This window comes from Sorghum bicolor, chromosome 1, assembly GCF_000003195.3.
Source record: "Sorghum bicolor cultivar BTx623 chromosome 1, Sorghum_bicolor_NCBIv3, whole genome shotgun sequence".
Taxonomy (NCBI): domain Eukaryota; kingdom Viridiplantae; phylum Streptophyta; class Magnoliopsida; order Poales; family Poaceae; genus Sorghum; species Sorghum bicolor.
Window position 1 is genome coordinate 80,090,918 of NC_012870.2, and position 114,422 is coordinate 80,205,339.

General features: G+C 43.9%; 7 protein-coding genes and 1 long non-coding RNA gene across 12 annotated transcripts; 3 read left to right on the forward strand and 5 right to left on the reverse strand.

The window, feature by feature from the left end:
- On the reverse strand, positions 21,017 to 30,645 carry LOC110434622. Of its 2 annotated transcripts, none has more exons than XR_002452170.1 (7): positions 30,420 to 30,645; positions 27,369 to 27,494; positions 22,966 to 23,137; positions 22,772 to 22,845; positions 22,123 to 22,171; positions 21,532 to 21,924; positions 21,017 to 21,444 (listed from the first exon to the last, which is right to left on the reverse strand). It is a non-coding gene; the product is annotated as an uncharacterized LOC110434622 (long non-coding RNA). The 2 variants fall into 2 exon arrangements; XR_002452169.1 differs by lacking the exon at positions 30,420 to 30,645 and adding an exon at positions 27,985 to 28,699.
- On the reverse strand, positions 31,311 to 38,074 carry LOC8078030. Its single transcript, XM_002468632.2, has 12 exons — positions 37,812 to 38,074; positions 37,308 to 37,386; positions 37,075 to 37,158; positions 35,007 to 35,089; positions 34,845 to 34,913; positions 34,600 to 34,735; positions 32,981 to 33,063; positions 32,816 to 32,884; positions 32,574 to 32,712; positions 31,974 to 32,056; positions 31,809 to 31,877; positions 31,311 to 31,701 (listed from the first exon to the last, which is right to left on the reverse strand). The coding sequence occupies exons 1-12, from the start codon at positions 37,979 to 37,981 to the stop codon at positions 31,617 to 31,619; spliced, it is 1,149 nt and encodes a 382-aa protein (XP_002468677.2). The 5' UTR covers positions 37,982 to 38,074; the 3' UTR covers positions 31,311 to 31,616.
- Positions 38,188 to 39,354, forward strand: LOC8078032 (arsenate reductase 2.2). The gene is made up of 2 exons (XM_002465970.2): positions 38,188 to 38,527; positions 38,793 to 39,354. Exons 1-2 carry the CDS (start codon positions 38,303 to 38,305, stop codon positions 38,961 to 38,963), a joined length of 396 nt encoding a protein of 131 aa, XP_002466015.1. The 5' UTR covers positions 38,188 to 38,302; the 3' UTR covers positions 38,964 to 39,354.
- Positions 39,859 to 42,599, reverse strand: LOC8059512 (probable glucuronosyltransferase Os03g0107900). The gene is made up of 3 exons (XM_002468634.2): positions 41,881 to 42,599; positions 41,239 to 41,483; positions 39,859 to 40,993 (listed from the first exon to the last, which is right to left on the reverse strand). Exons 1-3 carry the CDS (start codon positions 42,451 to 42,453, stop codon positions 40,522 to 40,524), a joined length of 1,290 nt encoding a protein of 429 aa, XP_002468679.1. The 5' UTR covers positions 42,454 to 42,599; the 3' UTR covers positions 39,859 to 40,521.
- LOC110430832 (phosphoglucan phosphatase DSP4, amyloplastic) lies at positions 45,904 to 51,488 on the forward strand. 4 transcript variants are annotated; one of them, XM_021448885.1, is made up of 15 exons: positions 45,905 to 46,063; positions 46,161 to 46,215; positions 46,308 to 46,352; positions 46,542 to 46,650; positions 47,144 to 47,220; positions 47,301 to 47,377; positions 47,842 to 47,922; positions 48,209 to 48,341; positions 48,865 to 48,924; positions 49,179 to 49,235; positions 49,347 to 49,442; positions 50,142 to 50,201; positions 50,726 to 50,833; positions 50,907 to 51,048; positions 51,135 to 51,488. In XM_021448885.1, exons 1-14 carry the CDS (start codon positions 46,038 to 46,040, stop codon positions 51,042 to 51,044), a joined length of 1,122 nt encoding a protein of 373 aa, XP_021304560.1. In that variant the 5' UTR covers positions 45,905 to 46,037; the 3' UTR covers positions 51,045 to 51,048; positions 51,135 to 51,488. The 4 variants fall into 4 exon arrangements, 3 of the variants coding, with proteins under 3 accessions (XP_021304560.1, XP_021304554.1, XP_021304564.1); XR_002448218.1 differs by having other exon boundaries at positions 45,904 to 46,063; positions 50,730 to 50,833; positions 50,907 to 51,488; XM_021448879.1 differs by having other exon boundaries at positions 50,907 to 51,488.
- Positions 52,130 to 53,032, reverse strand: LOC8078033 (cyclin-dependent protein kinase inhibitor EL2). Its single transcript, XM_002468635.2, has one exon. It carries the CDS (start codon positions 52,821 to 52,823, stop codon positions 52,461 to 52,463), a length of 363 nt encoding a protein of 120 aa, XP_002468680.1. The 5' UTR covers positions 52,824 to 53,032; the 3' UTR covers positions 52,130 to 52,460.
- LOC8155696 lies at positions 61,699 to 65,328 on the forward strand. Its single transcript, XM_021463730.1, has 7 exons — positions 61,699 to 62,367; positions 63,067 to 63,185; positions 63,424 to 64,029; positions 64,107 to 64,410; positions 64,531 to 64,696; positions 64,790 to 64,886; positions 64,972 to 65,328. The coding sequence occupies exons 1-7, from the start codon at positions 61,777 to 61,779 to the stop codon at positions 65,087 to 65,089; spliced, it is 2,001 nt and encodes a 666-aa protein (XP_021319405.1). The 5' UTR covers positions 61,699 to 61,776; the 3' UTR covers positions 65,090 to 65,328.
- LOC8078034 (cingulin) lies at positions 73,599 to 82,543 on the reverse strand. The gene is made up of 9 exons (XM_021463953.1): positions 81,921 to 82,543; positions 80,835 to 81,032; positions 80,309 to 80,431; positions 80,056 to 80,093; positions 79,778 to 79,952; positions 75,567 to 78,758; positions 75,363 to 75,472; positions 74,399 to 74,648; positions 73,599 to 74,220 (listed from the first exon to the last, which is right to left on the reverse strand). Exons 1-8 carry the CDS (start codon positions 82,002 to 82,004, stop codon positions 74,447 to 74,449), a joined length of 4,122 nt encoding a protein of 1,373 aa, XP_021319628.1. The 5' UTR covers positions 82,005 to 82,543; the 3' UTR covers positions 73,599 to 74,220; positions 74,399 to 74,446.

Consider the following 114,422-nt stretch of genomic DNA (forward strand, 5'->3'; position numbering starts at 1 on the left):
TCCGCTCTCAGGCGGGCAACCTCCGCCACGAGATGACCTATCTCTGCGTGCGCCCCACCGGCGCCGGCCTCAGCTGCTGCCGCTGCCGCTGCGTCGTCGTTATAATTATCCCGTTGAGCCGCGTCATGCCGGCGCCGGACGGCGACCTCCGCAGCCGCCATTGCCACCTCTGCGTGCTCCCGAGCGGCCTCCGCGCTCCGTTCAGCTGCCTCGGCGTTCTGCCGGCCCACCTCTTGGTTGTCCCGAGCTACGAGCACCGCATCCGTTGCCGCGTCGTCGTCCGAGACACCCTGCTGCTGCCGCCGCCGCCGTCTCAGCGCCACCGCCTGTTCGATTTCGTCACCGTCTGTTGCAACGTCGACATGGCTGCGGCGGCGGCTGCTGCTTCTTGCCTGTGATCATTAAATTGATGAATTCCCAAATAGAGCATATATATTATGTAGCTCTGGATCGAGATCTAGACAAAATCAAAGACCAAAAAGCAAATCAAGTTATAAACCTGTTGATGTTCATGATAGATGTCAGCTGTCCCGTTGCCGTAGAGATTGAGGACGTCGTCGTCGGCCTGCTCGCCTGCTGTAATGTCATGGTGGTACATGGAGCGGCCGGCCCCGGCGCCGGCGCCGGCGCTGAAGAGGGTCATGGCATCCTCCTCGAACCCGTACATACGCCTCCGAGCGAAGGATATGGACACAGCAGGACAGGATCGGACTACCAGCACCATCACCATAATATTGCCTGTATATGCATTGCATTGAATCGAATCAAACTCTGGCAAAAACAAACTCCCTCGTGCATTACACGGAACTCTCAATACTTATTCCTTGACCCAAGTTGTTCCAACTCATGCATGTAAGCGCAGACCATGAACCTTTGAGTTGTATACGAGATAAGCAATGCGTGAGGACAAACTTAACGGTTCTTCATCAGTTAACTATAATAAGGGGGTGTTTAGTTTTAAAAAATACAAAATACAAAATGTCAACTATTTTGGAATGGTGGAATGCAAAATGCTAAAATTTTCAGGGTCATATTTAGTTCCATCCAAACTGCAGAATTTATTGCCCTGAGAGTCTTTTGAGGCTCTTTTTAGATTTTTTTAGCCTCTTGAGGCCAAAATCCAAAATAGAGAATAATCATCTTTTTGCCAAAAAATTTGCATGGTGTTTAGTTCTATTTTGTAAAATAATGGATGGAAACATAATTTTTTTAGAAAAAAAGAGGAACTAAACACCACTAAGTTAAGTGATGAGGTGTTGCCACCTCGAACAGCACCAGCCCTTGCTCCACCAATGCCAGCTAGCAAGGATGGATGACTGTTTATAAGAGCTATAAGATCGGTAATGAACCCACGTTGTGCGGCTAGCGTCTATAAGTCCTACCCGTGGTACAGTTCCTCCTTTAATTACAATCATCCTTCCTCCCCACTCATCCACACTTATCTGCTCTCTCTCTCTCTCACACACACGCATCCTCCTCCACTCCTCCGTCCTCGCCCCGGTGACTTGCGCTCCTCTTGCCCTGGTGGCGGCGTCCTCACCCTGGTGTCCTCCTCGCCCATTGTGGCGTCCTCCTTCCCCCACACTCTAGTGTCCTCCCCCACCGCGGTGTCCTCCTCCCCTCACACCGACATCTCCTTCTTCGACACCGGTGTCCTCCTCTCCCACCTCGGCGGCTTCTTCTCCCACCTTGGCTTCCTCTTACCCCCACCCCGAAGACACCCCTCCCCGACATCGGTGTCTTTCCCTATAGGGAGCTCCCAATGCCCTCAGATCTGGCGGTTCTGGTGCTTCCTGTGCAGGCTCTCTCTCCCCACTCCTATGTTGTAATTGTATCTTTCAGTTGTTGCAGTTGAATCATATAGATGTTGCAAAAAAAGTAGATTTAGGGATGTTGCACATATTGCATATGTTGTAAGCGTTTTCAAAGGCATGTTGCAAGCAAATATTGTTTCAAAATGTTGCACCTATTTCTAAATGTATGTTGTAATCGTTATGATCTGGATGCATGTTTCATATGATTCCACTCAAATGTTGCAATAATACTTTCTAAATATTTTAGCCGCTTCAATCTCATGTTGCAGGCTCGCTAAGGGGCAAGGGGACGAAGGCGTTGGGGGCCAGCGGATGGGGGACGAAGGTGTTGGGGACCAGCGGATGGGGTGCTACGGTCAGGGGTTGTGGGATGGGTGGCGGAGGCGAGCTAGGGGCGCACGGGCCAAGTGTGGGAAACGAGCACAGATCGAGGCATGCGTGGGGGAAAGAACAGAGAACTTGAAGCACGTAACCGTGCGGGTGGGCGCATGGTCAACTGGACGCTAGCTCCTGGATCGGACATCCAGGTGACCAGGTGTCCCTTATAAGATCATGCAGCTGAAATTAAAGAACTTAAATAAGTACACAACCATTCTTGATGATCTAAGAATTGATTCCAAACCAAATTTTCTGGTGCGCACATGCGCATCACTATATGGATTGCACGCAGGCAGGCACGCACATGCAGGTGTACGTACCCAATAAGATTAAGCTATGTATAGGTCGCTATATATTACCTGCTAGCTTGCATTGTGACTGACAGGGAATGAAGCAAATAAAATGTGATGGTTCAATATGGTTGTTCTAGCTAGTCTTCCATCTTAATTAATTGTGGTTGTGGCCGCCGGCCGGATCAGGAGGTGTGGAACGAATCGCCTCCCAGAGCTTGGCACCGTTGTGCTCCATGAATCTCAACAGGTCTGCAGGAGTAGCGTTGTGTTGGTCAGCCATCTTCTTCATCTGCTCCTTGATGGACAGGAACTGGGCTTGGACCACAGCCGCTGCGTCCTGCCAACACGACTGTTGGATGCTCTCCGCTTGTGCTCTCAGATTGGCGTGGGCTTCATCAATACGCGAATCCAATTCCGACTTCAATTCCGCTCTGAGCTTGGCGGTGTCTTGGGCGACCTCAGACCGGATATCTACCAGGAGCCCTTCTAACTTGTTGTTAGCCTCGGCCAACCGCGCCCTCAGTTGCTCATTTTCCTCATTCGATCCGACATCTACACTGAGTAATTGTTCTATCTTCTTGTCAGTCACGGCCATCCGCGCCTCCAATTCCTGAGCATATATATATGTTATAATTAACCCATCTATATATATATAATAATTCAGCTTAACATATATATATATATATATATATATATATATGGAAATTCCTTTGTACACGTACGTGTAGTTACTCTCATCTTCAATAAACTAGGGAAATTCCTTTGTACACGTACGTGTAGTTACTCTCATCTTCAATAAACTACATTCTGTATGTATTCATACTTGTTTATCAGTTTGAGTATGTTTATATACTCATATTAAGATACTCTAGATCTTACCACGCGAAATTTTTTTTTAAAAAATTATATTTTAAATATATTACTAAAATACCACTACTATATTATATACAATAAGTATAACCATATACTCTATGTATGTATATATACTTAACATACATATCACTCTAGATGGTCTAGTATGATCATATACTTTGTCTATATACATTTCGTCCGGTCATATACACCTTAAATCTAGAGATACATAGATGAGAGTAACTACACGCGCGTGTAAAAGAAACGCGTCCTATATATATATATATATATATATATATATATATATATGTTGGGGAAAAGCTGCATCCTTCCCCCTGGTAGCGTCGGAGGTTATCCTTCACCTGAGGAACCTCCGACGCCTGAAACGTCGGAGGATATCCTTCGACGGGAAATGCTAATGTTGACGACTCGTCTGGTCGTGCGAAGTGTGTGCAGGGACTGAGACACCGGCGGAGGTCCACGAGCAAGGAAAGGTTGGAACCTCCGACCCTCCCGGGTCCGAGGATGGCGGGAGAACGCAGCCAGGCCAAGGAACCTCCGACTGGACCAGGCTAAGGAGGAACTCCCGGGATGGCCGGGTCGAGCAACCTCCGACCAGCCGGGCTGCGGAACCTCCGACACCAAAGCGTCGGAGGATCCGCAACTGGGCGGAGGATCCAAGCCTCCGACCTGCTGAGGCCCCAGTCAAAGGATGAACGAAGGGTTTGCAATGTGAAATTACGCGGGTGTATTAGGGTCAGTAGACTGCGATGAAAGAATATGCTGGAATATTCCCCCACCGTCACGGAGCATTTATGTAAATGTCATTAGGTCGGTTTCCAGGCCCTATATAAGGGGCGTGATACCACCATTAATAAGAGAGAGAGCATTCATTGTGTTCATCTACTGTTGAGCCCGCTGCTCGTCGGAGCTCAGACCTCTCACGGCACCGAGTGAGAAGGTTCTCTATTCATCGTACTGCTGGGGAGTGCAGAGAGCCTCTTCCCAACATTGGCGCCCACCGTGGGGCTCGAACTATAACCTGCGATGGCTGGAAAGAGAACAAGCACCACAAGACCTCGGGGAGAGCCCTCCAGGAGAGGAAGGCCGAGGAGGGCCGTGCGGAGCACGTACGCGACCGTGGAGGGAGAAGGTTCTGAGGGCGAGCAGCCAGAGAACGAGCAGCCGGAAACACGCCAGGAACCTCCTCCCGCCGCAGGCTCGGCGCAACCCTCGGCCATGCAAGAGCTCCAGCAGCTGCAAACACAATTGCAGAACCTTCAGCAAGAGCGAGACCGGATCGCTGCCGCCTACGCCGCCAGCCAAGAGGCAGCGGTAGCCGCGACGCAAGCGGCCGAGATCAGGCAGCAGCTTTCACTCCTGCAGGCAGAAATCCTTAGCATGCAACCTCCACCTCAGCCGACAATCCAGCCCGCTGTTCTGACCAGCGCCGGCCCAACATTAGATGTGCAACCGGCAAACTACGGTGGCATGCTGCGGGGCGCGCTGGACCTTCGCTCCCCTTTGTCCGAAGGATTGCAGACCTCGCCTTGGCCAACAACCTACAAACCTATCACGCTCCCTAAATTCAGCGGAAAGGCCGACCCGCGCCAGTTCCTGATGAGTTTCGAGGCAGCCGTGGCCTCAGCTGGAGGGAACGAGACTGTGATGGCAAAATCCTTCGTGATAGCAGCCGAGGGAGATGCCTTGGCATGGTACTCAATGCTGAGACCCGGGTCAATCTATTCATGGGAGAACCTTCGAGACAAGATTTTGGCGAATTTCCAAGGATTCGCAGTTGAATCACTAACCTCCACGGACTTGTTCCAGTGTCGCCAGAGTCAGGGAGAGGCACTGCGGGAGTACTTCCAAAGGTTCGTACAGACTAAGGCAAGAGCACCCGGCGTGCCGGAGGAGGTTGCCATTGAAGCGGCCATCAAGGGTCTTCGCATAGGGCCCTTCGCGGCTCATTTGGCCAGAGAAAAGCCAGCTTCCATGCACGAGCTGTACCACGAGTTTGAGAAGTATTGCAGGTCGGACAACGACTACCGCAAAAGGTTGGAAGACCAAAACTCTCAGAAGCGGCAGAGCAATGATAGAAACTCGCAAAAGAAGAACCTCAGACAGGATGAACGCCGGCCACAGCGAGAGGCTGGTGGACAGATGATGAATATCGAGCAACCGAAAATTGACAGGCCGGAAAATAACCGCCCACCAGCGGAAGCGCGAAGCTCGGAACGCATACCCAATCAAGCCGGAAGAGGGGGTCGAAATGCGGGGTGGCGAAAAAATCAAAGTCAGCGACCACGGAAACAGTATTGTTTCTTCCATGGAGAGGAGAAGGGTCACTCCACCAGAGATTGCCCAGATGCAAAAGAAACTCAAGAGAGGATCAAGAGCAGGTCAGCTCCGCAACCTCCGATACCAGTTGCTCAACCTCGGGAAGTAAATCACACATTCCCTCAAACCTTCTACCATTCATATGTCGGAGGTTCAAACCAGCAGCACCCAGCTCCACTTCAGCCCAGCGCGCTAGCCTCCGCTTACTATCCCAGCTTCCTGCCAGCTTGGCGCCCAGCCCAGCAAACCACGGACCACAACCTTCCACCAAACTATATTCCTCCACGACCTCCACATATCACGTACATCGAAACCCCGCAACCCCACCAGCAGTCACTACCTCCTCCCCCAAACCAGCTGCAGCTACTCCAAGCCCCACTACCACCAAAAACCGAACCCCACCCTGATAATCAGATCGGCCCTCATACACCCCTGCCCACGATTGGAATGATCTTACCAATAGCTGGGGGGTCCTCAATGGAGTTCCAGACAAAGAAACAGAAGAAGGATCACCTCCGGCTCGTCAACAACGTTGCAGTTCAAGGGCCAGTGAGATGCACTGATTGGTCCAGAACCCCAATAACCTTCACCGAGGAAGATCTAAGATTGGAAAGCTACCCTCACACAGACGCCTTGGTCATAACAACAAATGTTGCGGGTTGGGGAGTAAGCAGAATCTTAGTGGATTCAGGGAGTTCCGCAGACATAATATTTGCTGGAACCTTTGACCAAATGAAGCTCAGTAGAAGCCAACTCCAACCTTCGGAGTCACCTCTGATCGGGTTCGGAGGAAAGCAGATACATGCTCTGGGGAAGGTCGCCTTGCCCGTATCCTTCGGCACAACGGAAAACGCAAGAACAGAGTACGTCACCTTCGATGTGGTAGACTTGCACTACCCATATAATGCCATATTCGGGCGAGGATTCTTGAACAAGTTCAATGCGGCCGCTCATATGGGATACCTGTGCATGAAAATCCCGGCTCTGCACGGAGTGATAACGGTTCACGGAAGTCAAAAGGAGGCAAGAAACATAGAGAAAGCAATCTACAAGTCCTTCCGGAACATAAACTCCGTAGACTCTACGCAGCATGAAGCTTCCCAGCCACCAGACATGCCAAGGGGGAAAACAGACCTGGCTGATCAGGAGGAAACGAAATGTGTCCCTCTGCAGGAAGCTGTTCCAGATAAGAAGGTCACCATCTCCGCCACCCTTGGTAGAGAGGAGGAACTCGAATTGCTAGACGTGTTGCAAAAGAACCAAGATATCTTCGCTTGGAGTGCCGCTGACCTACAAGGAGTCAGCAGAGACATAATAGAGCATTCGCTGGACATTGATCCGAGGATGAGGCCGAAGAAGCAGAGACAGAGAAAAATGTCTGAAGAAAGAACCCTAGCCGCGAAGGCAGAGGTACAAAGACTCCTGGACGCAAAGGTCATCAGAGAAGTCATATACCCGGAATGGTTGGCAAATGTGGTCTTGGCCCCAAGAAAAATGGCAAAATGAGAATGTGCATAGATTTTACGGATCTCAACAAGGCTTGTGTCAAAGACTCCTTCCCCTTGCCAAGGATAGATACCTCTGTGGACAAAGCAGCTGGTTGTCAGAGATTCTCACTACTGGACTGTTTCTCTGGTTACCACCAAATTTGGCTCAAAAAAGAAGACGAAGGAAAGGCAAGCTTCACAACCCCATTCGGCACGTATTGCTACACCAGAATGCCAGAAGGTCTCAAAAACGCTGGAGCAACCTTCTCCAGAATGATGGGGAAGGTTCTAGGAAGTCAGCTACAGAGAAACATCATAGCCTACGTCGACGATGTTGTCGTCATGAGCAAGCGCAAGGAAGATCATATCAAGGACCTGCAGGAAACCTTCGTCAATCTTAGATCTGCCGGGCTGAAACTTAACCCGGAGAAGTGTGTGTTCGGGGTCAGCAAGGGAAAAATGCTGGGATATATCATCAGCTCTGAAGGAATTAGAGCTAACCCAGACAAAACAAAAGCAATTATGTCAATGGCAGAACCTTCAAACAAGAAAGAAGTGCAAAGGCTGACTGGCCGAATAGCAGCCCTCAACAGATTCATCTCAAGATCGGCAGAACGGAGCCTCCCATTCTTCAAAGTGTTGAGAGGAGAAGGTAAAACAGAATGGGGTCCGGAACAATCAGAGGCCTTCAGGCATCTCAAAAATTACATTGCAACCAACCTGGTGGTGACAGTGCCTGAGCCGGACACCCCACTACTACTGTATGTGGCTGCCTCCGATCATGCTGTCAGTGGTGTCCTGGTGCACGAGACAAGCGACAGTAAGGGAACGGTGCAAAGACCCGTTTACTACGTATCTGAAGCTCTGTCAGGAGCAAAGATGAACTACACGGAGATAGAAAAAATCGCGTACGCGGTCCTGTGTGCATCAAGGAAGCTCAAGCATTACTTCCAAAGCCATGAGATTAAAGTGCCCACTTCACAGCCACTGGGTGATATCCTTAGGAACAAAGAGGCTTCCGGACGTATAGGAAAATGGGCGGCCGAACTATCACAGTTTGATATCACCTATGTCCCCAGAACCTCCATCAAATCTCAAGCCCTGGCTGATTTCATGGCAGATTGGACACCTTCGAACAAAAACGAGGAGAAGGTAATCGATCAGCCGTGGACGCTGTATACAGATGGCGCCTGGGGCCAAGCGGGAGCAGGAGCAGCAGCCGTCCTAATCGCACCATCTGGACTCAAACTAAAGTTTGCTATACGACTCGAATTCAAAGCAACAAACAACATAGCCGAGTATGAAGGTCTCATCCTCGGGCTGAACAAAGCTAAGGCTTCGGGAGCAAAAACCCTACTCATCAAAACAGACTCCCAGGTGGTGGCAGGCCAAGTGGAGAAGGAATACCTAGCACACAACCCGGAACTGGCAAGGTATCTGGCCGTCGTAAGAGGCCTGGAGAGAAGGTTCAAGGGATTCACTCTGCAGTACATTCCAAGAGCCGAAAACTACGAGGCAGACGAGCTAGCGAAAGCAGCAGCCAACAACACCCCCTTGCCAGAAGGAACCTTCCACCAGATTGTTGCAACACCCGCAACCGAATCATTGCCAAAAGCCTTTCGCTCAGTCCTGCTGACAGAAAGCGAAGATTGGAGGCAGGCAATAGCTGATTGCCTCAAAGGCGAGACAGCTGTAGATGACGAAGCAACAGCCAAGAGGATGGAGGCAAGAGCAAGGAATTACACCTCCATTGACGGGATCCTGTACAAGAAAGGCGTAGTCCAACCTTTGCTGAGATGCATATCACAAAGCGAGGGCAGAGAACTCCTACAAGAGATACACTCAGGGATGTGCGGGTCTCACATTGGACCTCGCGCGTTGTCTGCTAAAGCACTAAGACAAGGCTTCTACTGGCCAACTCACATTAAAGATGCTGAAGAAATAGTGAAGACATGCAAAGCCTGCCAAACCTTCTCACCAATTCAGTCAGAACCTTCAGCACTAACTCAGCTCATACCAGCATCATGGCCGTTGCAGAGATGGGGAATGGACCTGGTAGGACCAATGCCAACTGCCCAGGGGGGAAACAAATTCGCAGTCGTGGCCATCGAATACTTCACAAGATGGATCGAAGCTAAGCCACTGGCAACCATAACCTCTGAAACAATCAGGAAATTTTTCTGGCAGAACATAGTCTGCAGATTCGGAGTCCCACGCTTGCTCACAGTTGACAACGGGAAGCAGTTTGATTCAGACAGTTTCAAGGAATTCTGCCATCACATAGGAACCAAAATTGCTTTCGCGTCTGTTTATCACCCAGAGTCAAACGGGGCCGTGGAGAGAGCAAACAGAACAATATTCTCCGCAATCTCCAAGACCTTACTGAACCTACGCAAGGGAAAATGGGTTGAAGAACTACCAAGAGTTGTATGGTCACATAACACAACAGTTTCAAGAACAACCGGGTTCACCCCATTCAAGCTCTTGTATGGGGAAGAGGCAATGTTGCCCGAAGAAATCAAACACAAAAGCCTGCGTTCCATGAAGCAGCAGTTGGCTGAAGATGAAGAGTACTGCAAGGAAACCTTAGAATCAATAAGACTTGAGGCAGTGGAAAACATCACCAGGTATCAACAAGAAACCAAGAATTGGAGAAACCGCAAGGTAGTACGAAAAGACATACAAAATGGGGACCTGGTGCTCAGGAAAAAAGGAGATCACCCAAACGCTGGTAAATTGCAACCCAAGTGGGAAGGACCTTATACAGCAATACAAGCGGGAAGGTCGGGATCCTTCTACCTAAAAGACCTCGAAGGAAGAACCTCCACCCACACGTGGAACATCAACAATCTACGTAGATTTTACATTTGAGTGTAAGGATGACCCCCGCAAAATAAGCGGCGGCATCCACATCCCTAAATACGCTCGTTTTCTTTTTCTCTACTTTTCCGCATTCCAAGGTCTGCACTCTTTTCCTCACAGGGGTACTCCTACCAGGAGGTGAGGTTTTTAACGAGGCAGAACCTATGTAAAAACCTCTGAGATATAAAGAGGAATCCACCCCAGAACCAAAACCCAAAAAGTCGAAAAACAGCCAGCAACGAGGCTGTAGCATTCGACAAAACATCACGTGAACACAAGGACCCTCCGCAGCTTTCATCCAAAAGCTAAGAAAGCTCGGAACGTCCTCAAAGGTGAAAAAACACCAAATCCTTAGCAAAAGACCTAGCCAAGAGCCGGGCAGCAAGGATAACATGGCCAAAAAGTGAAAAAGTCCTGTCCTCCTCAGGCATCACAACATGGCCAGAAGGAACAAAACCTTCAAACCTGACAAAGACCTGAGGAGAATCAGGCATCAGGAACTATATTATTTTCGTCAAAAGGCGGCGGAGGTTTAACATTCACAAGACAGACCTCAACAAAATTCACATAACCTTCACCAAAATAAGGTCGAAGGTATCCTGCTACTCTAAGCAGACCCCCAACAAACAAAGTGTGAAATTAAAACGAAACTACAATAACCCTCAGTCAGGTACAGCAAAACCAACTACCACAACAACCATCAATAACCCGACAATAAATTTTAACCTAACTAAGTACAAAAAATAAATGCACGAAACCCTATAAAACCAGGCTCACCCTACCCCCACCCTCAATCAGGATCAATATACAAAGACCCGAGCATCGAGTGCAAACCTAGCAGTCAAAAAGCAAAAATCCTAAGCCACCATGGAAGCAGGAGTTAGCCTCACAACACCAACAAAAGTTTGTATCGCACGAAGCTTCGTAATACTAGAACTCCGGCGTTGTGATGAACATCGACCACAAAGTCGTGTACAGCCACAACAGAAACAATGGAAGTCAGACTCAGAGGTCTCTGAAGGGTATCGCACGAAGTCTCGTAACGTCCCTTCAGAACCTCCGACTCAGATAGCCGAAGGTTCTCCTCGACAACACTCCACGGGAGTCGAGCAAAGGAAAAAAATAGCACAATTCAGCGAAGGATCCTTCGCGCCAAAAAATTCGAAGGTTCTAAGGCCAAGAAGCGTCGATCCTCCGCGCAAGAAAAAATCAACAACACCTTCGCAACATCGAGCATCAAGCAAAAGCAAGCCACAGCAACACAAAGATCCTTAAGATCAACACCACCGTGACGTTGCAATATATAAATACTGTAGCGCGAAGGTTGTAATAAAAATGAGATCGAAGGCTGTAGCAAACTTAAAAACTTTATTATTGATGAAGAAATCATTACAAAAGATCGTTTACAAGGAAAGAATAAAATCATCCTTCGACACATAAAAAGTCGAAGGTTATAGGTAGCCTGTACAAGTTCAACTTACAAATCCTCCGTCGACTAAACAACCAAAGGATCTATGAGTCACGTACAAATTATAGCGCGAAGGTTGTCAAAGTTAAAAGGTGCGGAGACCATGTGGTAAAAATGTCTGATCTTTATTAACCATATACAATGTACATAACAGAAGCTTACAACAAAAAACGAGAAACATCCTCCGACCATAAAACGTCGAAGGTTCTAAGACCCTCGCACAATTCTAACATACGAATCTGGAAAAAGCCTAAGATCATCGCAGTAATCACGAACAAGGAAATCAACTAAGTCATCAATACTACGCGTAGGATACTTATGGCGCCACCAGTCAACTAAATAACCCCTCGCATACAGATCTCCACGCTTGAACGTCACCGGGGTAACGTAACTCCCTTCGACAAAGTTCGAAGGAAGATGTTCCAACGGAGCAGACCTCACAACCTGCGCACAAAATAACAACTTCAAAACCAAAACGTATTACGAAGGATAAAACCAAAACGTATTACGAAGCTTTCGAACCTCCGGATATCCATGGAGAAAAGGCTCAGCAGATTCCTCGGAAACCTCCGACACCCAGCGTACCCTATCCTTCTCACCAAAGATGCGAAGGATAGGATATGGCGGCTGCATAAACACATCAAACCAAGTCATAAAAAAAAAGAGGAGAAAAACACAAATAGCCTACGGCAAGGTAGAAACAAAACAAAAACCACCACCTAAGCCGGAGGCCATGAATCTCGGCGCGCAAGCGACTGGATAAATTCAGATCCTTCGCCATCAATATCATATCCAACAAACTCGAACATATCCACCAATCTCATGTTAGGGAAGGCAATGCGCCAGTACTCCCACAATTCGCCAGAAACATAAATCCCTTTGTAAAAAATCGAAAGGGGAGTAATGAAATGATCCTGCGCAGGTCCTCCGCCAGAGACCTGCGCAGGATCAAAGTGTAAAACAAAGGCTTATCTGAAAACAACTTAATATATTACATTTTCAACAGTCTTTACAAATTAAAGCAAAACCTCCGGCCTTACTTACAAAAAAGCGTCACATGCTTGGACGCAAAAAAGACTAAGAAAAACCTAAAAACTAAAAAGCCTCACACCTGAGGCGGAGGAGGAGCAGAAGCCTCGGGCGTCTCTGAAACCTTGGCACCAGATACCTCCGGAGCTTTAGCACCAACATCACGAGCCTCCGCTTCAGCCTGGGTCGGAGGACGCGTCTCCCTCGGTGGACGCGAAGGACCGGCCTTGTCAACCTTAGCCTTCTTCTTCGCAATCTCCTACAAAACACTCATCTTAAGTAACATTGCAAAGCAGCAAAGCAAAATACAAAAAGAAAAAACCAAATAATACAAACCTCAGCTCGACGATCCTCCGCCATTTTCTTCGTCTCATCCCGCCCAAACCTAATCCAGAACGAACTGATAAAGTTCCGGACAGACTTGCGCAGGGAAGGGGTGCCTTCGCCAACGTCCTCCGCCGCAGCAAATTCCTCCTTGGCGACTCCCTCCGCGTGAGAGCAACCTCCGCGGCGTAAAAGCCTAGCAAAGGAGCTAACCGCGGCCAAAGCCCCAAAATCAACAGCACCTCCGACAAAATCGGGGAGCATGCGGATATGAGACTTCAGCCATGCGAGGGCAGCCCCAACATCGCCGCCGGGCGGAGGAGCAGAGGTTCTTCCCCCAAACTTCGCAAGCGAGTCGGCATAGAGCCCAACAATAGCTGCAGCCTCCGCTTCCGCCTTCTGCATGCGAGTCTGCAGCTCAACCGCAGACGTCCGCTCAGCGTCAAGCTCTTTGCGAAGGCGTTCAGCAATGTCCTCCGCCTTCTCGGCTCGCTGCAGGGCTAAGTCCCTAACTCTCCCCGCCTCAGCTACACTTGTGCGGAGGACCGCCGCCGAAGCTTCAGCATCTTCTTTCTCTTTCTTCAGAACCTCCGATCCAGCCTTATAGTCATCCCTCTCCTTTCTCAGGGAATCAATCTCCTTCCTGACGGAGGAAAACCCCTTAACCTCCTCCGACAGACGAGCCTTCTCAGCCCCCAAGGTCTCGTTCTCCTTCTTCAGAGCACCAATCGCCTCATCACGGCAGATAACCTCCCGGGAGCAACGCTCCTCCAAGGCGGCAGCCATGTGATGACCCTGCTCAAAAATAAATAGTTACAACAAACCTCCGAGTGGAAAAACGCGAAGGAAGATATAACAAATCACAAACATACAAGGCTATGGTGCTCATATTGCACGCGAAGGAGCGTGTCAAAGTCCATGCCGCGGAGCTTCTGACGAAAACGATCTGTAAAGCAAAAACAAGTAAGAAAAAACATCGTAAGAAACAAAAAAAACCTTAGGCGGAGGCCAGAACACGAACCTCCGACCAAGGAATGAACCTCGCGCAAGGCATCAGTCCAACCTGTGATCGAAGGATCAGAAGCACCTGCGCATAACAAAAACAAACCTTAGAATAAAATGCCAAAAACAAACCAAACTGTTGAACCAAAAAAAAAAAGAAACTCACCGGGACCAAGAACATCAGCAGGCGAAGGCCTGTTGGCCAACGCAGAAGGCGCAGGCTCACGCGGCGGAGGAACGGCAAGTCCTTCCTGCGCAACGCTGGCGCCTTTAGCCATCTCCTCCGCGGTAGCCAGCCCAGCAAAAACATCCGCTGAAAGATAAACAAAAAACATGAGACCAAGTCAATCAAAACTTGCAGAAAAACAAATAATCAACAAAAAATCATTACCCATGTACAACGAATTAATACCGTCACCAGCCGGACAAAGGGGAGCCTCCGCCCTCCTGATCCTCCGAACAGAGGCGGACTCAGCTTCGTCGCTGGACTCCACCTGAACCTCCTTAGGCGGAGATCCTCCTCCACCCAAAGCCTCCCGCGCAGGACTCTCGGCCACCACAGGATTCGCCTCCCGCGCAGGACTCGCCTCAGGAGCCTCCGCATCGGAAGACTCCTCCCCAAGAAGGGACGCGAAAGGCGCGCGTATAGAAGAGACCGCGCGTGAGGCCTCGACCTCAGGAACTCCACCAGCAGGAGCAGCCTCCGCAGGAACAGAAGCCACCGAGTTGGACTCGGCAGCAGAAGAGCGAGCGGAGGAAGACTCCACAGGAGTCTCCAACACAACCTCCGCCTTGCGCTTCTTAGCAAGTTGCTTCACAGCGCCTCCACCCTTCCTCTTCCTAGCCTCCGCCGCAGCAACGGCCTTGGAGGAATCCTTCTTCTTCTCCAACCCAAGCAAAACATCCGGAGGAACAACGTAATCTTCATATTCAATCCCCAATTCCTCAAACACTCGATTAAAGCGGGGCATCGTGCCCAGTGCAGACCTCCGCTGAAGATACTCCTTCTCCGAGATCTTCCCGACGATCCTCCGAGTGGAAACCTCCACTCGATCAAGGAAGGACTCCTTGGTCTCATCCTCCGGAATACCCGCCCCAAACCGGGGAAACGGTAACCCCTCCGGAGGACCAAACACAGGGACTTGCACCATCTCGATGGTGAACTCATCGGTCCTGCGGCCAAGGGGCCAGTAGTCAGCAGCGACCATCTCCTCAACCAAATCCCGGCCTCCGGAATATCGGCACGCCAGCGCAAATGCCTTATCACAGGCCAGTCGCTCCTCCGACATTTCCTGCGAAGGATCAACCTTCGAGAAAGGCTTCAGCTCCTTCATCAGCGACGCGTAAGGATAAACCTTATCAACGCTGCCGTCATCTAAAGTCTTCGACGCAGCTGGGGTCTTCACGTAGAACCAGGCTCTCATCCAATCCTTCTCCCACTTGCCCTTTTGACAGTAGGAGATCTCGCACCTCGGCCCAGGCATTGTGCGGCGCGGCATGAACGCGCAGCTTCCGAACTGCGCAATGCACTCAACACCTTCGGCATCCTTCACCTTCTTAGGTTGACGCTGAAGTTCAAAATACGAGCAGAAAGTATCAATGTGGGCATTGCTCCGTAGGATTCACACGCCCAGGCGAATTTGCTAAGTGTTAGTATCCCATTGGGACTGAAATGCTGTAGCTCCACGTTGAAACTCTCCATCACTTCGCGAAGGAAATGATATGGAGGCATCCGAAGCCCGCAGGTGAAGAAATCCCTAAAAACAACAGCATAACCTTCACCAGGCGCAGGCACCGTTTGACCCGCAGAAGGAGCCTCCGCCCGACCATCCTTGAAAAACCTAGCCTCAACCATGTCAGCGATATCCTCCGTCCTCACAGTCGACTGCCCGAACTCAAAAGTAATCGCCGCCATCTCCTCAAACTCCTTCGCACTGACCAAGTCACCAACAGAAGCTTCGACGTCAGATAACGTCTCCTCCAAATCTCGAGCTGCGGCCGCCTCAAGCATCCACTCCTCAAACCTCCGCAGCCAACCTCCAGACCTCACACTAAGAAAATTGCGCAAAGGACCAGAAAAATCTGACCTCGAAGGACGCGGTGAAGGAAGCTGAGCCACCGTAAAACCTCCGACAATACTTTAGAACTAAACAAAAACGCACGCGAGCAGCTCAGAGAGAAAGATGTAGCGAAGGAAGGTGTGCAGGCAATGAGCAGCAGGGGTGAGAGCTCAAAGCTCCCCAGCATCCCCTTTTATAGGGGGGGCCTGCGACCGCGCGGCCGTTGCGATTCCCCGCGCCCAACGGCTATAAGCGGAGAAATCGGTCAGACCGTTGCGCTTCGTCAAATGCCAACGGCTAACTCCAACGGCAATAATATCCTCCGCAATCCTCCGCAATCTAACGCGCGTAGGATATCAGACTAACATAGCAGCAATGATCGGAGGATCCCGGCAAAATAAAAAAACCAAGAAAATTTATGACTAAGTAAAAGAAACAGTTATCCAACATTTGCTAACAAACACATCCTGCGCACCAGGGGGGAAGGCAGCAACCATGCTCATAGTCTCCGCAGCGTAGCATGTTTTTGAGCACATGGACCGCAGGAGTGCCATTAGCCCAAAAAGGGGGGAACTGTTGGGGAAAAGCTGCATCCTTCCCCCTGGTAGCGTCGGAGGTTATCCTTCACCTGAGGAACCTCCGACGCCTGAAACGTCGGAGGATATCCTTCGACGGGAAATGCTAATGTTGACGACTCGTCTGGTCGTGCGAAGTGTGTGCAGGGACTGAGACACCGGCGGAGGTCCACGAGCAAGGAAAGGTTGGAACCTCCGACCCTCCCGGGTCCGAGGATGGCGGGAGAACGCAGCCAGGCCAAGGAACCTCCGACTGGACCAGGCTAAGGAGGAACTCCCGGGATGGCCGGGTCGAGCAACCTCCGACCAGCCGGGCTGCGGAACCTCCGACACCAAAGCGTCGGAGGATCCGCAACTGGGCGGAGGATCCAAGCCTCCGACCTGCTGAGGCCCCAGTCAAAGGATGAACGAAGGGTTTGCAATGTGAAATTACGCGGGTGTATTAGGGTCAGTAGACTGCGATGAAAGAATATGCTGGAATATTCCCCCACCGTCACGGGGCATTTATGTAAATGTCATTAGGTCGGTTTCCAGGCCCTATATAAGGGGCGTGATACCACCATTAATAAGAGAGAGAGCATTCATTGTGTTCATCTACTGTTGAGCCCGCTGCTCGTCGGAGCTCAGACCTCTCACGGCACCGAGTGAGAAGGTTCTCTATTCATCGTACTGCTGGGGAGTGCAGAGAGCCTCTTCCCAACAATATATATATATATATATATATATATACACACACTCTCCATATGATGCATGCATGTAATTAACATCGATCAGTTATGCATACATGGCGGACAGGAAGCTAGGGGTATGATCGGAACCTGTGACAGTGACTGTAAGCGGCAGAAATCATCCCACACAATTCCTGATACATGGAGGTTGATAATATGCTTGTGCCTGAATCGCTGACGACACTGAGGGCACTGATGATCAATCGAGGAGAACACAGAATTATTAAATTCCATGCTCACAAACAATAACCCCAGAAAGTGGTTCGTTTAATTGGTTTTTGGAATATCCAAGCTAGCATGTTACCTTTGCCGCACTTGTGTTACCGTGACGATGAAGCCACTTCTCTAGGCATGATCTTCCATACACATGCCCGCAGGGAATGCAACTGCAAACAGTAGGGGCCGGGAAAAATACATTACTCGAAGTGTGAACACGAGCAACCATGCATGCATCTGTGTACGGGCACAAACCCGATCGCAAAAAATATATCAAAAATTACAAAAACTCGCACTCCTATCTTGACAAAATCCCTAATAACGCCAAAGCCAAATTTTGCAAATGTTGATAGGCCTTGTTTAGTTTCAATTTTTTTTGCAAAATAGACACTGTAGCACTTTCATTTATATTTTGATGGCAAATATTATCCAATCATGCCCAAAGATTCGTTTTGCAAATTATAGTTAAATGGTGCAATTAGTTATTATTTTTATCTATATATAATGTTTCATGCATGCACCGTAAGATACGATGTGACGAGAAATCTAAATTTTTTTACAAATTTTTTTGGGCACTAAACAAGGCGCAGAACTAGTGAGGATATTCAGTCAGCAGAGCCCTGATTATTAGCCAGTCCTAAGTAAAAAAAAAAGGGTTACTCCTATTTGGATGAGAGATGATGTACCATTAATTTGAGCACAATTAAGCCTGTTTTTAGTTTCTCTTGGCACACGGAGAATTAAGCTGTGTGTCCCACTGTTTATGCTACAGTAACTGCTAATCAAATTTTCTATAGGGTATAAACAGCTACTCCCTCCGTCTCCGAAAGCTTCAACTCCTAGACAGTCAAACTTTTCTAATTTTGACCAACTTTATACAAAAGAGTATCAATATCTATGACATAAAATAAGTATCTTACGAAAATATATTCTATAATAAATTTAATGGTATTAATTTGGTACTATAAATCTTAGCATTTTTTTCTATAAATTTGGTGAAAGTTGTAAAAGTTTGACTTAGGACAACTCTAGAAATTGCAGCTTTCAGGGAAAGAGGGAGTACATTATTAACAAGGTGCACTTTTGACTCAATAACCAAGTGCCGCCCTTTCATTTATGACTCTTGCCTACATTTTAATATCAAACATACTAGTATAAAATAAAATAAGAAAGTACATTGAAATTTGAAATCCAATTGTACCATTCCATGCAATGCAATGGGACAAGAACTAGCTAGAACCCTAGCACACGATGGGAAGGAAATAAAAGCAAGCGCTGGTAGTAGATGGATCGACTCGATCACCAGATACGATGCGCGCCGTCGGGGGTCCAGGGCTCCATGCAGACGCAGCAGGTAGGCCAAGCCTCGGCGTTGTGCTCTTCAACCATGGCGGTCACCACCACCCCAGCTGACCCCCTGTGGCCGCTCTCATCTACAGATCCTTCTTCTTCCTCGTCGTTGTCGTCGTCGTCGTCGTCTTCCCATTCCTCCCACTGAATGTCATTGTCATCCATCTCGTCGTCGTCCGTTGTCTCCTCCTCATTATCCTCCTCCTCTGTGGCCACCGGCGGTGGCGGTGACGGTGGTGGTGGTGGCGGCGGCGGCGGCGGCGGCGGCGGCGACGACATGAGGGTTTGTTGGGGTTTGAAGGAGCGAAGCGATGGGTGAAGTGAAATGGGTGATCACGATCGAGGGCTGCCTCAAAAAAAAAACGAGGGCCAGTAGCAGTAGATGAAGAATTATGGGCCAGTGGGCCTGATATATAGGATGCATGATAGTCGTATGGAAAAGGAAAAAAGCTCATTTTTCCTCCCTTAACTTTTGTGAAATTCTGTATTTTCTTCTTGAACTCTAAAATCCGGCAAATCACCTCCCTCAACTTTTTAAACCATGAGTTTTACCTCTCTAGAGTGATTTTGTAGACAGTTTTGTATTTTTTTGCTTTTTATTTATTTCAGCTGAATCTTTAAGAAAATCATAGTAAATCACAGAAAAATCATAAAATAAAAAAATCCAATTTTGTTGGACCTCACGTGACTAGATCTACACAATAAATATATAACATAGTATGTTTTAGTACAAAATTTGTGCTACAAATTTGGATATATGATTTTCTTTAATTAATTAGAATAATTCGTAACTGCAGATTTTTGGTCCAATTGTGGTGATTTTTTTATGGTGGTCTAATTATTGTATTCTTGAACTATACTAAAAATGTATAACTTAGTTACAGATTTATTTACGGTTTATGCTTATAAACCGTAAATAAATCTATAATTAAATTCTACCATAATTGCACCATAGAAGTTGCAGTTATAATAAGACCAGTGATAAAAAGTTTACCATAATTTTACAGTTCAAGAATACAGTTCAAGTTGCAGTTATAATTGCACCATAGAAGTTGCAGTTATAAATTATTCTAATTAATTACAGAAAAGCTTAGATCTAAATCTACAACAATAAACTTTGTACTAAAGCATACCGTATTATATATATTCACTGCGTAGATCTAAAGCATACCGTATTAGACTCTACTCATGTGGAGTCTAATAAAATTATATCTATTTTATTATTTTTCTTTGATTTACTATGAGTTTTTAAAGTTTAAGTTGAAATAAATACAAAAGATAAAGATAAAACTGTCTTTAAAACCGCTCTAGGGAGGTAAAGTGTATAGTTTAAAATGTTAAGGAGGTGTTTTAACCGGTTTTGGAGTTCAAGGAGAAAAATAAACTTTTATAAAAGTTAGGGAAGGAAAAGTGAACCGTTTTTCCTATGGAATATGCTACGGGCCATGACAAAGAAGCTTCAGTCAATCCATCGTTGGCATCTAAGGGAAAAAAATCAGGCAGTGTTGTTCTTGTTATACGCCCGTGTCGTTCGGTGTCGCCGCCAACATCTTGCGTTATTGTGTGGAAGCGGCCAAATCGGTCCTGTGCTGCCGGTTGAAACATGGCTCTTCAAATGGTGAATTGACGATGGTGAGCTTGAGCCTACGTGCTGCTCGACCACAGCCAAACCATGGCTCCAACTCAAGCCATCTCTAATAATTTGCATTGTTTTTATAATTTACTAATAACTGATTAGCCTGGCGGATGCAAAGAAGATGTTGAACTAGACAACGGCGTGTAAGCTAATTAAAAATAGATTGAATTTTGATTTAAGGGACTTTTTTTTTTGCTTAGGATTATATTACATGAGGTTAAGGCAAGGCTGGTGCAAGGCCTGATGATTGTTTAAGAGTGTATGATCATGCAACTCAAACTAAAGAACTTAAATAAGTACACAGCCATTGTTTAATCTATAAGGCTTCCCGAGTCAATTTTCCTGGTGCGCAGATATGCATATACGTATATCACTACTAGGTAGCATACCCGTGCGTTGCTACGGGACGACTAAGATTTTATACTAAAAACACAAGGATCACACGATAAAATAGCAATACTATAAAATTAAATACAGACATTAAAGTGAAATTTATTTAATTCAAAAAGCAAAGCTTGTGAAATTAACCAGTCATGTAAAGCATGGTGTCGGCTCATCAACTCTACTATATAGGCTTTTCCTTGTGTTGCAACAGAAAGAAAAATATATGAGATCAACTTTCACAGATTCAAGTAACCCATATCTTTAAATACATGGAAATAGCCAATGTTAAGAATAGCCCACATTTTTAAATACATGGAAATAACCAACATTTAAGAAATATACATCTAGAGTAACACACGTTAAATATTCATCAAACTTGGTAAATAGTCGTTCTAAATCAATGACTATTTCATGATAAGACCAAAATTTTACTAATAGATTGCACCATACTTTATGAAACCTTTCACTTTTTCTGTGGTCTTCAATCTCCACATTATACAGCATTAGCTCGGTCCAACAGACACAGGCCTTGTTCGGTGCACAGGTATTCATTCCAGCGGGGATTATCCTACGGTGTTGCATTTATATTGACATCATGTCATTGCCATCAACATCCCTCCTCTTTCTAATTCCATCCGTTACTCTCCTATTCATTGCAAAACTAAAAATAAATCCAAAAAAGTGAAAAACTAACAGCAAATAATTAGTTATAAGCATTGGAGCATTCGTTTACCTTTTTCTTTAGTAGCTTCAGGTGTTCACAAGGATCTGAATCTCAGCTAGGTGGAGGCTCGTCCTCCTATTCTTGCTTGGGCAAGGGTATTCTAGAAAAGAATATTGCAATCCCCCCCCCCCCCAAAAAAAAAAAATATTCTCACATGAATCAAACACTGAAAAACGTGAAAAGGGTGTCCATAAAAAAGACATTTTTCTCTGTGGTCTGTGCAATATTGTTGGACCAACTAATAGAAACAACTCCTGAAATGTGCCTTTGCAGGTTCTGATGTCTTTCTTCATGTGCCAAACTACCCTTAGGATTAAAGCTTCCAGTTGAGACAGTTTAGAACCATACCCAATTAGCCATGGAATGACAGCCTACAATCCTACAGTGTAGCGCATGTCTAGCCTGCATGTACCAATAATTAGCAATAATTAGCACACGATTAGCAGAGAACACAAACTCAATAGTACAGTAAGCTGGTGTCCCTAGAAATCGGTTTTCTTGTTCTCTATCTAGATTAGGCAATATTGTTTTTATTCTACCAGCGGTCCACCATTCTACTATTTTTTCTTTCATAAAGTTCAGAGGACACAAATTACTTACCAGCATTATATGAATGCCAATTCTCTTCATGGCCTGGATGTTGTTTACACTATTGTCAAAGGGAGTTGGTGCAAATTAAAAAAACATCTGTCAGCACAATGGTCAAGCTGAAATAATAAATTCACTTTCAGAAATGAAACTACGTTGGACTCTAAATTTTGGGATTGCATAGCAGCTCTCAGTGTGGTCACATTATAAATCTTGGAACATTAGAACACACAGAAAATGAGAACTATCTGATTTCGTGATGCCAACTATCAAAATTTGCAAGAGAACATAGAGTGAAAAGTTCTTACAACTGAAGTTTCACATTGGTTTGGAGCAGGCACTATTCAAACTCACAAGAGGCAACAAAATATAGCTATTGGATTGCATTCATCTTCAGTTTCAATGTAAATTTGGCAGAAAAAAAGCTTGCCGAACACAAAAATTCTAAATGTGTTTCTACAACTAATAACAATATTACCATTATTTACCACTAAGCAAAACTAAGTGTAACTGACATCTTCCATGAATCAAGATGGTAAATAGAATTTTTGTGTAACATAAGTCTAAGAAGGAGATGGAAGAAAAAAACTAATACCAGGAGGATATCCAGTAGGGCATGTAACATAAGTCTAAGAAGGAGTTGGAAGAAAAAAACTAATACCAGGAGGATATCCAGTAGGGCACGGTGAGGTGCTTAAGTGAGAAGAGCCTTCAATCGTGAATAAAAAGTATGGCCTGCATTGCAGTAAGTAGTTTTGTGATATTAAAAATACAAGTAGCAGCTGACAACACTAAAGGAGTCATAGTTCAAAAATCCATAATGAGACAAAAGAAAGGGAAAGTAAGCAAACTGACCAATACAGCAACTAATCCATGGATGAAGGACACCAGGTTCTTGAACAATTCTGGTATCCTGAACAAAACATTAAGAACAGATGCCACCCACTCAAGAGTATTAGTGGATGATTCAGGCTCCTACTCAGTAGTTACACCTGAGAACTGTTCATTATATGCTTTGCAGTAGAACCTGAGAAGAGTTATCATACCATATGAAATAATTAACCAATAGATAAACCTAACTATTACGGATAATATATCACTACATGAGTAACTGTAATTAGTAATACACCAATAGAAATTATGAACACCACACATTGACGAGACAAACTATTCATATTGCTATTATGAAATTATGAACATCATATATTGCTATTATTAAACTGAGCGAAATGTGCATAGCAACATTACGTGCTTGCCTATGCCAGTACATTTACAAAACTATCCATTTGCTTGTGCTGGCCCGCAAGTTAGTTTCTCCCTAAACTCTCCATCACTACAGAGCAAACCAACAAAACAAAGACCAACAGTAAGGGCGGATCCAGTAAAAGGACACGATGGACATATGCACACTTGATAAGTTTTGTAGCAAAATCGAATTTGGTAAGGCTTGGTATTAGTTCAGATAGCAATATTAGTTCAGGGCAGCAATCTCACGCTCGGCACATGACCAGGTTCCAAAAGTTCAGATAATAGTTAAGACATCTAAATTTATAATTCACTCAAGGGAAAACAAATACATCCATAAAACATGGTGAGTTTCGCTAGAGAGAAACATGTGCTCTGTCTAGCCAAGACTAACAGATGGTTGCTATTACTCAAATTTAATTTAGAGCCTGTTTGGGGTGGCTCCAGAGCCGAACTTCACCCCAGAGTTGGCTGGAGCTAGCCAAACACCCCAACTCCAAACAATATTGGAGCAGCCCAACTCCATGGAGTTTGTGGAGCTCTAGTTCAATTGTGTGGAGTACCTCATTTGCTACTCCAGAATCCCTCAAAATAGACGTAGACATGGAGTTATAAGGAAATTACCCGCAATTGCCATCCATTACACACTCCCACCAGGCGAAACGTTATTTTTTCTTTCTTTCTCCTTCCCCCCGCCCGACCCCGCGACCCGCCCTTCGCCAGTCCGCAGCGCCCGCCTCCCACGCGCGCGAGCGCCCGCCTCCCAGCGCCCGCCGCCGGGCCTCGTCTGGCAGCGCCGCCGCCCCCTCGTCTGGCAGCGCCGCCACCCAGCGCGCGGCCCCCCTCCCTCCTCCTCTCTTCTCCCCCCTCGGCCCTTCCTCCCCGCCGTCTCCCTGAAGGACCAGCGCCGGCGCCCCGTTCCCTAACCCTAACCCTACAAGAGAAGAAGAGAAAGAAGAGCACCTGGACCTGCCGGCGAGGAAGGAGCACCTGGACCTGCCGGCGAGGAAGGAGAAAGAAGAGCACCTGGACCGCCGCCCCCATCAACCTAGCAAGGTATACCTTCAGCAGCCTCTGGAGCTATTTTTTTTTACAGAGAGTTCATGATTTGCACTAGATGGTCTGTAGTTGTCCAATTTTGGGATGAATTTGGTGCTATGTAGTTCAATTTAGCGAATTGTTTTTCCTATTCTGAATTGTTGTGTTGAGTTGGTATAGATGCCGGAAATTGACTGGAACGTAGAGAACACTCGGATCCTTTGTGCTTTGTTGGCTGAGCAAGTTGAGAAAGGAAATCGGCCAAATACATTCTTGAACTCAGTTGGGTATGCTGAGGTTGAGAAAGGGTTTAAAGATCGGGTGGGTATTGAATTGGTCAAGGGACAAATCAAGAACAAGTGGGACAAATTGAAGGAAGATTTTAAGGCATGGAAAAAGTTAACAATTTGTTTTCGAGGCATTGTAAACATTGGTTCTGATCACTGGAACCCTTGTGCCAACACCTCGACAATGGCTGTGGATGAAGAAGCTGCTGTGTCTCGCCATGCCTCCGATACATCTACATTTGAAGCAAGCTTTGTGACTATGGACGCATTTCGTGATAGTTTGGCTACATCCATCGCATTAGCTTGGAATTAATGTAATCATGCTCTCAAACTATATGTATTTTGTGTTCTCAGGTTATTTTATTAAACTTGTAATGTACGATTTTTCCTTTGATGGATTGTTAAAGTTATTAGGAATTATTATTTCGGATGACAATCATGTAATATGTTGGATTTTTTTTAAACCATGTTGGAATTTAATTTTAGTTAACTAGTTTGCTGCTACTGGGTATCAATTACACTTGTAAACCAAGGGCAAAGTGGGCAAACAACACAGACAAACAGAACTCTGGAGCTCAGAGTATCATTCTAGCCAAACACTCCCAAAAGACAGCTCCAACTCCACTCAGAGCCAGCTCCAGCTGGATTTCTGGAGCAGAGCCGCTCTGACTGGAGTTGGAGCCACCCCAAACAGGCCCTTAGTCAATAACAATACTAAAGTAGCCATCTAGTTAGGAGAGAATTGCTTAAAAAGATAAAAAAGAAATAAACACCATTTGTACTCCATGTCACAATACATTGCCTCATTATCAGCAAAAGCACATGTGTCGTATCATGCATGAAGCAAATGAAGTTTACTACCGCTCCTGGGTGCCAACGAACAGAAGAACCAGCCATGGACAAAGGACAAAAGCTAGGAAAGACAAGAATATAGAAAGAACATAAACAAAACACTATCTGAGGTCTATAAGCATGGTAAGCATAAAAAAATGAACCTGCTGCATCCATCACTATAAGCATGGTAAGTATATGATGGTTTGAAAGGATCACTAAAATCACAAATGCCCAACTTTAGCTCAGATTTTTGTAAGTAAATGTTTTACTCAACTAAGCAATTGGTAATAAAATGATTTATTAGCACTTAGCTTCAGTCATTTTTAGCAACTATTAAGAAAAAAATTAGATCCCAGAATGACTTGGTCAAAAGCAACTATAATTCTTTTCAGCTGGCCTATAAGTAGACTTAATAATAGCAGATCACAAGAATCATTATAACTTTATAACTATATTCTCAGATAATCACACAAGAATTCTGAGATAATGGCACAGAGGATCAGAAGTCCTGCACATCCTTTAATAGTTTAATTTCTTTTCTGAAATCTCAGATCCTTAAATTTCTGAATATGGTCTATAACCTAGCAGATCACAAGTCAAATTTTGACCATGGTCTAAATTACTAAATAGGCCAATGCTGGTGGCACAAAATTACAGAGTGCCCAAAATGTAGCCAGAAAGTTCTTTCAAGCCAACTTGTAAAAAACAATGACACTAACTTACTTGAAAACATACTTACTGCATCTGAAGAAACAAATATATAACTTCCAATACAAATCTCATCATGACAGCAAGGCAAGTGAGACAAAATTTTCTAGTGTTGTTCTTCTATTTCCTGTCTATTCAAGAAGTTTGTGCAACTCGTACATCCATTTGTGTAATTGGACATGGGGAATACCTTATGAAAAGTAGTGGCAGCAGAATATATTTTGCATATATTAAATCACCAAATTATAGAGTGATTAATTAAACCACAGGCCAAAGGCTTGGCCGCAAGTATGAACAAGTTATTTTGAATCCAATGCAAGACCTGTGTTTAGGTGTTTTGTTTCTTATTAGCAATGGGAAATTTAGGGACTGGTTGATGCATGAAGACACCTCAAATCATATTTTATCAATTCAACACCTCAAGAAAACCACCAAAAGAACACATGTCTGCATACAAGCCTTGTCATAACCAGAAAACAGACAGCCCGCACACATGTAAACAACTCGGCATCCATCCTAGCAAATAATTATATTCCTTATTGCCAGACCATGTACAGTACACTATGACAGACCATATAGACCAAAGAAAAATAAATCCTTGTCCTAGTCCAGGCTGTTATGAGCTGCTGGTCAATGAGGTAATGCCTGTTATGGTCGGCCTGGCGGGGCAGGGTTCAGGCTACCGTGGTGCGAACAAGGTACACAATGTACCTGGTTCTCTAGACGTGGTACCTGGCTGGGGTGTGGTAGAATCACGGAGGTCGCAGGGGGTGAAGTGGACCGACGGAGCTACAATTGCCGCACAAAACGATGATCTTACTTTCTTTCTTTTTAGTTGTAGGAGATAACCAAACTTTGTGAAGCCAATATAACTGAAGTATAGTCCTTTAAATAGGTTTCATGAATCATATTTATAATTTATCATCGCCTAGAGGGTCGTTCAGCACATATACATTGGACATAAAAGTTTTCAGAACCATCCAAATTTTAGCAAACAAAATTTCGGTCTTGTAGGAATAACAATATTAACATATCTGCTTTGATGATAACTTGTGTGCACAACAATGGTTCTACTCATGGCCATAATATTTCATAGCAACAAATTTCTAGAGTTGTTCAAAGGAAAAAAACAAGATGGGAACTCACCTTCTATTCTTTGTCGAAGTATAACCTAAGTTCTTCGACTGAACCCCTCTTCCAAATAATTTGTGGTGATACCCCAAAATGGAACTCCCTATTAAGATTATGCAGTTACGCAATTCTCAGAAATATCTGTAGAATCAAAGCATACTGTCACTCTATTTTGAAAGCAAAAGTTTATATCATAAGGGAAAGAATATTACCCTACTGAAGAGGAGCAACACACAAATCGAGCAAAAAACGCCACCAAGAAATACAACATGCAAAGGAAATAACAACGATAGCATGTACCACAACCAGATATGTTAACCTGTTACTAAAGAAATTAGTCTGATTTTCATGCTTGGTTTGTAAATTTCCCAAATATCAAAACTTCTTCTGAAGCCCACCTACACCTCTTTAGCTATTCATATCTTTAAAATTGGCCTACCTTTTCAGGTTTTGAATGCTTAAAGACAGTCGTTCTACTAAACCAATATTCTAAACCAAAATCGATATCAATATATTCCCATTCTACAGATCGGCATGACTGGGGAGAGCAAATCAATCCATGCTGTGCACCCTGAGGACGCAAACCCTAGTGATGGACAAAGAAACAAGGATGCGGGGGTGGTAGGTTTACGGGCGTAGGAGTTGAAGGTGTCGACGGATCTGTGGGAGGAGGTGGCGCTTGCTGGTGAGGTGCCACCGCCCTTGGCCTCACACCGCCTGCCTCGAGGCTTGATCCATCATGGCGTCCTGGCCTGGCGAGGGAGAGCATGGCCTCGAAGACCAGGATGGCGGCGGGCTGGGTTTGCCGGCGGTCGCTCGGATCTGGGAGGGCCGCGCGCCCTGCTGGATCCCGCTGGTGCCTGGCCTGCTGGATCCTCTCCGCGTGACTCGGCGTTGGTGCAGGGGCGGCGGGGATCGAGAAGGAAGGGGAGGCACTGCGGTGGCGACTGAGGAGGTCGGAGGCGGTCGGGTCCTGTCTTCATTGGTTTTTTTTCGTGTTGTCTGATGGCATTTGTCTCAACGCATGTCGTGCGGGGCTCTGCGGGTGGCATTTTGAGGAAGCCGGGAGTCGCGGAGTGCGGGATCGCATGCGCAAGCGGACCGACCAAAACATGCCGATGCGGATGCCGATCTCAACGGAGAAGACAGGCGAGGCGGTGCCGATGCGGACGCCGATGCGGTTCACGGCGGCAGGCGAGGCGGCGCCGCTGCGGTTCACGGAGCCAGGCGAGGCGGTGCCGATGCGGACGCAGATGCGGTTCACGGCGGCAGGCGAGGCGGAGCCGCTACGGTTCACGAAGCCAGGCGAAGGGGATCGGGGGTATTTGGTGTCTGCTCGCGTTGGAAAGGGGAAGGGGATCTCACGGTGAAGATAGGTAAGAGCATCTCCAACAAGTTTGTAAACCCACTTGGTATTCTTAAAATTTTAGCAAAAACTGAAAAACACTTCTCCAACAACTTTGTAAACTCACTTTGTATATTTCCAAACTGCGTAAATCCGGCTTCCGCGCGCGGAACTATACGCGCGCGACGGAGCTTTGTATCCGCGAAATTCTCCGTCGCCACCTCCGCTCCCGCGCTCGCGCGTCGCCTCCCGCGCGCGCCAAACCATCTCCCGCGCTAGAAAAGTGTTGCCTGGCCGGCAAATCAACCTGAGTCGACAGCATGCAGGCCGATCAGATGCACTGCTTTGTTGACAGCGACAGCAGCAAATCAATGATTGACAGCAGTGCAGAACGATTAAGCAACAGGCCATTTTATTTTTTTTCAGTGCAGAACGATCAAGCAACTGCTTTGTTGACAGCGACACCGTGAGTGTAGGGATCGCCGGAGTACTGTAGCGACGTGCGTGAGCCCCGACTGCCTGCGTCGTGCGGAAGGAGGAGCGTCGTGTGCGCGGACGGACTCGCGTGCGGAAGGAGAAGGGTCGGCGCCGTGCGGGTGGAGGACAGGCCGCGTGAAGTTCTGGAGGTCGATGGGCCAATTGGGTTTTGGAGGTAGATGGGCCAAGTTTTTCAATTTTAGCAAGTGAGAATACCAAATTGTTGGAGACACATCTTATTTGCACTTGCTAAACAAAATAGCAACTTGGTATAACCCAAGATATACCAAGTGAATTATACAAACTTGTTGGAGATGCTCTAAGAGCATTTCCAAGAGTTTGCTAAATGGAGTTGCCATCCTAAAAATTTGGCAAAAGAGGCAAAAAACCAACTCCAACAATTTGCTAAAAGGACTTGCCAATTCCCGACACTTGTCATCCTTTTGTTCCGCGCGAACAAGTATTCGCGGCGCGGAGGCCGTCGCAAACGCCGCGCGCGCCCCTCGACTCCACTTCGCGCGCCCTCGTGAAATTTCCCGGACTGTTCCCGCGCCGTCGCCGAGCATATATGCGAGGGAATTTTCGTTTCGTTCTTCACCTCCCCGACTGGAACTGAAGCGCCTCCGCGTTCGTCTCGGCCGCGACCAGGATCTCCTCCCGCTGGGCAAGATCCCCGCGACCAGGTGCGCAACTGCGTCGCGAGGAGGTCTCCTCCGCCGGCTGCCGTGATCAGGTATGTTTGATGTCCATGCCCTGTCCATCTCCATCCCTTGCCAATCTCTCAATCTCCGCCATGCCGCAATCAGAGTTCTGCACGTGTACATCTTTCTGATCCATCGTAGTGTCGCTGATCCATGCCCGACGATCAGGGCGTGATCCATCGTAGTAGGAGAACTGCTGATCCAGATTATATCATCGCGTACATTTTGATCAGGTATATATATCCGCCGTCGAGTATATTTCTGATCGATGGATATTTCAGTTCATCTTCCTGATCGAGTATATATTTCAGTACCGTGTGTACGTCTTGGTGATGTTGATTCTATATCGTGTTCATCTTGCCATCGTGTTCATCTAGACATGATTCCTGATTGAGCAGTGTTTGGGTGAGAGATGATTTAATTAAAATAAATATTCAATTGGTGAACCTACTTAAATATGAATGTTCGATCAGGTCAGTATAACAAACATACACGATCAGCAACCTATCGACGCGAATACATGAAGATGGTCGGGCGACGAACCTGATCGGAGCGATCTTCTCGTCTACGGAAGCCGACGAGATGAACAGCCTTGGCGTATACGTACTGTGGCCGGCGACGATCACGTACGAAGGGCGGCGCCCAGGCCGCGATGCGTCGTCGCGCGGAAGGGGGTGCGGGGGATCGACGGTAGTTGGGTTTAGGTACAAGTGGGCCCTAGATTTTGTAATTTGGTAACTCAAAATAGCAAACTATTGGAGATGACATAAAATTTTATTTGCCATCTATTTTAGCAACTTGCCAAAACTCAAGATTTGACAAGCCAAATTTTGCCAATTGTTGGAGATGCTCTAAGTGGAGGGCTGGAGGTTTCCATTTAGCAGAAGACGCGGACGCGGATGCACGACGGGAATGGGCAGAAGGACGAAACGAAAGCCGCACGAAGGATTTGTCATTGTTTTACTCTTTTTAGTTGTAGGAGATATACATTTGCACGCACGCAGGCACATTTCCTGTATGCATATATACGTATGCATATATACGTATATTTCAATTTGTTGGAAGGTATACGAACCTTGATGGAGTATCAATTTATCCATCTTGTACCATATAAATTTAACTTTATTTTGAATATGCCTTGTTTAGTTCCCCAAAATTTTTGCAAAATTTTTCAGATTCCCCGTTACATCGAATCTTTAGACGTATGCATGAAGTATTAAATATAGATGAAAATAAAAACTAATTATACAGTTTGGTCGAAATTGACGAGACGAATCTTTTGAGCCTAGTTAGTCTATGATTGGACAATATTTATCACATACAAACGAAAGAGATACTGTAGCAATTTTGCAAAAAATTTGGAAAGTAAACAAGGCCAGGCAGTTTTTTGCTGCTTCGATGGAACAACGGATCATATGCAACACCCGTCACAAGTTTGTAAGGCTTTGGACGGACGTTCTTTCTCTGCTTAGAATTGTCTTTTTTTGGAGCCACCCAAGTGCAACATCATTGTGTCGAGAGGGCAGAATTTGATCTAGAATACATAACTAAATGGAGTGCGTAAAAATTGAAGCATCGCTGCAAATTTATGGAGTTGGCATGAAATTTAAACCATGCCAATGCACCAACATTTAAGTATAGGACATATTAGCTTAAACATGCGATTATAATTATTACACACTCTGGTTGTATGTACAGCAGGCTGCCATGCAGAACAATATGTTTGATTTTGCTACAGCTTCATCCCCAAATTACTGGTACGAAGTGATAATCATCAATAGTTGTGTAAATATGCCCTGCATCCAGATGGTACATGAGAGCATCCCTGCATAACAAATGAAGCCATATAAAATATTAGCCACTAAGATTACTCTGCTCTTTCCTTTGTGTGTGTGTGTGTGTGTGTTAGCGAAAGATGGGAGAGAGCTCTACATGATCTTCCTCTCAGGCAGTTTGAACCGCTTGACTATTTCATCAAAATGAACCCCGTGCTGTTTCTCACTAGAAATGACAAACAAATATGAGCAATTTACTAACCCACACACTGAAACAAAACAACATTTATTTGTTAAGTGAAGAAGTAATTGTTAAACTTACATGCTCGCAGGTTCCTGGAGTATATCCAGGACCTGTTTCAACAAATCAGTCTCGGATCCACTTGGTCCACTAGTCACCGGTGCCTATAGGAATCAATAAGACATGTTTAACAACAAAAGTTTTCAACACTAAACGGTCAATGCAATGGCTGGAACTACAACTTGCTCAATGGGATTTCAAAGATAGCCTAACTGACAATGTAAGTTAGGTAAACTTCCCTAACATTTGGTGCAATGTTCAATTTCTTAGTTTACATAAAAAGTTGCTGCCAACTGTACTACATGAAAAGATCCTCATAGTATTATTTTGTATGTTGTTTTGGACATATTCTCATCAATTTGGCTTTACTAACAAACTATTGAATACCCAATACATGATTTGTGCATGCTTAGGAAGTGGTTCTTGATTGGTATGTTGTTATACAAAAAGGATGAATGCTACAACCAGATCTGTGAAGGAGGATTTCCGGGGCAGATTAAAGGATTTCCTGAGGGGATATTTTATTAAATGTTGATTGTTTCTTGTCTCATTTGTGATGGATAACCACACAGTCACCATTATAATTGAAAAACACTTATGTTGATAATAAAAGCACAGAACCTGAAATGTTGACATTCTCTGTTGATAATAAGTTTGCTGTACCGAAGGATGCAAATCAGGGATGCCAGCTGACTTGAAGTGAAAATCATCAATTGTATTGTAAATACATCCCATATCCACAAGCTGCATGATAGCATCCCTGCATAAAAAATGATGCCATAAAATATATTAGCCACTAAGATTACTACCTGTTCTTTCCTGTGTTAGTGAAACATGAGAGAGAGAGAGAGAGAGAGTTCTACCTGATATTCCTCTCAGGCAGCCTGAATCGCTTGACTATTTCATCAACATGCACCCCGTGCTCTCTCTCACTAGAAATAGCAAACCAAGATGAGTAATTTACTATCCCACACATTGAAACAAAGCAACATTTATTTGTTAAGTGAAGTAGTAAATGTTAAACTTACATGTTCGCAGGTTCATGGAGTATATCCAGGACCTGTTTCAATAAATCACTCTCGGATCCACTTGGTCCACTAGTCACGGGTGCCTATAGGAATCAATAAGACATGTTCATCAGCTAAAGGTTTGACTAAATGGTCAATGCAATAACTGGAACTAAAACTTGCTCCATTCGATTTCAAAGATAGCCTAACTGACAATGTAAGTTAGGTAAACTTCCCTAACATTTGGTGCCATGTTTAATTTGTTAGTTTACCTAAAAAGTTGATGCCAAATGTACTATTTTGTAGCCCGACCAGATTAATTTTAGATTTAAATTAGTTGTATATTTGTTGGGCCACCCCCTGAATAGATAAAAAGGTCTACATGATTTAGAAGGGATGAGCGATGAAGATGTAATAAATCCAAAGGAATGCATGATTTTAAATGCAATACATCAGGAAACAAAGAAAAGATATTGTTTCTTCTTCCTATTGACTGGAACAAAGATGATGTAGTTGACAAAAACTTTGCAAACCTAACATGTATATAGACGATGCATATATAGTTATATATGTTTTGAGGTATGCTAATTTTGCTTTAATATAATGATTTCCCTTTTGCACTCATTGGGATGGTGCGTTTCAATAACTAACTAAACCTTTTTTTTCCATAAACAAGAATGAGTGCAAAGCTCCAGGGTTTATCCAATAAGCTTAAGCTTGAAAAGGCTATAGACCTACAGTAAATACTTAGATGTGAATAAGCTAATGGACATTAATTGTTTCAATGGGTATGCACAATAACATGTTGTGTTGTGAAGCCTGAAATTGGCAGCTTGCAAAACTATTTGATAGATGTCCTTATATTAAAGTGGATAATAACAGAGATTTGGTAAGCTTTGCAAAATTATCCGATAGCTTGCTTATATAAGTGGTACTTAATGTTTCATTTTGATGGGCAATCCAGTTTGTTCTTATTCAACGAATAGAACTATCATTGCAACAGATCCTAATACTATACCCAAATGGGCTAAATGAGATGAAGAATCTAGTTATTATCTAACTAGAATAGAGAAGGCCGGTAAAACACTAGCCAATGGATTTTCTCCAAACCCCACATGGAATGACGATGTATACGATTGGCAGTGTAAATTACGATATCTTGTGACAAAAACAGTACATTAGCAAGTTGCTTGTACATCTTATCTCATATGTAAAAAAGAACAAATTTAAATATGGGAATTTGAACTCATGAAGGATTGACAGGGTCACAGGGTTTCAGCCAACAACTATGAACAGATATGGGATGGTAAAAAATTACATGAAAAGATTCTCGTGGATAGTACTATTTTGTATGTTGCTTTGGACATATTCTCATCAATTTGACTTTACTAACAAACTGTAAAATATCCAATACATGATTTGTGCATGCTTAGGAAGTGGTTCTTGATTGGTATGTTGTTATACAGAAAGGATGAATGCTACGACCAGATCTGTGAAGGAAGATTTTGGGGCAGATTAAAGGATTTACTGAGGGGAGATTTTGTTAAATGTTGATTGTTTCTTGTCTCATTTGTAATGGATAACCACAGTCACCATTCTAATTGAAGAACATTTATATGTGGATAATAAAGGCACAAAACCTGCAATGTTAACACTCTCTGTTGATAATAAGATTGTTGTACAGAAGGATGCCATTCGAAGACAGCCGGCATGAAGTGAAAGTCATCAATTGTATTGTAAATATTTCCCATATCCACATGCTGCATGAGAGCATCCCTGCATAACAAAAGAAGCCATATGATATATTAGCCACTAAGATTACTCTCTGCTCTTTCCTGTGTGTGTTAGTAAAACATGACTACATGAGAGAGAGAGAGAGTTCTACCAGATATTCCTCTCAGGCAGTCTAAACCGCTTGACTATTTCATCGAAATGCACCCCATACTCTTTCTCACTAGAAATAGCAAACCAAGATGAGTATTTTACTAAGCCACGCACTGAAACAAAACGACATTTATTTAAGTGAAGAAGTAATTGTTAAACTTACATGCTCGCAGGTTCCTGGAGTATATCCAGGACCTGTTTCAACAAATCAGTCTCGGATCCACTTGGTCCACTAGTCACCGGTGCCTATAGGAATCAATAAGACATGTTTAACAACAAAAGTTTTCAACACTAAACGGTCAATGCAATAACTGGAAGTAACACTTGCTCAATTGGATTTCAAAGATAGCCTAATTGACAATGTAAGTTAGGTAACGTCTCTAGTGTATGCTATGTTCAATTTGTTAGTTTTTACATAAAAAATTGATGCCAACTGTACTACTTCTCTAGCCTGGTGTGAATGTGTGATTAGTTTTAGATTTAAATTAGCTGTCATATTTGTTGGGCCACCCCCTAAATATAGATTAAAGTGACTAAAGGAATTAGAAGAGATGAGCGGAGATGAAGATGTAATAAATCCAAAGGATTGCATGACATGAGTTAAAAAGAAGACAGACTCTATTTCTTCTTCACGTTGAGCATGACTGCATGAATGAAGATGATATAGTTGATGAAAACTTTGCAAACCTATCATGTCTGGGGTATGGTAATTTTGTTTTGATATATATGATTCCCTTTTGCACTCATTGGGATGGTGTTTCAATAGCTAACTGAGCAATTTTTTCCATAAACAAGAATGAGTGCGAAGCTCCAGGCCTTATCCAATAAGTTTAAGCTTGAAAAGCTACAAAAAGTACTTAAATGTGAATAAGCCGATGGACATTGATTGTTTCAATGGGTATCCACAATCACATGTTGTGAAACCAACATTTTCAGGGAGCCCTTTACCCCGTATATGGACCTACTATTGTCTGTATGTTTTGAGTTTTATCCTGAATTTTCATGCAAACAACATATTCTGTTTAATTCTCTTCTAGTTTACTTTCACTATAGGAGCTTTTGTAATTATTATGGACAGCATGTAAACTTGGTAGCTTGCAGAATTATTTAATAGCTGACCTCATATTGAAGTGAATAATCACATATAATTTGGTAAGCTGTGCAAAATTATTTGATAGCTTGCTTATATAAGTGGTAGTTAATACATCATCATTTTGATGGGCAATCCAGTTTGCTCTTCTTTGAAATGATGAATAGAACTATCATTATAATGTATCCTAACTGTATATCCAAATGGGCTAAAAGAGACGAAGCATCCAGTTATTATCTTTCTAGATAGAATAGAGAAGACCAAAAATACGATGGTTAATGGAAGTTCTCAACTCAGCATGGACCAAACTCAGCATGGACCATGGAATGAGAATGTATATTATTGGCAGCATAAATTACCATATCTTGTGACAAACAGTACACGAGCAAGTTGCTTGTACATCTTATACATAAAAAAGGAACATATTTAAATGTGGGAATTCAAACTCATGCAGGAAGACAGGGTTTTTGGTCAACAATAATGAACAGATGTGGGGTGGTCAAAAAGTACATGAAAAGATGATCATGGTTAGTATTATTTTGTTTTGTTATACAGAAAGGATGAATGCTACGACCAGCTCCGTGAAGGAGGATTTTGGGGGCAGATTAAAAGATTCCTTGAAGGAAGATTTTACTAAATGTTATATTGTTTCTAGTCTCATTTGTGATGGATAACCACACAATCACTATTCTAGTTGAATTACTGAATTGTCAAAACACATATTTGATCTAATGTGGAACATGCTATTGCCTAGCCTTGTGTATTAAGGCATTGCCTTTTCTAATAGCATCATCAGTGTCTGGCTGTAGGAGTAATCTTCATTTGCTAGTTGCTACTCATGGTTTATGAATTATAATTTCATTCGCTTGTTAAACTTAATGCACACTAAATGCCAACATGACTGAGGTCCTGCACCTGGTGGAATGACATGAATGAAGAACTATATTTGCATCATGAAAACCTCTGCCCCATACCAACACGTGCATAGGAACACGCAGGCATCTAACTAGTAACAACTAAATTGAGCTAAAGCTCAGCAGTATAAAATCATGCAACTGCAAAAAGATTAATTCCATGTATGCATGCTTAGTTTAGAAGTCCAATATGTGCATAGAAGAACAGTTGAGGGAACAAAGTGAACCTGTATATGGCGATCCCACAGGTTTCCTGGTGCATAGAGGTTGATAATATGCTCGAGTGCAAATCGTTTAGCGCACTGAGGGCACTGCAAAGAATGTTGACATGTGCAGAAGCAAGTTATAAAAAATCCTTGCATGCAGCAAAGAGCACAGCGGTTTGATTTAATTCTGCGAAGCATCTGAATTTCAGCATGAGTGCATGACTTTGCATAAACAAAATCATGAATAATGGTACCTTTGCACTCGTGGTTCCGCCACGAGAAAGCCAACTCTCCAGGCATGACCTACCATATACATGCCCGCAGGGAATGCAACTGCATGGGTAGACACGTGATGATCAATGGCACCAAATCAAATTCTCGATAGTAACCATCGCTGGAAGCTGGAACGCACAAGCCATGCATACATGATCTGAATAATAAATAAACTAGCAAATCCCAAGAATGGGTAGAAAATGTTTAGAGACTGTTGATCTCATATTAAGGTTCCTCAGACCAGGCATTGTCTCATTTTTGGGGTAATTGAGTAAACGAGTCTATACAGTCGTTCTGAGTCTGAATTGGCAGCAATTCACAACTCCGAAACCAAATTCTGCCACTGCCGCTTCCATGATAACAAATCTAACGGCAAACAATCGCCCTGGAAATAAGCCGCTTAACGTCCCCTTGGATTACGTGCTCCTATGCAAAATTGCAGAAAAAAAAATATCTGTGCCCCATCACAAAAAATCACAACTCACCAGATGCGATGGGCACCGCTGTCGGTCCAGGGTTCCATGCAGACGCAGCAAGTGGGCCTCCCACCCACGTCGCCGCCTTCAGCCGCTGCCGCCGCGGAAACCCTAGCTCCGCCGTTCCCCGCCTCGCCTCTTCCGTGGCCGCTCTGCTGGACCACGTCCCCCATCCCCATGCCCGCGCCCTCCAACTCCTCTGCGCGTGCGGCCGGCCAGGGGGATTGCGGCGTGGACGAACGAAGGGGGGATTCGATTTGTTTTGGAGGGCAACCGTACCAAAATTAAGGAATTATTAGGCCGGTCCGGTGCTTTTTTTTTTGTTCTTGAGAAACGGCCGGCCCAACAAAGGAGAGAGCCCAAGTTCAGCAGCCCAGCCCAGCCCTCGAGTCGAGGGGGAATCTGCCCTGCCCTTTGACCCTTCTTCTCTCTGGACTCTGGACAGCAGGACTCCGACCAGGGGGGAACAAGAAGATCAGCGCCGGCAGCCGGACCCGCCGATGGCTCGGAGGGGGTTGTCGTACGTGTCGGCGACGCAGCTGGTGTCCATGGCCAGCGACGCCCGCGTCGCCATCGTCGACGTCAGGGACGAGGAGAGGGGCTACGACGGCCACATCGCGGGGTCCCACCACTACGCCAGCGACACCTTCGCGGAGCGGATGCCCGAGCTCGCCCAGGCAACCGGGGCCAAGGAAACCCTCGTCTTCCACTGCGCCCTCAGCAAGGTGAAGGCCTCCTCCCCGCGTCCCTGTTCGTTCTGCGTCTCATCTCAAAATGTTCAGTTTGTTAGAGTAGATCTTCTATGGACGGTCGTGATTCAAGACCCCTAACACTAACACTGCAATTTCCAAAGTATATTTATTTACTACCTTGTTCACAGTTGTACAACATCAGGGTTACCATCGCTCTAACCTTGATTCCTTACTGAATTCTACATGTTATATATCACCGTGTTCTTCAATCTCACGAGTCACTGCTACCTCATTGCAGGTTCGGGGCCCATCTTGTGCACAGCTGTTCCATGACTATCTTTCGGAGGCTAAGGAAGATTCAGGGGTAAAGAACATCATGGTCCTAGAACGTGGGTTTAATGGATGGGAGCTTTCCGGGAGGCCCGTTTGCCGCTGCAAGGACACTCCATGCAAGGGTGTATGCTCTTGAATATCAAAGATACTCTATATATACTGTACCTCAACTCAAGGCAGATGTTGCTCTATGCTTCGAGAAAGCCAGATTGATAATTGGCATGTCTCTATGTCCATTGGATGGATCAACAATGACACCACGTGAATTGTTCCAATGAATAACAAGTTAATGCCACCTTACGGCATGTAAACTATAAACGGCATTTGGAATGCTTGCAAGTGTTTTGTTTCCATCAACCTATATGCATTCACGTCTTTTCTATTGGTTTTCACTCTATGTTCTCCACAACAAGCATGCATATTTCTACCCTTCGTCACAACGTTTTCCAGTTACTCTTTGATTCACGAAGAGAATTGTATCCTTATACCTTTTCATTGTGGTTGTCAAAGTAATGTGGCAAAAAAAAGTTTACCACATTGATCCCTTTTGCCTGGATAAATCTGCAGCATGGTCATCGCCCTACAATTTTTGCCACAATTTTTCCTTGGTTCTATCAGGCATGTTCGACTTGCTCAAATATGGATTCTGCTCGCATAAATCCTGAACCAACAACAATGTGTATCTTACATATGAGCTCATTCTTTGGCTTCAACACCGATGTTGTAATGTTTTATTATGTCTGATCTGACATATGCTGCTGGCGAACACTGAGGCGTTGCCTCTGGTCGGACTTCAGTAGTAGTACTAATTTTTCTGCTGTATTTCTGGAGGCGTGAAAAATATGAACCGTCGATACTTGCGATGTTGAGATGATATATATCGTGGTTGAGATAATGGTTACAGACAGCCATGTATAGGAAACGACAAACCATTCTTTTCTTCAAATCATTCAGATACTTACTTGTGCTGAATTTGCAGAAAACAGCCAAAACATGAATTTTTCATCTGAACCAACATTTGCTACAGAAAGGTACCAATAATAGATCTTAGTAATGTTTCACTGTTCTTTTAATATGCTAGAGTGCTTATGATTATCTTACAATCCATACATTCTTTGACATCATTCTATTTACAGAAGAATTGAAGTAGCATACCAATACCAAGTTGGAAAAGCCCGGCAGCTATACAGGTGTACAACCAGGGAAAAAAACCTGTAATACAATATAAGATCTATGTTCTATGGCAACAAAAGCAAAAAGCCTGTAATACAATAACATCTATGTTCTTCCCACTTCTCAAAAGAATAAATAAATGTGTAAACAATTTCCCTATGCATGCAGAGTTGGTCAACTCGTCAACCGAGATTGGGATCTCCAGTTAGGCACTAACCAAACAACAAAACCAATGAAGGTTGAGCTATCATCCCATTGACTAACTGAAAGTTGGGATCTCTGGCATGAGATCAATATTCTGAGTTTCTGGATTACAAAAATCCATGTCAGAAGTAGAGCTCTGGTTTGAGATCGACATTCTGAATTTCTGGTGAGAAAAAATCAAGTCAGAGATGGATCTCAGGCTCAAGTCTTGACTCAATGTTGATGTTGTCAGCCAGGGCGGCATGCTGTGAACTGCAGAGTGCAGACCATGGGTGCACAGCTGCAACAGATCATACAAAACTGACATTTTCTGGTTTTCACCTCCTCCAGGATCCAACATATCTCCTCCTTTGAGACTGGTCTAGCAAAACCTCAAGCTCCCTCAACACTTGCCATGTAGCATCTCCCACTTCCATCGGACGATTGAAAACTAGAGCCTTACGCTTCACTGGATCCCACAAATTCTTCTGTATCATAGTCAAATTGGTTGCTACGACATGGTCAAGCACCATCTCAAGGTTGGCTATGTCCTTCTCAGCCACCTGCAATGAGATCTCCGGCCACTGGAGGACTGAAGGGAACGGCAGACGTATGTTATCAGCAATTATAACAGGAATGCAGCCTAGGAGGACTGATTCCACAAGCCGAGGACTCCAAGGCGCCCATCCCAGCGGACAGAGACAGAACAACGACCGAGCCATCTCAGATCGGTAGTTGTCAAACCGCTTTCTCTTAAGGTAGAACTTGCGGTTGCGACCATAATGTTGTAGAAGCTCAGTCCTCACCTTCCTGTTACAAGAAGTTATTTTTAGTCATATCTAGTTTAGGTTAAAGATCTTGTTATGTTATTCATAGGTACAAGCATTGACCAAAAAATTAACTATTATGGATAATGAAGCAGAGCCTAGGAATGACCTCATAATCACTCCCCTTACAAATCATGCTCATGGGTGTAGGGTTTGCGTATGTGTTCATAGCGGTGAGTGTGTGTGCGTGTCGTGACTGAGAAGCAAGGGCTTTCAGTATATGCTTACTTGCTGTAGAAGCGGCCACTAATGTTCTTGGGGTGCACCTCCATCTTGCCTCGAAAGAAGGCAAAAATGTCCCTCTGAGCCTTCTCTGGCTCCGGTAGTTCATGAGCCACCTCCGGCGGCACATGAGGTGGGATCACAACATGCTCCACCTCCTGACATACATGATGGCCTTGGACACCAAATGTCTGTAGCAGGATGGACCTCTTCAGGAACTCTGGTATGCCGTCGGCGATGGCTACATCCTCCTAATTAAAAATAAGGAACTTTTTCAGTGAACAGGAAGTTCCCTTAAATAAGCAGGATTAGCAAGGTGTGTTCAATCAGTTATTAAATTCTAAAGTGAGCTATGAGCTCCGTTGTGACAGCACAAGATGGACTAGAAGTATCTGGGGTGTGAAATTAGATGGCCTAAGCTCAACTTGGCAAGAAATAAATGAACCGTATCTGGTTTGGATTGAGAACTAGCTGTTGTATGCCATTCCCAAGCCAGAGCGCAAGTAGATTATTAGTATACTAACTTGTTACTTACAATCTCCTATTTACACGCAAGAGATTTAGGTGCGCAAGCAGCACGCAACCACCCAAACACCGCAACAAACTGATCCCAGAAAAAGTCGGGAGCTTTTCGCTGGACAAGCTCACCATTGGATGGAAGCAGGCACCGAAGTCGTGGGAGGCGACGAAGACGTGGTCGGCCCCGGCGGAGCGATTCCAGTACGGCATCCGGACCCGGACGAGGTCGACGGCCTCGGCGAGCAGGCCCCGGGCGTGCGACAGCGAGGGGAAGCCGTTGGGAGTGGAGAAGTTGCAGGAGACGTAGACGGGGACGAAAAAGAGGTCGGCGTCCTCGGGGCGCGCGGCGCGGCCGGCGTAGGCGAGCAACGCCTCGTGCACCGCCACCTCGGCCGCGAAGAGGTGGCGCGCGCACCGCGCGTCGGCGGCGGCCCAGTCGCGGTTGAAGCGGGCGGGGAGGTCGTAGACGTAGATCCGGACGGGGGATGCGGCTGCGCCGGTGGTGGTGGCGGCGAGGGCGCGGGGCTTGGAGCGGAGGAAGGAGGAGCGGCTGAGCGGCGCGGCGGCGGGCGGCGCGGCGGAGAGGAAGAGGCAGAGGGATAGGGCGAACCAGAGCAGGAGGAGGAGGCAAGTGGAGTGCTTCCGCAGCTTGGCGGCGAGGGTGGGGGCTGCTTGGCTTCTCCTCGGTTTGGGATCTCTCATGGCGGAGTCGCGCGCGGGTGGACGGAGCTCACGCCGAAGCCCCCCTGGCCTCTCTGCTATGCTTTTGCTTGGCTTTGGGGCATCATCACTTTTTTTCACAGCTTGCTGGTTCGGCTGCTGTGCTGTGCTGGCCGGGCGGCGGCCGCTGGGCTGTCGTAGACTCTCTCTCTCTCTCTCTCAAAAGTCTCTTAAGTCTCAACTGATAACCCTTTCGCCCTCCTTGCTCTCCTCTCCTCGGAGCCAAGTTGGAGCGTTTTTTATGTCAAGCCAAAGAGTTTTACTCCTACTCATTTCTTCCTTATTCCGAGATGTCAAGGGATTAATCAAGGTACTCTCTTCTTACCCATAAAGAAAATTGTTTTGACATTTTGGACAAAGTTTTAGCCAAACATTGGAAATATAAATCATGAATAACTTTCAACTGTTCAATTTAAAAATGTAAAAACCATATGAATAGATTTGTCTTGAAAACTACTTTCATAAAAATATACATATACCATTTTTTGATAAATATTTTTATAAAAATAAGAAGTCAAAGTTAAGCTCTGGATACAATGGACAATGTCACTGCACGGTTTCACATACCAACACGTCATTAAGATTGAAATGAAACCAAAATAACCCAACAATGAAGCATTTCACTTTGTTGTTTCCAAGGCTAAGTAAAGCATTTAATTACTACAAAATTATTGGATCACATGCAAGATGGTGAAAAGATTTAGCCTTCATTGGGGATTTCATCCCGTTTCACCACGTGGGAAACAACGCCCGCGGGGTTTCACCATGGTGAAACTACTTCCTTCTCTCTCTTCTTCGTTTCATGCAAAAAGTGCAGTTTTGCTGACATGACGCTCTAATAAATGTGCATGCCATTCTGGTAAAACCCCCACCGAAACTGGCCTAAATGACTTTCTTTATGAATATAGAGGAATTACTCTTTTTATATCTCAGGTGGGTTGTGTGTGTGTGTGTTTCATATTAAATTTAATTTTATTATTGTTTGACTAATTTAATACATAAATTATTTTTTAGTTATAATAAAGTTTGTTGTCAAAGACTATAGTCCGAAAACTAATTAGTAACTTCCTTAAAAAAATAATACTTAGAGCAACAACTCCAACGCATTATGTATATCTTTCTTAAATTATAGGAATAAATATTTTAATGAAAAATACTTTGCAAGCCTCCTTAATTAGTTTTTTTAAAATATTTATATAGTATTCTAGATTTTTCGCTAGTAAAAATGGAGAGTGAGGATATCTCTTTATAATGTGCACAAGATATAGAAAAAAAACTGTTGGAAGGTACAAAGACATAGAAACGTGTTTTTTACTCAGATGACACTCCAACTAATGATTTAGAAAGTAAATTTTAGAACACTCCAACTAATGATTTAGAAAGTAAATTTTAGAACGACTCTTGGAGATGGTCTTGGTTACCCATGTCTAGTTTTACAAGTGAGCATGTGCTTCAATAACCATGCTACTCACTAGATTGGGTTTTGTCATAATACCATATATATATATTTCAAATCAAGTATAGTGTGCAAATCTCTCTCTAAAGGTTAGGTTGGAAACTTCGATCCTTTTGTCGTCCTAGACTTTTTTAGAGTAGCAATTCACGGGTATGCTATTTCAGCTAGTCACTTAGTTCTTTGTATAGGGCTTTCTATCTCTGGAGTTTTCTCATTATTATTGTAAATGATATGAGACTTATATCTAGAGCGCATATAGATATGAGCTTCCCGTACATCACATTCAACAATATGGTGTGTGCAAGTTTCCCATCACGTGGAGTCCTTTATTGCGAAAGAATGTACCATGTTTTTTGAGTAATGAATATAACTCCCCCCCCAAAAAAAAAGTGGCCATTTTGGTCTCGTATTTTGTCAAGTACATAAACAAACATCAATTGGAGTCATTTCTATTTCAATGTTTTTTCTTCTGGCCAAATAGAAACATTAATTGGAGCATGTTTTAGACATATACATCGATTCAAGTTTCAGACATTTCTTTATACTGAATAATCAATGTATCCTCCACAAAACAGTTAACATATTCATGAGACGCTCAGAACCTTACATATGTTCTATTCAATTCTACTTTAGAAAAAGAAGTAAGCAAAACTTAAAACATCAAGTGATTAAAAACAAGTTAGAGCATCTTTACTTGCTCTCTTATATGACATCTCCTATAAATTATTTTAGGAGAGTACCTTAAAGTAAATATAGTTATAAGAGAGACTATTGTAGTGGATTATCTAAAATTTCTATCTTATACTACTTTAGCGAAAAGGGAGCGCGAGTTGTCTCATTTATTCATGAGAAAGGATGATTTTTTCTAGAAATCTTGTTAGAATCATAGGTGTAGAAGATATTGATAGGAGCAACAGGTATATCTTCTAAAAACCACATTTTATTTATAGAAAATCAGATAGGATATCTAATGGAGATTCTCTAAGATTTGCAATATCAAATCTATTTGTGGCATATAATTTATAAGTACAACAACTTTAGCCATATGTGTGAGGCAAGGAGAGCCCTCGAGGAACATAGGCCCTGACTAAATACCTTTATAATCAAATTATTGATCTCCAACCATAAGAATCACAAATGCCAAAGATTTTGTATTTTTGGCGATTCCCATGACCATAAGAGACTCTCCAACCACAAGATTAAACTAAAATAAAATCCGATTTCGCATAGCGTGGCTCCACTGCCGCACCGCACGATTGTAGAACGCGTATCCTAATAGAGACATAGTGATGCTAATGATCCGTTTGTCATCAAAATAGACAAGGAGTGATTCACCAAGGCCCTTGGCATTTGTTACAAATGCTACAACAATGTTGTACATACTCCAGTTTTCTAGAATTAACACTGTGATACAAGATGCATGGCCAAACTGAATTACAATTGTCCCATTTGGCACCCCATTTTGTGGGGAACAAAAAATCATAAAAGCACGTGGGCGCGAAGTGGTCGCGCGCGCACGAGCGCCAAACACATCGCGGCGGATAAACAGGACGTGATCCACGCTGCACAGCAAAAGGACGGTCGATCTATCGACACGTGCGGCGTGGCTGGCCGTCCGATGCGACGCGCGCCAGGCACGTGAGCGGTACAACATGACCCGTCGCCGTCCTATCCTATGGCTTTCACCCTACGGAACCGAAGAACGGGTCAAAAGGCTATAAACAAGGGGGCGGGCCCACTCGATTTAGCCAAAGCAAAACCACCGCGGCCCACGTCACGGGCCCGGTGTGCGCGTGGGCGCGGTCCATACACCGCTGTCCCCTTCCCCATCCCCGCACCCGCACCCGCAGCGCGGAACGCGGCGTGGCCCACGACCACGACCACGAGGGGCCGCACGGCATGGGCTTAATAGACCGCGTCCACGCCACGCGGACGCTCCCCCCACTCCTCTCCTGCCCCCCCCGCCCGCCCGCCCGTCCCCGTCGTCCCTCCCCTCCCCTCTCCGTCGTCCACCGCTGCCACTGCGAGCTCGGCTCGTCTCGCCTCTCGCGCCAGACGGGACCCGCGTTGCCTCGCCGTCCCGCGCGCACCAGCCCGGCCGGGGGAAACCATGAACTGCCTCCAGAACCTGCTCAAGTAAGCGCCCCCTCCCCATCCCTCCCTCCTCGATTCGCTTCGGTTCCTCCTCGCTCTCGCCTGCTCCGCTCCGCTCCGCTCATGGATTTTCCTCCAGGGAGCCTCCAATCGTGGGATCCAGGTCGATGAGGCGGCCCTCTCCGCTTAATCTGGTGAGGCTTCGGGCCCATCCCATCCCCTGTGTTCCTGTGGACATTCTGTTTTGTTTTTTCTCAATCTGATTCCGTTGTCTCTGGGCGGTTAGGCGATGGTTCGCGGCGGCAGTCGCCGATCAAACACCGTCAAAACTGTAAGCCTTAGCGCCACCTCGTCATTTCTGATTTCATTCCGACAACGGAAATCTTAGCCTCACACCGAGGATAAGGTATCTCGATAGAGGCTGGCAGGCTACAATGGCTGAATCGCCGGTTACTCTTCCTGTCAGTGCTAGTGTCGTTTCGTTACCTCGGCTGTTGAATCAAACGTTGTGGGTTGCCAGTTGCAGGCACCAGGGGCGTCCACTTCCGGTGCCGAGAGCAGCGCCGTCGAGATGGGCACCGAGAAGTCTGAAGTGTACAGCACTAACATGACGCATGCTATGGGAGCAGGTAAAGAGAATGTCTGCTTCTGCATGTGTTGCTTGTAGGCCTTATTAAGACGCTGACTGTCTTATCACATTGTGGGCAAATTGATTGCTGCTGATGAATTTATAGCCGGAAAATAAAATATTTCCTAGGCTCCTACGTGTGTCACAATCAGAGTGTTGACCTGTCTGTGTGATCAGACCACATGTGAAACGAACACTCAACTCTCCATTCTAGTCTGGCATTTTCCTTTCAGTCTGCTTCCTGGATTTGAACATAATTTGGCGCTTATGAACAGTTGTTCCTGAATGAATGTTTAACTTACCATGTCCAGTCTGCCAAAACCTGATCCTGCGATAGTGCTTCACATGTAGTTTTGTGGCAACAATAATTGTGTCCCCACTTCATGCTTCAACATTGTGCTTGCCATCTAACCCCTGTGATTGCATTGCTCTTTTAGTAAGTTTGGTCTATTAACTTCTCTGATATGTGTTCCTTTTTTCCCTTGTTATTATAGCGTTGACATATAGACATGAACTTGGAATGAACTACAATTTCATACGCCCAGACTTGATTGTAGGATCCTGCTTACAGGTGCTTGTCACATCCTTCTTTATACAGAAATATTGCTCCATAGTCCCTACCTCCGTCTGATTATCTGCATTCATGTGCAGAGCCCACTTGACGTTGATAAGCTTCGGAAGATTGGTGTAAAAACTGTATTCTGCTTGCAGCAAGATTCAGATCTTGAGTATCCCCACTAATATTTTGTAACGCATGATCAGCTTACCTATATAAATCTTTTTATTTGAAGCCATCAATTTCGAGAACCCCTTTTATGGGCTCAAATTTGCTAAACCAGCAGCTCTTTTAGCATTTGTGAAGTTAATCTCTTCATTTCAGAAATAAACACAACAAAACACTCCTAATCTTTGTAATTTTCATGAATTATTAGATGGTACCTCTGATTTGAACTGAGAAGCTACTTAGGTTAGTCCCTTTTCATGCTGACTCTGTTGGATGTTGATATCTGTAAAAATGAACTTCTGCCCATGTAGTCTAATCTTTTGTACATCTATGTTGGCCTATGCGGCACAAACCGTCTTCCAAAAGTTTGTTTGTATTTTAATAAAATGGTCTTTTGTTGTTGCCACGCCATCTAATTCTTCCATTCCATGAATATATCTTTCTTCCTTTACCAATCAACTTGGTCAGATATTTTGGAGTTGACATCGGAGCCATCCAAGATTATTCTCTACAATTCAAAGATATTATGCACTGCCGTGCTGAAATTAGGTACCCAAACTGTCTGTTATTTCTTTTTGGAAGTTTGGGGCTAAGAGCTTTGTAGCATTAAACACTGGCCTTGTTTATACGCAATTTTGCAAATCCTTTTCACCATGGGGTAATGCCCATTAGTCAAGTTTATAAGCTGTATAGTTTCTTGAGGTAGTAGAGGATCTGTATTTCCATTGAACAACACTTATGGCAGTTTGTTTTGAGAGCATTCATCTAAGTCTCTTTTCCCCGTATTGCTGTTATTCTGCATATTTAAACAGTTCCTAATGTTTAATTACGACAGGGATTTTGATGCTTTTGATTTGCGATTGAGGCTTCCTGCTGTGGTTAGCAAATTGCACAAGCTTGTCAACTGTAATGGCGGTGTAACATATATACATTGTACTGCTGGACTTGGAAGAGCTCCTGCTGTTGCAGTAGGTTTACATAGCCTTTTTTCCCCCAAGACAGCCTACCGTTTTACAGAGTCCTTTTGTTTCTCTAGAGATCCTTTTGCTGCAGTAGGTTTACATTGTTTTTCTTATATCGCTGACCAGGTTGAATGAAAGGAAACTTTTTTGGGGGAAAACCATGCTTGTGTGCTTTAGAAAGAGTACTAAGTACCAATCCTCCCAAGTTACAAAGTTAATCTAGATAAAGAAAAAGAGAGCATCCCATGGCACACTGACATAAATACAAATGCTACAATCTGCAGCTTTGCAGCGCTTTAACAACCTCAACGCACTGACATAAATACAAATGCTATAATCTGCAGCCTTCTAGCGCTTTAATAACCTCAAGATTTGATTGGGTCTAATTTCTTCCAAGTTATGTAACTTAATTTGAAAATAGTACTTAGGGGACACATTATTGCTACAATTTGTTGTTGTCCACAGCCTTGAGCATTGTTATTTTGATGGCTTTCTAAGTTCAAGCATTTTTTTTTTTGTAAAATTTCAGTTGGCTTATATGTTCTGGATTCTTGGGTACAGTCTCAATGAGGGACATCAGCTGCTGCAGGTAATTCATTGCAGTTGGTACCACCTTTTTGGAATATTTCAGCAGTTCTGTTTGTCTGAAGAAAAGATAATATTCCGATTATATGTGCACTGGAAAACTAACATCTAATGATTGCCTGCTTGTGGGAATTTTGATGGTCCCCCGCATCTGTTCTCTATAGTTCATTTATGTCGGTAGTCCCAGTGCTGTTACCGTATAGCTAGTAGACAAGTTCTGTTGATTATCTGTTCTTAAACTCAATTTTCATTTTGTAGAGTAAAAGGGCTTGCTTTCCGAAGTTGGAAGCCATTAAGTTGGCCACTGCTGACATTGTAAGTGAATATTGTACTAATTTCTCAGTAGTAGTTATGATGGAGAAGATGGATACAGATTATGGTGAGTCAAAGATTTTTCTATTTAGTGATGACTGTCTTATTATTTAGCTGACAGGATTATCAAAAAACACAATCACTTTAAAGTGGGAAGATGATGGTTCTTCCTCTGTTGAAATTTCTGGGCTCGACATTGGCTGGGGCCAGGTACATTTTTCCTTCAATTGTGTCTTTAAAGATTTTCCTTTTGAATGTGAATAGGATTAGGGCATTTATTCAAGTTGCATATTAAATTAGATGCTGCTACCTGCCTACCTCTGGCCATATTTATATGATGTTCTGACAAAGCAGTCTTTGTTAACTGAACTGGTCCCTGCGGTCGGGATGTCATATATATTGGATTGGAGGGAGCACACCACATATATATTCTGTACGAGTCTTAGTGGATTAAACTGGCAATATACCCTTATGTGGTTGCTTTGTGGATGAAACTAGGCCATTCATCTGGGTTTCAGTATGCTAGCACAGAAACATTGTCTCAAACAGGAAGGCCTTTGTCCTGGTTAACTCTTAATGTTGGCACTGATTGTAAGTAGCATAATTTTAATGCATCTGTCAAGTTGTCAATATGCAGCATGTTACTTAACGTTTTGTACCTGCAGACTACAATAAAAGGCTCTCGCAAATTCTCATGATTTGTATCAGTTATGGAGAAAATGATACGTTTGCACAATTTAGGTCTTACAACCTGCTTCAGATAGATATGCCTAAATCAACTTTACAAATATGATTGCCCCTCATCCGCTAGGGGCTACGATTGTTGAACAAGCACATCGACCTGTTACATGTTTTTATTAGATATAATCCCATGCATAATCTCTAACTGGTTGCTATTTATTCTTTCAGAGAATTCCTTTGACATATGATGAGGAGAGAGGAGCTTGGTTTCTTGAGAAAGAGTTGCCTGTGAGTATTATAAAATATTTATGTTAGGAACCATCTAAAAGTTCATCAATATTCATAAATGCATTGTCGAATGTAGTCAGCTCATGACCATACATGGTGATATGGTATATGTAGACCATCTGTGTGTTGACATCCAGCTTGATCATTTATACTGTATACTCCCATCCCAAATTATAAGACGTTTAGTCAAATTTAAGTCATTCTTGAAGAACTTTTATTAATAAACCAAGCCACGACAAAAGAAGTGATATTTTGCACAAATTTTTGAATAAGACGAGTGGTCAAACTTGGTGTTAAAAAAGTCAAACGTCTTATAATTTGGGATGGATTGAGTATATCCTTGCACCCTTGACTTATATAGAAATATAACTCTGGCCATCCTGTGTGTCTGGAAAGTCTTATGATGACTGCAGCGTTCTTGACAAAAATATTGTCTGTTATACCTTTGAACAAAACATAGGAGTTAAATTTTATACTCGCCATATGGCTATATCTTACACCTTTGGCATATCTGTTTCCTGAAGGAAGGACGGTATGAATACAAATACATAGTGGATGGCAAGTGGCTATGCAACGAGCATGAGATGTTGACGAAACCGAACGCTGACGGTCACGTGAACAACTATGTCCAGGTGAGATATTGTGAATGAGTCAGGTAGATGTCATTAGCTGCTGGCTGAGGCTGCATGCTTTTCTTGGTTGTAGGTCTCCAGAGACGGTACCAGTGACGAAGAGAAGGAGCTAAGGGAGCGGTTGACTGGTCCAGACCCTGTTCTCACGGACGAGGAAAGGCTGATGATCAGAGAGTACTTGGAACAGTATGCGGATGCCGGGGAGCGCTAGGAAGGTCTGGTGTATAAACAAGCAAGCGCATTGGGATTTGGTGGTACTGGGTACTAATAAGTATGTACGTATGTATGACATAAACTGCAGAAGAATGGGCTCGGGTGCAGTCTGGGAGCAGAACAGTAGACCATGGTGATGCCTGATGCAGAGACGAGACGACGGACCGAAGCCGACCTGACCGCACCTTGCTTCCTTCCCTTCCCGGAAACGTCGGGCTTCCTTCCCCCTGTTGTCCATAGTACAGTAGCTTAACCGTGGAAAAGGGCACATTCTGCTCGCATAGTTGAAGGACCAAATTGTACGTAAGTATTGTTGAACAGCTGTGCAGAAATAATAAGTAGTAGCGTCAAACTAGTGACTGGAATAATATTAATAGTAATAAAGTTACTAGTGCATGTTCCTGAATGAATGAATAAAGAGTAATCTTTTGGATCGCTGTTACTGTACCGAGTTTGTGCTGTGCCTGTGAGGCCTGAGTTTTTTTTTTTGGATTTTAGTATTTTCGTTTTTATTTAATAAATATTATTCAATTATAGATTAACTAATCTTAAAGGATTCATTTCGTGATTTATAGATAAATTGTACAATTAGTTTTTGTTTTCGTTTATATTAAAATTTGATGTGATAGAAAATCTTTAAAAAAAATTAGTTTGTTTTGGGGGTAAACTAAACAAGGCCCGACATGAAAAATGAAATGCAATTTATTAGGTCGCAACTGAGAAGACGGTTTGGTGCAGCAGCACCGAAAGGTGATGAATGTGTGTGGACTTGTAGGCAGAGTCAAGTGTCAAAGTCGCCGTTGCTGTTCCTTCCCGTGGAAGTCAAAGTCGGGCGGCCGCATCAGAAGTTGAGGCGAGAGCTAGTGGTGGTGGACCGGTGGGTGGAAGGTGACCCGCACCCCGCACCCACCCAGACGGCCAAGCCAACCAATCCTTCTACTCCTCCTCCGTACCAGCACCGAATTCGCAATCATCATACCAAAGATTTTGAAATGAAAATCTGGCGTTGGCGCAAAGCAAAGCGAAACACAGGAAGGATCATTCTCTCCCTTTTCGAGACAGACAATACATAAGAAAAATAAATGAATGAATAAGCAGCAAGATTTTGATTCCATTTATTTTATGTATATAAGTAAGAGTAGTAAAATTGATTTTTACAGACTGGAGTGGAGTATTGGTAGGGCGGCAACTTTGATTATTGATTTACACAAGTACTAACACTCTAGTAAATGAATACTAAATAAAAAAAAAAGAAGCACTCCTAGCTGAAAAATGCGGTTGCTTGTTACAACAAGGGACACAACAAGCAGTGAGAAAAGGAAAATAAAGCAGAAAGACTGCTTGCAAGCTACGCTAAGGTGAAGATTGAGCCTCAGCTTGAGCTTGAAGTCAACTTGTTGAAAGGATTACTACTTCAAGCTGCGCAGTGTTTGTTGGCGGAGGCGGAGCGGCGTCGCTTGTCGGTGGTGGCCGGCGGTGGCGGGTGCGGGTGCGGGCGGAAGAGGCGCTCGAGCTCGTCGAGGCGGAGGCTGATGAGAGGGACGGAGGAGGGGTCTGCAGCAGGCTGATCCCCCTGGAAGAGGCGCTTCCTGCACGGCGGCTTCCTGGGCGCCGGAGGGCACGTGGTGGGCTCCCTGAGGTAGGAGATCCTGCTGCCCGTCGGCGTCCTGCAATCGTAGTCGTAGTCGTCGCCGAACACGAGCGGCGGGAGCGCGGCGCAGGCCGGCGAGAAGGCCGGCGCGCCGGCGGGCTTGAAGAACTCGGGCGAGGCGGACATGGTGGCCGGCTTGTTGTTACCTTGTTGGCAGCGAGGTGGTGGTGGTGCAGGTGAGCCTGAGGCAAGGAGCAGAGCAGAGCGAGTGGTAGCAGCCACGTCACACGAGCGAGCGAGGTGGACTGGTGGTGGTGGTGGTGGTGGTGGTGTTGCTATATATGGAGGAGGAAGGAGGAAGAGAGAGGAGCAGGCGTGGATGAATACGCGTCTTCTGGTGGAAGAATGGAAGGGCGGAGGGAGGAAGGAAATCGAAGGAAGGTGCCAGCCGAGGCGCCTGATTGGGGCCTTGTTTACTTCCCAGAAAATTTTGCAAAATTTTTCACATTCCCCGTCACATCGAATCTTTAGACGCATGCATGGAGTATTAAATATAGACGAAAATAAAAACTAATTGCACAGTTTGGTCGAAATTGACGAGACGAATCTTTTGAGTCTAGTTAGTCCATGATTAGACAATATTTGTCAAATACAAACGAAAATGCTACAGTGTCCGTTTCCCAAAATTTTTCAGAACTAAACAAGGCCTGGATTCCACTCTCTTTCCTTCTCTCTATCTAGGCCTTGTTTAGTTTCGAAAAATGAAAAGTTTTCGATACTGTAGCACTTTCGTTTGTTTGTGATAAATATTATCCAATCATGGACTAACTAGGATCAAAAGATTCGTCTCATAATTTACAGCTAAACTGTGTAATTAGTTTTTGTTTTCGTCTATATTTAATGTTTCATGCATGTGTCACAAGATTCGATTTGACGGAGAATCTTGAAAACTTTTTGGTTTTCAGGTGAACTAAACAAGGCCCTATAATCTGGCCTTGTTTACTTCCATCCAAAAACCTAAATTTTTTCAAAATTCTCCATCACATCGAATCTTTAGACGCATGCATGGAGTATTAAATATAAACGAAAATAAAAACTAATTGCACAGTTTGGTCGAAATTGACGAGACGAATCTTTTGAGCCTAGTTAGTCTATAGTTGGACAATAATTACCATAAACAAACGAAAATACTATAGTGTCACGAAATTTTTCACTTCGACAACTAAACAAGGCCCTATCTCACCCACCGTGTCGTGTCGTGTGTGAACAACGCGTCCGTGTGGGCGCAGCCTCCCTCCCTCCCTCCCTTCGGTGCTCCGCCCGCCCGCGGCCCTTGCACCTTCCCACGCAGTCCCCTTCCCCTACCCTTGGCATCCAAACGTAACCTAGAAGCTAGAACGGACAACCAGTTGAACACCGTCATGTACCGTTCTTCTTGTTCAGGTACGTATATATGCATATGCTTGCCTTTTGGGAATTTGGGTTTTTGTATATATAGGCCTTGCTTAAGGCCTTGTTTAGTTCCTTGACGAAATTTTTTCGCGACACTGTAACACTTTCGTTTGTTTGTGGTAATTATTGTTCAATCATGGACTAACTGGGCACAAAAGATTCGTCTCGTAAATTTCGACCAAACTGTGCAATTAGTTTTTATTTTCGTTTATATTTAATACTTCATGCATGTGTCTAAAGATTCGATGTGACGGGAAATCTTGAAAAGTTTTTGAATTTTGGGTGGAAGTAAACAAGGCCTTAGTTCCAAAATTTTTTGGGAAATCGACACTGTAGTACTTTCGTTTGTATTTGACAAATATAGTCCAATTATAGGCTAATATCTCTTCAATTCCAATCAAACTGTGCAACTAGTTTTTATTTTCGTCTATATTTAATATTCCATGCTTACGTCTAAAGATTCGATGTGATAGAGAATCTAAAAAATTTTTGCAAATTTTTTTAAAAACTAAATAAAGCCTAAGCCACTGTGTTGTATATAATGCTCGACCTTCGTTCCTCCTTTGAACTTGTCGTGCACAAACTCTATACTTGAAATATTGTCTTGTGCACAAACTCTCTACACCCAATTTTTATTTTTTCCCCCTGCCTTTTGGCTGGCATGGCAGGCTTGGGGGCCTTGGAAAGGGACCCAAACGCTGGTCTACACTTCCTGGCTCTATTTTATAGACCTATTTGCTTAAATGGAAAGTATGATTTATTAATTTATTATTAAAAAAATATATTAATAAATAGCTGATAGATTTGATAGATAAACTTAAATAAATAGGCTCAGCTATTTCGAATATTGATTTGTTATGAACCACATGCAGCAGCAGGATAAGCTTGGCCGGCGCCGCGCAAGCTGCTTCATCGTATCGCATCGTCCCAAGTGCAGGTGCAGACGACCACGTCGACGAGAGCAAAGCAATCATGCCGGCAGTACGTGTGTCGGTGTGTGGGCCATTTTGCACCCTGCAACGTAACGCCAGAAAAATGTACTACTAATCCAGCATGGGCCTTGTACATTCCATCACGTTTTAGATGTGACCAAAGACGCTGTGACGTGTTTATTACAAGCATGTACTCCTATCCACATTTGATTTGCCCACATTGTACTTACTAACTTAATGTATGTACATTTACCCACGTTCAAGATTTAAACTTTTTTACTATTCTTTTATCAATAATCAGTCTAAATTACATCAAACAGAAGTTGTTATAGTATATTTATGTTTTTATAATCTTACGGCCAAAATTTTTATCATAATTCATAAAGTTTATATACTTTATTATAAGAGAAACATTTGAAATTCAAATCAAGCAAATCGAATTGTGCAGTATATTTTGGATTATAGAGGAAGTAAATCTAGAAAAACAGGAACATTGGTACCAAGTCAAAGACTTTAAATCCTTCCTTAGAGCATTTTGCAACCGTGCCTTAGCATGTTTTTTTTTAAAAAAAAAGAAGAGGAAGCAAACACAAAGTCTGTCCACCACCCGTAGGACTTGAGTTTGAATGGGTAGATTTTCACCTTAAAAAGATTCTAATCACTCAAGCACTCAGCTATATAGAATTAATTACAGATAAAAGTAGTATATTATTATAATGACGCCTTGGCAGGCCATTTGCGATTTGGACGCAACTCCTACTGTCGGAACCATGCCTTATCTGTTCTTTTAGGCCTTGTTTAGTTTGGGAAAAATTTTGGATTTCGCTACTGTAGCACTTTCTTTTTTTTGGCAAATTTTATCCAATCATAGACTAACTAGGATCAAAAGATTCGTCTCGCGATTTACAGCTAAACTACATAATTAGTTTTTGTTTTCGTCTATATTTAATACTTCATACATGTGCCGCAAGATTCGATGTGACGGAGAATCTTTAAAAAATTTGGGAACTAAACAAGGCCATTATGTCTGCACTCCTTTTCAAAAGAAGCTTTTGTTTAAGGGAAAGAGCAATAATTGAAGCAGACAAAACAAAGGAGTATGTGGCGATGATAGCCCGTGTGCTTGCTAATTAATGGTAACGGAAAATAAAGCTAGCTTGACGCCGCCCACAATTAGGGCCTAGTTTAGTTCTGAAAATTTTTTGGATTTCGCTATTGTAGCACTTTCGTTTGTTTGTGGTAAATATTATCTAATAATAGACTAACTAGGCTCAAAAGATTCATATCGTAATTTATAGATAAAATGTACAATTAGTTTTTATTTTCATCTATATTTAATGCTTTATGTATGTGTTGTAAGATTCAATGGGAGCATATGCATCCGGTCCACACGATGGAATTCTCCTTCTCCACTCCACTACAATTAGGAGCAATATAATAATATGCATCCCTTGCATGGTGGATCATCTCCGACAAAGACAGGTGGTTGATGCGCATAGGATCCCGCCACAACCTTTAATATAACTCCACCGGGTTTATTTCCATGGAAAAACAAATAATAATATAAAAATTGACATTTCTTTTCTCTCTGCTAAAAAAGAATGTATATTTCACTTTTTTGTACGGGAAAGAAGTACGACAACTGCATCCGAACATTTGCCGATCTGGGTTCTCGGAAAGGGTCAGCAAAGAGGCCGCCTCCGTATATGGATATAGACGTGTGACGTGTCCGGGTGAGGGAGCATCGGATCCGCGCCGGTCTATCTCTTCCTGACATCTTCGCTGTCCCGCCGGCGTCATGTCCTGTCTACTCTCACCTGTTCTCGGCCTTGTTTAGTTTACTCCAAAATTCAAAAACTTTTCAAAATTTCTCATCACATTAAATCTTGTGACACATGTATTAAATACGAAATATAAAAGAAAATAAAAACTAATTGCACAGTTTGTCTGTAATTTATGCGACGATTTTTTTGAGCCTAGTTAGTTTATGATTGGACAATATTTGCCACAAACAAACGAAAATACTACAGTACCAAAATCCGAGATGTTTTCAGAACTAAGGCCTTGTTCAGTTGAGGAAAAATTTTGGTTTTGGCTACTGTAGCACTTTCGTTTGTTTGTGGCAAATATTGTCCAATCATGGACTAACTAGACTCAAAAGATTCAGCTCGCGAATTACAGGTAAACTGTGTAATCAGTATTTGGTTTTGTCTACATTTAATACTTCATGCATGTGCCACAAGATTCGATGTGACGGAGAATCTTGAAATTTTTTGGGAACTAAACAAGGCCTAAACAAGGCCTTTAAAACTTTTTTAATTTTGATACGGTCCCAGTTTTGTTTGCATTTGTTCAATCATAAATTAATTAAATTTAAAAGATTCATCTCAAATAATTAGTTATTTTCTTATCTATATTTAATACTATATACATTGCCGTAAAATTCGACGTGATACAAAATTTTTAAAAGTTTTTAGACCTTGTTTAGATTTGAAAAGATTTCAGATTTCGCTACTGTAGCATTTTCGTTTGTTTGTGGCAAATATTATCTAATTATATACTAACTAGGATCAAAAGATTCGTATCAAAAGATTCGTCTCGCGATTTACAGGTAAACTGTACAATTAGTTTTTATTTTCGTCTATATTTAATGCTTTATGCATGTGCTGAAGATTCGATGTGACGGAAAATCTTGAAAACTTTTTGATTTTCGGGTGTTCACCCCAAAAACCAAAAACTTTTCAAAATTCCATATCACATCGAATCTTGTGATACATGCATGGAGCGTTAAATATAGTCAAAAACAAAAACTAACTACACAGTTTGTCTGTAAATCACGAGATGAATCTTTTGAGCCTAGTTAATCCATAATTGGACAATATTTGCCACAAACAAACGAAAGTGCTACAGTGTTCGAAAACTTTTCATTTTGCCAACTAAACAAGGCCTTAGGTTTTGAGGTAAAATCAACAAGACCGTATGATGTACTATATTTATTATCAATTGTCAGACCAGTTTTAATAGGAGTTTTATAGCATTATTTTGGCGTGCCATTTAAAATAAAATAAAATTAGGATGAAATACCTACTCTCAATAAAAAGTTTTATTCTATAGTTTTATATGCTTTTAATTCCAAGACTCATGGAGAGTTGGTAATTATATCAAAAGAGTTTTATCTAGATGAAACCTATTTTTCTCTCTCTTTTCTTGAATACACAGTCATATCATCAAAAATATCTATATGACAACTTATTTAATATGAATGAAACATATATAAAACTTGCAGTGAGACTGACCTTAGCTATAATTAGACAAGCATTACCAAACGAAAAGAACATCTTTTTTCCCCACTTGGGCCTTGTTTAGTTTATGAAAATTTTTAGGTTTGATTACTGTAGCACTTTATTTGTATTTGATAATTATTGTCAAAAGATTCGATATGATATAATCTTTTGAAATTTTTTGGGACTAAACAATATCTTATATACCGCATGTTCCGCATTTATTATTATATTAAATATATAAGTAAATACGGGTAATGGTCAAAGGCGAACTGATCATAGATCAGCTTGTTGAGTTCTTTATGGTGAAATCTGCCTACCCAATTTCAAGTCTTTGACTTTACGCTCATATGTTTTTGAATTTATTCTAAGATTTAATGACGATATGCTTTTAGTGGTAGGCGACGTGCTCATCGACAACGAGGTGCCGGTGGTGACTTTGTCAATCTTAAGATTTGTCGGTCTAACTTGGTTCTTCGAAAGTACTTATAGGGATAGATGTGTATGCGTGCGTGTGTTTATAGGAATAAGTCTGTGTCCTATCTGAATCTCGAAAAAAATAGTAATGATAACAAAGAGAAAAAGAAAAAAAGATGAGGCGATCCTCGCACGACGTGGCCGTAACCTTGTGGGCGGACGGAAGCATGGGCGACGTCACACCCATGGTGGGCCTGCCAAGTCGGCCCAACACCACTGCCACTGCACCTTCCCTCATATATTCTCACGTGTTTCTTTTACTCAATCTCCCTTTCTTTATTCATCCATTCCCCCCTGCAACGGCAGGGCAGCACATGACTTGAGTAGTACGCACATGACAGGCTTAAAAAATTGTTTTGGAGGTGGTGATTTTTTTTTGATTTTAGCTAATATACCAATTTCGTTTTTATTTGATAAGTATTGTTTAATTATAGACTAACTAAATTCAAAAAAAATCGTTTCATAAATTACAGACGAATTATACAATTATTTAGTTTTTTTATCTATATTTAATGTTTTATGCTTACGCCGGAAAATTTTATGTGATAGAAAACTTTGCAAATTTTTTAATGAAAACTAAACAACCCCTCGGAAGAGAGGGAAAAAACAAGGAAATGCTTCTTCCGCCCCCTCTGAAATTCTCTGAACATACGTGCGTGAGACCTGGGGCTGACAAAAAAAATTAGTAGAAGATGTCGAATGACCATCTCTGAGCAGCCGTGGCCCGTGCGCGACCAATTCCTTCATTCCGTGGAGAGGCAGAGGCCACACAGGGCTGAAGCGTCTAACTCTAACAAACGGGCTGGTGGGCTGACGAGGACCGCTACGAAACTTATGTGGACCGTGAGGGCAACGGCGTGGACGATATTTGGACGAAACCCTTGACTAGACATGGGCCTCGAGGCCTGGTTGACACCCTGGCTTTTCTCTTTTTTCTTTATATATATATAATCGACACCCTGGACTTTGTTGCATCCTCACACAATATATATGGAAACCGGATTGTTCATCTCCTCAAACTTTTCAATCCACTCAAAAGTTCTCATTGGACCATATTATTAGATTTAAATTACTCCAAGCTAGTCACCATAAGATAGAGCACGATTCTAATGAAAAAAAATCAAAACCAAATTTTCCATTTATAAAAACTAGCTGTCTATGATTTTTGAAAAAAGATTCGAAATGATTTTTTTTTAAAAAAATAATAATTTTCTTTTGTTGATAAAGTCTAAACTATCAACATTATTGTCTGACTTACCACTCGATCTTGTGGCTAACATGACGCAAGCTAGGTGGATCATCGAAACCATCTAGCTAGTTTCTACATTAGAAAGTGCCATAAGAAAAATGAGAATGAGATTAAAAAACATAATAATAAGATCACTATCTGGATTCCAGATTTTTACTATGATAATGAGATCCGAGACGGGCGAAGAATCAAGTGGTAAAGTAGTCCCACTACAGGACTATACTTGGTTACTGATCCTATATATCAAGGCCCGCAGTGAGTGACTCGATCAATAGTGGTCCAGAGAAGCCGATGAGAATCAGAAATGAGAATGGCAGCTGAGCTCTGCCCTCGATCACTTGGATCACTCACTCCGCTTTACCCTCTTCCAAGCAAACAGTAATTATAGTACACTTGCATGCATGGATATCGAATCATCTCTAGAGAAGAACGAAGTGTCTGGCTGGAGCGAGTGACAGTGAACAAATGGATGTTGGCTTTTGGCCTCTGAAGGAGTAAACTGAAACAGTAGAGGCTTGAAAGGAGGCAGAGTATGTACGTGGATGGATCATCTCTGATCTGATGTTGCTGTAGGTACTCGATTAATTGATCTCCTCGGAACTCGGTCTTCTCAGATCGTCGCCGTCGTCCCTGAAATCGTAGGGAATGTAAGGTGGGCGGGGGGACAGCAGCGTCGGTTCATACGCCCTCTCGTCCTTCTTCTATTCCATCATGCATCCATGTGAAAGCAGTGCACACACCCAAAACAATGTACCCAGTGTTAATTTCCTCCTGCTGCTCTCAACTGGCTGGCCTGGCACTACTGTTCATGCTCATGCCGCGGGGATCACAAACATGATAGCACAGAATAATATCAAACAGTAATGGCGCATGCATGCAATTGGTACACAGAGAAACAACAATCACAAAAGGACAGAAGCTGGAGAAACTGCCAAGGGAGGTAGACCATGCATACTACGATCGATCATGGCGCATAGCCAGAGCAACAAGAAGAAACTGCCCGAGCCCCTCTCTCTCTCTCTCTCTATTCTACACTCTAGCCGTTGAATACTATTCTACATCAAATTGTATACTAAACAAAATTCAGTATCGTTCAGTACTCATATTTTAGTAGTAGTGAGTGCTGAACGCGGTTCAGTAATACTTTAATATTTTTTCTGATCAGTTTTAGCTTATGGGGTTTGTATATATTGGATTGGAGGAGGATCGATCGGATCCGATCAATCATAATCAGTGAGTGAGATGAGATGAGCATGCAAGCATGGCCCATCTGCTAGCTATCAGGCATTGGAGGTGAGGTACTAGGCAACAAGCATGCGGTGGCTCTCGAGATCACTCGCGGGTTTGGCGCCTTCTCTGTGGCGCGGAAGAGGAATATAGCGATCGCGAGAACAGAGCCTGAGACTGCTGCGAGCGAGCGATCGAGCATGCATGCACACCGTACCGCCGACAGCTAGACAGTGCGTGCGTCTCGTCGCTCCACCACCTCGGGATTTGCTCATCATCCCTTCTATTCTCTTCTCTTCTCCCAAGCATCGTCTCCTCCTCCTCTGCTCTCCCGCCACCGCCAGCGAGGAATGCTTGCTATCCCCACCCACCCACCCACCCACCCACCCACTGTCTTCCTCCTCCGGCCGCCTGTGCGCCTCTACTTATACTCTTCCCTCTCCTCACTACGAACCGCCCTGACAGCGACACTGCTGCCTAATATATACCCGCGCTGATCGAGCACGCACCTTCCCGCCACCATGGACGACAACATCCGCGCCAAGACCGGCGGCGACACCTCGTCGTCGGCTGCCTCACACGCGGCGTCCAGGATCATCGCGCAGCAGTGGGCGTGCGAGCAGATGGTGCTCACCACGCTGGACCTCGACCGCCGCGACCGCGACTCCGAGCTCCTGGCGCTCGCGCGCCTCCACGCCGTCTCCATGCTCGACGCCTCATTCCTCCACGGCGGGGACGGAGGACGCGGCGGAGGCAGGCGGCGCGCGCGGTCTCCCGAGCGCGCGCTCGTCAGGCGGATCGCCAGGGAGTGGGCGGCGTCGGCGTCGGCGTCGCCGCGGGGACGGGCCCCCGGTGCCGAGCTGGAGTGGCTGGGCGAGAGCGAGCGCGAGCGGGTGCGCTCCGTGCGGGAGCGCATTCGCATGGCCTGCCAGGGATACCACGGGGAGGAGGAGGAGGAGGAGGAGGAGGCGTCAGGCAGACTGCTGCGCGGCCGGCCGCAGGCGCGCGCCGACGTCGTCGTCACGCGCATGGCCATGGAACGCCAGCGGGAGCTGCAGGGTCTCTCAGAGCACCGCGCCGTCTCCACCTTCGCTCACCGCGGCCGCATTCAGGTCAAACCCAAAACCTCATCAACCTCAAACCTTCCACTTGGTCGATCGATCGCTTTCATTTTCTTCTCCGTCCATCTCCAAAAAACAAACATTTTGTTCTTATTACTTGTAACAAGACGGAATGATCGACACAACTGGCAGATCAAAGGGGGGGTTGCTTTTTGGAGAAGCATACTGATCATGCATATGGTACATGCATGTCCATGTACTACATTCGTTTGTCGGGTGGAGGAAATCAATGGAATGTTAATTACTTCATTCTCACCTACACCTACTAGTCCTAATTAGAGTAGCTACCACTTAAAATAAACCAGAGATAGTTCCTCCTCCTCCCCCCCCCCCCTTGATTTGATTGAAGGGTTAATTAGTTGGCTAGTTGCCGTGCTGCAAATAGTATGGTGACACAGTACCTTGTGTGGTTGTGCTTTGTCCCGGCCCCTGTGATATGATAATGGGCAGAGGGTATGCAGCAGCAATGTGTAGCAGACTAGCATGTCCTATATATGTTTGTGTTGGATGATGTGCACCCAAGTATTGTGTATCAAGAAAAATATTGCATTATTGTAGGGAGAAACTTGCTAATAAGCACCTAGACTAGAAAAGCATTGTTTAGTGTACGTACTTCAATGAATTAGTGATGTATGAGATATTGTCCGTCCTCTAGAGCATTTCATGGAACTTATCGTTATTATTTTCCAGTCTTCTCTCCGAGGTAGATTCTTTCATAGTGGAAGGCCCATGAATGATGAGAGATCGATTTTTGTGACAGCCAGAGAATTAGGACATGTTAGACACAGTCATCCTGTCTATAGACTGAGGTATGGCTTTCTTTGCCTAGTAATAGTATCTCCTCTACTATTGCTGTTCTTGAGTTTTGCATGTTAGATCTTGCTTCACTTAATAGAAAAATTAGGTGGAAAAGATATCTTGATCAAGCTGCAAAAGGAACACAACTTTTGCTGCCATGTCACTGTATCATCTTTCATTTTTGGTACACTTGACAAGAATAGGATATTATTGATATTTGTTTGCTGACAATATATTGTTCTTGCCTAGGGAAGAAGTTCGCTCTGGAATAGAAAGCATCACCAACGATCAATCAACTTTGGTGGCATTGTCTACTCAAACAAATTCTATCGATAATGAGTATGACAGTGTAACACCTCAGGCTGTAAGTGATGATAACAATCATATAGAAAATGCAACTCGTGACTATGAAATTCTAACACAACAATCAGTGCAAAATGAAGATTCACACATTGAAAACAATGTAGCTAATAGTAATGATGCCCATCAAACCGACTTTGCTCAAGAACAAATAGATCGATATGAAGATTATTCAGACTCAGGGTCCTCGGAACAGGACAATGATCATTCTAGTTATGCCTTTCATGCTCCTTCTAACAATGTCATGCAACGGGAAGCTGAAACTTATGGAGGACAACAAAGTGATTCACCATGGTCAAGGGATATATCTGGCACCGAGGATGGACATGACAACACCTTTGTACATAGAGATGAAGAATGGCTCATTATTGATTCTCAAGAACCTGGACCAAATTGGCAGTTAGGACGAAGTTTCCCTTCAAGTAGAAACGTCAATAGGCTTCGTCCTTCGGATGATGATGTTTATGGAATTGAACTCAGAGAGCTCTTAAGCAGGTATTTTATTGCAAAGGTCCATGGAAGGTAAATGTTGTCCTTATGCCAAATGCTCATATAGCCCCTTTATTTTGCAGGCGAAGCGTGTCAAATCTTCTTAGCAGTGGCTTTCGAGAAAGTCTGGACCAGCTCATTCGGTCTTATGTCCAAAGGCAAGAACATGATTGGAATTTTGAGGGTCAAAGACCAACCACCACTGGTTTACTCAACGAAGATCCTATTGAAATCAGGATAGATGAACAAAATCGAGCTGAGAGAGACAATGCACCTCAGTCATCAACTATGTTGGCAGATCAAACACTTTTCCCGCAGCAACGCCAGTGGCATACTGAATTGCCCCATCATAATTGGAGTCAACAAAGCATGCATCATTCTGAATTTGTGAGTCACTTCTCCCACCAACTGGGAAGGGAATTTTTTGTTCATTAGAGGTCACTAGAGTCCTTTAGTGTACATAAATTTGAATATCCAAGCATTTATCTTGTTAAAAATGCTTTGCAGGACTGGGACACTATCCACATTTTGCGAGATGAGTTGATTAGAGTGCAGAGAGGAATGACTAGCATGCAACAGATGTTAGAAGCATGCATGGAGATGCAGATGGAGCTACAACGCTCCATCAAGCAAGAAGTGTCTGCTGCTCTTAACCGATCTCTAACCATGCAAGGTGCACCTACTCTTTTCCTCTCATTCCAGTGTCATGACATGGTACATGATTAATTCACTATGGTTGAAGAATGATTCCTAGAACTTGAACCAGATGAAGAAATATTAGAGGATGGATCACAATGGAAGCTAGCAAGGAAAGGAATGTGTTGCATTTGCTGTGACAACCAGATTGACTCCCTTCTTTATAGGTTAGTCAGCTATTTCTCACGTATTTTTAGTTGTACTGTTTATTTCAAAAATACTTTCTAAACAATAACCTCTACATTGCCTTAGATGTGGACATATGTGCACCTGCTCAAAATGCGCAAGTGAATTGCTCCATGGGGTTGGAAAATGCCCACTTTGTCGTGCACCTATAATCGAGGTGATCCGGGCATACTGCATAATGTGACAGGAGGAACCTAGATAGAAATGTAGAGGAGGATGAGTGGGGGTTAATTTGACTAAATGAAGAGGTTGGCTCATGAGTTCTGAGTTTGACTGTAGCAGCAACAGTTGTATCTTAGGGAACATCCGAACATGTATCATGTTCATGTATCCTCTCCATGCTAATGCATTTGTAGAGACTTTTAATCTAATAACCATGTAATGAAATAGATCCATGTGATCATTTACACTAGCCTTCGTTGTACTTTGCACCCTGGAATGCATAAATGTCATAGCATCATGCAAACTAAAAAGTTGAGTTGACATATATGCTCAATCCATATAATAACTAGACAACTAGCTACCTTTATCTAATAAATGATATTACTCTAGATCAATATTTTTCTTCGTGACAACAAGGCCCAAGACCTATGTCCAAGTACCATTAGTTTTATGGCAGGGTACTCATCCTACATGGTCCTCGAGTATCCTCACCAAGACTATAACTGCCTCCCCAAGTGGTGGTATGCCAAGCCGACTGGCCTAGGACAAATTCAACACACTAGTACAAAGAAGCTCTAAGCTGGCGGTGGAATTTAATTTTTACAGACGGTTTTAATTAAAGAACGCCTGTAAAAATAAATTGGCGGACCCAACTCAAAAACCGCCTGTGAAAATCAATTTTCACAGACGGTTTTTTCCTAACATAACCGCCTGTAGAAATCATGTATTTCTATAGGCGGTTCTCCTAAGAAACCGCCTGTAAAAATCATATTTCTACAGGCCTCGTTTGAAAAAACTGTCAAAATGAAAGTTGTAGATCTCGAAAAGTTATGAAACTTTGTAGTTGATAATTTTTTCATTCGAAATCATCTTGTCGTCGAAAACTATGTTTGAATTTCTCAAATTTGAAATTCAAATTTTGTAAATGACCTCGGATGGAGAAACTACCAATATAAAAGTTGTAGATCTTGAAAAGTTATGAAACTTTGTAGTTGACAACTTTTCCATTGGAATACGTTTAGGGCTTCAAATAATCAATATATGTGGGGAACTAAACTTTGATATAGACATAAGTGAGTGATAGGCAGAGTGGTAGAGGAGGCTACGCGCAAGGGAAAGGTCTTAGGTTCAAATCCCACCGGCCGCGGAGCACGCGATTTTGCACGAAAAAGCGCGACTTGCAAATTGCGGTGGAGACGGACGGGCGATTAGCCAGACGGTCTTCCTTATGATTAAACCTTTTTTTTTTCTATTTTTAAAAATCAATTTTGTATTTACTATAAAAAAATTTGTACATGCGGGTGACATAATTGAACCGTCTATAGAAATGGATTTCTACATGCGGTTCTCAGTTACCCGCCTGTGGAAAGATTTGTACAGGCGGGTGGCATAATTGAACCGTCTATAGAAATGGATTTCTACATGCGGTTCTCGGTTACCCGCTCGTGAAAAAGTTTATTAATTGAACCGCCTGTAGAAATGGATTTCTACATGCGGTTCTCAGTTACCCGTCTGTGGAAAAGTTTATTTCCACAGACCAATAGCATAGGCGGTTCGTCAATCCGCCTGTAGAAAGGGGTTACGAACCGCCTGTATAGTAGCTCTGTGTACTAGTGTAAAGGGGCTCATCTATCTGGCGGACATGGCATAGGCAAGATATATATGGAAAGTGACTCCATCTATTTAATTGACTCGGAAAACAACCTACAAACCGATCAAAATGAGATTATCAGTAATTGGGCGGCCCACTGCGCCATGATCCTGGATGATAGTCTTGTCGCTAGAGCAAGACCGTATCTAGTCTTGGCACAGACATCGTCCTCCATGTTGGTGATTATCAGTAATTGGGCGGCCCACTGTGCCATGATCATGGATGATAGTCTTGTCGCTAGAGCAAGACCGTATCTGGTCTTGGCACAAACATCGTCCTCCATGTTGGTGGGAAGCTACATGGTGGAATGCCTAACATGGATAGGGATTGTCGTTGTCAGATCGAGAGGGAGAGGGAATGGTATAAGTAGAGGCAGAGGATATATGATGAGAGTTCCTGGTTGGCAGGGAGAGCAAAGAAGGAGGAGTTGGCGGATAGGGAATGTGCTTTTCGAGTTTCTTGGAGGAATAACAACATAGAGATGAGAGATGTACTCTCTCTATCCCAAAAAAGAGCGATTCTTGCTTTTAAAGGAGCCAAACAATTTCAACTTCAATAATTATCTCTACATGAAAAATACTAACATTTTTTTATATCAAAGAAGTATCATTAAAAATATATTTTACAGCAAAAATATATATTTATTTGAAGATATAAATATTAATATTTTCTATAAAATAGGTTGAATTTGAAAAAGCTTGACTAGCCGTAAACCTAGAATTGTGTTCTTTTTTTTTTGGACCGTGGGAGTTACCAGCATACACATGCAGCGGCGTAGAAGATTGACAATGGTGGCCTCTGATTTGTCCATCTATGTGCACATGATCCGATGTATTCTAGGTGCCTGCCTGGCAGTTGTGTTGTACTACTACTCCCTCCGTCCCCGAAAGAATCAATTCCTAGGATCCGTGCCAGTCAAACTTTTTAAAGTTTGACTAACTTTATAGAAAAGAGTAACAACATCTATAATATAAAATACACATTATATGAAAATATATTCTATGATGAATCTAATAATACTAATTTGATACTATAAATCTTAGCATTTTTTTCTATAAATTTGGTCAAAGTTTAAAAAGTTTGACTTAGGACAACTCTAGAAATTGACTCTTTCGTGGACGGAGGGAGTACTCTACTAGTACTAGTAGTAGTGTAGCAGGTACTACTTTTGTTTAGAAAAGAATGTAATTATAGGAAATATGATAGTTAAACTAGCTCAACTTTTACTAAATTTATTATAAATATTATTAATATTTATGTCCTGAAATAAATTTATTATAAAAATATATTCTATAACTAATCTAATGATACTTATTTTATCTCATGAGTGTTAGTATATTTTATATAATCTTAAAACTATTTGACTTCTCAAAGTGTGAGAATTACATTTATTTTATGGACGAAGAGAGTACTTACCCACTTATTTGTTTCTCTGTGAAAGCATCCTCGCCGACTGTAGTGCTGCACTCATATATATATACACACACACACACAACAATATACTAATACTAAAATAAAATAATGTATGTAATCTATGCATGCGTGCAAAGGTCCAAGTTAGTGCATCTGCTTGGTTCGTAGCAGCCGCATATTAGTGATGGAATACTCCGTTTGGGTATGGGCTAATGGGCATGCATGGCCACTTTGATCTAGTCCAAGTAAGCTAATAATAATCAAGGCTGCCCGACGTCCCAGCTGCAGCAGGGTTCGATCGACCATATATATCTGCTGCACTGCGAATATATATATATATATATATATCGTCTGGAAACTTGAAAGAGAGTGCACGTACGCATGTATGTCTCTACATATTCCCTTCATACCAGAATATAAATGATAAATATAAATGATAAATAACTTTTAAGTTGTTAAATTTAAAAATATAAAAATTATATGAATAGATTTATCTTAAAAAATATTTTTATAAAAGTATATATATATCAATAAATATTTTTATAAAAATAATAGATCAAAGTTAAACTTTGGAGACCGTTGTCCTAAACTATTGCTTTCCGCTCTGCACACGTGGTGCTGCCATCATATCGTATATGATAGATAGATCCGCCATGCAATGCATGCATCCCTGTCGATTTATTTGTCCTTCATTCATGCATAGCGGCACAATAATAAGCAGGTAGCACAAAACGCATGGCCGGCGGCGATCGATCGCATGCTAGGTTGCTATCTTCGTTACGCGCCGTAGAGAAGCAACCAAATAAATCCGTCGATCGAGTGATCTCCAGACGCATCGTCGCCTGCTTGTTGCCTACCTCCAATGGCTGGATTCCTAGGGAGCAAGACCTAGCCATGGGCCATGCAATGCATGCATGCTCATCTCACTCACTGATTGATCCGAACCATGCATCCTAGCTAGCTCCTCCAATCCAATACAACTGGTGCGTGATGATGGGTCACCTCTGCTTGACTGTACATTATATATATTATCTGTTGTTTATTAGCTAGCTAGTATTGTTCTTAGATCTACATGTCGCTATCATCCATCATCCATATATGCATGCATTTTTGTTAAAAGAAAAAACCCCCCTTCATTTGGTCCTCATTCAACTATTTCACCGCCCTTGTAGTATCGCAAAATATGCTAACTTTTTTAGACATTGTCATGGACTCGATCATGCACGGTGTATATAAGGTGGATGTTGATAACTAGAACAGTTGCGTGTATATTATGAAGACAGAAAAAATGTTAGTTATGGGCATGGGTCGTGAGTTCAGCCTTCAGCTACGAAGCCTCGAAATTTATTTTTCAACATTGATGAATCTTTGCCTCAACTTTGTCAAGGCGTAATTTGAACTATTGTTTGTGTATGCTTTTGACCATTGAACTCAAAACCTAGAAATCTTAGCTATTGTAATGTTAAAACCTTTCATATTTGACCACCGAGCTACTTTAAATGGTGTTTTTGCTTACACATAAATGACAAGTGGCAGTGAGGCCTACTCGTTAGACCTCTTTCTCCTCTAGGGAGTCACACCTTCGCCTCCTCCCTACTTTACTTCTTATCACTGCATCGTCCTCCTTCCTCCTTTTTAGGGCACCATCTTCGCCTCCTCCCTCATTTATTTCGGCACTACATCCTCCTCCTCCTCCCTCCTCTTTGGCACCGCCGCCACCTCCTTTCTCCTCCTCTATCATCCTCATCCGTATACACTCTAAATATAGAGATACACGCATCGGAGCAACTACTCCTAGGGAGTAGAAAAATTTACACACGAAATGAACCTATTAATACATTAGATAGATGATCCAGAGGCCAAGTGAGTGATCCAAAGGGGGAAAGTTAAATATGTCCTTAAGGGCATATGTCCCTATACACTTCGCAGTTGGATTCAGTCGCTGGGCATTGGCAGGGCTTGGGGCAGTTGTAAGGAGCATCATGTCTAGTATTTTGATTAAACGACGACGCCGACGCGTGAAGAGGCACATAGCAGCTACCGAGATGAAGGAGCCCACCATGAACGGAGGAGGGGCCAACAACAAGGACGTCATCGATAAGGACACCAAAGACATCGTCGACGAGATGCTCATGATGACCACCAGCGTTCTCGATGATGTCGTGAACGAGGTGTAGGCATAATCCAAGATTTCTCTTTTTTTTCCTTCTAAAAACTTATCGGCACCTAAATAATAAACTTCATTTAAGCATAGTCTTGTAATTGTCCTAGACTTTTCTAGGTGGCAACCTGTGTCCCACTGGTGGAGCCAGGGGCAGGGGAGGCCATATGTCCTCCTAATGTCTGCCGCAAAAAGAAAATTGTATACGATTCCATCGATCGTCGTTTGATGCGGATGGAGTATTGTATAGCCCAAAGGCCAAAGGCCCATCTCGAGATTCAATCTATTGACCGCGACTTGCGATTTCCATTTGGTGCGTTGGCACCCCGTTTAGCAGAACTTCGCCATTACCAAGCCAGGGCCTCCATGCTCAGGGCATCAAGACAGTGACCATACCATTTGGCGCCGGCCACTAGTAATAGTCACGTAGCACTGATCCAGTTGCTCCTTGCCACTGCTGTTTCGCATTGCAATTGAGCCATCCTACAGGTATTGTCTTTTACGATCTTGTAGTGGAAAGAAGAAAAAGAACTAAAAAGGATGTCTACATATGATGACCTCTTAGAGATTGTCGGTGACCTTTGCAACTTTATAATGGACCATGTTGTTTATTACAAAGGTGATTACCATAACCCACTTTCCGACTTAGGTAGCAATCCTCTTTACCAGCACCTCCGTCAGTGGGATAGGCTATGTCTAGGTCGTTGATTACATGTGAACTTATGGTAATGGACTGTGATTGATTTGTATTAGTACTTGAAAAACTTCGGACTCTTTGGATGGATTTGTAATGGACTTGGAAACATTTCAGACTTGAAATGTGTTGGACTATAAATGTGGTGTTGTGTATATGTATGGATCTGTATGTTGTGAATCTGATTATATATATATATATGCTGTGCTATGCTGTCAATTCGATTATTGTAATTTTTATTTTATTTTTCTGAAAAATAACTGTAGGGGCGGTTCTAGATTGAACCGCCCTTGCAAATGCAGACAATAGGGGCGGCTGAGACACCAGCCGCCCTTACTAATGCTCACTATAAGGGCGGCTGGAAACACCAGAGCCCTTACAGTGGTCACTAGTAAGGGCGGTTGTTGTTTCCAACCGCCCTTACAGTGGCCCACCGTAAGGGCGGCTGGTGTTGAACCGCTCTTACAGTGAATTCCACTGTAAGAGCGTTTGCATAAGGACGAAGCTTATTTAGCCGTCCCTGTTGTGCCTGATGATAGCTTTATTCTGTGCATAGGATCGACTAGTAGTAGATCTATACGGGTACAATCTTTGATTGGTAAATAATATGGTACATATTCTATACGAGATCTAAAAGGAAAACTATAAAATACAAATAAATAGATCGGGATTAATAGGATTAAACCGTCGACGAAAGGAGCAGCAGGGGCGACGGAAGACGATCCCGAGGCCATCACGTCAGTGGTGGAGTGGATCTTCAATGATGTCGGCGGTGGCAGTGATGCGGACGTCGAGGCGGCGCAGATCCGGCGTCGGTGAGTCTTCCAGTCGCTGGCTGCGCTCCCTGGATCGGTTAGGGTTTTCTAGGGTTTTGGATGTCGGTGGAGAGGAGTGGTCACTGCTCAACTCGTGAACAATGCCGCCGGCCCCCACCTCTTTATATAGCGCAGTGCGATGGGGGCCCACCAACCATATAGGTTTGAGCGCCCCCGATCAGAGCGCGAGACAAGGCTCAATAAGACCGTTGGGCCATATTGGTGGGAGATCAAAACCAACACCTGACTGTAGTAGTGCCATTACCAAGCTATATGCATGTTGAGTGCATGGAGACAGTGACCATACCATTTGGCGCCACCTCTATAGTCACGTAGTAGCACTTATCCAGTTGCTCCTTGCCACTGCTGTTGGCATTGCAATTGAGCCATCCTACAGGCACAGGGGCGGGCACTGCATTCCATTCCTCCCGCTTGGACGGTCGGAGGCAGTTTTGTAGCACTCCGGGTCTGCGGCAGAAGCTAGGTACGCTGTCCCTGTACGGTACGCATCAGCAATCACCTAGCACATCACGTACAGCACAGGTATCAGGTATATATGATTCACTTTAGTAGTTGATTGATTGATTATTTATTTCAAGACAATCAAGCAATATGATATTAGGATGGGAGTTAGAGAAATTAACTCCTGAACCTGAACGTTGTTAACGCCCCTGCTGACCCTAACATTGTCATTATTTATTTATTTTGAAGGATAATCATGCATGAAACCTAAACGAAAGAAATTGAATCTTTTTACAAGAAATTAAAGCAACAGATTAAGGACAACTAATTCTTACTCTGAGCGAGGATGATATAGTATCTACTTGGCTGGCTGGCTGCTCAACAAGAAGAGGACACGGAAGAAATGGAAGCTCCAGAGAGCAACCACCAACTCATCATCAGATTAAATTGTCAGATTTTTACATCATCAGTCTTGCTACATGCACAACTAATGGTGATTTTAGTGATATATGTAATATATGGTAATCCATATATATATATTGGAATTCATATTATATTGTATGTATTTTTTATAGTACGGCCCTATTATAACCATAGCTATATGAGGTTTTCAATTAGTCATTTTTAGTTCTCCCTATTTGAGGTTTTCTATCTCTGGATCTGTCTCCCTCTTGCTTTTGAATAAAATTGTTTCATAGAACTACAACTTCTTTATCCACATGCCTAAGGCAAGTAACCATAAATAAATGAATAACCATGCCAAGCATTTCACATTTCCTGCAGTTTTCATGACCGCCTGTGATTCACCCAACATGATTCCTCGGCCGCGGCTCCGCTTGTGCCATATTATACACAAACAAAATGATGATACTAGTACATCAGATAGATGATCCGCTTTCAGTTTCACAGGAGCCATGGCAGAGCTAAATTGATCCAAATGAGTGATCCAAGGGCTCAGGAATCCATTCTCATCATGCATCTTCTCTGGAGGGACCACTGACTGACTGCCAAGTACTCTACTAGTAGGACTAATTTGCCACTTGATTCTTCTTCACCCTCCTTAAAATTTACACTACGCACTCTTCTAAAATATATCTAGACTAGCGCTGCTATCGATCATTATAGCTAACTATATCATTAGTTACAACTCTTCTAAACCAATGCAATTGTGTGGTCACTGATTCAGCAGCTACGTGTCAACAATTGACACATGGGGCAATGATGAAATGCAACTGCACTTACCCTCCTGAGGGTTTAAAGCTTCATCAACAATGTGATGCACGTACCTACCACAACGGCAACTTCATTATTATCCATATGCTCGCATTGTCCGTAAGAAAAAAACAGGTTACAGCCTTACATGAACAAATGAGGCTCCCTTCATCACATTATTATATTATTCTACACCCAAACTACAACAATATTGTATTGTATGGTACAGAGTGCAATATAATGACTGCTTGCTACTAACCCAGCCACTTCACTGCTCTCACATAAAAGAATAGTGTAACTACATTTATCGACAATTATGGGGCTGGACTCTTTTCAGTATAATCAATCATGTAAAACAGAGGGATCGGAGGGCCATCGATCTGAGTAACCATATCAACAACTGACCATCACCCTCCAGTCAAACTCATATATATATATATATATATATACCAGATAAAAAGGCAGGCCATTACAAATAAATAGGTTAAATACCAATAGCAATGAGATCATCATATCATAGTGTAGGGGCCGCACCCCCAAGGCCTGGGCAGTCACAGGGTCACAGTTCACCGCATCACAGGGACCTTCAGTGTCGTCTCGGAGCCCATCCTCCAGCACCAGTTAGCAGGTCCAGGCTACATCATGTCTGACTCTGCACTTGCACTTGCTTGCTCTCACATGATAATCTGACATAAACCTCATATTGCCACAAGCATGGAAATAACACGGCTTGATGAATGCCCATCTGTACAACCAGAAATTAAGTTTTTAATATTTGGTTGGGCAATGTCTGAGCACCAGAACAGATGGTGGGATCATTTTGATATAAAGTTTCAAAACAGTTTCACAAGAAATGCTAGCGGATATGTCTAACTATCACCTCATAATTGGGTGCAGCCAGAGTGGCGAGAAAGATGCAGTACCTGTGCTGTCAGCAACATGTTTTGTCAGGAAAACAATTCCACATCGTGCTAAAACCACCTGCCTTTCTTGATAGCTTTAAGCTCCATCACTAATCGTTCCCTCTGAGCCTCTACCTCTGCATACTGCAAGCTCATGTTGAGTAATCGTTCCTTCATATCTCTTAGTTCTCCTTCCAACTGCAAAATCCTGTCGGTATTACTATTACCCTCCTTGTCATCTCCACCAGCAGATTGCCCCTCAGGAATCGGACTGTACATAAACAAAAAGATTTTTTATATTATCATGGAAAACCAACAATCACATAGGACTAACTCTGTTCACAAGTTCAGTATTGCGGATAATATCCTAAACCAATAGTGGTAACTAACTGGCTTCGATATTTCTGTTAGTTAGCAATGTGCGCTCCAACTTTAACACATGAAACTAAATCAAGTTTCTCCTGCTCGCAATATTGTGTAAACAATTTGCAGTCGAGTCACAAGGTCCAGTTCATATGAACGAGCAGTTCAGATAAGGTGAGAACTACGAACAGATTCAATGCACAACATATTACACAACCTTACATCAGAATGCAAATAAAGGCACAAGTATATGATTGCAAAAAGAAAAAAGATGTCGCTTTACTAGCACACCATTACGGCATTACCTACTGGTTAATGAGATTAAAATATTTACTCTATGAGACCACTAGCATCTTCCAGAGTGTGATTTCCTTGCAGGATTGCCAAACTTCAGTTTTTCAATTAAAGATTAGATGAAAATTGCGTATAGAAAAGGCATACTTTCTCAGCATGTACTGGCCAATGCTTTGCTTGTAATTCTAGTCCTCTAAACTAAATAGCTAATGTCAAACTCATTAGTCGTACTAAAAACAAAACAGAATAGCTACATACAACATTCCTATCATTCTATGTACACTCATCATCTGACAGAACACATTTAGGTTTGTGATGGTAGGGGTACCTCTTCTGTTGAGCTCTGTACATCTTATTTTCCTCCAATGCCTCTGCGAGCTTAGTTTCCAGTAACTGAATTTTTGACTCAATGGCTGCCTGGTTATCTCCTCCAATCTCCTACAAGCACAAGAAAAGGCACAAGCAGATAGAAACATCAATAAGGAGAGATCGTTTGATCATCATAGCAAGTACTTTACTTCAAATGGCTAACCTGCTTTGCAAGGTTCTCTTTAACGTGGGACATTTGCTCAAAATTCTTTTCCATAATTTGAATTCTCCTCGTGAGATCCTCATTTTCCTGGTCAAGAGTTTGTATCTTCCTCTGGTACTCACTGTTTGATCTCTTGATCCTACTGAGTTCGTTCTTTAATTCTGCTTCATGTACATGTGATGCTTCTGATGCTGATAGATCACTCTCCAACCTCACGAGCTTTGCCTGCATAGCTATTCTGTTTCGCTTTTCTTCTTCACCATTTCTCAAAGTCTCCTGCATATCAGAAACTTTATCTGTTAGCATAGCCTTCTGTGCTTTTAGTTCTTCACATTCCTCAGTCACCGAGCGCAGAAACTCCTCCAGTTTTCCTTTTTCAAACTTGACCTCATCGAGAGAACTCTGAAGTTTGAAAACCTCATCTTGAAGATTCATTATTTTCTGAACCTGAAGTTTCAGGCCAGATATTTCTTCCAGCATTTGTTGTTTCTCATAATCACTGGATTTAAGCTTCAGTTCTAGTTCATTAGAAGTTTTCCTTAACGCATCTTCATTGGATTTAGCAGCTTCCATCAACTTTTTCATATGTTCAGCATCTGATGTCAACATTTCCTCGCTTTGTTTGGAGGCATTAAGGGAATCAACCAATCCTTTAATCTTATTTTTAGACTCCTTGCGAAGGTCTTCCAATTGAGACTCGTAATGTCTCAATTGTGCACTGACGTCTTGGAGATTAGCCTCAAGTTTAGCATTGTCTGCTCGCAGGACAGATACCTCTCGAATAGCATCCAGAGTGGCACTTTCTCGCTCCTCGTGCGTGGAGGAGACCTGTGCAGTGAGGCTGACGACCTCCCTCTCAAGATTCTCTACTTCAAGATTCTTTTCTTTCTCGATCTTATTGAGCATGAAATGAGCACGATTAATTCTTTCTTCTTGTTCCATGTGTTCCTGGAATATACTCTCCAATTCTGACAATAAATATTGCTCTTTAGAAGAAATGTCCTTCTGTAGTGACGAAAGCTTTGCCTCAAGGAACTCCACTGTTTTGCTAAACTCAAAGTTCCTTTTTTTTGACTCGTCCAGTTCCTGCTCTTTTTGCGTAAGATGACCGTGTAATTCCAACTTCTGCTTTTTCAGGTCAGCAGTTAGATTCTGAAGAGAACTGCACTCTTCAATAAGGCTCTCAACCGTAGATTGTAGTTTAGAATTAGATCTTCTCAGAACTTCAGAATCGTCTTGTGCTTCTGACAATCTTCTTTGAGATTCTTGTTGCTTCTGCTTAAACTCGAGCCTTTGAGTTTCCATCTCTGATTGCTGACGCTCTACTTTATCTTTGAGATTGATGATGAGAGATCTGGAGTCATGCATCTGCAGCTCGCTTGACTCCTTTTCATCTGTCAGGTAAGTCAATTGTGCTTCTAGTCCAGATATCCGTTCTGACAACTCTATGTTTTCCTGTTCCAGCTCCGATACATGCAACTCTAATTCAGCTTTGCAGCTCTCTAGCTCAACTATGTTCCTCTCAAGAAGCTTATTGGTTGAAACATGGGAATCTAAACTGCTGGAAAGCACAAGTATATCTTTGCGCACTTCATCCAAGCATTTAGATGTGATGCTGCTTTCTTTAAGCGATGCGGACAGGCGTTCCTCAAGCTGACTCTTCTCTGTCTGAATCTCAGAAATAAAATTTTCCATCTCAACCTTAGAACGCCGAAGGTCATCATTTTCCTGTAGTTGCAGTTCAAACCTGGCCTTTAGTGTATCTGTCTCAGGTTGTTCAGTATCCTCTAGATCTGCTATTCTAGATTGGTACTTCCATGTCGGACCAGACTCACAAACTTCCAGTTCAGTAGAATGTAAACCATTTATCTTTCTTCTCAGCTCAGATAACTCGAGATTTCTTTGTTCCAGCTCCTCTTGGCTTTTTCGGAACTTTTCTTCTAGCTCACAGGTTTGAGACCTAAAATTTAGCAGCTTCAGCTCAAGGTCAGCACATTTTCTCTGTAACTCATCTGCATTAGACATTGATGACTCAGAAAAACTGTCATCTCTTAACATGTCCTTATTCCTAAGTTCCTCCTCCAGTTGATGAATCCGCGATGTAAGCTCTTCGAATTGCAGCTCATTATTGTTTGAAATACGAGGAACCTGACCTTTTGTCAGACCATTTTCTTTCAGCTTATATATAAGCTCCAAATTTTCATCTGTTAGTTCAGAGCAGTCCTTCTCAAGCTCTTGTATTTTAGCCCTTAAAATTTCATTTTCTTTCTCCAATTCAAGATAAATGGCATTGGAACCTGCACCACCTGCATTTCCAATGTTGAGAGCACGATCCAATTTCTCCCTCAGAATTGTGATTTCATCCTCTTTCATTGACAGTTTCTTAGCCCACTCTTTGTCTTCTTTTACTAACAGTCCATTCTCAGGGTCAGCAGTCTGCTTGACCTTCGAAATCTTAGATATTTCAACTCTCTGTTCTTCAATGGTTTCCTCCAGTTCCTGAAGAATAGAAAGAAGCTCTATATTTGACTCTTGAGTCCTGTTTAGTTGTATGGTTAAGTCCGTATTCGATTCTTTAAGAAACTTAACCTCACCTTCAAGTTCCTTCTGCAGGTCTATCCAGTCTGAACGTTTAGGTGTTCCTTTAATTATTTGCCGTGTGTTTACATCTTGTAAGGATGACTTCAATTCTTCTATTTCATGTCTATATGAATCCCGTTCAGCTTGTGCAGCAGACAGCTCAACTGATAGCTCAGCCTGTTGCTTTGATTTTTCAGAACACTCCTTTTTCAGCATCTCTAGATCAGCCTTCAACTTGCGAGAGTGGCGTTCCCACATTTTTGCCTCATCTCGGAGCTCCTCAATTGTTTCTTCAGCAGCTTCAAGAAGATCTTTAGATGAGTCAGATGCCCCCATAGATAACTGAGAAAGGCCATTTGAAAATGTTTTTGGAGTATTCCCTTGCAGCAAACCTGGGCCTGAAGCCCGAGAACTAAAAGATGAATTGTTGGATCTAAGCCCGTCATCACCGCGACCAGCACTAACATAACTAGCATAGGAACTAGCAGAATCCTGCCTTCCCACATAAAGTCCTCCATTAGAGTTGTCTCTAGGAGAGAAGTTTGTTCTATCTGCAGTACTATCTCCAGAATTAGAACTCCGATGGGACCCTGATGTAGAGAAACTTGTTTCCTGCCAAAAAGAAGATGGGACAAATAATCAGCATGGACACATAATACTCTGATAGAGCATGACATGTAAACAAAATATGTCACTTGCTGATGGTAAAATTGCAGTCCATATAGAAAACTATACCAAATGCGAGGAGCTTCAAAGAGTTATGCGAAAAAATATCTTTACAGCATAAAAAGGTTATCTCCGTGGTGGTAATGATGGTAGGTCCACCAGCTTCCGCATTGGAGTATCTTGTGGATTTATGCATACATGCATACATGCAGGTCATGTGCAACAGAGGAACCTTTGTGGATGAGATCATCCACACATAATTGTACTCGCGCTGTTTACAGTATGACTTTTGTGGCCTGCTGATCACTAGTGAATTTAATGTGATTTTTAGATTTATGAATAGGTCATTAAGTAGGAACTACTCCCTTCGTCCCAAAATAGATGTCATTCTCGCTTCCCGAGAAGTCAAACACTTCTAACTTTGGCAAAATATATCTAAAATATTATTAATATTTATAATACATAATTAATATCATTAGATAGAGGCATAGAGCGTTGAATATATTTTCATAATAAACTTATTTGGAGATACAAATATTGCACGCATTTTCTTCAAACTTAGTCAAAGTTGCGAAAAATTGACCCGCACGCATCCCATAGCGACATCTATTTTGGGACAGAGGGAGTAGAACTTATCATAGCTTTTGTGCAAGATAGTAGAAAAAATTCAAGACTTTTGCTTGACTAAAGGAAAAGGATTTCATCAGCTTTGCACAAAAAGATCCACAGACAGGTTCTTTTTTCATTCCCATCAAAGGTCTGATATTGAAACATTAAAATGGGGTGCTTTAGCTACAAGGTTGAACATATAGCATTGGAAACTAAGTTCCATGCTATTATTCATGTAATCAACAATTTCAGTGAAAATAGAATAGATCTCTCAAGGCATCAGAAACAGTCCAACGACAACTCGGGATGGAACAGGTAATGTTTGGGACAGGAAATTGTTTTAAGCAGTAGCATACCCTGTTTCCGGATTCATCTTGATAAGTTCCACCCAGATGATTTTCGGATGAAGAACGAACAGCCTTGTTGAACATACCATCGGAGCAATCTGACCTGTTGTCCATCTCATCATTGGTTGGCGTTGGACTACGGTTATCATGACGGGGAGCCATGTCCCTCAATGATCTGACACCACTACATAGAAATGGGAGAATTATCAGATTCAGGATTTGGGTGAGCGACGAGAGACTAAACAGAACTTGGCAAGAATGAAGTACTGAGGCTTCAGTCTAGTCACCTCAGCTTAGACTTTGTGCCAAGACATTGAACCTTAAGCTGCAAGTGAGGGGAAAAAATATGAACTTTAACATTAGTAGTAAGAATGGCCTTCAGGCACACTGCCAAAAGTACAAGCATGAAATAGGCACCTATGTAACAGTTGGCAGCTATGATCGGAATGTGATACCAGCATTTTTTTGGTTATCAAATCATGTAAGCAATGCCCAGATGGCCTTGAAAAGGAGGAGGTGTAATGAATAAGAGAAACGCACCTGTAAAACTGTTCCAGAGTTGCATCGCTTCAGTGGCAAAGAGATAGCGGTCGGATCGACCAAATTCAGAAAATTAGACAGATTTAGAAAAATCTCCCCAAGAATGCCAGATTTTGTCGATCCCTGGAACATTACATGAGACCATTTGTTAGTGACCCAATAATAAGCCTAGCGACAGGATTACAGGAATAGGACAGAGTGGATAGACAAAGGTAATAAGCACTGAGATTGAAGCAGGAACTGGACATCCAAGAATGGATACGGTGGGGAAAATATTACATATAATCAACTGTCCCAAAATAAGTGTCGCTTTGGATTCGTGCAGGTCAAATTTTCTTAAGTTTGAATAGATTTATTGAAAATATTAGCAACATTTTGATCACCAAATAAGTTTATTACGAAAATATATTCAATGACTAATCTAATGATACTTATTATGCAACACCAGTATTAATGATTTCTTGTATATATTTGGTCAAAGTTGGTGGTGTTTGACTTCTGGACATCCAAGCATCATATTACATACCAGGGAGACAATAATCTTGTACTGGCATTCTTCAAATTCTTTGGAGACTTCGTCCTTGGAGAACCATATGGGTTCCAAGATGGTGTCAGGCCACTGGCATATTCCACTCCGAGAAGCTACTTTGCTAGACTTTGCAATTGTTTTTCCATTGTCGACTGAGACTATGGATAGGAAGAGCCTGTCTGATACTGCGGGGACCTATGAAAAAGACATGAAATGAATCGATGAGACACAAAAATGAGGGGATTCATGTCATGTAGCACATGGGGTAAAATAAACTGCAGGAAAGGTATAAAGTGCAGGATATGAAATGAATGCGAAGGCACACACACAATACAATAAGAGGGGCAATGCGGTATCCCTCCTTTAATAATAGGTCGTGGTTAAAATGAAGAGGAAGGACCATTTTTTTTTCCGGGGTACACGCACACATGAATGGCAGGAAACTCGTGAAATAAAGTTTGAACCCCCTGAGAAAGTAGACCGAGTGAATGCCAAAAGGTAGCCATTGTATTTGTATCACCAGGGGAGACTGGGAGAGGAAGCAATGCGATTTGCATATGAGGTTGGTTTGGTACAGGCGTACAGCAAAGCAGCAGTGCTTCCCGTTCCCCTTTTAGGAGTGGTTCTGAGGTAGGCACACACGTGACGTGAGTAAGGTCGTAAGGAAGGGTGACAAGAATCAAGGAAGCATAATAATGTGTAGGATAGGAACTAGTAGTAAGCTGGAGTATGATCCTACATTGATGTAACACTTGAAAGGTGATGAAGGAATGTAGGTTGAATGACGAGTGTCTGTCATCAGTGGCGGCCTTGGCCCAAGCCTAACGGGAGCGAGTTATCAAATCAGGAGATGATGATGAAAGGTAAGGAGCAAAGCGACTACTCCAGTAGATAGAAGAGAAGAAACTGTGCTAATCGCAGGGCCTCTGTTTCGTATCGAATCGGGTAAGCGAGTTTTGGACTGGTACTGTCTGTCCTCCCCTGGCCGTCTGGCCCTGCAACTGCAAGAAGGAAGTGGGGGAAAAGAAACGATTTTGGACAGCCCCCGAGGGAGAGGGGAGGGAGGGAGGGAGGGAGAGCAACCTGGACGGCGCGGAAGTTGGAGAATCTGAAGTCGAAGCGCTCGCCGACGCGGTCGGAGGAGCGGTGGCGGTGAAGCTTGAACATCCTGTCCTGCTCCTGCTGCTGCTGCTGCTGCTGGTGATGGTCGGTCGTGGTAGTGGTAGCATCCGATGCGGCCGAGGGAGGGCGGCGGCAGAATCCGGAAGCGGCCTCCTCCTCCTCCTCCTCCTCCTCCTCCTCTGGCTCCTCCTAGACTAGATTGGGGCTGGGATCGGGAGGTGGAGCTGCGGTTGGTGATGCTGACCTGAGATACGGCGGCGGGCGTGCAGGTGCAGCGCGGCAAAAGGTGTAGGGTGGGGTTGGGGGAAGAAGAGGAATCTTAGGAAGCGGAGAAAGAAACCATGTGTGTCTCCCGACTTCACCCACCCACCTCTGGGGGAAGGCGGAAGGCGAAGGGGGATGAGAGCTCCCTCAGCTAGCTGGAGAGGGGAAGGGGGGAGGTCGGGGTCGGGGTCGGGGTCGGGAAAGAAGAAGAGCCAGTAGCAGTAGCAGCAGCCAGCAGCAGTAGCAGCTTGCAGCTAGCAGGAGGCGGACCTGACCTGACCTGACCTGACCATGCCAAGCCCCCCTCCCCCTCCACCTCCACCTCTCTTGCTATGGCAGGGAGCAATTAATTTAATTACTGTAGTACACTATAAGGAAGGAAGTTATTTTAGTAATTAATTACTCCTCCATTAGATTAGGCCAGGCTGCCTTGTGGGTTTGCGAGATTTCTAAGGCGATCCCTCCTTGTCCACTACCGCCTGTCATGGTCGTCGTCCTCCTCCTAGACCTCGACAAGCAATGGCAGTGGCATTGTACCGCTCGCCCTCCTGGTCTCCTCCCTCGTCTGCTTGTGATAACCGACTCTTTATGTTCGATAAATTATTGTATTAACTAGAAGGGAACTCACTAATAGTTTTTATACGTAAGCTATATATAAATGTTAAATAGTTCAAAATAAACTATAAAGTGAACTAGAATCTAGGCTATTTAGGACCTTTTAGAGACCGTTCTGCTCTATGTTTTTAAATGAAACAAGTGTAGTTCTACAAATTATGCTTCAGAAAAATAAATGTAGAGTTATAAGACCACCTAAAAAGGATGCTCTAAAAACTTTATTTTTTTTTGTTTAGATCTGCTCTAGTTCCAAATACACCTTTAAAATCAGCTATAGCATTTTTAATTAACCCTTATTATATATTAGCAACTTATTTGAGCCAATACAAACAAGATCTTTAGTTGCGTTCACTTTTGTAGCATTTTTTTATATATTTTCCCTTCTTGTTGTGTTGAGAACTGATGCTGCTTATACATTATTACTTCCCCGGCTCCTAATGATTTTTTGTATAGTCAGCTCTTTAAATTTTGGCTAAATATATAAAAATATATATATAGAGGACAGTATAAAGTTTGGCTAAACAATACAATATAATTTTTGTAATAAATATATTTGGAGATACTATAAAGTTTGACACATCAACATCTGAGATGTACATTATCTTTTGGACAGACACACAGAGGACAGCAGTAAAAACAAAGGAAACTGTGAATTTTGTCCCAAACGCAGAGCATGAAAGCAGTCGCTTGCTTTTAATCCGGGCCGGGTGCTGTGGTCGCACGTATACCTACTACAGTACCACGGTGGTTTGGTGGTTGCCTGCGAAATGGACGGAGTCTGTTCTTCTGTCGTACTCGTCCTAGGAGTATAGTACAGATGCATGTACAATACAACAATGCAAGCACTGTGATTCTGGTGTTTTTACCTTTGGATTGCTTTGGACGGGATCAAGTCAAACATATAGGATTATTTTAGCTAAATCAAATATTTGATAAAAATCGTGCATTCTACCGGCGTCAATATATGTATGTATGTACTCGCATCGTATGGATAAATGACAACCTAGGCAACCACTTACTCCCTCCGTCCTAAAATATAAGGTCATACATGTATTTCAAAATTCAAACTTTGTTATCTTTAACTAATAATCAACTTAATCATAAGCAAAGTTTGTACTATGAAAGTAGTTACATTAGATTTCTATTTAGAAATACTTTCTAATGGTCGAACTTTTGTTTCTATAAATTATATAAGAGAAATTATGGGTCAAATCATGTTTTTTTTAAGACCGCACAAGTTAAATCGCGCCTTATATTTTGATGAGGTGGAGGGAGTATACATATAAGTTGACTCAGTAATGAGAATGGATATTATTTGGACCTCCAAATATCCCATACTAGGTCTTTTAGGTAATAAAAGAAGTCTCATGTTTTATCTCCACTAACAGGGGGGCCATATAAACTTGCTACAACTCAACAGCTTAAGGCAAACAAAATACTTTGAGACATAACAACTTAAGACCCATTTCTAACTACCAAAGATCATCTGAATGAGTCGGAGTCTCGATGCCACTTTTTTAAAGAATTAAAGTTCAGCAAGTTCCTACCAGGAGAGCTTATCGATCGTCAAATCATTGCAATTAGGTTTAGATCCAAAACTAGTGGGTCCCCTGAATACAACCTGTAAAAGAGATTTGGATCAACAATAACAACTTTGTTTAAAGAAGCGAAGAAATATTTTTAATAACCCTTCTTTTAAAGAAGCAAAGAAATATTTAAATCTTCAAATGGATCTAAAGTCGCCAAATTATTTGTGAAACCTCTAAGTCTTTAAAAATCAATTTATAGGATCGGTTTTAAAACCGTCTTTGAAAATAACTTAGTTTTACGATTGATGGCATAGTTTCGGTTTTGCTAACCAATTCTAAAGATCGATTTTGACCCATAGTAAAAAGCATTTGTGTACTAGTGGAGCCACTTTCCCAACATACACTTATTTCATATACCAAGGTCCACAATACCTAAACTCCCTTATTTTTTGGGTTGACAGTGAGCTCACAGACCGCCTGCACCATTATCATTCAACCCCTCTCACTTTCCTATCGCTACCTCAAAAACTTCTTTGCGATTTGTTTTGCGGGGCTGGGATAAAACTTGATCCTGTCTAGAACATAGGATCCTTCTTTCATGAATCATGTGTTTTTCTTATAAAATTAAATTGATTTATGTGAAATCTCTATATGATTTATGTGAATTTTTGTGTGTCCCCCAAGCAGTTGCTGAGCTGGCACAGTACAGCTTCAGGCCTTCAGGCCTCGGTCCGTTTGTTGTTGGTATATGCTCTGCTCCCAATCGCTATCCACGGTCACCTTTTTGTCCTTCTTGACTTCTAGTGCTACTAGTATAGTAAAATACTTGAGACGGAGCAACGTTTTGATTTGTCACGGACGTTGCTTCAGATGATGGTTTGCATGGTTTTTGTCGCCTGGCCGATGTGAAGGTGGTTAATTACTACTAGTACAATCCCATCTCTGCCTGACAGCCCACACCTGATGATGTGCAATCCCATCTACGATGTGCCTTAGCGGTAGAAGAAGTTCAGGAAAATTTTTAGTTTTGGATACCGTAGCATTTTTGTTTGTAATTATTGTCTAACCATGGACTAATTAGACTAAAATATCATCTCGCAAATTACAGTCAAACTATGTAATTATTAGTTATTTTTTAAATCTATATTTAATGCTCTATGTATGTGTCGTAAAATTTGATTTGATAAAAAAATTTGAAATCTTTTAGAAACTATATAAACAAGGCCGAAGAAGAATATTCCTCTTGCACCTCACCTAACCTGATGCACCATCTCATTTGCCAAACAGGTTGCTTCTGCCGATTCCCCTTCTTCTTTTATGAATACGAATTCTCATACCTCTCTACTTGGCAGGAGCCGACTGTAGCACAATGTTTGACACCTCTTGTTCAGTTCAGCTTGGGGATGGCATGAGCGCGAGATCTGGCATGATCGATGGTTCGGCCATTGCGCTCCTTCGTCCCGCTCCTCTACAACGCCATCTCGAGAGCTGGGTGCGGTCGGTTGGTTCGGGACGCTCTACACAACCGGCAATGGGTTAGATATATTGTTGGGCTCACGACAACCCAGGTGTTGTGTGAGTACATCAAGGCATGACTGTTGGTTTGGAAGACCGCCCTAGATCCCCTACGGTCTGATCGTTTCATCTGGAAATGGTCGACGGATGGAAACTACTCCGTGTCTTCCATCTACCGAGCTTTTTTCATGGGCTCGACCGAGCTACTGGGTGCCAATGAGCTCTGGCACACAAGAGTGCCACCGAAAGTAAAGCTGTTTTTTTGGTTTGCTTTGCACAATATGTTACGGACTGCGGATAGGCGTAAGCGACATGGTCTGCAGGACGATGATGGTTGTGCCTTATATTGTCAAGAACCCGAGATGGGTACTCGCCTCTTCTCAAGCTGTGTCGTGATCAAAGAAATTTGGTTGCATGCCTTGCATGTCTTGCAAGCAGTCGACCTCCACCACATCTTGGTGGATTTGGGTGTTGGTATGTCGGTGGAGTGGTGGCTACGGCATAGGTTATAGTTTCGGGAGCAGTAGCAGGGGGGTTTGATTCTCTGGTCCTCCTTGTCTCTTGGGAGATATGGAAGGAGAGGAACGCGCAGACCTTCAAAAATGAGAGTTCCACTCCTATGGCCGTGGCACAACGTATCCATGATAAAGGTGCGTAGTGGATCGACGCGGGTTTTTCCTACACTAGCCTCCTTTTGGACGTCCGTTGGTGGTGTTAGCTTGGTCGCACAATTGACCGCCGTATAGTAGATTTGAGTTTTTCTTTGTTTGGTTGTTAGCCTCGCTAATGTTTCGCTTGCTACTCACAAACGATCTAGTAGTGGGTCTAACAATCCGTTGTAAAAGTAAACTCCTTCCGTCTTAATAAAATATAGGCTCAGCCCCGTTCGCGAAAAAAAAGAAACATGAAAGCTTGACTAATACATAGAGGTGACTACATGTAAGCATGCAAATAAAAATTTATCAACTATTTGGCTATGTAAAACAACCAAATACCAAGACACACTGTATACATTTACACTAGGTTAGGTTAGGTTAGGTTGCATAAGGTCTAATATATGCTAAGGCTTATACACAAGCAATCCATCAGACCCTAAGTGTTTGTAGCCAATGTATCATAGTGCTCCTGTAAATGGATTCCGATGTTCCAGCAAGTAGAGTGTCACTGTGACACTGTCACACATGTGTAGTTACTCTCATCTATGTATCTCTAGGTTTAAGGTGTATATGACCAGATGAAATGTATATAGACAAAGTATATGATCATACTAGACCATCTAGAGTGATATGTATGTTAAGTATGCATACATACATAGAGTATATGGTTATACTTATTGTATATAATATAGTAGTGGCATTTTAGAAATATATTTAAAATATAAGTTTTTTTGAAAAAATTTCGCGTGGTAAGATCTAGAGTATCTTAATATGAGTATATAAACATACTCAAACTGATAAACAAGTATGAATACATACACAATGTAGTTTATTGAAGATGAGAGTAACTACACGTACGTGTACAAAGGAATTTCCCTATATATATAGAAGTGGTGTTAGTAGAGTACTTCCTTGGTTCCAAAATAGAAGTCGTGACAGAATTCAACTTTGATTAAGTTTGTAGAAAATATATACAACATTTATATCTCTAAATAAGTTTATTATAAAAATATATTCAACGATCTAACCAATGATACTAAGAAAGCAATATAAATTTTAATATATATATATATTTGGTTAAAGTTAAAAGTGTTTGACTTAATTATTGGGAAGTGATAATGACACCAATTATGAGATGGAGGGAGTAGGAGGGAGGAAAGGACAAATAAATCAAAGGACAATTAAACCATGCATTAGTGGGGGTTTAGTAGTACTCCTCCTATCCATGAAAAAATCAATTCCTAGTAAGGTCCCGTTTGGCACGGCTCTACTTCACCAGTAAAGCTATTTTTTGGGGGCTTTATCTCCATGAACAGTTCTATTGGTGAAGCTGGAGCCATTTTGGTAAACCGTTTGGCAAAACAACTCTTTCCTTCAAATGTGCTCTCACAGAACGCCACGTAGGATGAGGTGAAGCCAGGAGAAGCCACTATTTTTTAGCTCCTTCACACCCCAAAGCTCTGTGAGAGCATGTTTTTAGAGGCTTTATTGGTGGAGCCATTCTATTTTACCTGTCTGGCAGAAAACGGCTCTAAACGGTTCCCGAAGCCGCTGGAGAAGCCGTGCCAAACGGAGCCTAAGTTTGCCACATATTAGTATAACTGTCAAATGACCATATTAACCTTGAGTAATTTGAGTTCCATAATTAAGTTGCACATAGTCGGTGTTTGGGTTACGCGCTGGTCACATCATTTATTACTCATTTGAGGCCTTATTTAGTTGGAGTATGAAATTTTTTTTAGTGTCACATTGAATGTTTCATAGGATGTCAAAAGGAGTAATTGGATACTAATAAAAAAACTAATTACATAACTCATTTGGAAACTGCGAGACAAATTTATTAAGTCTAATTAATCCAGCATTAGTACATGTAGGTTACTGTAGCACTTAAGGCTAATCATGAACTAACTAGATTTAAAAGATATGTCTTGTGATTAACCAAACTATGTAATTAATTTATTTTTTATATATTTAATACTTTATGTATTAGTTAAAGATTCGATGTGATGGGTGGAAACTTGTTGTTTAGGAACTAAACAAGGCCGAGGGGATGTGAGATGGAAGGCATGCAACACTATTGGATGAGAATACGAGGAATATTAAATGGGCCGGTGGATCGTCACTCTACTAAAATCAATTTATTTGTAGATAAATTTTTACTTCATGAATTGATTTTTAAGGGACAAAAGGGAGTACGTAAGTTGCCTTGGTGCTGGATCAGAAATGGGCATGAACCAAGGTGTGTGGTTGTCAATCGATGATGGACCCACATGTCGATCGATGCATGCTTTGTTTAGTCTTAATTTTTTTTAAATAGATATTGCAGTACTTTCGTTTGTATTTGACAAATATTATTTAATTATAAACTAATTAGATTTAAAAATTCATCTTATAAATTACAGATAAATTATGTAATTAGTTATTTCTTTTATCTATATTTAATACTTTACTAGCAAAAATGCCCGTGCGTTGCAACGGGAGAACAAAGGCTATCAAATGTTAATAGAAAATAAGGACAAAATGTTATATATTTATTTATATTTTACCCTTTCTATAAACATTAAAAGCTATAATTTATCTTACGATGACTACATTACGTGTGCACCCCTAGACTAATTGTACAATTTGGTTGTAAATTACAATACGAATCTTTTAAGTCTAATTAGTTTATAATTAGCCATAATTTCTACAACTTACATGTGCTAATGTCGGATTAATTAGATTTAATCAATTTGGCTAGTTTGTAGAGGAGCTTTATATATATATATATATATATATATATATATATATATTCATAACGGGATAATAAAGAAAAAAAATCTGGAAAAAGAAAAACTAAATTTTGTCTTTGTCAAGATTTGGCCCAACAGCAGCCCACTGCGTGTGGCCTGCTCGGCCTCTGCGGCCTCTCCCCTGAGAGGCCCAAACGGCTCTTGAAGGCCCAAATAATAGCCCAGCAAGGAAAAACCCTAAAGTAAACTCATCTGAGCCATCCAAATCGATCCAACGGTTGTGATTCGTTTGGACAAAAAAATACTCATATAAAAGGGAATGAAACCCTAAACTTTTCTCAGTCTTCTCACTTTCTTCTCCCCTCCTCAGCCATCATCTAACACAGACACGGAGAGAGAGCACGGCAGCCATGGCGTACCTTAGCAGCACAGGCCGGCCGGCTAGATGGTGCTCGCGTGCGACCAGGTCCTGCGCGCGGCTCCATCTAGCCCACCGCGCCGGGTGCTCTCCCAGCCACCTCAGTGGCCCGGCCGCTAGGCGGTCCTGATGGTGCGTCGCGTGCCCCAGTACTTGGTCTTGCCGAGGTCGTCGAGCAGCGCGGACTTGACCCTGGCGAGGGCACGCAGCACGCGGCCGAATCGCAGGTACACGTGCGACTGCAGGATCGTGCTGATCTTTGGCGAGATGCCGCTGGAGCTCGGAAGCAGCGCCTCCATGTGGAGTCTAGCTATCAGGCTGGCCGCCGGCCAGTCCATGCTCCAACATCAGGGTATTTCTGCGACGCTACGCGTTGGACTGTTCGACATGAACGTTGTGTATATATATATTATCATTAGTTGTTGCCTTTTCCTGCTGTGTGGAGCTACGATTGGTATACACAGGTATAACCCACCGACATACGGGTTGTCTGACTCCTGGTCGTAGGAGTAATTTTGATGCATATAGTAGGCCGGCAAATGCGTGCGGACTTAGGACTCTGACGGTGATTAGGTATAGATTTGATTTAGATTTGGACTTTGATTGAATTGGCTGCATTTGATTTCGTGTGATTTGGAAGCGATTTCGTGTCTGATTTGGAAGAGGAGATTTCTTTCCGGTCTATGTTGCGTCCGAACTCCGAAGTAATTTTTTATCCGATCTTCGGTTGGATGTGATTTCGAGTCTGATTTGGGAGAGGAGTTTCTTTCTTGTCTATGTTGGGTCCGAAGCAATTTTTTATCCGATCAAAAAATCCAGACCAAAAAAGTGGCGGTAGTTTTGCCTCTGAATTGTAAAGTATTGTATGTGGACATGTGTTATATATATGGACACAGATATTATATAAATCTATATGGACATGTCGGATGGAACGGATAGAACATTCGGGCAGACTGAAATTTTCATCTTTAAATATTAGGGATAGATTTGGACATCTATATCCGTAACGTAAACTATACGTGTAGACCAATTTGGATTAGCAGATTGGCAGTCCTATTTGGATTTGGAAAATGTAACGTAACCTATACGGATGTAACGTAACATATACGGACTGCAGACTGGAGATTGTGGCTATTTAACCTATACGGATGTAACGTAAGGACTGCAGACTGGAGATTGTTGTGGCTATTACGTGGAGTACAGACTGAAGATTGTGGCTATTATGGACTGTAGATTGGCAGAAAAAAAAGGGCAGACTGAAATTTTGGCTTTTTATTAGTAGGTATAGATATATATATATGTGCCGTAAGATTCGATGTGACGAGAAATCTAAAAAAAATTTGTAAAACTTTTTAGAACTAAAAAAGGCCTCAATCAATCGACATAACAAAATTAAGTGTACCATTGTTGTTGTCACATCACTTGCCTGTCGTCTCCCTGTGTTGTGTGCATCGCGGATGCACGCCTTCTTCTTTTTTTCTTTTTCTTTTGTGCCGCGCGCGATGCTGCTGTCTGGGTGCTTACGTGTCCTTAATCAGAGGCAGCAAACGAGTCGGATAAATCCATTCGTGGCCAAACAACATCGTATCCCCCATGATTACTATACTACTAGCATCAAGCACACATGCATGCATGTGCCTTATCATGTCTATGAAGAACGGAAACAATAATTTCCTCATAAATAGTAAGTTTAATAGTGCCATAAAAAGAATATTATAATAAGTACTATATATAAGCAACCAACTTTGCCATGCCATATGAGCCATTGGCTGCGACACTCAGCATTTTGTGGTTGCCTAGGGATCTTACTAGTGGATTCTTTTCATCGTAATTATACGGAAGCTCCGCTTTACACTCATGAAACTTTCAAAGATGGACACTGAAGTACGGTGGATCTGCACTATTATTAATTGAATGTTTTCATTGGACTTTTTTTTTTCCTGTTTTGCTGGAAAATATTTGCTTGGGAATATTAAAGCCATGAACAACCAAAGCTAGCACACAGCAGAGCTTTAGCCTTTGCATGGACGACGACTTCATCGACGACGCAGTTGTGTTGTGAATTGTGATTTGCTGAGTCAACGGCGGCCGGGTGCCGGACGTTGGAGGCACAATGCAACCGTGCAAAGCAACGCAACGCTCTGGGGTCGTCGTCTCTAGCTCCGAGAGGACTTTTGGTGACTGCTGAACGATGAGGCGTTGGACTGTCGGCATCACCGTACCCAACATATATATGGCCTCCTCCCTGGATGTGCATGCATGTGATTGCGGGAGATCCCTTCTATTTTGTAATACAGTGTGTTGTATAAATTTTAAGAACAACACTCAAATAACGCATATGTCCATAGATTATTCCAGTATAAAGTTTCTTTTCAAATCGTAGCTTTCTGTTCCCTGCCAAATCGAAACAAAGTTTTTATATAGAACACATTGTATTTCAATACAAATTTTAGAAGACACAGTGCACTCTATTTCAGGACGGAGAGAGTAGCTTATTATTAGGCGATCGAGCTAGGAATTGAAGGATCCCATTCCCATCCCTGCTAGCTTGAATTGTCCATCATCTCCAATCTCGTATTGGCTGCACTGCATATATATATATATATATATATATATATATATATATATATATATATATGGGAATATTGGGACCGTACGTCTGCCTTGCCTTGCCTTGCCTTGCGCTCAACTGTACAGCCTGCTCCGGCCTTAATTTCTTTACTTTATTTAGTTTCCAAGCAATGCAATTGGCAATTGCAATGCCACCAAAGCAACCTGCAAGCAAACCTCTTCTACATTATTACATCTATACATACGTACGTACATGCTGATTATTACAGCTACGGTACGTATGTTATGTACTCCGTTCTATATGGCTATATATGTAGCCCATGTATGAATGATCCATCCCATTTTCTCTCAGCTTGCTTGCTCTTTCCTTGTACGTACCCATCAAGTTCAAAAGGAAAAGGAAAATAAAAAGGAAAAAGAAACTACTCCCTCCGTCCCACAAATAAATATATTTTTTTGACTGATATGATTCATGTTTGACCATTCATCTTATTTATTTTTTTGTGTGCAAATAATAAAATAAATAAATCATCATAAAAATAAGTCATAAAAAATAAAATAATATTTATTAATTTTTTTGAATAAGACAACGGTCAAATATGAATCACAAAAAGTCAAAGAAATGCGTTTATTTGTGGGATAGAGGAGTATATATGTGCTACAGTAACAAGTTGGGCCTTGTATCGACAACATGGGCTTGCAGCTTGACTCGAAGTCCTAATAAGGCCCAACCTTTTTGGGCCTCATATGTCCACGGGCTTGATGACTCAATTCAAATGTGCACATACTACAACCATCCACACACACACACACACACACGGCCTCGCTGAGCATTTTTTTTACTCTGCATCTGAGCCAAACAAAAAGGCCTGCTCAACGTTGCATTCATGCCATGTATCGCGCTCGCGCATCGTCCCACCACGCACCTCGACATTAAATAAATTATTTTATATACTACTACGAGTATTATATTATCGTTACTATTATTCCTTCTCCACTCCACCAATATGCATATGCAAAACTTTCTACCTAACAAACACGCACGCACCTGCAACGAACTGAGACAACATCTCTCTATGTTGGACTATGATAAATAAGCAACAGCTCTCTTATCATTCTAATATTTATAAGAGGCCTCTACCGGAACATCCATTTTAATCCTCACGAGACCTAATAGAAAAAAAAGATAAATTCTATAAATTCACACAGTAATCACTAATCGAAAACGCATATTAAAAAAATTCCACAAAGGTCTAATGCAACGATGAAAACACATACGTCATCTATCCCAAAAACGATTATTGCATTCCTTATGGAGTAAATAAAGTCCAATTCACTTTAAAGACCATCTCAAACTTCAATACCAGGCAACATACACAACTTTTATAACATATCCCACTTTACCATTTCAAAGTGGTTTCTTGTGTGGTTTTAATTTTAACCTGGTAGTAGCCCACCTATCATTTGGTTTCTCTTTCTATTATATAAAAAATCATAGCTTTTTCATATGAAATCACATGAATACACAAACTTTCTATCAAAGTTGCATAGCTCGATAAGATCTATAACTTTATGGTTAATAAAGTTTTTATTCAATATTGTTAGATGCTCAAATATTTATTTTGAGTTACTTGATTTTAAAATCAAATTTTTGAGTTTTTAAAATGGCCTTGGATGTTGATATAGTCTACAAATATTATAGTTTCTAGTAGATTTATAACTTTGTAGTTGATAACTTTTTTTTTATCTGAGATCGTTTAGAGGCCCAAATTCTTATTCTATTTTCTCTAATTTTGATTTTTTTTTTCTAAAAAAAAATTAGACAACCTTTGATGTTGACGTAGTCTCAATAAAATTGTAGCTCTCAACATAATCTATAATTTTGTAGTAGATAACTTTTTTTTTCTGAGATGGTTTAGAGACCCAAAGTTTTGTCGTTTAGAAAATTCAAATAAATTAATTTGAGAATTTAAAACTAACATTTGGGTACTTATCTTAATCTTGAGATGTCTGTGTGAGGAATTAATGAGCCATGCCCATGCATGCACGCAAAAGGGAATTGTGTGTATGCATGCATGCATGAAATTAAATGATATGGATCATTATTAGGACATGTTTATGATTCACGTAGAGTTGGTTGCCTGCTTGATTCTCTGCTCTAAATTTTAGCTGTCTAAAGTTGGAGACTAAAACTTTAGATCACTTTAGCTTATTTGTATGGCCTAAAATTTTTACAAGGTTAGCTAGACACCACTTTAGACCGACCTTCTATTTAGAGAAACTTCAAGAGAATTCATAAAAATAGATGGCTAAACTCAGGATTTTGGTAAGTCTCTAAAATAAAAACCCTGGAACACAAATAGTGATACCGTTAAAATTTTCATCATATTTCTACCCTCATGAAAAAAATCTACGCACCCACAAGGCAAGCGCACTCTCCTTGAATTTGCTCTAGCTCCACCCCTGTCTCTTTAGATGGGAGCTAATAAACCGATCAAAACTTTAGTGGCTAAGAGCATCTCTACCAAAGTACCTAAACCCACTACCTATCCTATTTTAGGTACTAGAGGCTAAAAAATGCACTCCACTCGGGTACTTATTAAACTATCTACTTTTGTTAGCCCAACAAACTCCACCTCCCCCTACCTACATCTGTTGGGCCAATAAACCTAGCTAACTATTTTTGCTCTCCCTGCCCACGCTCATCTTCCTTCGATGCCGACCGTGCTCCTCCCTATCTCGGCTGTTGTCAGCCATCCTCCACCCTGCCCTGGCCCTACATCTCGCCACCCTGGTAGATCCCCAACATGAGCGGCTCTATGAGGGCGCGCGCGGGAGGAAGTACGGGCTTCCCCGACGTGCGGCCATGCCGCCACGAGAGGAAGCATGGTCTTCCCTAGTGGGCGCGGCTCTGCGAGGCCATTAGGTGGAGCGGCTCCCCGTCTCACATGGACGACCATGGTGGTGTCCCATGACGCCACCTCTGCTTGGGATTTCCCTGGCACACGGTAGGCCTTTCATGAGCTCTTGACAACCTCGATCTGCTCCGGCCACGTTTGCTCTGGCCAACCTGAAGAGTATGACATATATGAGACCCACTCACCATTTTCTATTGGGTAGACTGATTTAGGTAGTGCTACTAGAGTTAAGAGTAAAATATAGATAGTATGAAAATAGGTGGCTATCTAAATATAAAAATAGGTATGCTCTAAACTTTAGATAATGCATGGGATCCAAACAGACTCATGGTTTGCGGGATGCTGGTTCCAACGGATCGGAGGCGCTAAGCCCGGCAGATGCATGCAGCGACGGAGTGAGAGGTCCATGCGTAAGTCTTACAATTAATTCGAACAGATTGCATCCGCTCACTAGTGCATGCACTGAAATCATCCTGAAACTGACGCAACGCAACATATAATAGCAGATTAATTAGCCCGCAGCTAGCGCTCTCTTCCGGTCTGCCTATTTTATTTTCCACATATAAATCGATCTGCCCTGATCGAGTGCAGTGCTAGCTAGCTAGCTAAGTACCCCGATGGAACTCAACGTACACATACAGACGACGATATCTATGGATCTATATATTAGCTAGCCCCGTCATGCATGCATGTTTGTTCGTAATAAAGCAGAGATAGACGATGGTTAATAAAGTGAGTAGGAAATGACAGAAGGAGTAATGTGTGGACAGAGCGCAGTGCCATATGTGTTATGGTGTAGTGTAGCCGCCATAGGCTTTAGAAAAAGCATGCAGGCAGAATAATACGTTCTGAATGTCTCCAAAACTTGTAGGCGGTCAAGCACAGATAGTAGCGATCGACTGCATGCGTGGATAGATCACAGCAGCATTTTTCTCAATGCAACTCCATCTCAAACGGTCGCAGCTATTAGTAGCTATATATATATTAGCTATACAAGGAGGGCGGTGTCCCATACAATGGCTGCCATATATATAGTTAAAAATGCATGCGGCGTGACAATTCATTCTTCAGTACTGTCACCAGTTAGCTAGAGGCTTTGTTTACGACGACATGATGATCGTCGCGTTGATTCAGCATCATGATCGGTTCAATCACGGTGCTAGCTAGCTACGTAAGATATATATGAGCGAGCGGCTGTCATCGCTCGCTTAGCCTTGCCAATGCAAACGAGCTTTCCGCCGGCCTGTAAACCATCAGCAGCTGGACGTACTACTAGCTATACTGCCTACAGTCTAGTCTATAGTGAGATGACGACCCTTTATGACATGCATCAATGCATGCACGGTTTTAGCTAATATATATAGGATGATGCCCCAGATGTTTGTAGTATATATAATTGTCAAACGTCAGTAATGTGTGTGGGCTAACACATGTACTGTACTGTATAAAGGTGGTGGGAATGGGAGTGCTTGATCTTTCGTTAGGTCACAAGGCGGTAACTCTTGATTTAGTGAAAACTTGACACACACGATTCCGCTTTCGATCAAAAGACCTCAACCTCACAATCGCAACATCCCTTCTCCTTTGGTTAATTAATTATATATTAATCGTGCACCATCCAATTGACCTCTCCACAAAGGTTAATCCCTACATGCATGCAAATCAAGAACAAGAATAGAAAACATACAATATCAAACTATTGATGAAGCATGACTAAGCTCACAAGTTGGAGTTCTACCAACCGATGAACCTTGAAAGTTCAGTGATATACTGATGTAAAGCTCATTCCATGCAGCTAACTTGGCACCTATAAGGTCCTTCCGCAAAGAGAGATTTGGCAGAGAATGTTAGTATATTAGGCCCCGAGTACTATCATGCATGGGTTTGATTCTACGGCAGTAACCAGGTTATTCTACGTGGGTCGATGCGTGGTGGGTCTCTGGTTGCTTAAGCACTCAACACAAAAGAGATTTATCATGGTTCAGGCATCGAAGCACTATGTACAATAGTTGTGTTCTTCGTGTTATGAATTCTCAGTGAGTTCTTACAACCGAGAGATAGAGAGAGATGTAGGAGAGCGCTATGCTAATATTCTAGGGCTTTGGTACCTTGAGTGAAGAGCCGACCCAAGGCTGAGTGTCTCAGCTCGTAGGTCTATATGGTCTATCTAGCTTAGAATGTTTACCATCTATTCTACATGAGCCCATGACCAGCCTTATATATTGGCGGGCAACAGGAGTGCAAGCTATGCAGTTGTGGGGGTTCTCCTAGGGTTTCTCCTCCTAGGCTTCGGTGCCCCCTCGACAACGACGTGCATTCTTCTTTGTCTTGTAGGCTGACAATGTCATCCCAATTACCCCTTGACAACTTCTGCTCCTGCCCGGAGTTGACCGTCAGATGTTATCTGCTATCATCGTGCCTTCCCCATGTTCGCTTTCTTGTGGCTTGCTTCGTATGCCAGGACTTCTCCCACATATGGAGGGTGGTTGCCATGCGGACCCAAAGTCCTCCACACCACAGGCGCGAGGGGGTTCTCGTCATGATGTGTAACATCCTAGGCGTGACTGTGGGGGTATAAACCCCTATACCCTTACGGCTAGGCTTGGGCCAGGAGGCTTGGCCCATTACGAGACGAGTTCAAGGCTTGATCCGACAGCCTGGAGTTTCGCGCAAGGAAACAAGATGTGGGGATCAAGAAGGATTCTAGTCGGTTAGAATAGGAATTGGTATCGAATTATCCATGGCAATTGTAACCGACTAGGATTAGTTTCCAGATCTGTAACCCTGCCCTCCAGACTATATAAGGAGGGGCAAGGGACCCCCCTAGGCTCAACACAAATCAATACAATCAGACGCAGGACGTAGGTATTACCCCAACTCGGCGGCCGAACCTGGATAAAAAGCTTGTCCGTGTCTTGCGTCACCATCGAGTTCGTAGTTTGTGCACCGTCTACCGATAAACTACTACCGTGGGTATACCCCAAGGTAGACTGCCGACCAGCTTTCGTCGACAGTGGCGCGCCAGGTAGGGGGTGTGCGTGCAACTTCCCCGGCGAACAAGATGGTCACGATCCCAGCTTCCGCGACCGTGCCTGAAGGCCTCACGTTCACCGTCGGCCAGATCACGTGGACGACGTGCAGCGGCGGCCTCACGACCACGGTCTCGAAAGAAACTCGGATCCGATCTGAGATCACGACGTCTCCGACCACTCGCGTGGCGGCGCCAAGCGCCCGACCACCGTTCCCGCTCTACAACGGAAAGAAGATCGACTGCTCGGAACTTCTCCAAGCGCTTGATCGCGCTGACTCCAAGCTACTTGAAGTTTCCCAACTAGTAGACGGAATTCTGCGTCAGCCTGACCAAGCTGCTCCAGCGGATTTTTTCAAATCCCGCCGGCCAACTCGTGTCGCTACACACGAACGGCTGGAAACGTCTTTGACGATAACCTCAACACCCTCAGGACGATCTGTTAAGCTCAAGAAGGAAGATTATCCCTGCGGCCTGAACAACTCGACCTCTCTTTACTCACGGCACACCCAATCCGTTTTCAGCAAGGCAGGTTGGTCGCCGAAAAGGAACGGTCGTCACTACGTCAACATGGTGACAATCCGAAAACTACAGGACGGCCAGGGTTCCAGCACCAACTCAAGCACCGGTTCCGTCCCCGCCGAAGTTATAAATACCGAAGACGAGCACTACGACCTGGATTTGCCTTCACACCCTCCGGGTTTCCCTCGTTTCCCGGTATTCCCCCCCGGCGAGGAGATATTGTTTTCAACGTCAGCACCGACGAACCGGTCGTTGATGGAGAAACGGATGAGCAGAGGCAACTCCGCGAACAACGCAACGCCGATCGCGCCCGACGACGCGCAGACGAGCAACAACAAATTCCACCGCATAATCTCAACGATGCTTTTGACATGGTCGCGGACCAGCCAGTCTACAAAACGCCAAGCGCCAACGTGGCTGTCGCCATGGCTAATCTAGATCGGCTCCCTGATACCCACGAGTGCCAGGGAGTCCGGACCAGCATCCGAGCACACCTGATCGCCGCAATGGGACAGACAGCCACTCTGCTCAAGAGAGTCCAGGACATCTCTTATACGGAAGTCACCTCCGACCAGACTAATCGTAGCCGGACCTCACCGCCCCCCAGCAGGCGTCACTGCAGCCGCTCTCCCGACGACCGTCGAAAAGATTCACGGCGTGACAATGGTGGTCGGGACGCTGACGGTCACCACGAGCAGAACCGCAGACGCGGTCAAGAAGTAAACCAGCACAGGGATCTCCGGCACAACATCCCTCCCAAAGATGCCCGGGACCGCATCAACAGGCGCGCCACAGAGAGGGCAGTCCACGAAAACCTGCGCCGTATCGAGTACGACGCAACGCACGGCCTCCCGGGCCTAAGACAGTTCTCTTCACACCTCCGCCAGGTCATGTGGCCCCACAATTTCAATCTCGAAAAACTTAAAAAATACGACGGCAAAGAAAATCCAGAGAACTGGATCACTCTCTATGAAATCGCCGTCCGATCAGCAGCGGGAGATGAGCACGTCATGGCCAACTACTTCCCCGTAGTCCTCGACCAGGCCGGTCATCAGTGGCTTCTTGGCTTGCCCGAGGACTCCTTCGACTCTTGGGAAGAGCTACGCCAGGCTTTCATTGACAACTTCATTGCCACATGCGAGCAGCCTGGAAACAAGTATGACCTTGAAAGAATAAGGGATAGGAAGAACGAACCTCTGCGCGATTACATCCGACGATTCTCGGATATGCGCCTTAAGATCCCGAAGATTTCCCACGACGAGGCCATCTCTGCCTTCATCAAGGGCCTGCGTTTTCACGAAGCGCTGAGGAACAAGCTGTTGCGTAAACGTCCAACAACGGTGGCAGAGCTCCTCGCCACGGCCAAAAATTACGCCGATGCCGACGACGCAGAAAAACTAATCCGAGACGATGCGAGAGGTCCCGACCAGCCTCCCCGGCGAGATGACGGTCGTGGTCGCTACGACAACAGGAACCACCGCCGCCTCGACAACCGCGATCACAGAGAAGGTTGGGATCGGCGGCGCGACAACCGCGACGATTTCAGAGGAAAGCGCCCTCGCGACTACGACCACGAAGTAAATACGGTCAAGCGTCCCAATGGACGACGGGACTACCAAGAAGACTACAACAAAACGTTGAAGGGACCGTGCCAACTACATCCAAAGTCTAATCATACCATGGAAGAGTGCCGCGTCCTCAAAAGCATCTATACACGGCAGGCCGCCCAAGATGACTCCGCCAAGAAAAACAACAAGCGAGACGGGCACGACCACGAAGATGAGGATGAGGACCAAGATAGGGACCCCCGACACCAATACGTCAGCCCCACTGACGTGGTCCACTCCATCTTCGGGGGCAAGGTCTCCATCGAATCTAAGCGAGAAAGAAAGCTGTTAAAGAGAGCCTGCCTCAACATAGACAGCACGGACGGGCTGATTGCAGACCCAAAATTTCCCCCGTGGTCGCACAGGGAGATCTCATTCAGCAGGAAGGACCAGTGGGCCGCTATCCCAGAGCCAGGTTGTTTCCCTCTGATTCTGGACCCTTGCATCAACAGCATCAGATTCGAGCGCGTGCTCGTGGACGGGGGAAGCTCCATTGACATCCTCTTCCGCAACAGCCTGCCCGCTCTCAAGATATCTCCTGCGCAACTAAAACCTTACGATGCCCAATTCTGGGGGGTTTTGCCAGGACAGAGTTCAGTGCCCCTCGGACAGATAACATTGCCTGTCCAATTCGGCACACTCGACCACTTTCGGATGGAGTTCATCAACTTCGTGGTCGCGGACTTCGACGGGACCTATCACGCTATACTGGGCCGACCATCGCTGACAAAGTTCATGGCAGTCCCGCACTACTCATACCTGGTCCTTAAGATGCCTACGGAGAAGGGGGTCCTAACCGTCAGAGGCAATGTCTACACTGCGTATACCTGCGAAGAGGAGAGCTTCAAGATCACAGAAGCAATCGACCTCTCAATCCGCATGGCAGAAACAGCAACTCAGGCCGCACAGCTGCCTCCCGACCAGCTACGATTACCTGAGCAGGAGACAGCCAGGAAGAATTCAAAATCCAAGGAGTACAAAGAAGTACAACTGGTCGACGGCAGCCCCGAGAAGACGGCCCTCATCGGGGCCAATCTGGATCCAAAATAGGAAGACGCGCTCGTCAGGTTTCTAAGGGACAACGTGAGCGTTTTCGCATGGAAACCCGCAGACATGCCCGGCGTCCCACGAAACCTGATCGAGCACTCCTTAAATGTCTCGAAGACCGCAAGACCAATCAAGCAAAAGCTGCGACGGTTCGCTTGTGACAAAAAGGAGGCTATTAGGACAGAAATAACACGGCTTCTAGCAGCCGGATTTATAAAAGAAGTGTATCACCCCGCTCGCCAATCCGGTTCTTGTACGCAAAAAGAATAACGAATGGAGAATGTGCGTTGATTACACTGATCTCAACAAACACTGTCCTAAAGATCCTTTTGGTCTCCCTCGCATCGACGAGGTGGTCGACTCAACGGCCGGATGCAAACTCCTCTCTTTTCTAGACTGCTACTCTGGTTATCACCAGATTTCGCTAAAATAAGAAGATCAGATCAAAACATCTTTCATTACTCCTTTCGGCGCATACTGCTACACGACCATGTCATTCGGACTCAAAAACGCCGGAGCCACTTATCAACGGGCCATCCAGCAATGCCTCCATGACGAGATTCGTGATGACCTCGTCGAGGCTTATGTAGACGACGTGGTCGTAAAAACAAGGGACGCGAGCACCATAATCGACAACTTAGACCGAACTTTCAAGGCGCTTAATAGGTATAAGTGGAAGCTCAACCCCAAGAAGTGCATTTTCGGCGTTCCTTCCGGTCTACTGCTCGGCAATGTTGTCAGTCGTGACGGCATACAACCAAACGCTTCAAAAGTAAAAGCAGTACTCGACATGCGACCACCGAAGAACGTCAAGGATATTCACAAGCTTACCGGATGTATGGCCGCCCTCAGTCGCTTCATCTCAAGGCTAGGAGAAAAAGGCCTCCCTTTCTTCAAACTATTGAAAGCGTCGAAAAAATTTTCTTGGACAGAGGAAGCTGACGCCGCATTCAATCAGCTTAAGACCTTCCTCACTTCACCACCTGTCCTTACAGCGCCCCAGCCCAATGAAGACCTACTTCTTTACATTGCTGCAACCGACAGGGTTGTTTCTACAGCAATAGTGGTCGAGCGAGATGAACCAGGTCATGCCTATAAGGTCCAGAGACCCGTTTACTTCATAAGTGAGGTCTTAAATGAGTCCAAGGTCAGGTACCCACAAATACAGAAGCTTATATACGCCATTCTAATAACATCAAGAAAGCTGAAGCACTACTTCGACGGCCATCGAGTCTTGATAACAACCAGTTTCCCTCTCGGGGACATTCTGCGCAATAAAGACGCCAACGGTAGAATCGTGAAATGGGCGATGGAATTATGCCCATTTTCCCTGGAGTTCTAGAGTCGCACCACAGTCAAGTCTCAGGCCCTGGTCAATTTCATTGCTGAATGGACGGATCTCAACGAGCCTCCCGTTCCCGATGTCTCCGACCACTGGTCAATGTTCTTTGACGGGTCCTTGAACATCAACGGTGCCGGCGCTGGGATACTGTTCGTGTCACCCAACAAGGACAAACTGCGTTACGTCCTTAGGATCCTTTTTCCGGCGTCAAACAATGTCGCCGAATACGAAGCATGCCTGCATGGCATAAGACTAGCCGTTGAGCTGGGAGTCAAGCGCCTCTATGTCTATGGCGACTCCGCTTTGGTTATCAAGCAGCTCAACAAGGAGTGGGACGCAACCCACGAGAAGATGGATCTCTACTGCAAAGAAATTCGCAAATGGGAAACCAACTTCTACAGCATAGAGTACATCCACGTGGTCCGGGATAAGAACCAAGCAGCAGATGCGTTGTCGAAGTTAGGGTCATCTCGGGGCCAGATCCCGCGGGGTATTTTCGTCCAGGACATTCACGAGCCAAGCGTAGGCTCCACCCTGGTCGACAAGCAACCCACCGAGGCAATGCTCATAGACGATGCCACTCCGACAACCGGTAGTCGTGACTGGCGTACCCCGTTCATCAAGTATATATCAGACGGGACAGGCCTTCAGGACAAAACAGAGAATGAGCACCTCATTCGACGGTCAAAGAACTACATCCTGGTCGACGGTAAACTCATGAGAAAAAACGCAAGCTCTGAACTACTGCTCAAGTGCATACCCCAAGATGATGGTATCAAGCTCCTAGAAGACATACATGCTGGATCTTGCGGCAATCACGCTGCATCCAGAACGCTGGTCGGAAAAGCCTTCCGGGCAGGTTTTTATTGGCCAACCGCGGTCAACGACGCAGAAAAATTGGTTCGACACTGCGAAGGATGTCAGTTTTTCGCTAAGAGGACCCACGTATCTGATCACGAAATTCAAACCATCCCGTCGTCCTGGCCCTTTGCTTGCTGGGGGCTTGACATGATCGGGCCATTTAAACCAGCCCCGGGTAACTTCAAGTTTGTTTTCGTGTTAATCGACAAGTTCTCCAAGTGGATCGAATACATGCCTCTGGTCAAAGCAACCTCCGAGAAGGCTGTGGAGTTCCTCAATCAAATCATACACAGATTCGGCATCCCGAACAGCATAATCACCGACCTGGGTACTCAGTTTACTGGCACCACATTTTGGGACTTCTGCGACGACAGGGGCATAGTCATAAATACGTGTCAGTGGCTCATCCACGGGCCAATGGTCAAGTTGAACGTGCTAACGGGATGATCATTGATGCCCTAAAGAAAAGGCTGTACACCGAGAACGACAGAGCACCCGGTCGATGGATGAAAGAGTTGCCGGCAGTGGTCTGGGGCCTCCGAACTCAGACCAGTCGAAACACAGGAGTGTCCCCCTACTTCATGGTGTACGGCTCCGAGGCAGTCCTGCCGTCTGACATAACCTTCGGATCCCCTAGGATCGAACACTTCGACCAGGCGACGACCGACAACGCCAGAGAACTCGAAATCAATTGCATGGAGGAAAAGCGTTTGAATTCTTGTCTCCGAACAGCAAAATATCTCGTGGCAGTCAGGCGATACCACAACAGGAACGTCAAGGACCGTTCTTTCGTGGTCGGCGATCTGGTACTTAGGTGGAGAACAAGCCAGGAGGGAATGCACAAGCTATCCACTCCCTGGGAAGGACCCTTCGTGGTCATTGAGGTCACACGACCCACGTCCTACAGATTGGCATACCCAGATGGAACACGCGTGCCCAACTCTTGGCACATAGACAAACTGCGACGATTTTATCCATAAAAGTTTTCATAACTTTCCTTTGTAAGTATCTTATAATTGTCAATAATAAAATTTTCTATTTTTTGCCTATACTTTGTTGCACGCAGAACTCGGCAAAACTTCTACAACGGAAGCTCTTAGCGACTACAAAGTCGAATACGGTGACACGTCACTCAGATAATTATACAGCGCTCAAAACGACAGTCATGACAAAAAGCAAACTTTATTACAAACTTTACATACAAAGTTTACAATAAATACCCTGACGGGAAGACACTAGTCTATTCCTACAGACTACTCTATTGGCCTAGCTGCTCGGGCTGATCACCCGCCTGGCCCTGCTGTCCGGACGAAGGGGTCGGGGCCACCGGCGCCTGGCTGGTCGAGACCGCAGGCGTCGACCGCCCATCTCCCGCAATGGACGCGCCCGACAGCTCCCTGGCCGACCTATCTGAACCCGGCTGGTCTGGGGGAGTGGCCGTTCCGCACAGATTGATGTCGCCGATCACCGTCGACGACAAATCCAGCAGACCACCCCGAAGCTCGTCCGCCTCCTGCGGGCCGACCTCATTGGGGTACCCCTTCTCCAGCCTGGTCAAGTCAACCAGGGGATAATGGGCGCGCACCATGCTAAGGACATGCGCGCCAGCAAACTCCCCGGCGTCCTTCACGAACTGCTGGAGCCAGTCCCACGCCCGTTGCGCCTTCTCGACTGGGGACTGATCAGGTCCAAGACCGGGGATATTCCTTTCCAGATCTTACAACAGTTGACCTTCCAGGAGTCCCGGTCCTTGACCAGCTCATCCAGGTGCTTCTTGGCGTTCACCTTGAGCACTGCAAATGAAACAGGACGTTATTTTCGGTATATCAAAAACTAAAGAGGCGACAAGCGGCAGATAACGAGGCGGCACCCATTACCAGATAACTCCCGGTCCTTCCTACCCAATTCCTCTCCTGCTCGGCGCCCGGACTCCAGCGCACCGGCGAGCTCTTGGCTGAGCTGCTCCTTCTCTTGTCGGAGGTGCGCCACCTCCTCTTCCAAGTCTACGTGAATCATAACCTGGTCAGTAAAGCAAACTACACAGCTACACAAAGCTGCTCGGAGCGCGTGACTAACCTTCTCGCTGCCGGTACTGGTCGGCCAAGCGACGAGTGAGCTCGAGACGACGCTCCTCCTGGGCGTTCATCTCAGCCACCTTCTCCCCGACTTCCGACCGCAGCCGGTCTACCTCCGCGGCCAGGGCCTTGTTCTCGGCCACGACGCCTTCTATCTGGTCAAAGCACCGTTTCCGGTACTTCGCCGTTTTCATTGCGCCCTACAAAACAAAAATATGACGACCAAGCAAGACAGCGCACGGAATGTACAGCAGTATAAAGAATTGCTTACCTTAACTTCGTTGACGAGGCGTTTGGCCGCGCGCTCCACCCTGGCGGCCTCCTCGGTCTCGGCGAGCTCCTCATGACCGATAAAGTGATCCCCGCGTTGACGCCACACATACACGTGTTGGCGGCCGTCACGGGGACGACCCTCAATCTCCTCCACCTCGTCGTCGGAGGTCGCCTGGTTTTCCACCTCCCGCGCTGCGTTGCCCCCGGTAGTGGTCGCAGGCATTACTGGCCCCCGGACCAGACCCGGGGAGCCTGCAGTCGAAGCGGCTCCTGCTCGGGGCGGCGTGAGGACTTCACTCTCCTCGGCGGGAGGGGGGTCGGGGCTCTGCCCTCCCCTTCCGCGGCACTAGCTGGGGGAGGCGTCCCCGTAGCCTCCTCAACCCTGGTCGGGCTGCCTGTCGTAGTCGGCGCCGCGGTCGGGAGCTCCTCGGTGCTCCCAGGCACGGCTGCAGCCGTAGGCTGCTTTGCGGTCTGCGGGGCTGCGTCTTCAGCAGCGCTGACCGGCTCACTCGTCCCTTGGCCAGCGGCATGGCCGGGGTTGACATCCAACGCCGCGCTAAAGGAACAAAACTGCAATAAAAAAAACAAAAATCGCTGAAATACGTAAGTCGAACACTTACAGGTCTGAGCGACGGTGGGTCGCAGTGAACCTCCTCCTCATCCGGCCAGTCGGCACCTGTGCCTCCGACTCCGCAGCACGAGGCGCAGGAGGGTCGCCGGCCACTCGATCAGCAGTGGTCGGCCCGCTGTCCGGACGGCTAGGAGGCCTCCGGACCAACGACGGTACGGCCTCCTCCTCCTCGTCGTTGTCGTCGATCCGAACGAACCGACGCCATTTTGACGCTCGGCTGCTCTCTGCCGGCAGTGTCGGCGCCGGCAACGGATCCGCAGGCATTGGCCTTTTTCCCGCCACCCTTTCCTCGGTGGTCGGGACGGGGCGGGCTTGGTCCTCCTCACTGCTGGTGTAATGAGTACACCGAGCAGCGTCCTCTTCTGGCGGGTCTTCTCCCGCAGGATTCTCCATCCTCGGCGCCAGTGATACATACACTGTGCAACGGTCGACATCGCCGATCTGCAAAAGCAACAAAGATGAGTCAGCTGCAGACGATAAACGAATGCTAAAACAAAATAATCTGCTACATACCTTTGGTGCTGGTCGTCCTAACTTGAACGCTTGCACCCGATCACTGCCATGGATGAAGCCTCCGTCCGCGAAGTTGAACAGCTCGTTCAACAACTGTTGTACCTCCGCCTTCTCCAAGATCTCCGGCCGCATCCTGGTCGGGTCCACGCTTCCGGCATACTCGTACGCCGAGTGCACCCTCTTCTGGCAGGGCATCACCCGGCGACAAATGAAGTTGCCGACCACGCCAAGCCCGTCCAGGCGTGACCAGTCGATCAGCTTCATGAGATCCGCCACTTGACCGTCGAAATCCGGGCGGTCGGTCCAGCTCACCCTCTTCTCAGGAATGTATCCCACATCGCAGAACGTGGAGCTGCCCGGTTCCTCCCTGATGTAGAACCACTTCCTGTACCATTCGGTCAAGGAAGTGTTCCATGGACAGTACAGGTAGCGATTCTTCATTCCATCACGAAGGTTGAGGTATACTCCACCTGCAACCTTGGAGCCTCCAACTGCTCCCTTCTTCCTCGAGCAGAAAAGATAACGAAAAAGATCGAAGTGCGGCTCTATGCCAACATAGGCCTCGCACAGGTGGATGAAAGTGGAGATGAGGAGAATTGAGTTCGGGTGCAGATTGCAAATCCCGATCTCATAATACAAAAGAAGGCCTTGAAGAAAAGGATGAACAGGAACCCCAAAGCCCCTCTTAATGAAATCTTCAAATACGACGATCTCACCGGCGCGGGGGTCGGGGTAGCTCTCCCCTTCCGGGGCCCTCCAGCCGCCGAGCTCCGGGCTGTGCAGAAGCCCCATATCGACGAGGTCACCAAGAGATTTCGTGGTGCTGCGGGACTTTTTCCACTCCTTGGCCATCAGTTCGGCCCTCTTCTTGGAGTCGCTCTTCGCCATTGGAGGTGAGAAATTGGGCTTGGGTTAGGAAGATGCAGGTGATTGAAGGAGGCGAGAGTGGAAGGCTTGAAGGCAATGGCAGGGTAAGCAGTACAGGCGGAACTGTCAGGCTCTTATAACCCACAACTCCACCTCTCCCACTTCCCGTATTCTCGGGAAGTGGGCGGACCATGCCGCGGATGCGGCGTTTCGGTTTATAATGATTATAGACAATTAATGCGGCGGAGTTTTCGTACCAATTGATGGTTTCCTTTTTCTCAAACCATGGAAAGGGCGGCTGCACAGTTGCCAGGCGCAACTTTTCATGCATCCATCTGACACCCCGTTAGGAGGTCTCGTCATGTCAACTTTAACTGGAAAGATCTTTTCAATAACAAGAAGACAAATATGGCAGAGAGTCAACAATCCGGGGACTGCACCGACCACCGAGCACTTGACGCTCGGGGACTGGTCGCCCAGTCTATTAGCTCGGAACTTCAAGGACTGCACCGACCACCGAGCACTCGACGCTCGGGGACTGGTCGCCCAGTCTATTAGCTCGGAACTTCAAGGACTGCACCGACCACCGAGCACTCGACGCTCGGGGACTGGTCGCCCAGTCTATTAGTTCGGAACTTCAAGGACTGCACCGACCACCGAGCACTTGACGCTCGGGGACTGGTCGTCCAGTCTATCAGCTCAGAACTTCAAAGACTGCACCGACCACCGAGCACTCGATGCTCGGGGACTGGTCGTACAGTATAGCAACGCAGAATTCTAAGGAGCGCACTTGGTGCTTGGGGACTGGTCGTCATACTATTATACACCCGGGAACTGGTCGATTAGTCTATTCAATTGCAGACGGACTGGTAAATTCAATTTTTTAGACCTTGCTACAAGGCTCATACTTCGCCTTCCAGCAAGCTCGGAGACTACATCGGTACGATGCATCTGGCGATGCATCTCAATTACAGAATTTCTTTGAGGACTTTTATTTTGACCCTGGCACCACGTGCCTACGTCACCTACTACCAGGCTCGGGGACTAAGTGGGCACACTTCACCTTGCGGTGAATATGCTTGCTTTTTTGAGGTTTATACCTTTCAAAAAAGTAAAGTGGGCACACTTCACCAGGAAAGAAATCTTTTTTAATTTAGAGCACCATGCATTCTTCGAATAACTCGCTTCTTCGATGTCAATGTTGATCAACTGTCTTTTGAGTTGGTCAAAGAACCATTGCAACTGTTTGGGCGACGTTCCTGCTTATTGAAGACGTCAAGTCTCACTGATCGAAGAAGCTAAAGACGGCGTGTTACATCACAATACATGGTGCTCGGGGACTAGCTGTGGGGGTATAAACCCCTATACCCTTACGGCTAGGCTTGGGCCAGGAGGCTTGGCCCATTACGAGACGAGTTCAAGGCTTGATCCGACAGCCTGGAGTTTCGCGCAAGGAAACAAGATGTGGGGATCAAGCAGGATTCTAGTCGGTTAGAATAGGAATTGGTATCGAATTATCCATGGCAACTGTAACCGACTAGGATTAGTTTCCAGATCTGTAACCCTGCCCTCCAGACTATATAAGGAGGGGCAAGGGACCCCCCTAGGACAGGATTATTCTCTCAACACAAATCAATACAATCAGACGCAGGACGTAGGTATTACCCCAACTCGGCGGCCGAATCTGGATAAAAAGCTTGTCCGTGTCTTGCGTCACCATCGAGTTCGTAGTTTGCGCACCGTCTACCGATAAACTACTACCGTGGGTATACCCCAAGGTAGACTGCCGACCAGCTTTCGTCGACAGTGACCCAACACCGAAAGTGGCTCACACAGCCTCACGAGAATGGAGAAAAAATACCCCCGATAGGGCCTGGTGTCTTGTTGCTCTACCCGCTTGTTAGGCTCCACATGCCTAGCAGATTCTAGGGGATATTCAAGGCATCGGTTGGGTTTAGAACCGACCCAAGCCAAGATCATGGCAACACTTGCTCGTTAGTCACCCTCCCTAAGTTGTGGACTACTTTAGCCTGGTGAAGCCCCCAAGCCCTCAGGCGAGGGCGATCCGAGTGGGGACTTAGCCTCTTTTGAATATCCCCTTGGTGCTGAGGGCTTCTCTAGAAGTGGGCCCCTTGTCCCTCTAGGCCATTTATCGACTCGCTAGAGGGTGCATGTGAATGCACCTACTGGTGTAGCCCCTGAGCCTCTAGCTGATTTGTGGAATCAGATAGGGAGTAAATGAGACTACCATAATGTTAATTTATGAATTTAATCTACCTCTATGTTTGACACTCAATGGGTACCCTCACTGCGAGGAAATCAACCCAAACTGAAATGGATCGGTCATGCCTGCCAATAAGGTGAAGGTCCAAATCGGACAGGATGTATCGACTACTTGGGAGACAAGACATCGTCTAGAGATATGCTTAGAAACCAAGTATATCAATGCAATCTACTCAGATCTGACTAGATTCTCTTGTAACAAACTAGGAAACCCTAGCTATAGATAGATCAACATTCCATCTTTAACATTACCCCTCAGACAATAAAGGGGAGTTAGGGGCAACCCATTGATCAACTATGCAAATCGTAGCACAACAACCCATGAGAAATTTCATCAGCACCCATGTAACCCTAGCACACGACGCATAGAGATGTTTTTTCCATTGAACATAGGATAGCTTGTACCAAAACTAATATAAATCTGTGTCCTGTGTGCTATCCCTCTTATTCCTTATGCACAAAACATTGATGTGTCGGGTGGAAAATCCTACGATAGAGAGGAACTAAGAGCTTCTGCCATATTGAGTAACAAATTTTAGGTCTCGCTGTATTGTAAAGGCAAGGATACTAAACTTGTAAGATTGCATTTCCCAACCATTTAGTCCTCGAACCTGTGATCCATTCCTTACTATGAAAGATCCAAAGTTAAGGAAATACTACTTGAATGTACAAATTATATCCCTGCTTTTCCATTTGGCTTGTACTAATAATTTAGATCCTTACTATTTATTATAAATTAAAGGTCTGTTTGGTAGAGCTCCTCTATAGCTATGATCCGGAGGAGCCCTGTGAAACGTTTTGCCGAAGGAGCCGTTTTTTAGTGAAAAATAGAGGAGCCTGAGCTGTATGTTTTGGAGGATTGTGGCTCTTCCAAAATGGCTCCAACTCGATCGGAGGAGCCTCTCTAGAGGAGCCCTGAACACTCCCTAATAATCTGCTGCTAGGCACCATCAGTTGTAAATAGGGGATGAAAACGGTACGAATATTTTTCCGACCGTATTCAAGATCGAATTCATTTAGAGGGGTTCAGATCTGTCAGTATCCGAGTCTGAATATTCAACATCCGATACCATATCCGTATTCGAATACTTAAATCGTATATTTATGATGTCGACATCCAATCGTATCTTATCCGACGTGGATGACATTATCCGTATTCGGATCCGAATCCGACCAGAAATATGAAAACAAATATGATATTGGTGATATCCATCCGATCGATCCATTTTCATCTCTAGTATGGAGCTTAAGCAACTATTACTAAGAAGACAGTGTTCTTTATTTTCAAATCATGGATTCCTAGGACTCCTTGATCTTTGGGCTAGCATATTCACCATTTGGCAAAAGTGACATTTTTTCTTGTGTTGGTCATCTTACCAAAAGAATATGGAGTGGAAGTACGTAATCCAATTTTGTAGCCTCCCCTAGTATCGCAAAAACTGACATTATAAGCACTAAATTTATTAGTGTTAGTTGACCCTCTACTGACAAATTCTTGCCTTTTCAACTTATGAGTCGCTTTTTGAACCACTCCACCTTTTACTAATCGTTATTTACCAATTTCCTGTAATGATTTCGGTTTTGAAAATTCACTTGATTTGCAACTAGCAATCTCAATTCATTGTTTTAATGCATTCTAGGCACAACTAAAGCAGAACCGTTCACTTTTATGAAATTATTTTTAGACTTGATAGTTTTTCAAATGCAAAAATATATGATACTCTATTTGTTTCATTAGCTATATAGCTTTTACTATATAGATGTATCTAAATATAATATATATTTATATGCATAGCAAAAATATGTATCTCAAAAAGCTCTTAAAATTTGGAATGCAGGAAGTACGTGAAGACATTAAAAATGGCCAACGATTCATTCCCTTGGCAACTATACTTGGTGTGCAGATATCTCAACGCCCCTCTCTAGCTAGGCGCCTTTTCCACATGTTGCATTTACTAATGCCAATTTGCTTGTAGTCTAAAATACATTTGATCACATCTGTTGTAAGCAGTACCTGCTACCTACTAGTTGCAAACTAAATTTGTGGAGTTACTTGTATTAATATCAAATGGACGCACTGGTACGCGAGCAGGAGTGAATCAAATTAATCACACTACTACGCTAGTGTGCCTACCTTTTGAACATCGTAAATATCTGGCCGTTAGGGAACATATGTTTTTCATACAATGTAATAATTGTAATTATTAATGTCACACCGCACCGGCACTAGCACACCGCTCATAGGAGCTTTTTTACCAACTGCTCCTCCGTCCAAAATAAATCCAACTACTAGCCGAGTCATCCTAAATCAAATAGTAAATTTTATAAATTCAAACTGTTGCCCCTCCCCCCCTAACCTTCAAAATTTTAACTTTCTGGTTCCGCCACTGGTGACCACGGCCACAGCCGTCGTTCAACGAGAGGGGGCAGAATATATGATGCTTCACGAGTTTTTTTTTTTTCAAGATCGTGCGGACCGAAGCAGTAGAGCAAACAGAGTTGACAGCTGACTCAAACAACAAAGGAAAGAAAAACGGTTAACCAGAGATAACCAAAAGAAGAAGAAGAACACCACCAACTAAAACAAAGTTTAGCTAGCGTGTTAGCGTTGCTGCCAAACCGCCGAAGCTGCAAGAACAGTCGCGACATCTCGTTCACAATATATAGTATCCACTACCGGAGAGCCGGCCTTTGCCGTGTGTCCGCCCGTTTGCCGTGAGCAACACGCGGCAAAGGTCGAGTTCGCCGTGTGTCTAATCCACGCACACGGTAAACGCCAGACACACGGTATATCTATCCTTTGTCGTGTGTTGCACACGACAAACACCAGGCACAGGGCGAACTCAAACTTTTGCCGTGAGCAACACACGGCAAAAACAGGGCACACGGCAAAAGCTAACCCACGCTAACGCCCATCTCCAACCGTCAACGTTTGCTGTGTGCGGCCGTTAGGCACACGGCAAAGCCTGGGTTTGCCGTGTGCTTGAGGCTGGCACACGGCAAACACAAACTTCGCCGTGTGCTAGAGGTGCGACACACGACAAACAATTTATCTTTTTTTCAGTTTTTGTCCTCCAAATTTTTTCTTCTCTACACATTCACCATTTGTAACTCTATACTCAAATTTCATAAAATTTGAAACATGTTTTCTATATTTTTGTAATTAACATTATTTATTTTTATTTTTCCGGTTGCGTTCAAATTTGAACTACGAGTCAGTGAAATAGTTAGAAAAAATATCGAAAAAATGATATTCATGTTACCCAACCCTGTCTGAGAACACACATTCGAAACAGAAATGACTTTTGAATGGCGTGGTTAGAAGACATGACGCGGAACGTGCGTCGGTACATTTCGAAAATTCTAATAAATGCTATTTTATTCCATAAATCCTTGTACATATGTCATGTTATCATACATAGAGGCCATAAAAAAAAGTTTGGAAAGATTTCGAACAAGTTGTCATGTATGATGTATAGAAATCAGACAATCTTCGAAGAAGTTCCACAGAGATATGAGTGAAGAAGCATGAGTTGGAGTAGATTTGATTTTTATATTTGAGTTTGATTTTAAAACTTTTTCTATAGGCACTACACCATATAGGTTGTGTCGTGTCCAAGTTTAGGAATTTTTCGAAATTGTTTACTATTTCTTAATTATTTTCAGCATTTTAATTGAAAATTTTAAAATTTCAATTTTTAAATAATCTCGGATGGAAAAACTCTCTAAATAAACTTTGTAGATCTCAAAAAGTTATGAAACTTTGTAGTTGATAACTTTTATTTTGGAATCATCTTGTCATGCAAAAACTACGTTTGAATTTCTCAAATTTGAAATTCAAATTTTGTAAACGACCTCGGATGGAGAAACTCCCTAAATGAAAATTGTAGATCCCAAAAAATTATGACACTTTGTAGTTGACAACTTTTTGATTTGAAATCATTTAGGACCTCAAATTATTAATTTACACATAATTTCATATAATATTTGAGCAACCGAAATGCAATATAAACACAAGTCATAGTGTGGTGCAGTGGCTAAGAGCGAGGAAAAAAATTCAGGACTTTGGATTTTTTTCGTTGGGGTTTGCCGTGTGCCCAACCCTGGCACACGGCAAACATTGAGACTTTGCCGTGTGTCTGCAGGGTGACACACGGCAAACCTCGTTAGGTCGTCTCCCGCCGTTCGTTATCTTT

Coding starts and splice junctions, on each gene's coding strand:
- LOC8155696 (XM_021463730.1), top strand. CDS start 61,777: ATGGACGACAACATCCGCGCCAAGACCGGCGGCGACACCTCGTCGTCG. Junction 63,186..63,423: donor CATCCTGTCTATAGACTGAG/GTATGGCTTTCT, acceptor GTTCTTGCCTAG/GGAAGAAGTTCGCTCTGGAA. Junction 64,887..64,971: donor ATTGACTCCCTTCTTTATAG/GTTAGTCAGCTA, acceptor ACATTGCCTTAG/ATGTGGACATATGTGCACCT.
- LOC8059512 (XM_002468634.2), bottom strand. CDS start 42,453: ATGAGAGATCCCAAACCGAGGAGAAGCCAAGCAGCCCCCACCCTCGCC. Junction 41,484..41,880: donor GTGCCTGCTTCCATCCAATG/GTGAGCTTGTCC, acceptor ATTTTTAATTAG/GAGGATGTAGCCATCGCCGA. Junction 40,994..41,238: donor AGTGGCCGCTTCTACAGCAA/GTAAGCATATAC, acceptor TTCTTGTAACAG/GAAGGTGAGGACTGAGCTTC.
- LOC110430832 (XM_021448879.1), top strand. CDS start 46,038: ATGAACTGCCTCCAGAACCTGCTCAA. Junction 46,353..46,541: donor GATCAAACACCGTCAAAACT/GTAAGCCTTAGC, acceptor GTGGGTTGCCAG/TTGCAGGCACCAGGGGCGTC. Junction 50,202..50,725: donor TTCTTGAGAAAGAGTTGCCT/GTGAGTATTATA, acceptor TGTTTCCTGAAG/GAAGGACGGTATGAATACAA.
- LOC8078030 (XM_002468632.2), bottom strand. CDS start 37,981: ATGGGGATGGGGGACGTGGTCCAGCAGAGCGGCCACGGAAGAGGCGAG. Junction 35,090..37,074: donor TGTGGGATCGCCATATACAG/GTTCACTTTGTT, acceptor TGATTCCTATAG/GCACCGGTGACTAGTGGACC. Junction 32,713..32,815: donor CTGCCTGAGAGGAATATCAG/GTAGAACTCTCT, acceptor TTTTTTATGCAG/GGATGCTATCATGCAGCTTG.
- LOC8078032 (XM_002465970.2), top strand. CDS start 38,303: ATGGCTCGGAGGGGGTTGTCGTACGTGTCGGCGACGCAGCTGGTGTCC. Junction 38,528..38,792: donor TCCACTGCGCCCTCAGCAAG/GTGAAGGCCTCC, acceptor ACCTCATTGCAG/GTTCGGGGCCCATCTTGTGC.
- LOC8078033 (XM_002468635.2), bottom strand. CDS start 52,823: ATGTCCGCCTCGCCCGAGTTCTTCAAGCCCGCCGGCGCGCCGGCCTTC.
- LOC8078034 (XM_021463953.1), bottom strand. CDS start 82,004: ATGTTCAAGCTTCACCGCCACCGCTCCTCCGACCGCGTCGGCGAGCGC. Junction 80,094..80,308: donor ACTCTGGAACAGTTTTACAG/GTGCGTTTCTCT, acceptor CCTCACTTGCAG/CTTAAGGTTCAATGTCTTGG. Junction 74,649..75,362: donor TACAGAGCTCAACAGAAGAG/GTACCCCTACCA, acceptor GTTTATGTACAG/TCCGATTCCTGAGGGGCAAT.